At 35.8% G+C, this 144179-nt stretch overlaps 8 protein-coding genes, 3 long non-coding RNA genes and 5 pseudogenes across 19 annotated transcripts; 12 read left to right on the forward strand and 4 right to left on the reverse strand.

The window, feature by feature from the left end:
* Window positions 1–1546: 1546 nt before the first annotated feature.
* LOC147516540 (S-adenosyl-L-methionine-dependent methyltransferases superfamily protein) lies at window positions 1547–9619 on the forward strand. The gene is made up of 3 exons (XM_086589094.1): window positions 1547–2310; window positions 8666–8910; window positions 9023–9619. Exons 1-3 carry the CDS (start codon window positions 1862–1864, stop codon window positions 9265–9267), a joined length of 939 nt encoding a protein of 312 aa, XP_086445220.1. The 5' UTR covers window positions 1547–1861; the 3' UTR covers window positions 9268–9619.
* A 10546-nt stretch (window positions 9620–20165) lies between these two features.
* On the forward strand, window positions 20166–25365 carry LOC147516541 (uncharacterized). The gene is made up of 5 exons (XM_086589095.1): window positions 20166–20306; window positions 21555–21708; window positions 22448–23962; window positions 24768–24910; window positions 24998–25365. The coding sequence occupies exons 3-5, from the start codon at window positions 22657–22659 to the stop codon at window positions 25196–25198; spliced, it is 1650 nt and encodes a 549-aa protein (XP_086445221.1). The 5' UTR covers window positions 20166–20306; window positions 21555–21708; window positions 22448–22656; the 3' UTR covers window positions 25199–25365.
* A 10616-nt stretch (window positions 25366–35981) lies between these two features.
* On the forward strand, window positions 35982–36928 carry LOC147516542 (uncharacterized; annotated as a pseudogene).
* Window positions 36929–37030: 102 nt separating this feature from the next.
* Window positions 37031–37510, forward strand: LOC147516543 (uncharacterized). The gene has a single exon (XM_086593308.1). It carries the CDS (start codon window positions 37031–37033, stop codon window positions 37508–37510), a length of 480 nt encoding a protein of 159 aa, XP_086449434.1.
* Window positions 37511–58058: 20548 nt separating this feature from the next.
* Window positions 58059–59925, forward strand: LOC147516544 (uncharacterized; annotated as a pseudogene). The gene is made up of 4 exons (XR_015211068.1): window positions 58059–58359; window positions 58669–59015; window positions 59176–59302; window positions 59733–59925. The product of XR_015211068.1 is annotated as an uncharacterized LOC147516544 (transcript).
* Window positions 59926–61092: 1167 nt separating this feature from the next.
* LOC147516545 (cytochrome b5-like) lies at window positions 61093–64252 on the forward strand (annotated as a pseudogene). The gene is made up of 4 exons (XR_015213035.1): window positions 61093–61583; window positions 62356–62410; window positions 63793–63859; window positions 64025–64252. The product of XR_015213035.1 is annotated as a cytochrome b5-like (transcript).
* Window positions 64253–64490: 238 nt separating this feature from the next.
* Window positions 64491–64865, forward strand: LOC147516546 (PR5-like receptor kinase pseudogene; annotated as a pseudogene).
* A 4190-nt stretch (window positions 64866–69055) lies between these two features.
* LOC147516547 (uncharacterized) lies at window positions 69056–72095 on the reverse strand. Its single transcript, XR_015213698.1, has 6 exons — window positions 71950–72095; window positions 71782–71868; window positions 70974–71066; window positions 70130–70278; window positions 69232–69307; window positions 69056–69110 (listed from the first exon to the last, which is right to left on the reverse strand). It is a non-coding gene; the product is annotated as an uncharacterized LOC147516547 (long non-coding RNA).
* Window positions 72096–74196: 2101 nt separating this feature from the next.
* Window positions 74197–74983, reverse strand: LOC147516548 (putative RNA-binding protein ARP1; annotated as a pseudogene).
* A 23114-nt stretch (window positions 74984–98097) lies between these two features.
* On the reverse strand, window positions 98098–98846 carry LOC147516549 (dirigent protein 6-like). The gene has a single exon (XM_086593310.1). The coding sequence runs from the start codon at window positions 98844–98846 to the stop codon at window positions 98319–98321; it is 528 nt and encodes a 175-aa protein (XP_086449436.1). The 3' UTR covers window positions 98098–98318.
* A 3699-nt stretch (window positions 98847–102545) lies between these two features.
* Window positions 102546–103605, forward strand: LOC147516550 (acidic endochitinase-like). The gene has a single exon (XM_086589096.1). It carries the CDS (start codon window positions 102575–102577, stop codon window positions 103472–103474), a length of 900 nt encoding a protein of 299 aa, XP_086445222.1. The 5' UTR covers window positions 102546–102574; the 3' UTR covers window positions 103475–103605.
* A 3529-nt stretch (window positions 103606–107134) lies between these two features.
* On the forward strand, window positions 107135–119712 carry LOC147516551 (uncharacterized). The gene is made up of 3 exons (XR_015213699.1): window positions 107135–108431; window positions 112894–113028; window positions 119656–119712. It is a non-coding gene; the product is annotated as an uncharacterized LOC147516551 (long non-coding RNA).
* Window positions 119713–122585: 2873 nt separating this feature from the next.
* LOC147516552 (putative inactive ATP-dependent zinc metalloprotease FTSHI 1, chloroplastic) lies at window positions 122586–130022 on the forward strand. 6 transcript variants are annotated; one of them, XM_086589101.1, is made up of 9 exons: window positions 123456–123592; window positions 123717–123746; window positions 123968–124246; window positions 125965–126023; window positions 127309–127588; window positions 127911–127994; window positions 128093–128189; window positions 128293–128543; window positions 129348–130022. In XM_086589101.1, exons 3-8 carry the CDS (start codon window positions 124088–124090, stop codon window positions 128313–128315), a joined length of 702 nt encoding a protein of 233 aa, XP_086445227.1. In that variant the 5' UTR covers window positions 123456–123592; window positions 123717–123746; window positions 123968–124087; the 3' UTR covers window positions 128316–128543; window positions 129348–130022. The 6 variants fall into 6 exon arrangements, with proteins under 6 accessions (XP_086445225.1, XP_086445227.1, XP_086445223.1 ...); XM_086589100.1 differs by having other exon boundaries at window positions 123464–123592; window positions 128093–128205; XM_086589097.1 differs by having other exon boundaries at window positions 128093–128543.
* Window positions 130023–130501: 479 nt separating this feature from the next.
* Window positions 130502–133058, forward strand: LOC147516553 (disease resistance protein At4g27190-like). The gene is made up of 2 exons (XM_086589103.1): window positions 130502–130779; window positions 130895–133058. The coding sequence occupies exon 2, from the start codon at window positions 131261–131263 to the stop codon at window positions 133019–133021; it is 1761 nt and encodes a 586-aa protein (XP_086445229.1). The 5' UTR covers window positions 130502–130779; window positions 130895–131260; the 3' UTR covers window positions 133022–133058.
* Window positions 133059–133105: 47 nt separating this feature from the next.
* Window positions 133106–137252, forward strand: LOC147516554 (uncharacterized). Of its 2 annotated transcripts, XR_015211072.1 has the most exons (5): window positions 133106–133178; window positions 133821–134006; window positions 134424–134722; window positions 136077–136318; window positions 137104–137252. It is a non-coding gene; the product is annotated as an uncharacterized LOC147516554 (long non-coding RNA). The 2 variants fall into 2 exon arrangements; XR_015211071.1 differs by lacking the exon at window positions 137104–137252 and having other exon boundaries at window positions 136077–136431.
* A 3618-nt stretch (window positions 137253–140870) lies between these two features.
* On the reverse strand, window positions 140871–141440 carry LOC147516555 (uncharacterized). The gene has a single exon (XM_086593311.1). The coding sequence runs from the start codon at window positions 141438–141440 to the stop codon at window positions 140871–140873; it is 570 nt and encodes a 189-aa protein (XP_086449437.1).
* Between the last annotated feature and the right edge of the window lie 2739 nt (window positions 141441–144179).

The raw sequence follows: 144179 nt of genomic DNA on the forward strand, positions 1-144179 counted from the left end.
GAAATAGCAAAAATAGCTACTCACATTTATTAACAACTCCACGAATCCCTCGTAGTCCGAATCGTCACGCTCCACCCTCCAGCAATCCAGCTTTTATCTCTGCCTCCATTTTTATTATTTTATTATCTCAAACCCTATTCTCTAGAACAATGTGATTATATACTTGGGTTTGAAACCCAAGCCCAACATAGACTCGGGCCCAGAAATCAGGCCCACATATCCTAAATCCAATCCAACAAATTTTATATAAATAAATAAATAAATTAATTAATAAATAATTACATATTTTAAATACGGGCGTTACAACCACCGCACTATTAAGACTATCACCACCACCGCCACTGTGTTATTAAGATATCCACCGCTTCTACTACTACTATCACTACCACCACCACCGTGCTATTAAAACCACCACAACTTCTACTACTACTACCACCACCATTACTACCACCGTTCTATTAAGACCAATATCATCACCTCTACTACCACCACCACAGTACTATTAAGACTATCACCACCGCCGCCACCGTGCTATTAAAACATCCACCACTTCTACTACTACTACCACCATCACCACCGTGCTATTAAGACCAATATTATCACCTCCACTACTACCACCACTGTGTTATTAAGACCACTACCACCACCGCCAATTAAGGTAGTTTTCTAAAATCGATATTCTAATTATCAAAATTGATTTGAAATTGAAAATCAAACTATACGCTTGTTTCAAATTAATCTATTCAAGTTAAATGTGATGTAAAGTAGGGTTATATTTGTCAAATAACCATCTATAAGATGTCATATATTTGTTTTTTCTATTTTTACAAGTACTTGTAAGAGGAACTTAAAATGAAAAATAAACCACTTTATAAGACCCTCTTATAACACATGATCTTATAAGACCCTCTTATAACTTAACCCAAAAAAACAAATAGCCCCTAAATTTGTGCCTTGTCGAGTAGCTCCTAAAATTAGGTTCCAAAAGACGGAATTGTAACACACCTCGACAGAGTTTTGCTGTCTATAACTATTCACTTTAGAGCATTCCATGCAAGCAACTTTGAGAAGAAATAGCAACTTGTCACCCTTACCAGCCAAAAACAATTGCGAAATGCAAGGGTGACAAGAGGGAATAGTTTTTCACTAAGTTACAATGGGGATGTAGTTACCGACTTGTGATCTTTGGATGGAATTTTTCATTCTGTATCGGGTGTTTTTTCGATTTTTTGACAGGATGTTTCATTTCGTCGGGCGTGTTTTTTTTTCGATATTTTTTTATTTTTTATATTTAAACGGAATAAAACATTCCGTCGGAATTTTAAAGTAATTTTTGCATTAGACAATCCCTAATAGTTTCTCACCAAGACCGTAATTATGATGAGAAATAGTCTTATGTGGTGCCTATGTGGAGGTAACAAGTTGGTGCTTGCATTGAAAATGATCTTAGTGACACACGGACGACATAAATTGTGCCGTCTGTCTTCTTGAATTAACCCGGCCAAAAAACGCTTATTGAAACGGTCTGGCATACCAAATTTGGCTTGTATGCTATAAATGCTAAATTACTGAAGTTGCACCCATTTAACATGCCCTCCTAGTAAGTCTCACTCGAGAGTCAAATTTGTCATACCCAATACTTGAAAATTTGTTTCAATTTCTAACTGCTAAATAGATACGGACGACACAAACCCTCGAAACACAGCATGGGCAGTGAAATATCAAAACAACTGGCGCTGATATATGGTTCTGATTGACCTGATTTCAAGCGATATCGTCTATGGACTCGAAAAAGGCGAAATAAACCCAAAAGCTCTTCTCTTGCCCCGGGCATTCAGGGTTTTGTGTAACATAAAAAAGAATGTTATCTATAGACGGCACGAGAATGATATCATCCCAACGGAAGATAGCGAATGGGGATGTAATCATAGTATACGAACGGCACGATACAATGAAAGCAATTAAAGTAAGTGAGGGTTCAGAGTTACAAAACAGGTTCGGGGTATTTAAACATGGTGACTGGATAGGGAAAACATATGGGTCCAAAGTGTTAAGTAACAAAGGTGGATTTATTTACTTATTAGCTCCAACGCCAGAGTTGTGGACACTGGTTTTAAGTCATAGGACACAGATTTTGTACATTGCTGATATTAGTTTTGTGGTTTCCTTCTTGGAAGTTGTCCCTGGTTGTGTGCTTCTTGAATCTGGGACTGGTAGTGGTTCACTTACTACTTCTTTGGCTAGAGCTGTTTCCCCGACTGGTCATGTTTATACTTTTGATTTTCATGAACAAAGAGCTGCATCGGCTAGGTAAGGTGTCAATATGTTTCTATCATTGTTCATTGTTGTATGCTTTGTGATTTTGATTACTCTATTTCTTATTTATTAAGAGCTCCACATGTTGTATAATTGTCAATATGATTTTAGCCTATAAATGAGGGTTGGAACAATTCTCACGAATCATATTCCTGTAAGTCAAACACACCCTCAGATTTGAGTTGGAAGAGCTGGAGAAGAGAAGACAATGATGTATCTCGGCCTTTTGTTGGATATCCAACTACAAAATGATAATGTCGTATTTCTGCAAAACATGGAAATCTAACAGCCAATCATACATCTCAAAAATAACGTCTACTCAAGATCTTAAACCAAACAAACCAGTTTTCATCATGGAGCTCAAAACTACTCATCATCATCATCATGTCTTCTCTTCACTTCAACAAATCTCCAAAACAACAACCCTTTCTCCACACACTCAACTACTTTACCACTTAAAAAACATTCCATCCCTCTCTTCATACCAACAAACTGAGGTTTCGTGGCATTCAAGCAACTGTGAAAGCCACTTCATTAGAACAACCAGGAGGAAAAATGGTAGTGGAATTAGTTGGAGTTTTTAATGAGTTGTCAGAAAGGATGAATATGGTTTCGACTAGTTCGTCTCGTCTACTTTTTAAGGCACTTAAATTGTCCATTCCTGTTTTACAAGCCTTGCCTTTGACTAGTGATGGTCGTTCTCCACTTACTAAAGCTTTTTCTGTGGCTCTTGTTCTTACTGATCTTCAAGTATGGATTTATAGCTAATCGGTTTTTTTAAGGTTGTGGTAGCTTTATTTTTTGAATTAATATGCTATCTGTCCATGTATATATAGTTGATGTAATTGGTTGACAAATATATCAATTAATTTGATCAAAATTGTTTGCTGTAACGCGATGTTTTGAGTCGGGGCTAAGTTGTGGAGTTTGTTAGGATAATTGATAAGGTAAATTTCATGGTTGTAGTGGGAGTTTGACTTTAAGGAGGGGAAACAAATTTACTGAAATTACATATGTTCAGATACCCTTTTCTAGACAAGGGTTTCAAAGACACAACTGTTATAACAGAATCATAACCGACTCAACAAACTCTAACAAACCCAGTGACTTGTAACTGAATTAGGAGGGGTTCTTCAATCCAGCCAGCTGGTCTTTAGAGGGCACAAGCTTGATTTGAAGAGCGTGATTGGTGACAAGATCTTGCACAAAATCTAGTAGAACTTGTTTACTGCGTGTATGAAATATAGATTTGATGCTGAAGCAATTGTGTTATAATGATTTTATAGCTATTCAAGTTTAAGTATGATTCTGGCGAATCAAAATGCATTGCCTCTGTATAAAATATGGAGTTGTCATGTCATAATTGCCAATCTTCATTATCAAGTATTGTGGTTAAGATACAGAAGTATACTTTAGTCATAAATGGGTCTGAAGCTAAGTTACATTGACATGGACACATGTGTCCATATCTGACACGGATACAGAGTGTCTGACACGGCGAAATATCAAAAACTAAGGTATATCACACAATATGTGTCTGTGTGTGTCCGATATGGACACGTGGATACGTATCCGACACAGATTATTTTTGAAATATGGTGTGTCCATGTAACATAGGTCTGAAGAAATAGGAGGGCGATTAAAAAAAGCGATTGCTACAGTAAGGCGAACCCTTGCCTTTGTACATTCTTATGGCTGCTCTGGCAGCCTCGACTGAGCTTGGAGGGGCTCCGGTGAGCCTCAGACAACCCTCCAGACCCTCTTTTGCCGCTGCTGTGCGAGGTGCAGCTGCTCCTTCTCTTGATGATTTCCTTGTGGAACCGAGGTTTGAAACCAAAGAGCGATATCCTGCTATATCCTTCTCTCCTTTTTCTCAAAGAGGGATATCCTGCTAGGGCGAAACATGTCTTCGATAAAACATTGATCATGAAGCTCTCTAATGGAAAAAGGCCATCTGTTAAGGAAATTAGAGATCTCTTGTCAAATACTCGGGGTTTACAATCGGGAGTGGTTGTTGGCATTGTTGACCCAAGACACAATAATGTTGAAATTTAATTCAAAATCTGATGTTATTAAAACCTTGTCTCATGAATCTGAAAAGATCAAGGGTTTCTACTATAAGATTTTTAGGTGGTCTCCATCTTTTGAACCACCCCATTTTTGCTCCAGTATGGATTCAGATGAAGCATTTGCCATTCCATATGTTTCTACCAGGTTTTTTTGAAGAGCATCACTAGTTCTATTGGAACATATCTAAGAGTTGATAATGCTACAACAACAATGACAAATCCAAGTAGGGATAGGGTGTGTGTAGAAGTTGATCTTACAAAAGCACTTCCTGATAAGGTTTGGTTGGGTAGGCCAACAGTCGCTGGTAGATGGAAGAAGGTGGAGTAGGAAAACCTTCCTCTATTCTTCAAGCATTGCACTTTACAGGGTCATGACGAGAGTACTTTCCGAAAGCTCAATCCCGTTCAATTGAATACTCAAAATGGTATAGAAGGGGGAGTTGAACAAGTTCAGTTGAATAAGAGGGTTGAACGGCAACACAGAACTGTTCAAGAGGCATCCTCGTAGGGAAAAGAATACTAATGGTTGTGTTTGTGATAATGGTGGTGTTCGTGATGACAGTGTTAACAAGGAAGCGCCCACAAACGAAGTCTGGGATTTAATAGGTGCAGTTGCATGGGCAATGGAATTGAGAATCCGAATAATACTGCACCTAATGGTATTCCTATTAGCAATGCTTTCCAAGCCTTAACTGATCGTGATATGAATCCCATTTTGCCGAGCAATAATAATGTTAATGACAATAACTCAAGAGTATATGTGGAAATAGGGTGGACAGTAATGTGGAAAGTGATGGAGGTTAATGATATCGGCATGGTGGATCTCACAGCAAACGTGGTTATGGAAACACAAGTTAATGATGCTGTCATGGACTCATTAAATGAGAATGCTGACAATCTTTCACAGCACAGTTCTTCTAAGTTGTCGGAAGTTAATGAAAGTAGTGAAAGGCAGGATAAAGAGCAGACTACTAGAGATGCATGTATCAGTAACATTGTGGAATCTTGGGTACAAATTGCAAATTTACACAATGTGACAAATGAGGAAGCTATTTCCTAAGAACTAGAAAATCAAGCGCAGATTGCTAATAGTAATAATGGAGATGCTGGCAGGATAAATAGTGCATTCTATTCGGGTAATGATGGTGCTGAAAACATTCATAGTTCAGATGCAATGTCCAGTGATAATTACAGTTCAGGCCCTACTGATTTAGAGGAAATGGATAAGGGTTATGTGACGTAAAATGAGAATCCAACAATTGCTGTGATGAAGAAAGCGAAAAAAAAAAAAACACTCTAAAGAGGGCGGATGCTCCTTCCACAAGAGGTCATTTGGCCAAGCCAACTGCTCAAAATCCTGATTTTATTTATGGATTGTAAAACACTTGTATGGAGTGCAAGAGGGATAAAAAAATAGAAAAACACTGAGATACTTGAAAAGTATTGTTAGCATGGACTCAGTGAAGATTGTAGCTATTTTGGAACCTTTTATTCATCATGATGATGCCGGTGATATTGCTAGAAAAATTGATTTCCAAAATTTTCTGCATAATGGCAATATTGATGGCAAAGTCTGGATTTTTTGGAGGGATCCAGTTAATTTGTCTCTCTTTGGAAGAACTAATCAGATTATCTCTTGTATGATTAACGTGGCGGGTGCTCCTTCAGCAATTCTTTCTGTGGTGTATGCAAAATGTTTACTTGATCAGCGTAGACCTTTATGGGATGAAATGAAAGAAATTGCAGATATTGAAAGAGATGGTTGGGTGCATAGTAGGTGGTTTTAATGTTGTCAGGTCTGCCTCTGAGAAAGTAGGGCCTAGGGGGTCTGCCTAGTAGTCATGGTGCTGTGCAAGATTTTGAAAGTAGGTATCAATGAATGTGGCTTGCTCGAAATTCCTTTTCAGGGTTTAAAGTTTACTTGGTGCAATGAAAGGGGTGGTGGTAGGCGTATCTGGGCTAGGTTGGATAGAGTTTTTATGAACTCGGGATGGCTTACTCGTTTTCCATTGATGAAGATAGATCATTTGGCAAGGAACTGAAGGAAGGCATCGGATCATTGCCCTTTATTACTTTCCTTTGGATAGTTAGGTTATGCTGGCCCTCGACCGTTTTGTTTCCAAAGGATGTGGATCGAGCAGTCTGAATTTTTTAATTTTGACAGAGCAGTTTGGTTGCAAGGCAATCTGGGTGATGGTATGACAAGTCTGACTTTAAAGATTAAGACATTGAAATCAGTTCTCAAAGGATGGATTAAATTGGTGTTTGGAAATATTTTTCAAAATATTCACTGTTTGGAAGATAGAATTACTACATCTTTGGAAGACTCGCTTCAAGATAGATGGGATGTATCCCTGGCTGAGGAACTAAAGAATGTAAAGATTGAGCGTGAACAAGTTCTCTTACAAGAGGAACTTTATTGGCTGCAAAAATCTAATGTGAAATGGCTGCAACGCCTGCAAGACAGGCAATCAAATACCAAGTTCTTTCATGCTTCAGTAAAGGCCAAGAGAAGCAACTCAATGATCCAGAATTTTCAGTTGCCTGATGGGACAATAACTTCCAATGTTGCTCAAATTCACACAGCTGCAATTCCTTACTATGAAAGTTTATTATGCTTTACTGAGGCGGAGGAGAACCCTACTTTGTTTGAATGTATCCCAAGTCTTGTTACTGATGCCGACAACAGTTCTATTTTGGCCCCTCTGACAATCAATGAAGTGAAAGGATCAGTCTTTAGCATTCCAAAAGATTGTTCACTGGGTCCAGATGGAATTTCTTCAGCGTTTTTTAGGGTTGTTGGAACATTGTAGCACATGATATATGGAGGGCATCCATTGAATTTCTTGAAGGGAAACCTTTAGCTAATTTTTATGCGTCATCCTTTATTGTCATGACTCCTAGGGTTGATGTTCCTGTTGGTTTTGGTGACTGACTACCGATCGATCAGTTATGTTCAGTTGCTTACAAAATGGTTAGAAGGATTTTAACTAATTGGTTGAGTAAGATCCTTCCCAAACTGGTTTCTAGAGAGCAAGGGGCATTTGTCAAAGGGAATGATATCAGTAATAGTATTTCTTAACTCAAGAATTGATGCAAGAATTACCAAGGAAGAAGGTTAGGGGCAGCAACATAGTTATTAAACTGGACATTACTAAGGCTTACGATTGCGTCGATTGGGGTTTTCTTCGACGGGTTCTACAGAAGTTTGGGTTTGCTGACAATGTTATGCAACTTATTTCAAATTGTGTGGAGATCCCTTGGTACTCAGTGGTTCTACAAGGATTTTTTAAATCATCGAGAGGTCTGCGGCAAGGCGATCTGTTGTCTCCATTACTTTTTATCTTGAGTGAAGAAGTTCTCAGTAGGGCCTTAACTGACAGGTTCAATAAAAGAATGATTGGGTGGTACACTACTAAAAGTAGTTGTAATCCTATTACTCATCCTTTTTATGCAGATGATGTTGTGATTTTTCTCAGTGGATGAATCTAATGTTATGGAGGTTTGATGAAGCTTTTGGAGGAATATGAAAAATGTTATGGTCAACTTCTTAACAAAAACAAAAGTGCTTGTTTTTTGCATCATAAGGCTCCACCTCCAAGATCGACCATTGGCCAAGCAGCTAGTGGTATTCTGATCAGTTATTTTCCTTTCCTTTTACTTATTTAGGGACTTCAATTTACTCTGGTAGACAGAAACTTTCTTAATTACTTTCACAAGCTGATGGAAAAGGTTCAACACAAATTAGCAGGTTGGAAAAACAAATTGCTTTCTCAAGGTGCCCGTTTAATTTTACTCAGACATGTGCTAGCCTCTATGCCAGTTCATCTCCTTTCTGACTTGGTAATCCCTAAGTCAGTTTTACGAAGCTTAGAAAGAATTTTTGTTGATTTTTTTTTTTTTTTTTTTTTTTCTTGAATAAGAAGAGAGTTTGGTTGTCTTGGGATAGAGTAGCTCTTCCGATTGAAGATAGGTGCAGTGATCTGATGATAATGTCTCTGCACTTCAAGCCATGATTTTGTAGTAGGAATTTATCAGCGCATAAGCACATTTCCTGTGTAACATTGTTAACTCCATGGACTTCGAAGTTGATGTGAAATTTCCATTTTTGCTTTCAAAGTGGTGTAGTGATATGTAATAAGGTTAGATTTGGCAAAGTTGATAGAAGTATGTATTTACATAAAAAAAAAACATTTATCACTTGAACCACCTTGCAACTGCAATTTTTATACTGTCGTCTTATGCATGTTTATAAAATTGTGTTCCCCTTTCCAATTTAGGGAGGATTTTGAGAAGATAGGATTGAGCAGCTTAGTTACTGTGGGAGTCAGGGATATTCAGGGTGAGGGATTCCCTGAGGAGTTCTGTGGAGCTGCAGATTCAGTCTTCCTTGACCTCCCTCAACCTTGGCTGGCCATACCCTCTGCTGGGAAAATGTTGAAGCCAGATGGTGTACTATGCTCCTTTTCACCTTGCATTGAGCAAGTACAACGCTCTTGCGAGACTCTTAAAACAAACTTTACCGGTAAGTTTTTATTTCCTTTTCATTAAAGCTTCATATGTATAACCATTGTGTTCTGTGTACTAAAGAACATGAAACCCTGAAGCTGAGGCATTATTGGTGTGCTTATGTGTAGATATAAGGACTTTCGAGGTGCTACTCCGCAGTTACGAAGTTCGAGAGGGAAAGACAGACTTCACTGTAAGTGACAGTGGTGGTCCTATTGGATCTCTCCCTTGTAAAAGGAGGCATGTGTCTGAGGAAGTTAGCAATGGAAGAAACAACAAATGTAGTTCTCCTGCAGTCATGGCTAGGCCGTGTGCTGAGGCCAGAGGTCATACAGGCTATTTGACTTTTGCAAGACTCAAATGCCTCCGATAGCTGAAAAGCAACATTCCCCCACCTCAAGACGACCACTTGGACCTCCTGTTACTGGTTTGCTTTGTTAGTGGAGGAACACAAGAAGCATATGGTCATTCCAAAGTCTGAAGGGTCAACTGATAAAAGAATTTGATTGTGTCCGTTAGAGTCTCGTGTTTTTCTTTTTGGCCCAGAGAGACTACCCTGTTATTTGCAGAACAAGTTTGCAAATTGGTTTCAGTCGTACTGTTTTTTGGATGTAACAATCTACCTAGCATAACATTTTTGCTTTTGTTGAGTGTAATTATCATATTATGTTCAAGGCCTTCCGAGCATATTACAAAAAAAATCTTAAGAATTGGTTTAGTGACAACATTATTGGCTAGATCTGTAGTTTTAGAAACAGAATATGTTCTTTGTTCTTTGAGTTTATACCTATTGCTGGCAGGAAATTGGCAATATATCGCCACTGATTGATTTAATGTATCTTGTGAGAATTTTCTGCACTGTACATTTATGATCATTCTTTTTATTATTCTAGTCCCTTATTTTTTATTTATTTATTTTTGTTGGCTAGGTTAGTCCCCTGGCACATCTTGGAGGTACTTGCAAAACTAAGCTGGTCTAATACCAAAGGTCTTGAAAAGTTAATTTGACATCTGTCTATTGAAATTGTTCAGATTTTTGAGTTAACGAATTTGTCTTCCAGTCTTCCTATGATGAGACTACTGGTACTTGCTAATGTTTTGAAATTGTTGTTTCTTGTTAATCTTTAACATTGCAGTGTTGCCATTTATTTCCAAGGTGCTTGTTTTTTTTGGTTGATTTTGGTTCACTTGAGTCTAGATGCGTTGTTTCCCACCTCGATAAGATGAAGAGTTAATTATTGTGTTGGTAATTTGCACAAGTCAAGCCTTATATAACCAAGGCGATAGAATTAGTCCTACATACTTTAAAAAACTAAAAGAGTATAGGCTAAAGGAAATTCCTAATACATGACATTTAAGAAAACAATGAAAAAGATGCTGAAGAATGTTGTGATGGACAGGATCAGTAACTTGAGATAGACATTTAAGTCCCTCCCTGAGATACTAACAATTAGAATGTTTGCACTGCATTTAAATGTCATGCTGAAGAATGTTTTTCTCATTTCATTTAGATATGAAGCATTAAAAATCCAAAAAAAATTCTTCCTTTATGTATTTCATTATCCCAAAATAATTATTACTTTTGTTCTAACTACGACCAGCGAAATATGGAGGAGGAGAATTGGAAAGAGTTTTGTATAGGAATGTTTGACAACCTCTATGCTGGAAGGATCTGCGAATGATCGAACTCAAGTTTCTTGGAATCATACTCAAGAATGCAAAGGTCTTGGAGAGTGTCACTGTCACCACCAGAGTAGAAAATATTATATCGCGATATATGGAAATATCTATCTATATTTCAGAAAAAGATATATAAATATCACGATATGTTTAGAGATATATACGACTGTAAATATCAGTGATATTTCGATAATATTTGTGATATTTGTAATATTTGGAGATATTTTGTGATATTTTGCTATATTTGGTGATATTTTGTATATATAACAATTTTATTTAATATTTACCATTATATTTCAAATAAATATAAATAATGTATCATAATATATCAAGAAATATCCACGATATTTGCATGTGAAACAATGTCAAATATCTCCAAAGAGAGGGATATATCCACGATACATATCAGAAATTGAATATCGATAAATACCCATATCCTGATATTTTGTACTATGGTCACCACAAAAAGGGTATGGACGTATTGTAAAAAGAAGGCGCTGGCTAAATTCGAGGAGAAGCGACATTCTCTGCCTAGAGCCTCCATAAGTCTGACAAATACATTTTGTCAAGACTAGTGGATTAGCCGATTAGGAAAACCTCATTACAAATTATGTACGCATTTTGTGTATTTACAGGCCTAACGTCATGTTACTGATCCTTTTACATAATTATTAAGTTTAATGTCCTTTGGACTTTCATTCAGTAATTGTTGTGGAAAAGAATGTTCACAGGTATCTAAATGGAGTACTGTTCATGGAGTGGAGGCCGGGATATCTTACTAGTAAAAGTTGTGGGATTATTACTAGGGTTTTGTTACAGCCCGAATTTCTAAACAATTAAAAAAAATGAATATTTGAAATATAAATATCTCAAACATCACTTGGTTCAATTGTCTAAAAACCCAGGCTATGACGGGGTGGATACAACACATATCAAAACCAAAAACCCACATCATAAAAAATCTTAACAACAAAAATAATCTCCAAAATTCTCTTTATTACTTTATAAAAAAGTCTATCTTCCGTCCCAATAAAACATCAAACCACTCTAAGAATACTTGGTCTTCAACATCAGATTATTTTTCATGTCATATGAAAAGAAAACTACATTATTACATACTTCCAAAAGATCGGACCTAATAAAATAACCTCCCGGTTGCTCGGGCAAGAATCCAAATCACACACCACGGTTCCATCCGCCTTCCACCTATGTTCCCTAAGAACACACCCATGTTGCCAAAACAAAGCAAACATGGGTCGACAAAATGGAATTTCTTTGGTATGAGTAGACTAACCACATATAAACATTATCATACTTTAATTATCCAAACAATCACGTTATATTTTCCCATAACTTAATCATTTCACTTGAAAGACGGTAGTTCCAGTCATTTCAACCGCATAGTTTCTTCCCAAGCAAAACTTCCATTATATTAACTCATTCTAATAACTCGTTTTAATATCTAAATCATTGAATTAAAACTTTACCGATATCCATCCATTTCAGTATAAAGGGTAGGACCGCGTCCTTGCACAAAATGTTATTAAGTCCTACCCTCCTACAAAAGAAAGTTAGAACTTCTATATAACATATGTAGATATTATATTATGTATTCAAAAGTAAACCCAAACACTCGCATAATCAAAGAATACAACTAACCCGCAAGGCTTAATACCTTTAGTTCCTCTAGAAAGGCAAATCCAAACAATCGGGTCATTCATGGCACATTCAATGAATACCCCTATATAACGCTAACGGGCCATTTATGGCACATTCAATAAATGCCCACCTAATATATGACATCAACAGTCATAAAACTAAATTCCAAAATTTGAGGCGTAGAGAGTTCTAAAAGAGGTGGTAATTTTGTTTACGCATTATTGGATTTTATTGCATATATTATTTCAGAGAACGAAAGAATATCTTGATTCACATATCTTTGGTTTACGCGTTATTAAATAGATTGATGTCTAAGTGTCATAACGTTGTATATCATAAAAGACGAAAATATCACATAGTAGTTAATACACATACACACGTATATATAACGGTCTTAGCCTAAAGCCAAGCATGCTAATAGTCTTAGACCTATCCTAATAACCCAAATTATAATCCGAGTTAAAAAGTCAAATTAGGTCAATTGGTCAAAGTCAACCCTGATCAAAATTCAACTCTGGTCAAAGTCAAAGTCGACCTGCCAAGGGTCAATAGCAATCAACCAACCCCAAACTCCTCTAACCCAAAAAGCCCAAAGCCTAAAGCCCATAGTCTAAACTTAAATCAAAATTTGAAAATCCAAAAGTTAAAACATATAAGCCCACCCCGATTTGGCCCAAGCCCAAATCGAAATGCACTGTTCATCTCCTTCCTCACCAAAACTTCCACCAGCTGACCACCACAACCCACCAACCTATCTCCAATTTAAAACCCGCGGTTTGACTCCTCACAAAAAACCCAATCCACCGATACCCTCAAAACGCGATTTCCTTATACTGAAAAAAACAGGATTGACACCATTAATGGTTGCTTAGAGCTTCACAACACTCATACCATGATTCCACAACTACCAATCATTCCCCGACAACAACAACTCATCTATTCTTCACCAGACAACAACCAACAACCAATGAAAATACCGCCCTTCAAAAATCGCAGTATTGATGCCATTAATGGCGGTTCAAAGTTTCACAGCTCTCATATAACAATTCGACCACCACTAATCAGTAATCAACCAACACAATCAACATAATAACAGTTCACAATATTTTTCAGGATGAGGTTTGTGCGAGCCACCACCATTAGCACCTGTTCAAGTTTTTTTCCCAACTTCAACAGCCCAACCCAATCACCGATTCTAAACCCCCGACATCAACCAAATCAACACAAACAACCCACAGCATCACAACAGTACAACAACAATATAACAATCCCTGAAAATTTTGGTCCTTTTATTAAACGCTAAAAGCCAGAGTAATACATAAGTCGACCACTATTTTTACAGCAGCCATCATCGATTCAAACACCACTCGTTTTAAATTTTCCCGAGACAGACGTTTATTCATCATTGTATAATTAGTTAACACTAAAAAGTATACGATCCTAAAACTAAATCTTAAAACAAAGAATTGAACAAGAAAAATCATATGTTTTCCAGCCTCATGCAATCTACACTAAACGAGAACTTTATAAAAATATGAAATATCTACTCACCTGTAGCGCTCTCCGATTATCAGCTAGTTAACAGAAGAACTCTTCATTTTCTTCTTTCAGTAAAACTCCCATTTTTTTTTTCTAAAACCCTCGTTGTGTTTTTTTTTTTTCCCCAAAAACTCCACAAAAAACAAGGACAACACTTATCCATTTACCTACGGGCTTTTATCCGTAACTGCTGGATATCCTATATCTGTTTTATCTATTTTCATTATTATTATCTTTATTATTATTATTATTCTTAGAAAAAAATAAAAGAATAAAAACACGGGGTGTTATAGGTTTGATATAGCATTACAAGTCACTAATTCTGGCACGATATAGTAGTAGAAAACTATCTGCCATTAGAGATAACTAGCTTTCAAACCCTGTCCTACGAACAGGTGCCGTTATATTAAATTATTCTAAAAATATTTGAACTATGTAGATAGATCTATTTATGATATATAAATATTGCATTGGTCACTCATCCAAATTTCTTGCAACTTGAAAACCACACTCCAGAAAATAATAATAATAATAATAATGTACTTTTATAAAAACCCTTCGAGTTCTTTTTGTTGTTTAATAATAGAAGTTTGATAAAATTTTTGTGAGAATGCCCAATGAGACGAAATTCATATTGAATATACTTGAATAGCAAGTCATTCCCAATCATATACTTGTCGAGACATTTCCACTACACATAAAACAATGATGTTTTGAGATTTGTTCAATGCATTAGCATTTAATTTCTGATTTTCTGTTAAATATTTTTTGAGATCAGTTCATTGCATTTGTATTCAGTTTTTGATTTTTGTTAATTTATCTTTGAGGTTAGTTCAATGCAATTATATCCAGTTTCTGATTTTCGGTTTTTAATTTTTGTTAATTATTCTTTGAGATTAGTTCCATGAATTTGCACTTAGTTTTGGATTGCACGTTAATAACTCTATGAGGTTATATCAATACATTTGCATTTAGTTTCCTATTTCAAGTTAATTATCATTTGAGTTTAATTAGTTCAATGCATTTACATCCAGTTTTCGATTTTTCGTTAATTATTTTTTTAGGTTAGTTCAATGTATTTGCATCTAGCTTTCGATTTCTAGTTAATTATTCTTTGACGTTAGTTTGATGCATTCACATCCAGTTTTCGATTACACCTGAATGATTCTTTAAGATTAGTTCCATGCATTGGCATCATGTTTCCGATTTGTCGTTAATTATTCCTTGAGGTTAGTTCCATTCATTTGCATCCAATTTCTGATTTCCTGTTAATTATTCTTTAAAGTTAGTTCACTTGCAGTTGCATCCAGTTTTCAATTTTCCGTTAATTATTCTTTGAGGTTAGTTTGATGCAGTTGCATCCACTTTCCGATTTTCTGTTAATTTTTCTTTGGGGTTAGTTTGATGCAGTTTCATGTTGTTTCCGATTATCCGTTAATTATTCTTTGAGGTTAGTTTGATGCATTTGTATCCAGCTTCCGAGTTTTCGTTAATTATTCTTTGAGGTTTGTTGAATGCATTTGCATCCAGTTTCCGATTGTCTGTCAATTATTCTTTTAGGTTAATTAGTTCAATGCACTTGTATCCAGTTCCTGGTTTCCTATTAATTATTCTTTGAGGTTAGTTCATTGCAGTGTTACATCTAGTTTTCGATTTCCCGTTAATTATTCTATGAGGTTAGTTCATTGCAGTGTTGCATTCAGTTTCCGATTTACCGTTAATTATTCTTTTATGTTAGTTCATTACATTTGCATCCATTTTTCAATTTTCATCCCACTAATTTTTTTGAGGTTAGCTTAATGCATTTGTATCAAGTTTCTGATTTTCTGTTAATTATTCTTTGAGGTTAGTCGATGCATTTGCATCCGGTTTTTGATTTTCCATTAATTATTCTTTGAGGTTAGTTAGCTGGATTTGCATCTAGTTTCCGATGTCATGTTAATTATTCTTTGGTTCAGTGCAGTTGCATCCATTTTCTAATTTCCCGTTAATTATTCTTTGAGGTTAGTTAAATTCATTTGGATCCAGTTTCCAATTTCACGTCAATTATTCTTTGAGGATAGTTTGATGTATTTGCATCCAATTTTTTATTTCCCGTTAATTATTTCTTTGAGGTTAGTTTATGTAGTTGCATATAGTTTTTGATTTATTGTTAATTATTATTTGAGGTTAGTTCAATGTATTTTTATCCAGTTTTTTATTTATCGTTAACTTTTCTTTGGCGTTAGTTCAATATAGTTGCATTCAGTTTCCAATTTTCCACTAATTATTTTTTGAGGTTAGTTCGATGCATTTGCATCAAATTTTCGATTTCCGTTAATTATTCTTTTATGTTAGTTCAATGCAATGTTGCATCCAATTTCCGATTTCTCGTTAACTATTCTTTGAGATTTCTTCAATGCATTTGCATTAAGTTTCCGATTTCCCATTAATATTCTTTGACGTTGGCTGGTTCAATGCATTTGCATCCAATTTTCCGATTTTGCATTAATAACTCTTTGAAATTAGTTCGATGCATTTACATGCAGTCTCCTATTTCCAATTACCCGTTAATTATTCTTTGAGGTTAGTTCGATGCACTCACATCCATTTTCCGGTTACCCATTAATTTTTCTTTGAGATTTGTTCAATACAGTGTTGCATCCATTTTTCTATTTTCCGTTAATTATTTTGAGTTAGTTCAATGCAGTGTTGCATCCATTTTTTTTATTTCTCTTTAATTACTATTTGAGGTTAGTTCAATGTTGTTGCATCCAACTTGCGATTTCTCATTATTATCCTATTTCCCATTAATTATTTTTTGGGGTTGGTTTAATGCATTTGTGTCCAGTTTCTGATTTTCTGATAATTATCAAAGTTGGTGTATAATACCAACTTCTATTTATCGTTATATACAGTCCTCAAAGCAGATAATAAGAATGTTCGTCGTTTGCTAATTCATGTTAGCACGTAAAAAACATGAGCACTGATATGTGTATTGATTCAATGACCCTTTTTCCAAAAAACTCAGGTACTCCTCTTCATGGTTTAATATTTGAAAACCATCAGAGACAAATGTGGAATGTGGTCCATGGTAGAAGGCAAATAAATACTTAATTTACTAATAGTGCAATTATAAAACAAAATCACTCTTAAAAACATGAAAATTTCAAAATAAATCTGTGATAAAAATTTCAATTTTGTTCTACAAAAGAAATCTATTAATTAGAATCCCATTACAAATTAAAGTGAAGTAAAACATAAGAAAGAGTCGAATTAATACTAATCATAGCATCACTCTATATTAGAAATGAATTCAGACTGCAACACTAACAAAAACAAAAAGTTGGATAAGTTGCCTTTAAATATATATCAGCTGCTCTGTAGAGTCCATCATCAATAACTTGGGCATAGTCAAGCAAAATTTCAATGATAGCAATGAATTTCCGTAGATCTAGATATGGATCGATCAGGCGCAATTTCCGCTAGATAAGAATCAATGAGTCGTCCAACTTTCAGGACTGAGCCATGACTTGGAGAACCAAGACCTTCAAATTCATACCCAAAATGTGATGCTTTTTTAGATTCTTCATCTTCAATTTGTTGCAAAAGAAACAAAGTGCTAAGAAATCCTTCCTTTTGTAATTGTAAATGGGACGAAATTATCAATGAAGTAGCTTAAGGCTAACAAAAATATAGTAAAACAACGCATATGAAAGAAAATCAGCATTATATTAGATTAATAACACACCTGAATCTAAGAATATACAAAACAATCAGGTTAGAAAATCAATCAAACGTATCCAACTGGGTCGAAAAACGCAGTACCGATTGCTTTAACTTTAAGATACATTAAACATTAACTTGTGAACCAAAAAATCGGGGAAACCGACTTCCACAAAATTTAAAAAATATCAAATATGAATTATGTTGTGTGTCTGAACTTCAAATTTAAGAAAATAAATCCATATGAACATATTACTCAACTATTATGGTACATGATCATGGAACCGTTAGGTTTCCCTCAAGTATCTATATTATCATGTGGGTTTACATCATTTTACTTTAAGTATGCATTTGAAGAATGTTAGTCTGAACGGCACAAATATTCCAACATAAACATATGTACACAATAAAATTAGTGCGGCTAAAAATTTTAGAAGTATAGTTTCAAGTTTTGAATATATAGTCCAACAACTTCACAAAAACAACCAACCTAATTGTATTAGGGTTTCAGGTTATATATATATATTCAAGTATCTATATTATCATGTGGGTTTATATATTTTATATATTCATTTGAAGAAACATTCCCTAAACATAAAAATAAAAACCTAAAAATTTTAGTCTGGTTTCAAGTTTTGAATATATAGTAACTCACAAAACACAACCTAACTCAGTTATAAGAATTTCCTATATTATGTTTCCAAAAAGACCCTCCTCATTTAGTCTACTAACTCATATTCATTTGAAGAATCTCGTATTTGTGTTTCCATTAAGAAATTTATCTTAAGAAATTTATCTACTCCAAAATATCATTGGCATGCAAACTACTAACACACAAACCTTAAACATGTACAAAGTAATTAATTCCCACCTGAGTACACTACTAACACCAAGAACCCCATTCAAAATTTAAACAACGACCATGAACTTATCAGATTATGCAAATATAACCAAATAACAATCAAATAAGTAGAGTCAACTTCTAAAGATATTATGGATAAAATCATTGATGTCTACCCATACACGAATTGGTCTAGAAATGCTTTTAGGAAATTAAGAGTGAAGAATAAAAAATAACAACCACATATTGAAACAAATAAAAATAATATAGAATATGGGGAAAAAAAAACACTTGGTTATCAAATCCATCAATAAGTAACTACATTTACATATCTTTAGGATGCACTGAAATCTTATTATTATGTCAAAAGAAGTTTATCCGTTAGCATGGATGGGGCATGCTAATAACTACATAAAAAGGAAATATAAGTCTTAAACACATTATATAAAATACAGCTAGTAGATGAGGATTAGGTGAGTGAAAATAGTTACTTGAAAATTTTTATTGATAAAGAATTGCTCATATGAAAGAGAAGTTCAAAGCTCCAAAACTATACATGTAAGGTTTAAAACTTTAGATCCACTTACTAACGTTTTTATGGAACATACAAAAATATGTGGATAGTATATAGATAGTGACAACTAAAATAAATAACTTAACCTTCTCCCTAGATGACGAATTAGATTGAGTTGATAAACAGTTAGGGTTGGTATATATACGTAAAATGTATGGTTTGTCAATCTCGGAAGTCACAGTCAAACGTACTAATGTTAGACCTGCATTACCTTCTCCCTTAACACTCCAAACTTTATGATAAACACAAATCAAAAGAAAGAAGCAAGACTTTTGAAATCAGCACATACTGGGGAGGTAGAGAAAGAAGACTTGTAGAAAGAAGACTTTTGAAATCAGTACAATAGTTGTAAATTGAAGAACTTGAGAATATGGGATACTTGGAAGTTCAAGAATTGGGACTTTTAGTTCCTATTTAGTTTTTTTCTCGCAGTTTGTTTCTCTACCTTTTTTATCAGCAATTTTTTTCTCCTGATTTGAATAGAGTCTCTAGTGTAATCTTTATTATTCTTTGTTTGGATGTGTATATATTAGGAACATGAAGCATAATTAATTAGGACTCTTGAAGAAGAGAGTCTCTCCTATATTCCTTATTATTCTTTGTTTAGATGTGTATAGATTAGGAAACAAGAAACATAATTAATTACTACTCTTGAAAAGAGATTTAGTATATAAAGGAAACATAATTAATTAAGATTCTTGAAAAGAGAAGAGATTTAGTATATAAAGGAAACATAATTAATTGGGATTCTTAATTACTATTTTTTTTCTCCTATTTTTTCTTAATTTCCCTACTTACGTGGACAACCTCAATGAGCCCGAAAAGGGACTGCTATTATATATGTATATATAAAGATACCGAAATCAGCACTTTTAGCTTCAAAAAAGCACAAAAAAAAAAAAAAAAATAAAATAAAAAAATAAGGCCCTTCAGCTTCAATGCTTCATACACGAGAGTGAATCGTGAATGAATTGAAGACATTCCCTCCCTGAGATACTAACATTCTAGCAACAATGCATATGAATTTCGGCTACTATATAAAACCATGGCATTTCGAATCAAATTGTTAAAGCGTTGTCGGGAAAATAGTATGGGCCCAGAAGGCGAACAAAAATCATTGAAGTGATGAGTGGGGCCAGTAGTAACCCCACCAAAGAGGAACAGCTTTCCTGGTAGGAATATATAACTCGTCCAAAAAAACTTATTTCCTTTTCTTGTTTCTTTCTGTCTTCTGGTAGGAATATATATTCTCGTCCAAAACTTATTTCCTTTTCTTGTTTCTTTCTGTCTCCTCATCAACTCCCACTTTCAACGTTTCCTCTTTTTTTCTTCTCCTAAAAGTTAAGTACAACCTCCCCTTCTCCTCACTTCGCATGTAATCTTCTTGTAGATTCTGTTCCACTATATTAGTAAGGTACTTCTTCTCTTTCTTTCTTTCCAGCTCTTCTTATTAACATATATGTATTAAGTTGATCAACTTTTTGTTTAATTCTATCTTATGTTCAGTGTTCTGGTATGTTTTTACTTTATTATATGAGCATGTTATTATAGTGTTTCTGAACTGGTGGGTTTTGGGTTTATGATATGTATGAGTCTGTATTTATTTATGCTCTACAGTAGTTGCATTAGTCTTAATTTATTGATTTTTTAGATTATCATGGGAAGTTCTCAACTGTTTGAGCTGTAAAACACCTTCGTATTGTTGATTTAATGACTGGATTTTTCTTTATCTATTGCGTAGTTTTGTTGTTAATGATACCAATTTTCGCGTGTTCTTAAGGAAAGATTTAGCACCGTTCGAAGGGGGCGAAATCTTTCAGTAAGATTGTTAGAACCGGGGTTTGGAAACAACCAAGAGGATGAGGACAAAACAAACAGTAGCTACCAAGGCGTGTTAGACACTATCCTTAAGGAAATATTTCGCCCCCTTTCGAACGGTGCAGAAAGGCTACAGCAGACGTCTTCCTCACAGTATAAAATGGTATACATTAGACTGATATGCACTTAAACAGGCTACTCTCAAGAACGACAATACAACTCTCTCTGGCGGCTTAAGTGAGAAGAGAAAGAAGAAGAGTTTTAGGGTTTGATGATCGAGTAATTAGATCTGGACATGAGTCCTGATTTTATAGAAATCCAAAGACAGTTCAGTTTCTAATACAGTATTAGAATCCTACTGTAATTAGAAAACATAAACGTGGTGGAGAAGCAAAAACACTTTAAGGAATTGGCCAAGCCCACTAACTTGTCACACCCGAGCTGTCACGTCAAGACGCGACTCGGCTCGGTGCGGTGCGGTCATGCACCCATGGCTTTGTGTGCGTTCTCCCTCCTAACACAAAAGCATTTGTACCCTAACGGCACACCCTTATGCTATAGAAAATCAATATATACTTGCAAGGTTAGTGGTGGCTTACCAATGTGGGACTATCACCAAAGCCCAAAATGAAGAACCACTTTGCACACTCACAAGTAGTTTGAAATACCTCAAGAGAATTCCAACAGTGGTTTGCTTAAGCCGACTTGGATATTGCTGCTACTTCTTATTGGATCATCCCTATGTCTGTTTAACATATATTTCCTCGTACATTGGTGACAAGGCTAACATCATTTTCCAAATACTTTGTCATGTAATACTCAATGAAATTTTGAATGTGCGCAGACAAGCAGAATCGGGTGGAAGTGGAGGAATTTCAGATACGCAATACTTATTGATGTTTGATATGGATTTTAAGTTGAAAGGTATGAAATGGGTCGGAAATGTATGTCAAAAGCTTGAAATTATGTTCGAGGAAGTGGAGGAAAAATTATGCCAGGTATGTGCTTCTTCCCAAAGACCTATTTTGGTTAATATGCTGGGAATTAGCTAAGAACTTTAGAAGAATTCTGGAATTCACAAAATACTGAAAATCCAAAATTTCAGCTAAATTTAACGCTTTTTTTATTTTAAATAATAAATACTTTCTGATGGTTTTCTTGTAGTGTTTGGTTGTTATAGTTTGTTTGAAACCTGTCAATATATGCAAATTCATATATATATCCTTCATATATCCAATAATGAAAAGGCCCCGAGTCACTTAACTGTAATGCGCTATGATGATTGCTGTAGATACTAGGATATCTATTCTGAAGAAGGAAACCCAATGAAATAGCACGACTTCAAATTTCTCTCTTACTGAAATGTGAAAAAAAAAAAAGAATAAGAAAGTAAAGTAGGTGCTTCATGGTGTTTACATATTTACATAAACAGAAAAATGGTCTGCAGGAAAGGTGAGCATTTTATAAAGAATTTAAAATGTAGTACAAAATTTATAAGTAAAAATACAAGGAGATAAAAGAAGGAAAACAGAAACATAAAGGAGTGGAGCACAGCTCCTTACATCTCAGATTCGACTGACATTGTAATGTTCTAGTCAAATCTATAACTGACGTTGTAATATCCTAATTGGCTTGTAAAAAAAGAGCAAGACAGAAATCATATCTTTTACAAAATCAGTTCATGTGTCTCTGTTTGGAGTGGAACTGATATAAGAACATCATCTTTTTCTTGAACAGGATGCTAAATTTGTTGAAAGTCAAGTGGAGACAGTTGGTGTCAATGTCAATAAATTTTTTGCTGGAATCGTGCATGATTTCCTACCTCCATCTTGCACGCCTCCTGCACATGAGATAGATTCGGTTCATCTGTAGTGAAAAATGGTATTAGCAGAGATCATTTAGAAGGGAAGCCCTCTGATAAGGATTACTGTGTAAGTGGTTCTTCAATGGAAAATTCATGTCAATCCTCTATATCCACTGAAGACTGTAGCGTCAAGGATGGTGATCTGCTTCTTCCTTCTTCTGTTGACCTCATAGGGGGTGCAGGTGGTTTGGAAATTACTCTTGATGAAAATTACATTCTTAAGATATCAAAACCAACTAGTGAAGAAGAGGATTCAGAAAAGATTGAGAAACATCCTCCTTGTCTGTCAGATGTGGTTGCTCCTATTGGGAATCAAGCATCATTATCGAGCAGTTCTCACAACACAATTCATATCGATCCTGAAGCTTCTTTAAACCCCGCCAAAGGGATAGGTTCTAACTCAACTGTGAAAGAGGATGAGGACATCCAGATACATGAGCTGTCCTGTTTAGGTCTTGAAGGAAATACTGTCTGTGTGGAACCACCGTCATCCATTTTTACTGAAATCAGCAATGAAGGTCATGAAAATGCATGCGAGTGTGAGCAGTTTTCTGTACGTCTTGAAGAAAATGCTGTCAATGTGGAAGCACAACCTAATGAGGCATCAAACTGTCCTTCCTTGAACAAACTGAGTCCATCATCCTTATCTACAAAAATCAGCAATGAAGATCATGAAAATGCGTATGGCTATCTGATATATGAGCTGTTTTCTGCCAGTTTTGAAGAAAATACTGTCAATGTGGAACCACAACCTACTGGGGCTTCAGATGTTCCCACCTTAAAAGATTTGAGCTCATCATCCAATTTATCTGAAATCATAAATGAGGATCATAAAAGAGCATGTGACTCTTTGGTATATGAGCAGTCTTGTGTAGATCTTGAAGGAAATACTGTCTATATGGAACTGCAAACTGTTGGGGCATCAGATATTCCGACCTTGAAAGATTTGAGTCCATCAGTCATTTTCACTAAAATGAGCGATGGAGTTCATGAAAAACCATGTGACTCTCTGATATATGAGCGGTACTGTCCAAGTCTTGAAGGAAATGCTAAGAATGTGGAACCACAACCTCCCAAGCCATCAGATGTTCCCGCATTGAAAGATTTGAGTCCATCATCCATTTTCACTGAAATAAGCAATGAAGTTCATGAGAAGGCATGTGACTCTCTGACAAAACTTCCAACCACTGGCTTTGGGGAAAATATCGGGAATGATTCCTCTCAAGAATCAAAAATTTTGTACAACAATGTTTTAGATGCGAGTGACTGTATCTGTGATGTTTCAAGTTCTATAGCATCGTCCAATTTGGTTCTTCCAACTGTACACTATGATGATTTAGCATTCGGATCCTCTCTTGCCAGCAGCATGTTATCAACTGAATCAAATGGTATACATTATCTTACTTTTATACATCTAGTTAACTTATTTTTGTAGGCAGTGACAAGTACACCATTATTTCAACTCATGCATCAGTAAAATGTCATTTTACACCGAACTAGATTTAAGCTGTGAACCGTAAGCAGCTAGACCGAAAGATTCTATTCATATCTTCATTTTCCTTTCAAGACATGTCTCAACTGGTCGTACTTCTGTCATGTTTAGGGTGTGAAATTCTAGTACCTAAAGGTGAAACTTAAATTAAGAGAGAAAAAGAGTAGAAATTGGAAGGCTTTATTCAGTACGTTTGATCCATTGGATGCCTAGGGCGACTTTTTTTTTTCTCCATAAGAGTTAGACTATCAGTTATGATTCATGTATGATTTTCATGCAAAATATAGATAAAGACAGGTTCTCAGTAAGTTTCATCTTTGTTCTGCACTCTGAACAAAAATGCATTTCATTTGTGCTTCTCAATATGGTATACTCGTGAAAAATGTATTTCCATTAATTATACCTGCTGTCCGGAATGGTAGAGTGCTTAGTTTTCTATGTAAATACTCTTCCCTTGGATTTCTGTAATGAAAGCATTCAGGGAGAAAATAGAATATCTTAAGATATTTTTTCTTAATATCTTAATATATTATCAAATGAAGTGTACCCCATTTTTTCTTACCATTCGGTGGAAGTCTTCATTCGCATTATTGTATTTATAGTACAATCTTGCCTAGTTATTCCATGTTGCTTTGTGGCTAAGCCATGTCATACATCTTCATCATGTATTTACAGTACTAACACCATTTTTGCTGTTACAGGAAGATCAAGCCTTGATCCTGTGGAATCATGTATGGATGACATTGAACTATTTGATGATGTACAGCTCGGGGATAGTTGTATACTGGTGGATAATAAAGATTTGTTCAGGTCTCTTGCTGCTGGCAACCACAGATCATACAAGGTACATAGCTTCTAACCCCCTTTGATGTTTCTCTCCTTATCTTTGCCTTTTCTCATGCAGACAAAAATTTACCATTCTTTTTTTTAGAAAAAAATCAAGCATGCCTTGGCTTCTAGAATGAGATCAAAGCGCCGGGAGTACGAGCAGCTGGCAATTCTGTATGCCGACTTGGACTCTGATATCAACCCTAGAAGAGAAAGTTCAGCTCCTTGTATCCTCGACAAGGACTTGCACTTCAAGAAAATATCTGCTCATGATATATCTGAATCTGATTGGGAATTTGTGTAAGTAAAATGATCACTAAGCTAGTTTAACTTGCTAGCCGGATCACTGTCCATATGAGGAATGAAGGTAGTGCTGGTGTACATTAATAATTGAGGGTCAAGTTCCTCCTGCATACTAAACAAGCTTTATCAGTGAATAAAAGGAAAAAGACAATAAAGTCCAGTTTATCAGATCTCGGCCTGGATATGGTTTAATGGTTGTGCTTATGGGTGTCTCTTTTTGCCGAATTTCCGATTTTTTCGAAATCCGACCTGAAATTGGTATGGCTCTGGTGTAGTTTTCATGAGCCGATTTTCCGATTTCCAAAAATTCCAAAAAAAAATTGGATCGGATTCGGATATAACTCTAAAAACCAATCCGATCTGAAAGTTTTGATATATAGCCGATCCAAAATTTTCGATATTATTGCCAATTATTTTGAAAATATGTACTTCTCTCACTATCCATTTGATTATATCTCGACCGTTCATTCATTTTATAGTTTTTTACTTCCAAAAACAAAACAAAACCATAACCTAGCCACTACTTCCCCACTTGAATTGGACCACTCCACTGTCATTACACCGTCTGCCATAACAACAATGATATGAAAAAAAATGCTATTGAGTCATACAATGAATTCCAGACCAACCCAAAAGCCAAATTGCAATAGATAGAATGTTATGTAAAGCTATTTAGAGTCCAAAATCAGAATCTATTATGCATGCAGACACTTCACGCTTCAATTTTCACACACGAAAAAAGATTGAAACATTACAAATACCCAGACCTCAACAGGATGCAATGCTTGCAGGTTGGTGGTCTTGGTGTTCTTTTTTCATTTTTTTCTTGGATCACTTGTTTGAATGAAAATGAGTTTCCCAAGTAAACAAGTATTCTTTGTTGGTACATTGGTGTTGTGGACATGGTTTTCTCTCCCCAATTAACATTCATGATGATATTCTAAAAATAATTGAAAGTAAAGAGATCTTTGAAAATTTACCAAGTATTCTGAAATTTCCGAGTTATTTTGAAATTTCTGAAATTGGAAATATATTTTGAATCCGAAAAAAAATTGGATCGGATTTGGCAAGCATATTAGGTTCCGAAAAAAATTTGAAAAAATTCCGAAAGAGGTTAATCCGATCCGATCCGAAGTCACCCCTAGTTGTGCTGTAAAAAATTCTGTCTATTTTTTTTTTTTCTGGCATTTAAGAAAAAGCCTTTTTCCATATCTATCTTTACCAAAAAAAAAAAAAAAAAAAAAAAGGAAAAGAAAGCCTTTTTCCTCACTCATATTTTATCACCCAAAATGTATTTGTTAAGTACCATTTGCTTCCCAAAACTCGGATTTTTGTTACATTCTTAGAACGGCTGAAAGCCTGAAATCCAACAATGAGAATTTATGTAATTAAAGTGAAACTAAACCTCTCCTAGAAAGAAAGCTTTATCTTAAATTAGATAGACCAGTTTTTAACCCATCAGACGATTGGATTGCTCCCTGAACAGATGCCAAGTCTAAAACTCTAAATTATAGATATTGGTGGTGCTGCTTGCTCATCTCTTGCAGGCCTACGTTTAGTAGTTTGCAACAAGGAAGGGAAATTACTTTTGGCTATTAGCTTTAAGCCTAGATAGGCGAGTGTTTTACGTCTACATATAATAATAAAGTAGGCTTATTTGTACTAGACCTTAATCTCATACAATAATCAAGTCTAAATTCAAACAAACACAACTATATCATGCAAATACACAACCTGATTATACTAGGAAATTACTCCTCTGACAAAAGACTCAAGGAGTGTTAGGAGAAAAAACCTGTATTCCTCCTTGGCTCCTTGCTATGCTTACTAGCGCCTTCAAGCACGAATTACAGTGTTCTGTAGATGACTAGAGCACCGTACCAGCACTGTTTTAGATCCTGGAAGTTAACTATGTGTGACCTATAAAAATTCAGAACAATCAGAAATAAGACGAGGGCGTGCGCCCTTAGTTCAAGTACAAATAGGGCGCCCCTTAACTGTGGATTGGAGAGACATGTTCTCTCCTGTGGGCTTTGGATGGTTCCCCTTTGGTCGTATTGTGGATCTGGGCTTTGTATACTGGCCTTCTTAGACTTGACTGGGCATGAGTACTGGGTTGTACTCCTGAGTCTAAATTATGACGGACTTAAGAAATTGACCGTATGAATACTGGTCTAGGGGCAAGTGCGCCCTCTATATGAGTGCGAACATGGGGCGGGCGCCCTCCAAAAAATCGGAAAATTTTATAGTAGTTTGTTGAGATGTCCAAGAAGTAGCCTGTAAATTTTTAGAACAATTAGAGCTAGGAAAGTCTTTCTATTGCATTGCAAAATTTGTGAAACAATTTTCAGTACACAATACAAACAACTGAATGGTTAACCAATCAAAACAGCGCCAAAAATCTCCAAAATTTATTGGAAACTCCTGACAGATCATGTGTTCCTATAAAATTTTGAGAGAAATTGGAATAAGGAAGACCCTCCTTATCGGCTGTTGTTCCTTAAAATTAAGTATTGAAAAATTGCAGAAACACACTGCAAAAAAGAAACTAGTTAGGTGGTCAAAACAAGTTAAAAAATCTTCAAATTTTCACACGAACCTACTGACTTATAAAATATCCTCCTGTAATAATTTCAGAATTTTCGGAACTGTTTAAGTAACCCTGCTCGTCTATTTTTCCAGAAACTTACGGTTTGAAAACTAAAATACAGTACTATAAAGATGGTATTTGTTCACTAGGTAAAATAACTACGAAAAATATGAAAAATTTCCAGTAAATCACTAACACCGTACAGATTGTGCCTGCACAATTTCAGAATTTTCATAAATTTAGAAATATATTTACCGGAGTATTCTTTATTGTTAGTACCACAATGTCAAGTGGCGTGCACTCTATTTTCAAGGTAAAAAGGAGGGCGTGCGCCTCCTAACCTTAACCTTTGAACTTGAAGCTTTCATGGATGACTCATATAGACATCTGTACAACTTTTCTTTAGTCGTATGCTCCAATCGGTAGTCAGAAAATAATCGGCAGTAAGAATATCTAGTAAAAAATTAACGAAAATGTGAAAAACAAGAATGAAAACTTAAAATGGTGGGTGGGTTGTGAATGGGGGATTTTCCCTTTGATTCAAACAAGAAAATCTTTGTCTTGATATATTTAAGATGGCAGCGGCGCTATTTGATATAACACGAAATTTCTAAACACAATATTAATGCATAAACACTAATAATAATCCTAACAAACACGCGTTTAGTTCAATACCTTACTATCTCTTTATACTATCAAGTAATAGAGATCTAGTAAAGGTTCGTTCCACTCTTAAACTATCAAAACTAAATAGAATTCAACTAATTAAATCAAAGAGGAAAAATGTGAAAGTAATAATATGTTGAGTGATTTCTATTATATGATTATATTGCGGATTCAAATAAATCTAAATTAACTAAACTAATAGAAATAGGGTTTGGATAGAATAAAAGTTAATAGAGAAGAGTAACAATCCACCTAATGATTAATTTTATGGAAGAATCGAACTATTCATTGAAAAATAATCCTCTTTAGGTTTTCCTACAATAATCCAACATAAAGTCTCAAACTTTATTATCCCTAGCAACAACCTAAATCTCTATAGTCATTATTACTAGCATGTAGTATTATTACAACTAAATCTCTCGATTTAATCATAACAATCCCTAGTTTAATTTACTATATGTTATTATACAATAAATTAAACTCATTGAAACATATACACAATTAAATAATTCAACTCAAACAATCTATTTCTCATTAGGCTTCATAATCACTTTCTCTAATGAGATGATTGGCCTAATGTGATTAGAAGAATAACAATAATATAATTAAAAGAAGACATTAGACTATATGAAAGAAAAAAGGTGGAAGCTTTAGTAATGGAGCTTTAATGGAGTGGATGCTAAAAACTAAAAACTAAATTGTACTAAATTAATGAGGGAAGAACACAATTGTTTTTGCCCTAATCCTCTTTATAATGGAGGTTTAGATTATAATTTCGTGTATGGGCCTGGGGGCTGTGTTTTGGGCCACTAAATCAAGCCCAAACTCCAAATACTTAAATATAAAAGGGTTCAAAATGTTGGAATTTACTGCTCTACCCATTTTACCCACTTTTACTACTTTGATTGGGTCAAGGTCTAGACTATTAGAAATCTATTTCTGAGCCGATCGTTTTGATATAAAATGGGTCAAATTCTGAGTTATGAGTCCAAAGATACGACATGTTGAAGTTCTGTTGACTTTATGTTGTTTCTGCTCGATTTGACTTTGACTAGGCTTTAAAAGACTTTTCATAAATTTAGGCCCAAACACATAAATTGACCAATAATTTCGGTTTTAGGTCTGGTTGACCAATAATTACAATTTTAGAACAAAAACGGGCTGACATCAGCATCTATCATTAATAATTTCGCATAAGGACATTTTTACCGACGCCGTTAGTTATTTTTTATTAATACCAATTATAACCTTCTTTGATATACATGAAAACACCACTATGCATGTATGATATGCACTGCATGTGTATACCAACATGCACACACCATTCAAAGTTACTGGGGCGAGTGCATTTGTATTTTGGAAAGTGTGGAAATAGCTATTGAGAAGGGCTAGCTGAATGTGCGGGTAGAATCGGATGTGGCTACTGCGGTTACTGCTTTCACCTCCAATTCAATGTCGTGGTAGATGAGGTATAGATAGCATACTTGCATGAAGAGACTTCATCTTTTCTACCTCTCTCACATATAGAGGGAAGGGAATACCGTGGCGGATGCTATAGCCAAAAAATGTTATAAAAGTAACTTAGATGATTACTTTGGGAGAAGAATTTCCAGCAAACAACTCAGTTATTTGTTTCTTAGTTTTCTTCTTAATCTATAAACAGATACATAAATGGCTTATATAGCCTTTAAAGAAGACTCGAGATACTAGAAACCTCATTAACGATATCACACATTTTAATTAGACTTTTCATTATCCTATAGACACAATTAAACTTTCACTAAGACTCTTTGACTTCTAGAAATTTGGTTTAGTTTTCCAACAATGCCTCCCGTAAACCAAATTTTCCCTTTTTACTCCCAAACTCTCGAGGTTTTGTTTGAACACCTGTCCACCAAGTGCTTTCGTAAAGATATCTGCCAGCTGCTCATTTGTCTTGCAATACTCCATACGTATTTCACCTTCGTTCACAAGCTCCCTTAAGAAATGAAACCTAATCGGATGTGCTTTGTCCTGCCATGAAGAACTGGATTCTTCGTGACTGAAATTGTAGAGTTGTTATCACAAAATAGAGTTGTTGCATCCTTTTGCTTGTGCTTAAGGCTTTCCAAAATTCCTCTCACCAAATGAGTTGACATTCAAAGACTAGACACAACAATGTATTCAAACTCTTCCGTAGTAGAAAAGCGCCACAACTGGTTGCTTCTTCGAGTTCCATGAGATAACTCCACTTCCAAGATTAAAGGCGTAACCTGAAGTGCTCTTGCTATCATCAATGCTTCTTGCCAAGTCGCTATCCGTATAGCCAACAAGATTAACCGGAACATTAGCTTGATATAAAATGCCATAGTCTATGGTCCCTTTGATATATTACAATATTCTTTTAGCTGCTTCCCAATGATTTGAGTAAGGCTTTTCCATGAATCTGCTCACTATACTTACTGCATGCATTATATCAGGTCTTGTGGCCATCAAGTACATAAGATTTCCCACTAAACTACGGGACATGGTGGAGTTAACAAGCTTTCCTTCACCATCTTTACTCAATTTCTGACCTGCTACATATGGAGATGAAACTGGATTTGCATTCTCTATCTTAAACTTCTTCAAGACTTCTTTCGCATAACTCTCTTGAGAAATGAAGACACCTTTCTTGAATTGATGAACCTCAATACCAAGAAAGTGATGTAGCTCGATCTCCTAAATCTGTCATCTCAAACTCCTTCATCATGGAAAGCTTAAATTCTTTCAACGTCTCCATATTATTTCCAGTGAAAATGATATCATCAACATAAAGACTTACAACAATGAAGCTTCCATCTGATATTCCTTTTGTATAGAGAGTATGCTCATAAGGACATTTATGAAATCCACTCTTCTCAAAGTACAAATTGATCCGATTGTACCAAGCTCTTGGTGATTGTTTAAGCCCATACAATGCTTTCTTCAATTTGTAAACTTTACCTTCTTCTCCTTTCTTAACAAAACCAGGAGGTTGCTCGAGATACACCTCTTCTTTTAGAACTCCATTTAAGAATGCCGACTTCACATCCATTTGGAATATTTTCCAATTGTTTTGAGCTGCAAAAGAAATCATTAGTCTGACGGTCTCAAGTCTGGAAACAGGGAGCAAATACTTCGATTATAATCTTCTCCTTCCTTTTGTTTGTATCCCTTCGCCACAAGCCTTGCCTTGTATTTGTTGATAGAGCCATCTGGATTCTTCTTTATTTTGTATACCCATTTCACTCCAATAGGAATCTTGTGTGGTTGCAGATCTGTGAGCTCCCAAGTGCCATTCTTCTCAATGGACTTTATCTCTTCTATCATTGCTTGTTTCCATGTTTCTTCTTCTTTTCGGCGTCATAAAATGAAATTGGATCCTCTCCCGTAAAGAAAGCAAAGTAAACAACATCATCTAGTTCAATTTGCTCAGTTGAGTTGTAAAGTTCTCGTATACTTCTCTTTTTGGGGAGGACTTTCATAGTCATCATCTCTTGATGAAGTCAGGGGTGCACTGTCTGTGTGAGAGCCAACTTCTTCACTTTCTAGCATAGCAAAATCAGTTGTACTTGTACCACCATTATAGGCAAAAGTTTCATCGAACCGAACATCCTGGCTGATCACTATCTTATTTGTTACGGATTGTACAACTTGTAGGCCTTGCTCCTCTCACTATAGCCAACAAATATACACTTTTTTGCCTTGTCATCGAGCTTGCTCCTTGCTGCATCAGGGATGTGTGCCTCATGAGGTGTGTTGTCCATCAAGCTCTTCGTCAGTGATCTGTTTATCAAATAAACAGCACATGAAACAGCTTCAGCCCATAGTACTTTTTCCAACTTCTTCCTACTAAGCATACACCTCACCATGTCCATGATAGTGCGGTTCTTTCTTTCACAAACACCATTCTGTTGTGGTGTATATCGAGCTGTCAATTGGTGTCTTATTCCATGATCTCTACAATATATTTCAAATTCAGTCGGAAGATATTAGCCACCCGATCAGGTTTCAAGCGATTGTATCGCAAAACCAGAATTTTTTTCAACTTTAGCTTTGAAATCCTTAAAGGCTTGAAAGGCATCTGATTTTTCTTTAAGAAAATAAACCCACACTTTCCTTGAATAATCATCAATGAAGGAGATAAAATATCGATTACTTCCGTGAGATGTAACTCGCATTGGACCGCACAAATCTGAATGAACAAGTTATAGTAGCTTCTTTGCTCGCCAAGTGGACTGCGAAGGGAATGGAGATCTATGAAGCTTGCCAATCTGACAATCTTCACAAACATCATCTGTAAGATAAATTTGAGGTAGTCCTTTGACCATCGCCTTCGTTGATAACTGCTTCAAGCTTCCATAGTTCAAGTGTCCAAACCTATCATGCCATAGCTTCGAGCCTTCCAGTTCCCATTATCAACACTAGTGAAGCAAGACAAATTCGAGGTTTGAAGTTTTAGAGGGAACAAATTATTTTCAGCAACGCCAATCTTTGCAACAAGCTGACTTTTCTTTGACAAGAAACAAGCATTGTCTCGGAAATGGATATCAAATCCTTTCCTTAAAAGATGACCTGCACTTAGAAGATTATGACTTTTTAACCCGGGACATAGTAAACATCGGCCATCGTCTTGATGCTCCCTGACTTTGCTTTGAAAGCTATTTCACCAACTCCTTCGATTTTGTATGCTTTATTATCACCAATCGTTACTTGGCCACAATCAGATTTTGTTAAGCTTGTAAACAAATTCTTGTTTCCTGTCATATGCTTGCTAGCACCGCTATCAAGATACCACACATCATCCAAGTCATCACCATGACAAGCAAGCAAGCAACGAAGTGTCTTGAATACTTCTTTCTTCATGTTTTGTTTCATGTACATAACCTGCCTCATTCTGCTTGTTGTCCTCTTGCTTATACCATCACTTGCTGATAGTGTGTCCTGGTTTGTGGCAATGGTAGCATTCAAAGTAGCCACGACCCCTGCTTCTTTGATTTCCACGACCTCTACCTCTTTGGAAAAATATGGAGTTATGATTTTCTTCTCTTTCATCTTGGTTATTGCTTGAACGACCTCTTCCTCTCCCACGAAAATTTGAACCTCATCCTCTATAGTTTCGACCTCTTCCACGTCCACGACTATGAGAAGATCCACGACCTCCCGTGACATTGGATTTGAGAGCTTGATCGGGTTGAGCTTGATCGGGTTGAGAAGGAGGGGAGGGTTCCTCAGATTAATTCTGACTTCATGGGCCTTCAAAGTACCTTGCAACTCTTCAAGAGAGAGAGTGGACAAATCTCTTGATTCTTCGATAGCAACCACAACATAATCAAACTTCGGGGGCAAACTACGCAGAATTTTTTCAATAACTAACCCTTTCATCTTCTAAGATTTCTCCATTCGATGCCATTTGGTTTACAATTGAAGTTACTTTTGTGAAGTACTCCGCAATACTTTCTTGATCTTTCATTTCTAATTTTTCAAACTCCGATCTTAAGGTTTGAAGTCGAACTTTTTTCACCTTTTCTTCTCCTTTGTATGCTGTTTGGATGACCTCCGATCCCAAGCTTGCTTTGCATTTCTAGCTTTGGCAATTCTCTCATACACCGGCATTTCGATTGCTTGATAAATTTGGCAAAGTGCCTTGCTGTCCTTTTTCCTATTCTCATTCAAAATGTTTCTTGGTCCTTCCTCCAAATTTACTTCATTTTTAGGTTCATTGTACCTACTTCAACAATATTCCACAGCTCCATTGATTTTAATAGCACCTTCATATTGTTGCTCCAATAATCATAGTTTTCTCCATTGAAACGGGTAATGAGAGACCCATGTTACTTGTGTTTGCCATCTACACAAGATCGTTTCAGCTCTAATACTACTTTGTTATAAAAGTAACTTAGATTATCACTTTGGGAGAAGAATTTCCATCAAACAACTCAATTATTTGTTTCTTAGTTTTCTTCTTAATCCATAAACAGATACATAAATGGATTATATAGCCTTTAAAGAAGACTCTAGATACTAGAAACCTCATTAACTATATTACACATTTTAATTAGACTTTTCATTATCCTAGACACAATTAAACTTTCACTAAGACTCTTTGACTTCTAGAAATTTGGTTTAGTTTTCCAACAAAAAAGCCTCAAACCTAGAGAAAGATCTGTTAATTGTTTGTAATGAGAAACCCCTTTGGATTCATAAATAAGAGGTGCCTTATCAAACCTTTATGAGATTTGCTTGAACCAAATAGATTAGGGGGAGTGATGTCCTTTTAATGTACTTGTATAATACTTTACTTTTAATATAATTTTTAACTTATTTAGCAAAAAAAAAAAAAAAAAAAACATGAACACACCATTATGTATGTGTATAACACACATGCAAATATTATTATGCATGTGTATACCACATATGCACACACCATTATGCATGTGCAACAAACATGCAAACACTACTACCACACATGTACACACTATTATGCATGTGTGCAACAAACATGCAAACACTACTATCATACATACACACACCAGGTATGCATGTGTCCAACAAACATGCAAACACCACTATGCATGTGTACAACCAGTGGCGGATCTATTAATGGACCAGGTAGGGCCTGCCCCCCCCCCCCGCTCAATTTTGGACCCAAAAAAAAATAGTAGTGTTGTTATTTGAGCAACCCGGCCACAAGCCCACAAAATACACATCTCTTTCTCGACTTCTCAAGTCTCTCCTTCTCTCTCAGTTTCGATTCCCTCCAAATCAGTTGGGGTCCATGGTTGTTGTTTAGTAATTCCAGTTTTGGGGAGACACCTTCTTTCTAGCGAGGGTCCAGTCTTCAATTGCAGGTTTGTGTTAAATAACAACACCTCTCTCTCGGTCTCTCCTTCTCTCCCAGAACTCAGAACTTCTCGTTACCAACCAATATTAATTAACCATCAATCCATCATTGCACTTAGAATTTCAGAAGTCAGAACCAACCAATTTTCACTTCGGTATGTTCTCTATTTCTCATTTCTTACTTATGTTTTAGTATTTTCTTATGAACAAATAATACAATTCTGTGGATATTTGTTGAAAAACATGTTTCCACCTTTCTAATTGATTGATAACATACACGTTTCATCTATATTCGGTTAGCCTTTAAGGAATAAATAATTTTTGTTGTAGTGATATGTAATTGATTTTTGTGTAGATATGGAGAAATTCCTCATAAGGAAGCCTATTCTTGATCAATCACCTGTGGTTGTGGTAGTATAAAATACTCCCCCTAATCAAGTGCAACCTACGCTAAAGTGAAACCGTGTGGAGAATGATCATACAAATCTTCCTGCCGATCCGGGGTTACATCCTCGAATTTCAGATTATCCTCATAATGAGCAAGAGTTTGTTCGTCGATCATATCTACTAAAGGGTTTCAGGCCCCGTGAGCACAAGTTTCCATTAACACCTATATACAATAAACTACGAAGATTCAATGCTTCCTGGTTCAATGATGGTGGTGATTGGTTAGAGTATATCATACATGATGATGCTGTTTTTTGTTTACATTGTTATCTTTTTCGACCGGAACACGGGGAGCAAGGAGGGGGAGATTCCTTTGTATTTAGAGGATTTAAAAATTGGAAAAATAGAAAGGTCGCATTACAGAGTCATGTTGAGGGGGCCTAATACTACTCACAATCATGTATATAGGCAAAGGCAAGCTTTACTAAATCAGAAGCAACAAGTTCGAACTCTTTTATCTAGACAGTCAGACAAGGTTCAAAGTGCATACAGAATTCATTTGCAAACAATGGTTGATTGTTCTCGATTTCTTTTACGACAAGGATTAGCCTTCAGAGGTCATGATGAATCCCCTACCTCAAGTAATCCAGGGAACTCTCTAGGCATGTTGAAATTTGCAGAGAATCACAATGATGTCATTAAGGATGTGATAAGAAATTCTCCTGGGAATATCTGTTTGACTTCGCCTAATATTCAAAGAGATATTGTCAATTCAGCTGCAGTAGAAACTACAAATGCCATCCTTAAAGAGCTTGGAGATTCTTTTTTCTTAGTTTTGGTTGATGAATCTCGAGACATATCAATTAAAGAACAAATGGCTGTTTTTTGCGCTTTATAAATAAAGATGGATGTTTGGTTGAACGTTTTCTTGGCATTGTGCACGTTGAAGAAACTAGTGCCTTATCACTCAAAGTAGCTCTTGATTCACTTTTCAGCAAACAAGGATTATGTATATCAAGATTGCATGGTCAAGGTTATGACGGAGCTAGTAATATGCAAGGTCAGTTCAACGGTCTTAAAGCCCTCATCATGAAGAAAAACGGATTTGCTTTTTATGTTCATTGCTTTTCCCATCAACTTCAGTTGGCATTGGTTGCTGTTGCTAAAAACATTACCCATGTTGCTTTGTTCTTTAACTTGGTTTCTAGTGCCGTGAATACTTGTGCAGCCTTGTGCAAACGTTGAGAAATTCTAATGGATAACCACAATACAAAAGTTCTTGAAGCAGTAGAAAATGGTGAACTTCCTACTGGATAGGGTCTCAATCAAGAGATTGTTTGAAACGTCATGGAGACACACGTTGGGTGGTCGCATTATGCTACTCTTGTCTGCTTTCTTATCCTTTTTCCTTCAGTTATTGAAGTTCTTGAGCGTGTAGTGGGAGATGGTCTAAATCCAGAACAAAGAGGAGAATCATCTACTTTACTGGTATCATTGCAATCTTTTGATTTCATTTTCTTATTACATTTGATGAAAAAGATTCTTGGAATTACTAATGATTTGTCAAAATCATTGCAAAGAAGTGATCAAGACATTGTCAATGCAATGACACTTGTTAAAGTGTCCAAACAACGATTGCAAACTATGAGAGATAACGGATGGGATCTTCTTATAACCGAGGTATCTTCTTTTTGCACTAAGAATATCATCACCATCCCTAACATGGAAGACAAGTTTGTAGCAAGAGGGGGATCTCCACGTAATGCTGAAGAGACAACAAACCTTCATTATTATCTTGTGGGTTTATTCTACAAATGTATAGACTGACAACTTCTTGAGTTAAACAGTTGATTTGATAAAGTGAAATCTAAGCTGCTTCTTTGTGTAGCATGCTTGAATCCAAGTAATTTGTTTGTTGCATTTGATAAGAAAGGTTTGATACGACTTGGAATTTTATCCGAGTGATTTTCCCCCTGAAACTCTTATGATACTTCATGATCACCTAGATAACTATATTATCAATGTAATTTCTAGCCATGGATTTTCAGAATTAAATGGAGTCGTCGGTGATCTTGTTAGGAAGATGGTAGAGACAAAGAAAAGTATAAATCTATCCGTTAGTGTTTTTGCCGATGACATTGCCATTTGCATGTTGCTATTGCCACTGTGGAGAGAGCATTTTTTGCTATGCACATCATAAAAAACCGATTGCGCAACTGAATGGGAGATGGTTGGCTGAATGATTGTTTGGTTACATACATCGAAAAAGACATTTTTGATTGTGTTTATGATGAAGCAATCCTTCAACGCTTCCAAAAGATGGGTCGTTCAGCTTCAGGGCATCCTTCTACTCGCCGAGGGCAATTGTGAAAATTATTATGTTATTGGAGGTATGTGAATTGATATTTTTTGCATTTATATTATTACTAAATAAACAATCTATACTCATTCTTCTAATCTTGTCGATTTTTTTTTTTTTGTTTTTTTAATGAAATATTTAGTAGTTATTATGTGGTGCCCTATTTGGATGAATTTCCTTGCTCCGCCACTATGTACAACATGAAATAAATGAAATTTATTATGTTAGTCCTAACATAAAATGTGAGTGTGCTGAGGGTCAAAAACAAAATTGAAAAGTCACGTGGGATTTTGATTTAACTGATAAAAACTTAAATGAGGATAATATCGTCTTTCAGCAGTGGTTGATATAAGCTTGGAGAACACTACTTAGAGTTTTGAACTCTCTAAATTGGTGAAAAAGCAATCAAGGTTCCTTACTCACGATCTTCGTTTCGTAGAGTTGGAATAAAGATTCGAACTAAACTAAAGCTTAGAACAACTACAAATTGGAATTTACAATAAGGGAACTAAAGAGTAAGGAGTAATTATTAATGCTAGATTTTTCCTTCCTATTAATAAAAACATTAAAATGAAAACATGCACTTAATACCTAAATGGAAATTTGAAAGAGAAATTGGAGAGTTAATCCTCCTCATGTGAAACTATCATTAGTGTTGATTTGAAATAGGTTTTGATTCTTCCTAGACTCATAGACAAGTCCCTAACGAAAAATAGATTTGATCCCTAGCATGCATGGCTCACTAAAGAGCTCATACATGCTAGCAAGTGAAACCAAACAATGACTTATCTCTAAGCTCATTGCTTGATTTCTAACTAAACTCTACACCAACTACCATTTTGGGGTAGGATGTAGAGAGTTAGTTGTTCTTCCTAAACCTACCAAACCAACAATTGGTTTACCCTCACATGAGTTAGACTAACTCCCCAAAAGGGAAGTTAGCATGATGATCCGGGACAAGGATTTGTGAACTAAGAAAAAAACACAGAAAGAGAAAAGAGAGAAGAAAGAGAGAGAGAGAGAGAGAGAGAGAGAGAGAGAGAATATCAACAACCAACTCACTTCTATATTTTCTAGAAGAACAAGTGTTCCTCCATTAAAACTATTACAAGCTTTTTAATAAAAACCAAAACTAACTTCTCATTTTCACTAAGGAACTAAAATAATGTCATGTGAGGAAAATAAGTCAAGGGAGTAATTGGAGTGTCCCCACATTTGTCTAATTTCTTCTCCATTTGAGAGAAATCTCATTTCCTCCCACGTGAATTATCAAACCACATTGATTCATTTTTATCTACCACATTAAAACAAAGTGACACCTTGCATTTTTTTCACTATTAACACCTAATCTAATTTATTACATGCAAGGTGTCAACTTTGCACCAATAATTTGTTATCTTTGTCTTGACATGCTCCATGATTGATGACTCATCCAATCTTGTGGCCCCGAGATAGTGGGTCCATAATGCTTGATCAATGGCGATCCGTATTTTTAGTTTTACAACTTCCCCGCCTATGTCAATAGAGAGTTCATCGCCTCGATTGTCCGAAAGCAGCTCTCTTGTCGATTCGAGTCCCGGTTCGAGAGGTAGGAGCTTTGGAAGTTTGATGCTTCACGTGGATTTGGGAGAATTCATATATCGCCGTTCCTCGCTTTTATTGCGAGTTTAACCAATATTTCCATGTTTACTTGCAAATACGTAAAAGTATGAAAACATATTTATTTCATGATTATTAAACACATAATGAACCAAATTTATATGTCTCAATGGGGTTTCATAAGTACACTTTTGGGTGCTTATCACACTACCCCCAAACAAACACTTTGCTTGTCCTCAAGCAAAGAAAGAGACACTAAAATAGATAAGTGGCCAAAAATGTGTAGTCCTAAACTAATTCTCGTTTTTCAGAGCGCGATTGCATTGACCATATGCAACAAGGCCTTAAACCACTAGGAATTCCCTAGTGGACGAAGTTATAGCCTCGCGAGAGTTTTTCTTAAAAGATACTCACAAACTTCATTTATACAACAACGACTTCAAATTGATTTAAACTTGTTTCCTAAATTAATCTCGGATATCCATACATCTCCTTAGCAGGAACGAGGATTTATTTCTTTGAAACTCAAGTTAATATGTATTCAATAATTAAAACATCTACATATGATTATTCATGCAATTGAACTTTTCATTGAAATATACTAGCGAGGTTGTTTTGGATCCTTGGAGAGCATACCTAAATGGGGTTCTCACATGTATGTGTTGAAACACATATTCACTCAAAATTTTCCCACTCAGTTTTGTTAACTCCAATTAATGCGGTGGGGCACACGTTCCTTACATCTCAATGACGGTCGGAGGAGCGATGTCGATCAATCACGTCTACTACTTATTATCATACCACCCTACTCCTAATTGAGCTAGAGGTCTTTATTAGGTATTGTGGGGCTTAGGTGATAGTGTATAAGAAAATGGAAATGGATAATCAAAATTTACGAGTATGAGAGAATAGGGTCTTCATATATTTACACTAGAGAAATCCTTGTTTCCTTTCCTTCTTCTAACTGAGTTTTTCCAACCTTGTTCTTAAGCCTCTGGATACTAAAGATATTTTTTTTTTTTTTTTTTTTTTTTTAAAGCTTAAGAACATGATTCTATTTTCCTTTCTTGAAGCAAGTAACTGACTTATATTTAGGACAAGTCTTTCTCTTTATTCTTCCACATTTCATCCTATTTCTCATACTCATCACTTAGGTAGGTTCTTTTATTTGGTTTAATAGATGGGTAAGGAATTTTTGTGGTGAAAGTGAAAGGTTTGATGAAAGGTTCATGGAGTGACTAAGCGGTAATATTTGTAAAGGTAAGAATTTTTAGCTATGTCGATCCAAAGAAGGCCTAAATTCTAGCCTAGGGGTTGGTGTGGTGATCAAGTAAGTAGATGCATAATTTCCTCTAATCGAAAAACTACTCCTACGTGTCATCACACACAAATCACTCATATCAAGGCTTTTGGTTAGATTCTCACAGGATTTATAGTTTAAGTAACTAACCGTTGGTTCCTTAAAACTTATCGCTATGTACAATCAATGATACTCGATACATGAATATTCATGAAAAGATGTATAAACTATTGCGTCGCATTATTATCTAAAGTTTTTAAAAACAAATCCTAATTAGGATACTAATGTGAGATTTCTAGACAATTTTCATCATTGAAAAGGAAACAAGACTTTGTCACTAAGTACAATTATTAATATGAAAATAAAACTATATATAGGCTACAAGATGCCTAATTTTTGCTATAGGTTTAAAGCACCCCCAAACAGAATGATGCTTAGTCCCGGAAGGATCAATAATTAAAAGAGAGAAAGTACCGAGAACCGCGGAGCAAAATTAGGGCTAGATTGCCGAACGTAGAGGTTGGAGATCATAATATATTATTCGAAAAGAACAAGAAAATGTTCAATAGCACACTAAACATAGCACACGATATAATAAACCACAAAGATCACCTAAACATGAAAAAACAATAGCACACCAAACAAAAAGGTTTAGCTAGATATATGTACAATGGCAAACTCAAGTTTACCATCCAATCCAGACGGAAGGTCCAAGGCGCCTCTTTAAGGAAATGCATTTCCTTAGCATCGCCCAATAGATAATAGTCCGCCAAATTTCTGCCCATTCTTTGTCTCCGGATTCCCTCAAATTGGTCTTCATCTTTTCGCCCTTTGGGTAACATCGAACATGCCCTCGTATCGAAATGACGCCCATTTGAAACCTTAATGAGCTTAATGATTACATTTTGTCGGGCACATGGAATCCACCTTGACCCAGTCATGAAAAGTAGCTGCAAACTGTGGGAAATGTGTCTTCATGATTCGGCAAGCGGTGACTGGTAAAAGTATATACTTATCCTGAAAAGTGCGAGCTCGTTTCAGGCTGGAGACAACACAACCTAAAATGTTAAATAAAGCATGACCCTGAGCTAGTGAACTGAATACGACGCAAGCAGCCTCATTGGCAGTAGAGAAATGCCAATCTCCCATAATGTTCAGGAGTACAAATAACATTGCAGTCCCCATGTTCATGGTCATGCTTGCTAATGGAATGGTGATGTTGCGCCATGGTACATGGCCATCTCCTTCTCGTTTGATCTCAAGACCATCACCATAAGAGTCGCGAAATGCTTGCCACCGAAAAGAACGGTAAGAATTATGATAGATGTAATGCCAAGATGCAAAGCAGTTCGCGGATATGGAAGGTCCAAAGTTAGAGCAAGTTGTTGTTCGAAAAGATATGAGGTGTGTCACCAACTCGGATTGTGAATCCGTCTAAGTAGAAACCATCGCATGGTTGAATCTTTGGTGTGTCATCCATATTAGCATAAAAGTATGCAGCCAAACTAGGAGAATAAGTTTGGTCAGGGTTGAAGAATTAGGGAAGACCACCCAATGTTTGTGGGGATGTAATCATGGAAGAGATGGCCATAGGCATGGAATCCATCATAGATTGAAAGGATTGCTCAGAATGAGTTTGGATGGGAAGATACCATGGATGATGAAGATGCCATGGTGGATGAAGTAAAGAAATGGGTAACGATATCGGGTGGCTGAATGGAAAAATGAGTATGTAAGAAAATAGACCCTCCTCAGAAGCACATGTTAAAATTATATTAGTCACAACGGAAATGATGACAATCCTACTAAGCATTTCATACAAAATAAAACAAAAAAGATAAGATAAAATACATAGTACGAAAACGGAAAAACGTAATAACATATATGATTATATACTTATTGACTTAGTAATATCATGGATTCCGATATTGATCTAGGAGATGCATATTTTGCACCGCATTTGTTTAGGTCATCTATTTGTCGTCGAAAAGCTGATCCGAATGTCCCTTCACCGGGCAGAGCATACAGTTTGATTTTCCATTAGGAGAGCATGATTTTGCAAGAATTGAGAATGATTTTCCAAGATCTCTTCCCGTTTCAACATCATGCGTTGCTTGACGATCTTGGAAATCCCGAAGAGTTGTGATGATGATATTCGACGTGTAGTTCCCTCAAACCCCGATGAAGAAGTTTAATGCCTTCCATGGGATTAATAATATTCAAACATGGCATTTTCATCAAATAAATGGTCAATTTGAGCTTGGTGTGTTCTCGCTTCATCTATCGAGTATCATGGGTCCAAAACCAACGGAGTAGTCCGTTTTGAAGTACCTTTATATATGCTCTTTGAAGGGGGTGTCTCTCGAGAAATTATGGATAACCCCAACGATCATAATCTAGCGTAACCAAAGTGGGTAGAACCTGGGTCGACCTTCTTGTTTTCTTGGTGATTACGCGTGCTGAGGTGTTGGATCGGACAAAAATCATCTCTTTGAGTTTGCAAAATCCAAAGTAGGTGAAGTTGAGGCTTTGTGACTTCAGATTGGTGTGATGTACCTACCACATTATGTCCTAACGGTGGAGCACAACACGTTGATTCCTGTTTCAAAAGCGTTGAAGAACCATGTGATGTGTATGTTCGACGCCGCCATGAGATACGGTAGCTCGCAGAGAAAGTTTTATGAATCGAATGATGACTCTTGAACAAGGGACTCTCGGTTTTTAATGGGATTTTGAAGTATGTAGGAGATCATTTCCTTATTCAATTCCAATCGTTGTCCATAGGCATTGAAGTAGAATTTTCCATCTTCATAACCGCTAAATTGGTAGAACATCAAAACCAATTCTAGGGAATAACTAGTCTTGAATGATATAGAAGAGGCGCCCATCCTCGACGATGATTTCAAGTGTCAAAATAAGGAGAAAACCGGCCTTCTTCGAAAAGTTTTAGGTAGTCTTTCTCCGCCGCTATTTTTCTTGGTTGAGCCATTGCCGAGGGAAGGATAGTGAAAATTGTATGAATAAGAATGGCTTAAAAAAGAAGAGATTTATAGGCAATCTATGAGGCTATACCAACTGAGTCCAAGTGTATTTAATGACCCATGTGATTATGAACAAAGATCATGGGATCCACAAGAAGTCTTTGTCATGTCGATATCCAAATACAATTAATGAGATGGTTTAATGTTTAGAAAATAACGGAGGAAAGTTTCACAGGGTGGTAGTTAAACTTACACGTAATTTCAGAAATGATGATCATAACTCAAGAATAGAATATGGATAGAATAATCGAGCTGCATGTGTGACAAGTGTTATGTGTACCTTGTAGCCGATTTTTCTCCTCAACACTATGTGTATCCATTAATTATTTCGTGAGTTTCGATGGCCTTTCTTTGTTATGGTTTGTTTATTTATTTACTTTTATTTTTTTTTATTTATTATTTTTATTTTTATATATTATTTTTATTTATTATTTTATTTATTATTTTATTTATTTTATTTTATATATATATATATATATATATATATATATATATATATATATATATATATATATATATTATATATATTAGAGAGGAAAAACAACTAATATACACAACTAATTAATCTGAACTTTCCATTTAATACGAATCCGCATAAAATGTGTGAGAATTATTTAACACACCATACTAATATACAAAATGAAAAACAGAAAAGGGAGGGTTACATAGATCTAGATGTTCCGGATCAAGTTATGCATGAGTGACAAGAGAATAATGATAAACACCATTATCACGATTAATGTGATAGCCCATTCGCTGCTCCTTTTCCCATCGCTTCTAGTTTATTCATTATTGTCAAGAAATTGAAAATTTGTGAAGAAGAAGTTGTGAAGATTCGAGAGAAGGGAATGAGTGAAAGAGGAAAGGAGAGTCAGATTTATAACTTGGTTTCGATCATTGGGCATGTGGACCGTTTGGATCACCCCATTGGTTCGATTGGTTGGGCTTTTGAGAGTAGGCCCAATGAATCAAGGAGCAAACTCATATTTTGAAAGTACTATATTCGCAAGATAACATAAATAATTTCTCATTTAAACTGGTTCGGGAGATACAAAATTATGAGAAATCAACCGATATATAATAATTTAGCACTAAAAATAAAAATGCAATGCATTAGGGAAATAAATGACATAGTCATTTTAAACCAAAAAAAATAAACAACTTATCGAATCCTCCCGGGTTAGCGTAAGATGAACCCGGTTTCTACGCCTTCGCCACTAATTTAACTTCAGCCGAGTTGATCAAGGCGTGAATGTGGCCTATATGGGATCAGAAAGTAACCGATCTTGAATTGTTAGCCGATTAGCCATCATCATTCTCTGGAATTGGCCTTGGCGATTTCTCATTTCTTTCTTTGGAATTCATTCCGAAGTAATCATCTCTTCTGGCGAAGAAACATCCCCGCCGCGATACTAGAATTCATGTTCCTCAAGGCATCCATATGGAGTATTGATTCGGGCGCATGGTATCTTCATTAAAACAAATCCGTGGTGAAGGCGGAGGAGGAGGTACGCTATCATGCTCAATGTCATCTCTAGCTACTGGGTCCTAATGGTCTAAAACACAAGTCTCAAAAAATTCCAAAAATTCTCGAAGACCTTGTTTCAATGAAAGGAGAAAGCGATCGAACCCTAAGTTAAGCATAAGCCGAGTAACAAGTACAATGAAGAGGAGTCAACCTATTTGACGCTGGTCGTGAAGAATATGGCCCGTGAAATGGACCATACAGAAAGTGTGCTTCCTCTCCCGTAGGATCCACAGCAGGTGCAAGAAAGTCTTGTTCACGCCGACGTCTTTGAAGTTCCAACGACGTTTGGCGCCAAACCATCGAAAGTGACGGCTAATTGGTTACGCCTCGAGTTTAATCTTTGGTACACGCAGTTCGAGCCAGTGTTGTACTCCCCTCGAGAAGCGGTCAAACATCAAATCCCTCATGGTCTGATACTCGGACAATAACAGGTCGGGCTATCGAGTTAATCTGAATCCCGCGCGGCAGATTCTAAATCAACTCCAGCGGGTGAGTTCACGCTCCATCCCATCCGCCGTAATCCAAAAATTGGCCACCCCGAAACCTCCATTATTATAAAATTTCAACACCAATTCTTCGAATATTGAGCTGATTCGATGCAATAGATATTCCCAATTTCTACTTTCAATTTCCTCATCAAAAAATGGGTGAAACATCCCGAATTATAGAGATTTGGAAATTTCTCTCGACCGTAATTCGCTTCGCTGCCATAAGCTAAAGATAATTTAAATTTTGATGGTGCAAACAGCAAGAGGAGGTGGAGGAGGTGGTGCTGGAGGGGGTTGAGGTTGGTGGAGTTTGTTCGCGGCGCTGGTCAATTCATCATGGTATGCGCGCGAAAGTGGATGGTGAGGGACCAAGATCCGCTTTTTGTGGAAGAAGAAGTGGGGGGTGGGCGGTGCCCCCGCCACGGGCTTTGAAAACCGGATCTTGGTTTTTGGGTGGGTCAAAATTTTGGCCCAAGTACAAATGAATTACAGAAATTCCTCTTATGTCCCGAAAAGTTCAAATTTCAAACGGAAATTGATTCATTTCAACCCGAATTTAACGGATTAGATATCGAAACGATCGATTAAAAATGCCATCCACTAGAATATGAAAAATCACATTCAAACATCAATTTTTTTTTTAAAAATCTTTGGTTTTTATTTATTTATCCTTTATATACAAATGTACAAGTCGAGAAGAACGGTCAACAACACCGGAAATCCAAATAAAACAACACATCACAAACAAATTTTAACTCCCAGTAACTTTCATGTCGGCCTGGCTTAACCTAATCCAGCTAGATGTGGCTTTATCCTTTATGTTTTGGGGCCTAGTGGTTTGGGATCTGCATCATCCTGACCAAAATGCAATGGTCTAATAATAATATTACCCTTAGTACATATGGTATAGTTTCAAACCGCCTCAAAAACAGTCACATAGAAAACCGAACGGGTTGGCCTGGGGAATCCATTGCCCGCATTTAACCAGGAAATGTCCGATGGTGCATATCACGACTCTTCTTTGGGCACCATGTCGGGTGCTAATAAAACAAAACGAGTATATACATGTTGGAGTCTTTTAACGCCAGATCCTTAGACGCATCAGAGTCTTTTTAACGCCGATCCTCAAGGCTTAATGTGAGTCTTTTTAACGCCGATCCTCAAGACTTAATGTGAGTCTTTTTTAACGCCGATCCTCAAGACTAACGTGAGTCTTTAACGCCGATCCTCAAGACGTAATCCCAACCTGTGGGAGCAACGGACGACGACGAAGTTTATCCCGCTGAGCTGGTGTCGATAATAATATACCTTTATACCGCTCATCTCTCGATAAAAGATCAAGACCGGACAGTAAAGGAGTTTGATAGTTCATACACCACCCCATCCTTTTCGCCGCCGTTTCGAGCAAAAGTACTACTCAACCATTACCAATTCGAGATGGGTGAGATTTGGACCAAATGATGAGTTGGAGTTCGCGGAGGAAGAGAATAGAAAAGGGAGGAGAAAGAAGGAGTTGAAAATTTTGGTACCCATTGTTTTCCCCGAGGCACGCTTTGCTCGATTATCGTAAGACATTTATACGGTTCTCTGAAGCAGAGTTTTCGCGGACTAAGGTTCCGCACAGAACCATAACACTCTAGGAATTTTAGAAAAGAAAATAGAAGAGGGCCTGCTACCCTAATGGCATACTTTTCCCTGTTTAAATACATGGAAAGAAGTACACCAAATAATCTATTAGTCCGCGGTAGATCGGATCATCGAGAAGAGTCTCTTCGACATCGGAGAGCTTAACTCATGATAATGTTTAAGGTACCGCCATTTACTTGGAATTCGCTACCATCATTTTCGCTTTTTCACGTGAGATAGCCCCATGCGGGTGACAAAGAGACAGTGAAAAGCGACCGCACCATCGAAGTTTTTAATTTTCCCGAAAATGTGTAATCTCGAGTTGTACATCAAACTTTTTGACCGACTTTGAACTCTTTTCGCAATATGTGCTTGTCATGCACTCTTTTTCATGTTGGCTTTATAGATTTCGAGAGATCATAGGCATCAATCAATTTCCTCAAGCTCATTTAACCGCAATTTTTTTCACCGCCATGTTACGGGTGTTATAATCGGGTGCTTTGATGGCCCATGAGCACGGGTGCTCAAGTTCAACCGGCATGATGATTTAAGGTTTTCAAAAACGAGGCGATAACGAGACATCCCTATGTGTCTTAAAAGTCGCTCAGATGCCCACAAGGCATCGATAATCGGGTAGAGACCAGTCTTTTCCTAGACGGATTGACGCTTTTTCCAAAATGGATTTTATTTCTCGATTAGAGACTTCTACTGACCACCAATCGGGTTTGAGGATGATACGGAGTTGCCACTTTGCGCGGACTCCATATTTCTTTACTAATGATTCAAAATTTTATTGCGTAAATGTTTTCCCCGCCACTAATTATAGCTTTGGAACACCAAATCGAGAGAAAATATTTTCTTTTACAAACAAAACCACCGCTTTTATGATCGTTAAGACGCATTACGCCAATGCCTCAATCCATTTTGACACATAGTCAACTGCTACAAGTATGTATAGAAGCCATGAGAATTTGAAATGGACCCATGAAGTCGATGCCCCATACATCAAAGATTTCCACAATTAGAATGGGATTTAAAGGCATCATATTACGCTGAAAGTAATGCTTAATCTAATCGCGGGCAGCCGATCGCATGCTTTGCGAATGCTCATGTGCATCTCTAAACAATAATGGCCAATAAAACCACATCAGAACCTTCGCCGCAGTTTTCTTACCACTAAAATGACCACCACAAGATTGTTCACGGCGTATGATAACACATCGCTGTGTTCCCGGAATGCAACGGGCGGATTAGTTGGTCCGGAACAATACTTGAAGAGGTAGGATCATCCCAGAAATAGAATTTCACAGCGGATAAAAACTTTTTTCCGGTCATTACGCAGACCAAGATAAAGGAACTTCCTCGAAACTGGTAATTTACTATGCCGCATTCGCGGGGACTAAAAAATAGAGTACAAGTGTTCATCCGAAAGGAATCACGATAGGTTCAAGATCACGATCAACATCAATCGACAAGTCTTGATAAATGGTCTCAAGAACCACATTTTCGCCACCTTTTTATCTCTAATTTCGAGAGTAAACTCTTGCAAAAGCGAGAATCCATCTGATCAACCTTTGTTTTGCATCTTTTTCGCTAATAGATAACGGCCGCGATGGTCGCTTTTGGTAGACAATAGTCGAGAACCCACTAGGTAAGGATCTAAACTTATCTAACGATATACAACGGGCGAAACTCTTTTCAAAGCGGTATAGTTTCGTTGAGCTTCATTATGGTTTTACCGCGATAGTAAATGACAACCGGCTTATCTTCCTGGCGTTGTTCTAGTACACCCAATAGCATAGTCGCCGCGGCCACACATTAATTCAAAAGGTTTAGACCAACGTGGTCAATTATGGGAGCGGTAGTTACGCGGGTTTTAATACCTCAAAGCGCTTGTTTGCAACCAAACTCGAAATCAAAACGCATCTTTAAGTGAGATTGTTAAAGGTCTAGCAACCTTTTGAGAAATCTTGAATAAATCTCCTATAGAAACCCGCGCGGTCCTAAGAACGCTTTAATGTCTCGAACTATTTTGGTATAGAAGTGAAGCAATTTTTTATCTTAGCTTTGTCGACTTCGATTCCGGCCCTTTGAAACGAGCATATGTCCTAAAACTATTCCTTTAGTAACCATGAAATGACATTTTTTCCCAATTAAGAACAAGGTTTTTTTCTTCACAACGTAAATACCTTTTTCAAGATTTGATAAATAGCTATCGAAAGAATTCCATAAATCGAGAAGTCGCCCATGAATACTTCCATAAACCGCTCAACCATATCACTCAAAATATGAAGCATGCAAATTGAAAGTACCAGTGTGCATTGCAAGGCCAAAAGGCATTCGCTGCCTATATGCAAATGTACCAAATGGATGTGAACGTTGTTTTTCTTGATCGCCAGGTCTTTACTATCCAAAAATAACCGAATAACCATCAAGAAAGCAAGAATAGTATGACCGCTAAACGCTCGGAAAGCATCCGACGATGAATGGAAGTGGAAAGTGATCTTTACGAGTGACGGCGATTAAGTTTGGCGATAGTCAATGCATATTCGCCATTTTACCGATAACTTTGAAATGCATTCATCTTTTTATCATTTCGCGACAAACCGTGAATGCCGATTTCTTTGAACTACGCGCGGTACAGGACTCACCCAAACACTATCGAGATAGGGTAAATAATACCCCGTGATCTAGTAATTTTAACACCTCCTCTCGACCACATCTTCATGGTGGTTTAAAGGACCGTGGTTCACGCCGACGCCTTTGCATTTTCTTCCGTGTACGCTAATGGCAATACATTAGGTTCAATGCCTTTAATGTCATCTAGGGACCATCCAACAGCGTAATCCATGTTGTTGAATGACATTAATTAAACGAAGCTTCCCGATCGCCGCTAATTGTGAAGAAATAATAATCGGGCGGCACTCATCAAAGATCGCCAGACGATTTTAATCCGGGCGAAGTGGTTTTAATTCAGCGGCGGGCTGGTATTAAAGATTCTTGAGGAAGGTCATCATCCATGTAGTAAAAATGATTGATGATCATCCGGTTACTTGACATCACCGCTGTAGTGGTCAAATAATGGTACCGAATTTAACTAACCCATTTATTTTCAGGTATAATCATCGCCCTCAAACTCGAGTCGCTAAAGGAAAGAAATTGGTACACTTCATCTTCAAAGAAAGAGTTTGTAAAATACTCTTCGCATGAATGCGGGTCAACCCCTCGTTAACCTCACCATCAATGTCGCCTCGTGCTTGCTTCCCATCAACTTGAAACATTCACTCGACGAAAAGATTTCGGCGACATGGTCATGGAACCATCTCGAAAGACAAGAGCATTAGCAAAGGGCGAGGAACGGACGCCCTAAGATGATTGGAATGGAATCACATGCAACTTCTTGATCCAAAATAACAAAGCTCCACGGATAGAAGAAATCTTGACTTTACGACGCTTCCACAATTCCTTTGGATACTTTATGGAACGACCGCTAACTGTAGAGTCATGGTGGTAGGTTTAAGTTCATGAAGACCTAGTTGTTTAAATAAATAATATGGAAGTAAGTTCACCAGCTCCTAGGTCTAGTGTGAGCAAGAGTCGTATTTGTCACCTAAGGTGCATGGAACCGCTGGTCTACCGTGGTCCTTGTATTTTACTATACCATCGTGGTTCGTAATGGAGGAAACCGCTCAAGAGGAACGCTTTGTCGAGGAACATTAGTTCTTCTTTTGTGGTGCACATATCTTCGAAATTTTGCATGTTTGGTAATAATTTTAAGGCATCGAAAAGGTAAGTTTATTGTTAAATTTTGAAAAGTCTCTCAATTTCAGCAAAATTGTCATCGTTTATTCTTGCCGCTGCAGAAACGCGTCTTTAGGCTGAATTTGGCAAAAGGGTCTACTTGCTTGTTTCCTACATTCGAGGTGTCGACTCTCATTGAATCGGGAATCTTCCGTAGTTCATTATTAGAAATAGATTCCTGGAACCCTCCCCGTTTTCGTCGATCATCCGCATACGATCCGATTGTCGCATTTTTCCGCATCGTGAGTCGGATTGCATGACCCCACCTCAGCGGGGTGCTTGTATTGTGGGCATTGGGTCGGGCCCAAAGGTCGGTTTGCCGGTTTGGGGTTCGAACCGCCACAAGAAACACGCTCTTCGACTCTTTTCTGCACCACCAAGGAAGTGATTGCTGGATAGACGCTAAAAGGATATGAAAGAGAGCTCAGTGGCAGAAAACCAATACTGTTTGGAACTTCTAGAGCTCCATCTCTCCAAAAGCTGGAATAAAAGATTTCAGGAGAGTTGATCCCACGCTTTTCTTTCTCTGTCTTACAAAGAGTGAGTGAAGGTAGGGAACACGGGAGTGAGTTTGTTCCATTCAATAAGAGGTAACAAGTGTGTTGTGGTATCCCCCGACTGATAGTCAAGTGGTCTCTCTCTCCGGGTCACTCAATATATAAGTAGGAGCATCTTAGTGCACAACTGATAGGAGAGTAGGTTCTTTTTCCAGCTAGGTTCAATTAAATCTTTCCGGTTTATTCTTCTTTCGGCAAGTTGCTTTAAGTTAGACATCCACTTTCCATTACGGAAGCGGAGATCAATTCCTGTTTTGGTTAGCGTTAAGGTGCAGTTGACTTCTAGCAGCAGGTGCTGTGTCTTGTGTCTTAGCTCACACCAGGTGCCGCACGCAAACTGAGACAGCCACTTTCGCTAGTTCCACACGTTCACGTAAGCTAGGCTTAAGGTTTAGTTAGGCGGTTTAGGGATAACCTCTGTCCGCTCTGTCCTTTCCTAATAGCTGGCTAAAAGAAAATCTGTCCGCTACAGTTGATGGCACTCTGACTTCTAGTTCAGTTCTGTTCTAGTTCTTGGGCAGTCCAGCTGTAAATTCATGGAAAGGAACCCAGAGAAAGACAGAGCGACGTTTTCAAGCTTAGAGCCGCTTTGGTAAAATTCCACCAGCTCTCCTATGTCAATCAGTGAAGGAACTTGCCCTTCTTATACAATAACAATTCTCAGTGTCATCCGGAAGTGCAAAAACTCTGAATTAAGGGGCAAAGCCCAGCTTTCTATGACAGATCCCGAAGTTTCCGTCGATACCCCCAAGTTTCAGTTCGCTCCTATGGCCAGATCCTTTATTACTTGGTCTAAAGCCCTTTTCGTATGGGTCGGAACTTACCCGACAAGGAATTTCGCTACCTGAACGAACTTTCATGATTGTCAAAATTACCAAACTTAGCTCTGGACTTCGGTCAATCTCCCGCGGGAAGGTTGGTCGAGATCAAGCAAGATTCGAAGAAAAGACGGAGTAGACTCGGCCAGGGCTTGATTTCATCCTTTTCTGCCTTTTCGCCTTTGAAGGGAGAGCACGCCAGCTTCCACATCAGCTTCTACTGGTGGAGCTGCATAAGATCTATGAGAATCTGATGTTTTAGAATCTGATGTTTTAATCTTTTTTTTTTATTGTCTGATTGTCTGCTAATTATCGCCTTGTATTATTATTCCCTTCCACAATGAATTACCTGATCTTCTTCCAGATTCGCTTTTCTAGCCTCTTTTTCTCTACAGGTTCAGGCAAATCTCTTGGTGAATGCAATCGATTGCACTGGCAAAGAAGAAAAAAAAAAGAAGAATAAAATCGGCTTACCCAAGCTGTTCGACCATTAATTTCTTGAGAAAAGGGAAGGAAGTCAAGCTCTCTAGAATGTTATATCCCATGATTTTGGCCTGATGCCTTAATTTAGGCTGCTTATCTGAATAGGAAGCATTGATCGCAAAACCCGTTAGAATAAGCCTGTGATATGTTTATATGGCAGCACGCGAATAGATGGAGATCGGCAATCCATAATGAGTTAGGCGAAAGCAGGAAAGGAATAGGAGATGCGACCACCATCTGGTTTAGATCCAACATCTATGCTCTATAAGACACAAAAATAAGGAAAAATCAAAAGAAAGGATGAGGCAACGTAGGCAGTTCCATCCACATCTATTCAATTCGTTATTCCATTCTGGCTGCTTTCAGTCTTGGAGAGGAGATATAGAACTATTCGTGACGCATTTGGAATGAACCTGTAAGGGTAAGGTTTCTTGGCAGGGAGGGTCCCAAGCCAGTGAACAGTGGAAGCGGATTCGCTTAAGTGTAGTGAACTACAAGAAGCTATATTCATCTAAGGCCGTAGTTAGCTTGGCTTGTTCCTCCGCTTTGATCTGTTGTATAAGATCAAGGAATGTGGTCCGGGAATTGGAAGTGTGTTGGGCCTAGGTTTGCTCATTCCGTTCCGCCTGCTGCCCCCTGCCATTGCTTCTCTAAGTCCAGGCTAGGGAGGCCTTCCTTTCTCCAGTTTGCAATTGAATTATCCACTATAAAATATAAGAGAAAACATAGTAGGGAGGACCGGCGTTAGCTTCTGCTCTCTCTTCGTAAGGACCCTTATTCCTTTGTTCTGGATTGGTCCGTAGTTGTAAATAAGGGCTGCTTGCTAAAGGCTTCCTAAGTCTTTCTTTTTGTCTTAAGGGAGCGGATAGGCCAATTGGACTTAGGCGGCATCTCTTCATGTGGATTCAGGGCAAATCGTAGGGAACCAGATGCTTAAACTGTACGAATTTACTTATCTTAGCTCAATCTGTCTTTTTTTCGAAAAGGACAGTGCTGCCACTCCGAGACCTGGACCTCGAGGAGGGGTGATCCCAGCTTTGTTGGTATGTTGGTTACCTGCCTATCTTAGTAAAAAACAACATCATTCCCTTGCTTCTTTGGTGAACCAATCCTTCCCTTTATAAGGAATATCCTTATGCTGGTTCTCATCTAAAAGAAAAAACGCGACTTGATTACTATAAATAGCATTTGAAACTACTATTATAAGTACACTTTCAACAAAGTAGTACTTGAAGCTTTCATTACTGCTAGTCGTTACTATCCTTCGGACCCTTGCCTTTGCCTTGCTTCTGCTTGTGCTGTTGGCTGCTTCTAAACCAACCGGCTAACAGAAAGCTGTTAGTAGAAGGAAGACTATAAGTTCAGGAAAGTATAAGCTGGTACCTCAATCCAATCGCCACTCGCCTTTGCTAGTATGATTTCGCCTCCCCTTCTTGTTTTGAGATTGAGAAGTCATCGGACACTGAAGCATGAGACGAATAGCGCCCAGCTTACGATATCCAGCTTCCTCCCACAGCTGATAGAGGTCTCCTGTTTTCAAGTAGCCCTCCATCTTGTCTTAAGCGAGCTTCCAGGCCTTATCCTTATACCCGACCGTGATCTCAAAAAGTGGAATGAATGTTTCACCCATAGGTAGTTCCCTTGATGCTCAAAATGCCCCTTTTTTTCAGATAAGAATATGGCTATGGCCGGTGAGTTCCCCTCCTGCTATTCCTTCCTTAGAAACTAGAGAGTTTATTGGGTAAATTGAGCAGAGCTCAGTGAGAGATATTTTCCCCACCAGCCTTGGACCTCAAGGGGGGGAAGGTAATTGCTGCTGCCTTGTGAGAAGGTGTTTGTTACCTGTGCTTGCTTCTTGCTGATCACTATCAATCATGTCTGCCCAGCTCAATGCAAAGAATTCACTGACTTTATGAGGATCAGGTGGCTCTGCATCTTGATTTGGCATCCCAGCTTGTAAGCCGCAAGGTGGAGAATGTGATTTGCTTCTTCATTCACTTTTGCTCTCCGAGCTAGTGCCAGCTCATCAGATTCTGCAGGACCAACTTCTTCTATAACAATCTAGCTGAAATATTTGTTTCAGTGACTCTAGAAAGACAACAATCTGTTCCCTCTCTATCCATTTCACTAGCAACTTGTGGTGCTTCTGTCACACTAGGATCATTATGGTGCAAAGCCACTGAACTGAGATCATCGACCACAGGTCTAGGTGCATCAACAACCCCAAGGTGAACCATCAGAGCAAGTTCACTAGCATTACTGCATTCAGCAACTTGTGAGCTCCTTTGATTTTTTGTTTGTCCTTCAGGAGTGTTAGCTTTATCATGTTCCACTTCTACTGCTAGAGCTTGAAATCTATTCACTGCTGTGATGTTTTCAGACACTGTCACAGTAGGCTTACGAATCCAAGAGACCTTTGGATCAACATGAGGCGCTTTCTTCTTGTGTCTTCTCTTCCCTTTCTTCTCTTCTACAACCTTTAGCCCGTTCGGTCCCCTTACCTAAGCTCACTTCTTCAGCTACACACATTGTTTCACTCAATAACTGTTTTCTTTAGACAAGAGCACGTTTTTTTACCTGAAATGACCAATCTATCATCAGAGTTCTCAAACATAAGATTTATCTAAGTATAAATGGGCTTCTAGCTTGTTTCATGGGCTGCCTTGAGTTGACTATCGTCAGAGTCCTCAAACGAGAGATTAGTCTAGCTCGTAAAGTGCTTTTCTAATAACCTCCTGTCGTCGGTCTCCGGCGTTGAGTGACTTGAGTCTATCCGAAAGCTGACATTGAACTCAGAAAGTTAGGTTCTATAATTCAATATGCATTTGCTTAACACACCTATATTGACTATCAGAGCTGCTTCTTATGCCTAAGTCAAGTACAACAGAATTAGGAAAGCCAAAGGAGAAGCTTTACGAGTTAATGCATAGTTCCGGAATAGGAAAACGAATGTCAGTGCATACTATCTATGAAGATAGGAAAAGGCATTAGGAAACTTAAAACAGACTGGTAAGCTCATCTTAAACCCCAGAATACTTCAGGAAGGAAACACAAATTCTTATTGGGTAGAGTGATCAATGAAACCGAGTGTTCATTTCAAGCTAAGCAATGTATTCGCTGAGACAAGCATGTCTGTCTCAAAGATAGCTGCATGATGAGCTCCTGACCTAAAACAGTAGCTTGCCTAGGAGGACTGGTATTCCCAAGCATAGTACAAAATATCCCGATATATCGTGATATTTGGAGATATCTATCCATATTTAAGAGAAAGACATAAATATCAATTTATGTTCAGAAATATATAATGACTGCAAATATCGGTGATATTTCAACGATATTACGATATTTTGTGATATTTGGAGATATTTAGCTTATATTTTGTGTATATAACAATTTTATTTAATATTTACTATTATATTTCAAATAAATATAAATAATATATCATGATATATCAAAAATATCCATAATATCCACAATATTTGTCGATATTTTAGATATATCCACGATATTTGCATGTGAAACAATGTCAAATATCCCCCCAAGAGGGGATATATCCACGATACATATCTAGAAATTGAATATCGATAAATACCCATATCCCGATATTTTGTACTATGTTCCCAAGAGCATGAATCAAACTACTGAACTCAAGGACAAGAAGGCATTGATTGGGTGTGGCCCGTGACATCACGGTAACCTGGCTCCGTGAACTCTTGGCTATAGCCTACGGAAATGGTGGCACTCCTTGACGAGCATCGAAGCCAAGATATCACTGCTGTGTACTGTGACGTTAAACCAATACCCCTAGACTGGCAAGTTAAGATAGAATTTCCCTTAGGGTTGACTTATCCTTTTCTTGCCCTAACCTAGGCTTGTGTGGAACTCTTACTCAAAACATATGCCTATTTGTCCGACAGGACAGACAGTCCGGAGAGAACAAGAACAATCCGGAGCTACATACATTCTTTTACTCGCTCACTGACTCTCAATGGATTACTCCCTTCGCCTTTTTGGGGCTATGGGAGTAATCCTTGAGTCCGTTCACTCATTAGCGAGAATCGATGTGTCAATACTCGGTTCGGTACCCTTTTGAAGGGCACCTCTCTACTGATCAGTCATTCTGATCGCTTCCCAGACAAAGCTTCGGCCTCAATCAGTAATAAAGCTAAATAAAAACGTCCGTTTCGAGACCCTTGTGAATCAGTCATGAGGCAGTCAAAACAGGCGTGAAATCACGTTCTTTCCTTGCTTCACAACAGATCACGAAGAGAGGACTCTTGGTATTATTATTTTTGAAATCATGTATTTAGAAAATTAGAATGTTGCCTGTTCGAAAGTTATGCACATTATGGCGAGGAATCTCAAAGGTAACTAAAGTCCACACAGGATCTTTTTTAAGAGAAACTCCTTTGTTTTAGTGGGTTCTTAACCAATTAAGATAACTCACTCCATATATAAGTCAAATTAGAAATAACAACAAATACATGAATAAAAGAGGACCCATATTAAAATCGCACAAAGCTGTTATTTTTTTCACTGCGTGCCTTTACATTTCAAAGTTGTAGCAATGATGAAAATCTTGATTAATGCAAAAATTTTGTTCAGCTTACTCAATAATTCTGTATCTGAAAATGGATTAGGATGGGTATCTATAACTGGCTTCAATAGGAGATCAAGCACAAAAATAGTTACGCATGCTTGGCTATTGGCCTATTGCTTTCTCAGCATTTTACTTTTTAGATTTTTATAACTTTGGGGACCACATTTAGGTTGGTTTATCAGTCAGTACATTCCTATGTTATTATTACTATTATTATTTTTCAGATTGATGTTTATCTATTTAATCTAACTTGTTTGTCTTTTCTCAGGAGATGTCCTATAATAACTACTTAGATGCTGATGCAGCATGGAACTGTGTATCGAATTCAAAAACCTACCTGTGTGATAGTCAAGCACACAAATCCTTGTGGCGTTGCATCACGAGAGAATATCCTCGAAGCTTACAGGCTAGCCGTGAAAGCAGATCCAGTGAGTGCATTTGGTGGGATAGTAGCTTTTAATGTAGAAGTTGACGAGGTAAGTTTGAATTGAAAGATTTTATGTGCATTTTGGCTGTGTTGTTTGGTGTGAAGCAAAAGATTGCAAGAGTATATGGACTGCAACTCAGATCAAATTTTTGTAGTTTGACAACAAATTTGATTCAGTTTGCATCATCTATAACCTTAAAAATGCAGTGTGGATGTGGGACCATTGACGGTAACACAACCAAAGCTCCCCAACAAACTTTGGATACCTTTTCTTTTCTACCAAGGGTAGCCTTGTCTGTTGTTGATATTAATGTTACTGTTAATGAGTGTTCTTAATTCAAATGGTATGCATTTTAAGGCTCTCGCCAAGGATATTCGTGAGTTCAGAAGTCCTGCTGATGGTGAAACACGGATGTTTTATGAGATAGTGGTTGCACCTAAGTACTCTGAAAAGGGTCTTGAGATACTTAGTGGGAAATCAAAGACTTTGAGGATCCTTGAAGCTAACAAGAATAAGCAGGGAAAACTCTCGCCAGACAAGTTGGTGGGGATGGTTGGTTCAGGATTCTGACGACTTGACCCCTCAAGATATCCAATTTAAAGTGGTTTCTGAAAGGACTCCACTAGAAAAACGAGCTTCATGATGCAGAGTTTGCCTGGCTCTGTGTGAAGCATGTCAAGAGCAATGCCATTGTAATAGCAAAGGTTAGTTCTATCCATGTCGATAGTGCAAGCTGGTAGTGCTCTTCCAAATTGAAGCATGAATGTTGCTCTTGTTGATTTGAGCAAGTCATATTTATAAAAAGCAAATGTTAAGATTTACTTTAAAGATTCATGATTCAAGTCATCTCTTATGTTTGTTTAGGATGACTGCATGTTAGGGATGGGAAGTGGGCAACCTAACCGTGTAGAGAGTCTAAGAATTGCTCTGAGGAAAGCAGGAGATGAAGTTAAAGGAGCAGCGTTGGCGAGTGATGCCTTCTTTCCATTTGGTAAGTATTATGTTCTCATTGAGTCCAACTGTCCAAATGTCAAACTTTCAGTGTTTTATGCATCTACATCAACAATGATTTAGATGGTGTGTCAGTTGGGTTATGCTTGGTCCATCACTTTTTTTGACGTGCTCGAAATTGCAGCCTAAACCCTAAACAATCGAAAGCATCCACTTTATTAGTTTTCTCAACACATGGATATGGTTGTACTGCCTAAGTCGGACCTAGTTTAAATCTATTTGCCATCTGAAGGAAATTAGAGTCCTTATTTACTGGAATGCACACGATGACAAACTTTCTTTTTGCATTCCAGTTCGTATATTTACAAACCCTAGATCATGCATACATGCAGAGTTAAGAAGAAAAGAAAGAAGCCTGATATATGCCATATCTTCTGATTTTGACTCATTGGGCACTCTTCTGTTGGCAGCTTGGAATGACGCTGTAGAAGAAGCATGTAAGAGTGGGATTGGGGCCATTGCTGAACCTGGTGGAAGCATTAGAGACAATGATGCCATAGACTGTTGTAATAAGTATGGAGTCTCTCTTCTCTTCACCAACGTGAGGCACTTCAGGCACTAATCATGTGGCACTTTGGCACAAAAAAGACTAGATACCCTTGGCATTTTGGGTTCTCCGCCACATTGACCCTAATTTTTTAAAGGTGCTCTTGCTGGTGGCAGAGAGTTTTGAGGTTATTTAGGGTTTGATTTAAGTTGTTGCGGATGAGTTTTCTTCCTTTAAGCTTTTGAGGATCTTATGTGTTGTAACTTTTATAGTCTATTAATATTCAATCTATCTTCAGATTCACAGAACCTTCAGCCTTTTTTTTTTACTGTACAAATCTTGTATAAAAGTCTTCTGACACAATCAATTTAATCGAATTACAAACATGCACCTTAGAGATTGACATAATGTAAATACAAACAGAGCAACTTGGCAGACTTGAACACCGAATTCAGTTTTAGCATTTGTGAGTCTCGTCTCGTATGGTCGTATGTTTACTAAGGAAAAAGTTTTAATACCCCAAAAGAAAGATTAGTTGTTCTCTTCATCTCTTGTCCCATATCTACAACTCACTCAGAGAATCAAAACTCGTTTATGGAAAGGGAGTTTGATTGAACACCCAAATGTAATAACGGCATATTGTTAATTTGTCGTTGAAACATGTCTCTGGGTGGTAATGCCGTTCATGGCAGAGGGTTCTAACTCTTAAAGCTCTCGGGTACCTCCATAGACACGGCCACATCCATCGTGATGTCAAGGTTAGTATGGATGTTCAACATATCTCTGCTAGTTAGACCAAGTCGAATCTGTTCACGTCTTCTAATTTGAAATCGATTTCAGGCTGGAAATATTCTTCTCGATAGCAATGGGATAGTAAAGCTTGGTGGTTTTGGTGTTTCAGCTTGCATGTTTGACAGGGTGATAGCAAGCGTACCAGGAATACGTTTGTGGAAGTCCATGTTGGTAAGTTGTTGCTATAAGTCATAACCAACGAGGATATGAGTGTCAAAAACTTATATACAACAGCTTCACATTCCGATTTATGATTTTAACACAAGGAGCTATATAGAAAACCGAATTCCTTTACTTAATGGATAATTTACTGTTCTGATAAAATTATTTTTCTTTAAAGGTTTTTTTTTTGTCATCTCTGTGAAATCTCTTTTACTTCATTTGATGCAGATACCATGATGTTCAATTTTTTCTTCTATTTTACAGGATGGCTCCGGAGGTTTTGCAACCTGGAAGTGGTTATGACTACAAGTGAGTATTGAGTAGAACATGCTAAATTTGTATTTACCATAGATATTACTCATGCAAAACTGATTTCTGCACTCGAAAGTCTCTATTCCCAAGGATTACTATCATTGTAAAGTGTGCTTTTAATATATTTGACGTGCTCAGACAGTTTTCAGATAGGCAGCTATAAGCTTTTGAAATATGTATAGTACTTTATTACAACGTAGTTTCTTAGTAACTGCTGTAAGATGATGCAACTGTAAACATACAGAGCTGATATCTGGTCGTTTGGAATAACTGCACTGGAGTTGGCTCATGGTCATGCTCCCTATTCAGAGTACCCTCCAATGAAGGTGTATACACTGTCACTCGTGAGGGCCAGATGCACAAAATACTTGATTCATAGTTTTGGATTTTTTTTTGTTTTTTGTGCAAGTACCAGCTATTAATATCTCCTAGTTGGTAGGTTGTTGTGATGACTATTCAGAATGCTCCTCCTGGACTGGATTATGATCGAGATAAATGGTTTTCAAAGGTATAACTTATCATTTTTACTAGTCAGTTGTTGATAGCATCAATCAGTTATGCTTTTGTTGGGTTTATTCGTCATATTTTCTTGATTGCACCAAATAACGTATGATTTCATTGCATACATTTATGAGGTGGTTATGCCGCAACTCACAAGTTTTGTTAAAAGATATTCTAATTAGAGGATTTCCAGTTGTAATCAGTCTTTTAAAGAAATGGTTGCGATGTGCTTGGTGAAAGATCAGACTAAGGGGCCAACAGCCGAGAAGTTACTAAAACACCCATTTTTTAAGCACGCTAAGCCTCCGGGTCTATCTGTGAAGAACCTTTTGACTGATCTTCCACCGCTTTGGGATCGTGTAAAAGCTCTCTAGGTTCCCTTTCCTTCCCCTCTCACTCTCTGGCTTGTTTGATCCATAATTTATTGCCCATCTCTTACTTGACTTTCATAGAAAATTATAAATTGATTTGATGTAACTTGTTGGCGGAAGCATGGTTAAATATCAATTATGATTAATAAAACAAACACCTAAAACTAGGGTTTAAACCTTCAAACATGAAGAACTATTGTCTTAGAATAATATTCAATAATAACCATCCAACAATGAATGCCTAGAAGCCTTTATATAAACATTGTTCCGAATTCTAGTTGGAATCCAAAAATGGAAACCTTGCTAATGAACCTAGATCTAACCAAAGAGGAAACTAATAATAATAACCTAATACTAATTAATAATAATAAGAAACATGCTAATTCCATATATGTGCTCCTGCATCAGGTTTCTATCTTACAACATGTGGATGCGGCCAGTGGTGGAGCCATGTATAGGCCAGGTAGGGCATACCCCCCCCTCAACTTGTGCTAAAAAAAAATAGTAGTAGTGTATATGTTATTTTCTTTGTGAGGTAAAACAAATAGTAGTTAAAAATGAGGCCCACCTAGGTAGATTATTTACACACAATCTATACTTATTTTTGGTAATTGGGCAATCTTTTCTATTAATGTGTTATTTTCTAATATGTTTCTTATTTATTTTTTCGATAAATTACATCTTTTACTTACATTGAAATAGACACTAGGCTAGAATCTCCAGGGGACTATCCACATCTAACTCTTTTGAACTCCCCAGAGCAAGATCAGGAGAATCTTCATTGACCATTCTACTTATCTACTCAAAATTACATTATTTAAAACTAGAAGAAATCCTACTAATGTAAACAACAACATATACTAATATGTGGATTATGTATTTTGTAATGGTTGTTTTTCTATACCCCCCTGGAGGAATTCCTGGCTCTGGTGAACAAGAAGCACTATCACATGTTAAATAATTGAAGTCTTGGTTTTGAATTTGAATTTAAACTTTTGTCTAAATTAGATGATTAAGGCAAAGAGGTATCTAAGGATCTGTTTTTTTTGTATATATCCAATATTGATAGAAGCCAATAAAGGTCAAACTCTTATAAAAACTTCTGATGTGGTTGAGAATGCAAGAAGCCACAATTTTGATAGAAGAGCTACCTATTTCTTAACTATCATCCTTAGTAGTTTACCTTAAAATCGAGTAAGTGTGCACCAAGATGCATCATAAACACCAACTTCAGCAAATGTCTAGTGGTAGATTGGTGATGCATCTTAGAGCATTCTCAATGCAAGGTAGCTATAGTCACCTTCACAAACTCACCTGATATGCCTAGTTTAGTAGAGTCGCATGGTGGTGGCTGGTGAACTATTTAGATCCTGTCCCACCAATTATATAAACATTTGAAAAGAGGAAAATAAAATAGCGAGACAGTATGAGAGATTCCTTCCGTGATTCCCAACTAGGTGAATTCGTATACCTACCCAAGAAGTTTATCTTGTTGGAAGTTACTTTTCATCAGGAAGTCTTTTTTTGGTTTTTGTGTTTTTAGCAACTAGAGGACTTCGTTCACTCACCTGGCAAAGTCACTTGCATTGGGAAGCTCTATTAATCAACATGTTCTCTCACCTAAAATTTTCTGTTAGTGTGCCTAGAATTTCTTTGGAAAATGGTGGCTTCCTTGAAACGAGCTTTTGTTGTCCTATCAGCTTTAAGTACCTTCACAAACCCAACTGTAAGGGTCCTTGTTTATAATGCTCAAAGTTTAGCATTAGCCTTGACATTAAAGTAAAATCATTTTTTTATGTGTATGATATACCAGATTTAGCTTGTACTTCCAAACTACTTTTTCAGGTCTATGATGCAACTCCATTCATGGACGACCATCCTGGAGGTGATGAGGTCTTGCTTTCTGCTACAGGTAAGTATCATCCTTTCACCCATGTATTCTGCTAATGAGTGGGTGATAAGTGCTGGCGGGTTATAAACCAGGGCTTGTGGTGACAACTCTTACCCGTTTTCCAACTTAACTTGCATGCACCTTTCATAGGATATGGATTCATGATACGTATTTGAACGTATGCAGGAAAAGATGCGATCGAATGATTTTGAAGATGTTGGTCATTCTGATGTTGCAAGAGAGATGATGGATAAATACTACATTGGTGAAATTGATCCTTCAACTGTTCCTCTGAGACCAACCAATGTCCCACTTCTGCAGCCTCATGAAGAGGTGCCTGTAGCAGTTGAGAGGCAGTCAAAATTTAAGAACGTAGAAACTGTAAGTGCTCTTCGAAGTGCTTTCTGCAGTTGAGACGCAGGCAAAAATTGAGGATGTTTTGGAAGAAGGGGCCAATGGCAGCTCAAACCCTATTGAATTGTTATTAGATGAGCTGGGAAGAAAGAAGATAAAACAATATTCACATAAGGATCTTACGAGCATTACTGAAAATTTCAGTAATCAAATAGGTTATGGTGCGTATGGAGATGTCTTTAAAGGTAAATTACCTATTGGTGTGCAAATAGCCGTTAAAAAACTCAAAGACATCGCAATGAATGTCATAGAATTCACATTCATGGCTGAAGTGAGAACAATGAGTAGTACTTTGCATCGACATTTGGTTATACTTTATGGGTACTGCTTTGAGGTCAATATGAAAGCACTTGTCTATGAATACTTGGAGAATGGATCTTTCGACAAGGTTTTATATGAGAACCGCCTTAATTTACAATGGGAGAAATTGTATGATATTGCAATTGGGACAACAAAAGGGCTTTCTTATTTGCATGAAGGTTGCGTTCATGAAATAGTTCACTGTGATGTAAAACCTGGTAATGTGCTCCTTGACTCAAAATTTTGCCCTAAAGTTGCAGATTTTGGAATGGCAGGTTTCTCAAAGAGATTTAAATCAAATATCTCTGATTGAGTTTAGAGGGACTCGCAACTATGCTGCCCCAGAAATGTGGATACAAATGCCAGTAACTTCCAAAAGTGATATTTATAGCTTTGGAATGTTGTTTGAAGTTTTGGAGAGGAAGATGAATCTTGATGGCGAAAATTGGTTACCTGGAGAAGTTTTGGGAAAAGTTCAAGAAAGGGCAACTAGATGAAATTATGGATTACTGTGGCATCAATGACAAGGATAAATCGAAGGCAAAAACATTAGCTACAGTTGCATTATGGTGTACTCAATACCGGCCTAATGACTGACCAATGATGAGTGTTGTGGTGCAGGTACTTATGACATACAACTTCCGTCACCTTCTGATTTGTTTTATCCGTATTATGGCTCTTCAAGCGCCAACACTTGGAGAGGTGATTCCACCAAAATTAGTGGATCTCCCGCATTACCGATTTCGACCACATCAATTTAAATGTAAGCTATGGAGAGTACAGGTGTAAATTGAAGGTTGCCAGAAACTGTAGGATTTGAGGAGAAAGGTTATCCTGGGTTGCATTATCCCACAACTCTTTCATTGTACATAGAACTTGTTGTTGATTGGACATGATGTGTTTTTTCAGTCTTTTAATGTAAATGGTGTAAATTCATAAAATTTTGTAATGGCAAAAATAAAGAGCAACAAACAGCAGAAATTGCTAAAGAAATGTTATCACGCGATCTCTGTTGTTATTTCCGATTATGTATTAATCTAATGGGATAACGCCAGCAAAGAGAAGAGACAATAACTCGATTTTCATATTTCACCTTTCAAGTGAATTGAAGCTTTCATTTCCTCTTTCTATGCATGTTTCATTGTTCTTTTCTAGGATAAAATAGAAGATCTTTGTAAGGAAACCAACATTAATATTTTGTGCCATGGCACTTACCTTATCACCATGCTTGAAATCACCGCCTCACCGTGTTGATGAACTTGGCTTGAGGTTTTATAAGGAATGGTGAATTTATAAGGAAGAGCAGGGATAATCTGATGCATTCTAGGCAAGGGTTACCTCCTTGTGCATTCTAAACGCAATTTTTGGTAGTTCGATATACTTTACGTCTATCTCTCTGCTTGCTTATGTTTGCCTATGGAGCAAAGAATTACGCATTACTCGTTGTCATTTGCCAACAGGGCATAATTTTGCACTTGGGAGCAACATTAATATTTTCCTTTCTATATTGGTACTCAAGTATAATCTTGCAAGCATTGGGCCTAAGCAGATATAGCTGATCAAACCCATATGTTTGCGCTGCGACATGCTCCCTCAACTCTATGCTTCTGCTCTGAATTTGGCAATGCAGAGGTTTCTTCAAGCACAGAACATTGTGAACCCCTTAGGTTACATAGCTACTGGGATTTTTTTCTTGCATTTGCTTCTCACTTGTCTATGAGCTTTGAAATGGGCTTTGAAATGGGTTATGATATATTGATTTGGTATCTGCTTGCTTTTAATTTTGTTATGTTATACGAAACAGAAAAATGAGTTGTAACAATGCACAAAGAAATCATATAGAAAATTGCTTGATTTAAAAATTACTAAAGATATGATTCCATATATGTAAAAATGTCTGATAAGTCATCTCATCTCCAAGATTGAACAGATAGTTACGTAGAGAGAATCATAATTCTACCATTCCCTCTTTATAATTGCCTTTAGATAATTAATATATTCTTTCAGACTCTGAATTTCTTCTTCCTGAATTTGTATGCACTGATTTCTAAGCATGTCGTTCTTTTCTACAATCTCAAGTTTGTTGCAAATTTATTCTATTTCTTCGTAGTTATAGTCTACTACTTCAAAGCCTATCTCACTGTGCAGAAAATCAATTGCTTTCTTTGATGCTGAATTTTCTGAATCTTCTTGAGTTGTTGAGTTTCCTTCGAATTGGTGATTGTCTTTGATGTTAAAGATTGGAACGTCAATTGATATTTGACATCTGTATTGATTTTCTCCCAATATTTCGTTGCAAAATTCTGGGTCGTCTATCTTTAATATTTTGGTGCAGTGCATTAACATATCTTTGAATTTTAGAGGGATAAGTTTTCAAAATTGGATTCGCTGCATCAATTTATAGATCAATTTATTGTTAGTAAAACACTTGAAAATTACAATTAACCAAAAAAAATATGAATTATTTTGTAAACATGATTGGCTTTGCTCAAATTTTTGGAGCCAGTTTTACCGAGGAACCATGTAGGTTTTCTAGATTAAGGTTGATACTACCAACCCAGATGAGTACGTGTTGTATCCTTAGAGATATTTCTGAGTGTGAATTGGGTCATATTGGAGTGTTGAAATTCTATTGCAACAGGTACTACTTGTAGTTGTGATTGCTACACTATTACTCTGTTACATTCTCCCTGTTTATACTTATTTATATGATTCATTGTCATGCAGCTAGATGTGGGCTGAATTTTTGCTATGTTGTTAACTCTAGAGACTTGATTTTCAAGACATGGTGCTTTCATTACACTTTTTAGTAGTCAGAGCTCGAGATGCTGCTTCCAAGGTGTGGTAGTAATTCTAAGTGTTCAACACAAACCACAAGAATCAACACGCACTACGGAGTATATATCAACATAGAGCATTCAGAGCTCGAGATGCTGCTTTCAAGGTGGGGTAGTCCGAGAGAGAAATCAATAATACCAACACTAATACTAATGGTTCAGACTACAAATAGTTGAGCGTTTGAATATTGAAGCATTAGAAAATACCTTATAGAGTTACGAAAACAAAGTGGGTATGATCTCTTTGTAAGCATATAAGTGTCCGATTCTTTGTCCGGTTGCTATTCATGTGGGTTTTTCCGTTTCCAAAAAGAGTTTATTTCCTAAAAGATACGTATAGATTTCTCCGTTTCCGAAAAGAGTTTAATTCCTAAAAGATAGATAAGTACTAAGATGTACAAAAACTTCTTATTTAGTTATCCCGATTTTTCAAACTTCTTATTTAACCACAAAATGGTGACATTACGCTGAAAACCAATTGTGTATCCTCGAGCACCACCGAATGTTGAAATACCACCATCAAAAAGTTGAAATACTATTTGTGCAAATCTGCAATAGCTGTAATAGTATTAACCTGTCATATGAAGTGGTGAACTCCGAAATGCTCGAGATTTAATTTGGATACAAATCCAATGGTTATAGTACAACCTCATCCTCCAAAGCATCTCAGCCAAATTTTTGTTACGCTTCACATCTTGGCGAGTCCCCGTGGTTTAATGAGTGGAAGGCATGCAAGTAAGAACTATCAAATTCAGAACTAATTAGATATTAAAGCTGGTGTCGGCATGATCAGACACTCATCAGCAGAAGCAAAAGGGTTTGGACAGCTTGAGTTATTTGGATTAATTATGACATAAGAACAATTGTCTTTAAAGATAAATTGAAACTTTTAGAGTTTACTTGTAAAAGCTCAATGGAACTTTCAAACATATAAAAGAAAGCACCTCAATCCATTGATGGGATTCTGGACATTGTAAATTATGTAGCACGGATACTATTACAACCTCCACCTACACAAAAGTTCTAATGGTGAACAGAAAACAAAGCATGCTAAATAGTGATCCCCGCTCATAAGGGAAAGCATCTCAGATACATGCACCAAGACCCAAGATACTCAAGGGAACACCTGGTCATAATAAAAAACAAAGCCAACCATCAAACTGAGGGATATGCAATGAAACTCATAACAAATAAGAAAACAAAAGTTACCAAGTAGGTAAAAACTCAAAATATATATATTGCTTTGAAGACAATCCTCAAGGAGATAACTAACATGCTTCATAAAGTGGGCGGTTCACATGCATATCAATAAGGATTGTAATCTAGAATGGGAATAGGAGAAACGTTTGCGACCTATTCAGAGATTAACATAGGTTGGAGACAAATCGTCCCACAAATATTTTAAAAAATTCATAGCTTCTCGAATATGCAACATTTTAGGCTTAAACTAAGTTAAATAAGGATTAGTATAGTACTGAATCAATGCTGACACATATATGATAAAGTTTGGTTATCAAAATGGATATCTAATCAGAACTTCAATATAAGTATAATAATATTTTCCTAATCCAATTAAGTTCATGTCTATGTTTTTTATTGTCATTATCTTTGAAATACTCAAAGACAAATACATATATGGGTTTCAAAAAAACCATACCTAATTTATTGTAAACAGAGCAGCAAAACTGGTGTGTAGAGAGACCGAAAGGTAAAAGAGAAAACTGCGAAAAGTGTAGAAAGCATAGTTTGATATGGTTTAATAAATATTCCAAACTTTCTAGTCAAAACATCTTAGACCTTGTAAGCAAATGTAAATGAACCCTTAGCTTTTCAATAGATTACCTGATAAATTGATTATCGGAGAGTGAGAGCGATTAAGGTTTTAATGGAGATAACATAGGGCTTACTCTTCAATCTTCTGCGAACAATTGAAAGAAAAGTTTTAGATTAAGATAGTTGTCTTCAAGCAAGAGGCTAAAACATAGCTAACACAATTTGTTGTCGGCTTAAAGACTATCAAAGCTTATCTCTAATTTTCCAAGCCCGTATGTTGTTGGAAACCTAAACTTTGATAGAGAACCATATCTATTAGAGAAGTATATAGCACAAAGGTAAGAACCTAGTATTAGCCTATATATCAGCCTATCAGTGTATACTTATCCAATTACGCTCTAAAGAAAAAAAAAATTGAACAGCTCAAACTATTAGGGTGTGAGGCAACCTTGCCTAGTCTAAAGTGACTTGAATAACAACACATACGTCTAGATGAGATAAGATGAGATAAGATGAGATAAGACATGCAGTGTATTAAAGAGTTATTATTAAAAGAGACGAATTGAAAATACTTCCATTTATGTTGGAGATACGTCAAACATATCTATATTGGTCAGAAATTCAGCTCTTAGTCCCTCACCATCAAGTTTGCTTAGTAAGGGAAAACACATTGTGTTACACAGACTCTAACACAGACCAATGAGAAGCAACCCAGAGGCATTGTGTAATCTACACTTAGTGAGTGAAACCAAAGATAAATTATTGTGTATATACCTTTTACATTTTGTGCTTTTCATGCATCATGGGTTCACCGTTCACGAATAAAAAAACATCGTACATTCCACTTCATTATGTTCAAGCTATACCTTGTGCTAATGGTTAATTTTCTACACGTCCCAGTTTTTTTGTAGTTGATACTATTTTTGACTATGACATAAAAACATATCAAGAAGTAAAAGATGTTGACCTTCGAAGAAGAAGAACCCGATTAGTTAGCCTTTGCCGAAAGAAACCTGAATCTAAGAACCGACGGTGAGTTGCTCAAGAAATTGCTTCATTCTTCTTGTACGTACTTGAACAGCTTGACTTGTACTTGAAGTGGACAGAGCAAGCAACCTGAAACCAACGCCAAAATAAGTTATCATCTTCTTCCAAAACTATTTGTAAAAGAGAATATAAATAAGACATTCCACTCGTTAAGCAAAACTAAAAGAGATGCAAAATAAATTGTATTATAAGGCAAACCCATAGTTTATTCAAAACATCTTAATCCAGTATCCCATTCTTAAAAGAAAAAGAGTGAGATGGTAACTCACATAAAAAAATAGAGGTTTCCCTGTGTTAGCAGTAATTAATCATATACCAAAAAGCTTTATAGATAAAAGATGAGAGTACCTCTCCCCAAATATGTTGTCAAAGGCGTTATCAAGGTGAGGCGGTGGACTGTCCACAAACACCTAGGCTTTGCCTAAGTGGAGATTCTTATCGATTTTTTTAATTATTACTATCATTTCTATTGAATATAATAAGTTTTAGCAAGTCTCACTTCTCATTGTTTCAGGTTTAAACAAAACCTTAGAAATAATAATGTATAAGCCTATGAAAGAATCCGAAAAAGTAAACTCTCATTATCAGATTTTTCAAGAATACCATAAGTTTAAACTCTAGTTATGGGGACAGATCGATTACAGAGACATTAGAGTAAGATGGAATGACATTGGAGATTATATATAACTAAATGAAAATCGGGTATTTCAAATAACTGAAACTACATTAATTAAAATATTTGAAAAATGGGCATTGAAGATTACCTTTAATTGAGAAATGGGTTTGGTAGTTGTTGTTCAACATAAGATGGTGATTATGATGGCGGTTGAAGAGATGGAGCCATGGAGGAGTGCTACCTTCATTTGAAACACCATCAATTCAAAACATCAAATTCAATTCAAAAGTCAAGCAAGGAGACATAAAGATATAGAGAAGGAGATTCGATGCCTTTCAACGGAGTAACATAAGAAACAAAGAACTAACATATAATTTTTGACTTCATTTACCGTAGGGAGAATATGGGACAATAGAAGCTTATCAAAGGTGATAGACATAATAGCATACCTTTTTCAAGAATGTTTGACTTCAGATAACTCATGCATTTACAGTGGTTTAATATAATCGTACTTTTGAATGAGATGGAAAGGATTTAATTTAATTAAATTATAAGTGAAGTGATTACCATTCAACCACATCCTAAAAATCAGTTTTCCTAAATTGTCATGTAAGATAAAGAATGTTATCAACTCTTCTAGAAATTTGACCCTTAGATTGATAGACGCACTTGTGATTGCATACCTGGACGGTGACAACCAAATTAAAGAAAGCAAATTCATAATTCACACGAATGTCTCAAGTTGTCCTTAGCTAACATTACAGAACTTGTCCTTACCATAAGTTGCACTCTGCACCTCAAAGACCCTAATAATTAACTAAAAGTAAACTTATTGAGAGTAAACTAACGTGACTTCCTACTATTACAGAATAAGCTCCTCTACATGAATCACAAAATAAAAAGTTTTTAAAGAACAAACAATGTCACCAAATTACAATATTATACAAAACAAATACCTAATGGTCGTTGCTCTATGGTTGCTGAATCCATTTCTCTCAGATTTGGTCCTTGCAACTCTTAGATATTTGTACAAAGCAAGCATACTGCATACATACTTAAATCTGAACAACATACCTTGATAACTACGCTGTCAGTAACTACAAAAGGAAACTAAACACCTTTACCTCTTGAGAAATACATTGAGAGATCACCACAACTTAACTTGTCCTGCACAAAAGAGAATGAAACTGAGCATCTAGTGTTTTGTTAGGAGTTCATTTCAATTGACTGTTATTCTTCTTCTTTTTAGGCGAGGGGGTTCCCGTTTGCTTAGTTGGGGGCACTTATCTACTGTATATGTTTTCGGTGTATTTGCAATTGCACACTTGGCCCATCCCATCCCACTATATTATATTGTCCAATATATAATCTACATTACCAACCAAACTACCAAATAGACAAAAAAAAAAGAGAGGACAAACTTGTTCAAACCTTTCTCTTCTTCTCTTTGATTCTCGGCAAGAACTTAACTCTTTTTCCCGAAATTCGAGTGCATTGCGTAACGGATACCGCTCAAGTTTATGAAGACTGTTACATTTAGAATTAGTAAAAGAGAAAATAATTAAAATGTCTATGGCATAAAGTGATCAAATAGCCTTGTCATCTGAAGAATCAAACCAGGTAAACACCAAAAAAGATAGGAAAATTTAATACCGATAATTAAGTTTATTGTACTTTCAGTAGCACGTGAGATCTAAAACAACATGATGGCCCCAAAGAGGATTTGAGGTGGGGAATCAATTAGCGTAGGGTTTGGATTTGAGATAACAAAATTTTTCATTATGATGCTGCAGTCAAATCCTATTTAACCCAAATGAAAAACACTGTTTTCTATAATCATTATCAAGTGTACCAATCCAATCGAGTTATAAGTGTGTGTGCTCAATAACTGTTTAAAACAGATGGATGAAGCAAAAGTAAAGAAGACCAATAGAAGTAAAACTAACAAAGAAACTTCATTATAACAAAACCTTAAAACAAAATTCTACTTATCGTAAGGATTTTTTGAGCCTGAAAGATATCAAAGAAAACTCAAATTATAGGCTACCTAAAATAAATGGCAGGACAAACATGAAACCACCTTGAGAAATCAGCACAGTATCATGTTCATAACTTCCCAGGTAATAATCCCTTCATCGACTTGAGCTGCAACAACATTGACTATTAAAATCTGATGCAATAAGTCTTAAAACTATGCAAATGATTCGCAACACATTAGTCACTCAAGAGCCACCGTTTTCATACAATCATGAATAATCACATACATACTTCCTAAAAGTCATTCATTAAACAGATAAATAATATTTATATTAAGCCCTGGGATACAGATAAATAATTCGATGGAGCTTATGATACCAAATTGACAGTTTAATATAGCACGTAAAGCTCAATGCAAAACGGTATATAAAGCATATCGATCATCAAAGTACAATGGTGCAGAGAGCAACAAATAATTAAATCCTTAGCAAGGTTCAAATTAATTGTCCCAAACAGGAGAGGTTCTCCTATACTTTATTAGGTTCTTAAACTAACCAATTCCAAGTCCACGCAGAAGAACCAAATCTTAGTTTATAAGAAACGACTAACTTTTATGTAGTAAACAAAAAGGTCTGCACTGATCAAATGATTAAGTCGTAAAAGGAAGCTTACTATTATTCATGGAATAGAAACACGGTAACCTCATTATCTAAAAAAACTTCGGTCGGGTATTAATTTGGCCCTGAACTAAGGAAACTCAGATAATAGTACCTCCTAAAGGAACCAGTTCTAAATCATTTAAGCTCCTCTTGAAATCAACATTTGAAATTGTTGCCCCATATCTCATTGACACCACCCTATGTAAATTTAATGAAGGTCCACTATCATTAAATAACCTATAGAGAAAATTAATTTCTAATGCAAACAAACTTGTATAAAGGCAGGGTATGATGCAAGTCCTATTGTCCTAAACATTCAACTTTGTAAATCAGATTTCAGACCAACAATTCAACGTAGTAAAACTTCAAGGTTATAAGTCTGTTTTATTTTGGCAACGATCATAAATTAGACACCACAATGTCAAAGAAGTGTTTTTACAGCTTCAACATTATTATTGTATTGGTTATGTGCTGGTCCTGAGTTTTTGGAGGAAGAGATTTTCCTATAACTTATTGCTTATCTCTGTATATCTTCTTTCCCACCCTTTTTTAACCTTTCCCATTATTGTTTTGACCTTTCTTACCATACAATATAATGTAATACGTTCATATAGATGTTATTGATAACAATATAGTGTAATGCATTTATATATGTACAATATAGACATTCTTTGTTTATTCAAGGTTTGACATCAAAGTGAATCGTGAATAGTGTGAGATCCTGGAGAAGACTACTCACCCATATTGAGGGTATGCAAACCCTTGTTGATAGTTGTAAGTGACTGGCTGGTGGTAACTGGGGCTTCTAATGTAAGGCCTCGAGCTTTGCTCACTTGCAAAGTAAGGGGTCATTGCCCTCAAATGCCCTAGGGGAAATAGCATAAACATAAAATTATATGTGCCACACGGAATGCAAAAAAAGCTATTGTACCTATACATTTTACACATAATGTAAGGGTAGCAATTAAATGATAGAAAAAGAGAATTAGTTCTGAGATGACTCTCAAACACCTATCGTATACATTTTACACATAAATGACATTTTTGAGCCTTCCATTTAGTAATCATGAAATAATGAGGAAATAATATTACCATAAGGCGATGGAGGGCAAGGTCGTCCAAGTGAAGCCAAATTGCAATTAAAACAAGCCTCCCACAATAATAACAGGACTTGGGTCAAGACAGGCTCTCTTGGCAGCTTCGGGATCACGAAGAGTCACCTAAATAAATAATTTTTTTTAGCAAAATGAAGAATAATAAGTCAATCAATTGTTTAAAATAAAAACAAAGGAATACTAACAAAACCATAGCCTTTGGATCTTCTAGTTATCCTATCGGTAATGACAACAGCCTCGAGGATGTCTTCGAACTGGTCAAAATAACAACACATGGTCTCGCTCTGGGTCTCCCAAGCCAATCCCCCAACAAAGACCTTGGTATAGGTTGTATCTCCAAAAGGGGAATTGAAGAGATGAAAGCCATAACTGGAGTTCGATGGATTTGGAATCGATTGATAAGCCATGAAACGAAAACAAAAACAAAAACAAAAGCAATAGCAAAAACTTACCATATTAATAACAGGAAGAGACTGATTTTTCTTCTTCAGAGAGTTTTTTTTGTGAGAGACTTTGGAGTGTTTGATGAAGGTTGGGTTTTGTTTTATTGTTGATTGCTATTCTTCTGTGAGATCGATTAAAACAAAAGTGAAAGCTAAGATACATACCTGAGATATTTGGGTTTTGGTATTGGAAGAGATACAATCTAATCTAATTGAGAAGGGAGACGGAGTGTTTTAAAATGAAAATGAAACGAAGGTTTAGTGGGTTTTGCTAATACACTTTCTTACTTAGTTGTCTAGATTTTTCGTAACAACCCTGGGTACTTAATCCCCCTGGCTACTTAAGATTTGCTGACGTGGACAGCCTCAGAGAGCTTGAAAAGGGACTGCTATTATATAATGTAGACTGAATGTGAGAGAAACTCAAGGTGACTGAGCAACCACTAAAAACTCAACTCAGGAGGGGGGAAAAAAAATGAAATTTCAGTTTTTTCTTTTTTATATTATGAAGAACTCAAAAACTTGTAGCAAGATTTTGTACCTTTCTCAAAAATTGGTAGGCTTGGGCCATTGATTCTATATCACCTCTCTTTGAACCTTCTATGCTTAGGAGAGTCTATGAAGATTATGTTGGCTGCGTGAAAAAAAAATATTCATCATTGTCATCGAATGGGGAGAGAATCTAAAACGCCAAACCCTTCATTTTTTTTCCTTTGAATAAATAGGGGTGGGTAATTGGAGTTAAACATAGGGGTTCAAAGAAGACGAAAGGGAAGAGATGGAGTAAACCCAAAAGATAGTTTCGGTGGGGTTTACTGTTTTGTTCGCCCCGTGAAACTATGAAAGTTTTATTTCCGCTTTAGTCATATAAAGAAGGGTCTTGTACCCGTTCTTTCTCTTTTCAAGTATTAAAGGCTTATCCTTTCAATTATAAGAAAATGTAATAGGCTCAATTATAAGAAAATGTAATAGGCTACGTTTTTCATTTCCAACTTCAAAAGCTGACTTACATAAAAAAAAAGTCTTTCTCTATATTGGATGTTAATAAGCACAGGAAAAAGTCAGGTGCTAAGTCTATGATCAATTTCCTTTGAGGCATTGATATATATATATTAATAAAACAGGGAATATAGAGGATGAGATCATATACCTGTTTGTGATCATTGGAGATAAAAGCAACAAAGAGGTCAAACCCATCATTTTTTGACACACCAATTTTACTTAGCTTCTTGCAAAGCATGTATACATTCTCCTCACTGTATAACAAACCAAACCCAGCATTCAAAAATACAACAACAACAACGACAACAAACGACATGCAAAAGAAAGAAGGCTTACCAGTAAGAAGGGGTGCGATCAAGTCTGAGATGTTCAAAGGAGACGAAGTGGTGACTGGTGGAAACTCAAGCTTTGAAGTAGCCATGTTTACTTCTTGGCATTATGGAGTTATAAATTGTGCTTCTTGTTATATTGGAAGAAAATGGTCAAGGAGTTAAGGTGAAAAATAGTGTATTACAGGACTGAAAACTTTGATGGATTCGTACCTAATGGAGCTCATTCTCGACCTTTTCGTAACCAATCTTCAGCAAGGTAGATTAAGAATTTAGAGAAGGTCTCTGAAAATAATGATAGTCATTGATTAGATGATTAGATGGGAGACTTGAAAAATGGAGTGATCGCTGCAGAGGGAGGGAGAATAACGTTTTTAGGGTTCTAAAAATCCTTCGTGGCTCGAGACGTTTATAGAATGTTATTGGGGATTTGATGTTTTGGTGTTTCAGGAGCAAGCGTTTGCAGATATGGGATAAAGAAGGTATGTGAATTACGGTCAATCTATTTGATTAGTCCGGTCCTTTTGATGTCATTCTTTCGGTGTTTTAAAACGAAACAAAGATTCGGTGGGTTTTGCAGACTTTTTAAGTTGTTCGCTAGTTTTTTCTCCGTTTTTTTCTTAATCCATCCTGATTTCTCGTGAGTAAATAGGGTACTTAAAATTTGCCTACGTGGACACCCTCATATGCCACGAAAAGGGACTCCTATTATATATATATATATAAAGATTTGCGAAAAAATCAGTTTCGAAATTAACTGAAGTACAACACAAGTTGTTTTTTCTGCCGATTCATATGTATGCAAGAAGAATAGCATATATACTAGGGTGATAATAACTTACTAAATGTATAGCAGTATAGCACTAATTCCACTAACACCATTGTTAGTATAATTATTAACTCATTAGTACGTAACCATTAAGACAATATATACATGGATACTTTATTATTTCCACTACAAATCGCATATAATATTAAGTTTTTTTATTTTTTATTTGGATTTATATTTTGGGGACTATTTTATTTTATAAATGTCATTTATAGTAAGCTCTAACCGCGGTCCCTGTTTTGAAACTTGTTCTGCTTGGTGATATGTTGTTGTTATTTTTAGCTTTATGATAAGCAGAGTCGTAACATCTACTATCACCTCTCTCTCTATATATATTAAAGCAGAGTACATTTTATGTGAACAATCTCTTTCATAGGTGGTGCATTCTTGAGACATAGGTATGCCACGTGGACACTCTGAATTAATCATAAGAAGTTTCCTAAGGCTAAGTCCAATGGTTTGGTGCGCCATCCCGCCAAACCACAATAGCATAGTGTATACAGTTAGCGGCTTAGCGTTTCCCAACCCAATGATTATTTTTTTTTGTAGGACTCTTCAACCGCCATTCCCACAGGCGTGTGGAAAAAAAAAAAAAAAAAAAGTTTTTTTTAGGACTCTCAACCGCCAGTGCCTATGGCGGGTAGGATTTTTTTTTTTTTTTTTTTTTGGACTCTCCAACCGCCATTCCAACATGCGTGTGAAAAAAAAAAAAAAAATAGGACTCTCAACCGCCAGTGCCTATGGCGGGTAGGATTTTTTTTTTTTTTTTTTGAGACTCTCCAACCGCCATTCCCACAAACGTGTGGGGAAAAAAATTAAAAAAGATTTTTTTTTTTTTTTGACTCTCTAGCCGCCATTCCCAAAGGCGTGTGGTTTAGATTTCTTTTACCTGCCACTTTGAGTGGCGTGTAGACTTGACGCTATCCCGTTAAAACTGACACTATATATAAGTAAACTTATACCGATAGCGTTGGCGGGTTAGCGTTTTAACGCACCATTGGATCAAAATGTCCGTGATATTTGGTGTTTTGCCGCACCATTGGACTTAGCCTAATACAACATGAACTCTTAATCTCAAGAAGTTTTCTAATACATCACAACTTTAATAAGTCAATCAACATCTCGCAAGGAAATCTCATACAACTTTGATAAGGAAACCTTGCTAAATCAACTCTAAATATTTACGCTAATAATTATCACATACGGAATACTTCACATTTTTATGCAGAATTGACTACCATGAGCTTTTTCAAGATTAGATTACACACACCATGATACGAAGCTCTGATATACTTGTCAACTGCACCAACGTTACAACCAAAAATCACATTAAGCCTATGGAGAATCAATGATGGTAAAATATGTTTTTCACGTACATTTGAATTATACATATACAAAATTGATGGTTTGAGTGCAGCTATGGGCTTCTGTATGCGGTTAGTCAAATTAACTTGAATTCAAAGTTCTACATAGAATCAGCAAGGGTGGGGGAATAAAAAGACGTATGCTACACTGTGTTCCCGGTATGAATTTTGGGAAAAACAAATGCTACGAAGCATTGCTAGAGAGGTATATAATAGCCTGCAAAAAAAAACAAAATACAATGTAACTTTAACAATCCACCAACACCAATCTTGGATATATAATAGAGGTGAGCATATCTATCACATGAGTACAACCCAAAAAACCACTAAAACATTCATCAAGATAGATGACGAAATTAACCTCACTACACCAAGGGCGTCCACAGGAACATCATTGGGGGTGACAGGAATGATATCAACAGATTGTACGACAATACAACTGCAACCAAGCCAGGCCACATAAACATGAGTGTTAACAATTTTTTCTTTCAATTCCAGTGGAAATTTCACATTCAAAGAAACAAAATAATTAGGTATGAAGGGGTTGCTTTCATTTGCGCTCCATGGAAAGCTCCTGGTATTTCTTTACGAACATATCATAATAACTTGTCAATTTTTCCAATGCACAATAACAGAACAGTCAAAATTAGATAAAGTTTTGATGAATCTCAGCGTCTGACGTGTTTAAATTCAATGTCATGCGGAAGGATCAGGAATTTATTCAATGGAGCCTCACACACTGACATGCAAGGCTTTAGTGAAGTTCAATGAGAATCATAGTTATGATATAGTCATTTACATGGTAGTAAGACAATTGTAATGAACTCTCAATTGCAATAGTATTTTAGTGCAAAAATGTCATAATAGAGAAGTTTGAAATAGTAAGTTGGTACAAATGGTGGTCTTAACATATTAGACGTCATGCAAGCTTCAAAAAAGGCACAAAAAACAGAACCACAAAATGCATTTTGAACAAAGTGAACACAAAATAAGCTACCTTAAATTTCGGTGCTGTGAAACATCAAAATCTTCAAATCAGTTCGCATTGTTTAAAACTTCAAAGGACGGGACCGTGCTTCCCATTTGTTGCTCTTGACAGTGCGTCTTATTTTCTTCAATACATATATTCTTCCTCTCTATTTCACTGCAGAAATACGTAAGAAAAAAAAATTGTAAATTCATATATATGAGAGGAAACTGCAGATCGAAAGGAAAAAAAAACATAAATAAGTTCGGCATGATAGATAGAATATGATAAAAAAAACACTTATTAACACATTTACCTTGTGGGAGCCAAGATCCTAGAATAGTGTACTAAACAAAAAAGCGTTGATTAGCTATTTGTAAAATCTCACAATAGTACCATACCTTTTCACACATTTAGATTCCAGTTGGCCTGGAGGTTGATTCTCTTCATATCCTATAGAAGGCAAAATGTTTCACAAAGTAAGTTGTAATTAATTTTAACTGAAATAAAATCCAAGGAAATCATAGAAGAGTGCGAGTAATTGGATGTAGCATCAAATTTGAAATTAAAGGGATTAACAATTTCCGTTACTTCAACGTCCAAAAAACATAGAATCATTACAAGAATCCATCGAGCGAATAAAGGAGACTTCTATGAATATCTAGTTAGTTATAAATCTCTACATATGGTATACAAAGCGCAATGACTTATCACAAACAACAGACCGGCTTTTGTTAAACGAAGTAGGTTAAAACTTGTAGGCTTCAAATCAGTATAAAATAATATGAAAACTGGTACTTACATAATTACATCCGCCTTGCAACCAAAACACAATTGCCCACTGATTATTTGGGACTTTAGCTTCTGTGTGCTACCATGCTTCTACAAACATAATTAAAAAAAAAAAAAAAAAAAAAACAAACAAACAAACAAACAAAACAAAACAAAGCAAAACCCCACAATGAATTCAATGACATTAAAAGCTTTGTCTGACATCTTTTTTCTGCTAAACATTTGACAATGATAGCATTGAAAAGAACATAAAGAATGCAATAATAAAATACATAGGGAAAAAGAATAATGAAAAATATTACCTTAAAATTTCTATGGTTAGATCAAAATTGCTGGCGGTGTAGGTTTCAATATATGAGAAAATTGGTATATACACAAAACATTAAAAACGAAAAAAACTTACCTCGATCAGATGGCTTCTGTAGATGCTGCGATTGAGGTTTCAGAATAGTTTTAGGTTGAAAAATTAAGGGTATATATATACAGAGAAATTGGTGTGGAAATAGAAATTGATTCAATTTAGAAGACATTGAAGAAACGTCAACTTCTAATTTGAAGAAACGTAGGTCTGTTAAATTTCTAATTTTGATTTTTAGCAAGAGTAGGGGGTATTAGGTAAATATTTGTTAAGTTGTTTGATAATAAAGGAAGAATGACTAAATAATAAAAATAGAGAGATTTAAATTTGCCTACTCAAGAGTTGAGGGGGTTTCCGAAAGACCCGCCTATCATATAGTGTAGAGATAACAAGCTCAAGAACTCGGCAAATAACAACCTTTGCAAGCAATCCCCCAAAAACGTACCCCCTTCTGTGGTTTTACATGATTTGCTATAATAGATGACCACTCCCTCACGCTTTTTTTTTTTTTTTCTTCATCAAGTTTTGCTTAGATTTATATTGTATGTGATGAATCATGAATCCTTTGCCAGAGGTATTGTTATAGATACTCTATCAATTCTATCAAGCACTTTAATCTTTCAGTTATAGGTATTGTTACTTCTAAATTTTCCGTGCAGGTCTTTATCTTAATCAGCTACATACTGAGTTATAATGTTACATTGTCATTTGGTCTTGCAACAATTAGGGCTTAACCGGATTCAATCAGAAGATGCTATCCAAAAATATTATGCATATTGGCAGGTGAGATTGACGTATAGTGCTAGAAAATCTTGAATGGTTATGGAGCATATGGATTTTCGATCAAGAAAATACATATATGTGATGCTATATTTGTAATCCTTTCGGTGCAGGCAAAAGGTTTGTGATGGTATAACTGTATTTACTGTACGTCTGTTTGTGTGATTTCATTATCCTTGCTAATATAAGTGTTGCTATTAATTAGGGGATTCCTAATGTATAACAAATCTTATTATTGCTAAAATATATTTCTACGAACTGAATGTTCACATATGAGATTGAGTTGCAAATTTTGAATAGAAGAATTTGGAGCATTCTTGTAGTCCTGCTAGGTTTAATGCTACCACAGTCTTTGTGGTCTCTTTTGAATACCGGATTGAGAACAAAAATGGTTAGCAATATAGCCAATTCAACAGCTACAATGCTATGCATATACAATTTGTGGCACAAAAAGTAACTAGATCATTGGGTCGTCATTACTGATACATGCAACTTAGTATAGCATGAAGATCATGAGTTTTATAAGCTGATTAAAATTTAAGACTCGGAACTGATTGAATTGGAGTGGTTTTGTTGATTTTTACCTAAACAACTCACAGAGTTTAGGCTATGCTGCCACAATCAAATAAACCAATGAGCCATTACAAACTTCGTCGATTAGTAGAACCATGATCGCTCAAAATTACCACTTTACAAAAATAACAATTTTGAGGACATTCGTGCATATTGGGAGCATAGTCACAAAAATTTCTGATTTTTTCAAAAAAATGTAAAAAGTCTCCAAATTGACAGGTTACCGAATTTCAAAATGAATAAAAAATAAAAAGGGTAAAGGTCTCATAATTCTCGATGTTTACTAATATTTAGTGATTTTAATTTTTCCGATTTTTTTGATGATGGATAGCTTTCTATTAATTTATTTTAATATTTTATTTTCTAAATTGCAATCATTTGTAGGATATCGTAAGATATAACAAGACTTTATATATATATTTGCAAATTTTGAATTTGATATATGCTTGAAGTAACCTTGACATGATGCATAATCACATACTGCATACTATTTTATGTTTTAATTATTTATAGCTTTTTCGATTTTTTCCGATTTTTTTAACAAATTTGTACGACTTAATGATTTCATCCTTGCCGAATCGAGGCTGAATTCCGAATTTGTGACTATAATTGGTAGTACCTAGCTAGCGAATTGTCATTGCACATAATAATATGGTTAACCCCTAACATGGCAGAGGTCAAGATCAAAACAGATGGAGTTGATGAGGGCAATCTAGGACTTAAAGTAATATGAGCATTTTATAGAGAAGGTTTAGATAACATTGGAAAATGATTGACCAGAGTATCAGTACTAATTATTGAGCTAAATGTCATCCTATGGTGGGGAGTGTTGCTTTAACGTATGTGCGAAACAAGAAGAAGATTTGAAGCACACGCTATGGAGATTCTCATTTGGAAAATAATCCTGGAATTGGTTCGTTACTAGATAAATTCAAATTTAAATGCCACTTTGACAACCTTGAAGATGCATTGGAGATACCAATTTAATGGATTATGGTCCTTTACTAAAACACATATGGAAGCAACTACACTAGGTGGGATGATAACTTTATGGGAACACAACATTAAGTTTTAGTTTTTTTATGAAGATATCAACCACGCAAGATTAAAAGTGGAAATAAAAGTGGAATCTCTAAAAGAGCCCGGCCATATGGCCGGGTAAAAGTAGAGACCTCCAATGGAGGATTTTCTCTCTCCTAAGGGGTACTATAATATGAGAGTTAGCATTTTCTAATAGCTCCTACAATGCCTCAAGACTTCTCTCTCAATTAAAACTCTTGACTTCTTGAGAAACCTATAGACCTCCAAATTGGCAAAGCTTTCTATACTGCCTCCACTTATCTCTCTCTCGAGTCTTGACTTATATATATTTTCTTGACAGGGCATAAAATATTTAATACGTTGATAGAATTAATCCATTGGAAAATACCAGCCCACAATTAAGGACGGGAAGATTGGTGTAGAGCTTTTTTTCAGAGACAATATATAAGAAGATTCAATCGATTAGATGATACTCAATGCTGATGATTAATGTTCTCTTGGTGGCTCTTCTTGCATCTTACTCTAAAGAAACACCGTTTGTTTTAGCAGTGGAAGTAGTCATCCAAAATGAAGCTATGAATATCAGATGGGCCAGTACCAGCTCTGCCAACAGATCGACATACACGCACAAAACAGGAAAAAGATAAAAAGGATCAGAACCCCAGAAAAACTAGAGTTATGAATTATGTCACGACTCACGAGGATAAAAGTGCTTGAATCTCAAAAAAAGACCGAGTAACATTCATTGCCTCACTGGAAGTTGGTAAAACTCTAAAAAAAGATGAAAAACTATGAACTTTTGGTATGCGTACACTCAAATACCTCCTATTTATGGTACCGTGGTGAAGCTTGGGTTTCCCAGCCTTCAATAAGTCTTCAGTGTAATGAACCACATAAAGTGAGATCCAAGCGTTAGTTTCCTTTCTAAACCAGAGAATGTTCCAATGACCAAGTATGTTTATTATGTGAAACTACCATAATACAACTTAAATATATGTACTATCTAAAACTACCAGAATATAGCCGTCTGAACCATACATACCAGATTCAAGGTAATCAACATTAATGAAAATGCCAGAGAATCAAATGGTATATCATCCAGAGCAAACAGGCGACATTCTAGAGACTTAGGGCCTGACGAAAAGTGGGGAAGTCTTCAATTTCGCTCAGAAAATTATATAAGTATGCTCCATATGCAACATCAGTAAATATACATAATCTTTACAGAGTCTACAACAAGTCAGTATCTAACTCCACTTTGAAGAAAATATGTTCTGTACGACACAACACACATAACTTTTTTGAAGAGTTTGAGTGCATTATGGTATTTTCAGTATTTCCACTTTCCATAAAATAGGTTTTGTACAAGTCCAATTTCTTTTTGGAACACATAGCTGAGGAGTTTGAGTGTATTTCGGTATTTCCAATTTCGAGTCTGTACAAGTCCAATCTCTTTTCCAGATTCATTGACAAACAAAATAATACAATTGGAATTTCTATATATATACTTTCAGTCTTGCTTCTCATAATTCCCCACAGGATCAAGTTCTTTACTTCGATCTTCCCATCTATACTCTCAAGAAACGACAATTTGCTCTTGCATAGGTGAGATAATAAACTATATAAGATCCTTGAATGTGTGAGCTATAGATTGTATATATATAGTAAGAATAATAAGTTATATAAGATCCTTGAATGTGTGAGCTATATATTGTATATATATAGTAAGATTTTGCAACTTGCTTATGCAAAGGTAAGATAATAAGCTATAGAAGATCCTTGAATTTGCAAGCTATATATTGTCTATAGATAGTCGATATGTATTTAAGAACATCAACACTTTGAATGTGGTTTTTGTTAAGAGATAGTTATGTAACAGTAGAATTTTAACTTGAATCCTCAAACGCCCTAAGAAATCTTTCATAATCTACTATTAACGAACATAACGAACATAAAAATTTCTCATATGTTATAGCTTAGACGTAGACGATGACTTAGAGTTGGGACAGAATTAGCTTTTCCGATCCCCTGAACCCGCTGAGAGATCTTAATATTGCCCCCCTTTGTTGCCACAAGAATCATCTAACTTAACTCTCCAAATAAGCACAAGGACTCCAAGTAAGGCACTGGAATTGCCTTAACTTCAAACAATAACTCCAGCCAACTTGGAGGTCAACCATGGGAATAGGCAAACAGTTGGTCCTCCTTTAAGTCTGAATAGTCCATCAAACACAAAAGTCATTGGTTACATTTTTTTTAAGAGGCAATGTTTATGAGTTGGGAACTTTTTAATATAAACCTTTACATGGGAGAGTATGCATAAGCGTCTATTGGGATCCTCAGAAATTGTTGACCTTAACTATCACACCCCAAATTTCCAGAAAATTAAAAATAGGGAATTATCCACACCCTATTCCATCTTCTGAAAATCCAGGATGAAACAAAACCCTAATAACCCATTAACAGCCACGATATTAAAATATGAGATCAAATTAAAACCAAACGAACAACTCTTAATGTACAAATTCAAGAATTTACTAAACCACTCTATTACATCTGTTTCAAATCAAAACTTTATACTTCATAAAACTTATACCAGTAAGACTCCAAGAGTGAATCCTAATCAAGCGTCTTCATTCGCTGCATTCCACCATCTATGTTCCCAAGAACACACCCACGTTGCAAGACAAAGCAAATATGGGTCAGCAAATTGAATTTGCTGGTATGAGTAGACTAACAACAAAATATATATAATAATCTTTCAAATTAATAAATATAACATTACTAACCATTTCAACTTGGAAGACAATATAGTTTCGTTTTCCAAAACGGCGTGTAGTTTCTTCCCAAGTAAGATTTCAATCCCAATATACATTTCCAAGATAACTCACAACAGAAATACCACTTATTACATACACATATGGTAACTTAATTAAATATTGGTTTGATACACATTACTTTTAAGCCAGCACGATGTCTCAAGGTAGGATATTTACGTCCCTGCATAAAAGATTAACAGATCCTACCCTCCTGCAAAAACAGAGTTAGACAGCACTATAAAAGAATTTATCTTAGCCAGTCAAATTTTCATTCATAATCAAACCTCATTTAAGACATTGAAGTCTAATTAATACAACATAGTTCGTCCCGCATATTCGGAGAAAACTACTTATCATACCACCTATATCAAGGGTAGTCATTCACATGACATCATTACGTCATAAAGTTCCCAAGTGCATAATTATATATCTCAGGCTATTACAAGTCATTAATGCTTTCATAATAACATATCATTTTAGAGTCATTCCATAATCACAGAAAAAATCACAAGCATTCAATAATATTATTCCCAGTCACACTTCACATCCATAACCTCACACAAACCACCTCTATATTTCTTTGTAAGAAAGTATATACATCATAATACATAAATATTCATAGGCACTAACTCACTCATACGTAAAATCAATATTTCACTTTGCTTATTAATTATCTTGTTGACTCATTTATAAACAGACTCAACCCAACCTTTAGTTCCTACTCCACGATTTGCACTCCACACATTTGCCAAATCACACATACATGTGTGCCTCTCTCCCACTGAGTATCACTATATCACAGCCATCTCTGGGCTTTCCATACACATAATCATAGCCTCTTTGGCCATAAAATCTCAGGTCATTCATGGCACATTCAATGAATACCTTGGGTCATTCCGCCACATTCAAGGAATACCCATCATAACACTAACGGGCCATTCATGGCACATTCAATGAATGCCCTGAGTCATTCTCGCCACATTCAAGGAATACCCAAACCTACATTCCCGTACATTCAAGGAATATGACCAACTTGCAAGGCGAATACCTTAGTTCCTCTCTAGGGCAGTCCAAACTATTGGGTCATTCATGGCACATTCAATGAATACCCATCTATCACATGACATCACAAGTCATAATATCTCATTACCAAATCCTGAGGCGTGGAGAGTTCTAAAGATGTGGGCAACACATTAAAACATTATTATCATTTATAATTATACTAGCATTACTCATGTCAAAACAGACCACACATACAAAGAGTCATTTTCGCGCGTCAAGGCAAATCAAACATTTAAATATCATTGAATGCAAACAGACTTATAATCAAACAAATACAATTTACATAACCACACTTATATACACAATATCGTAAACAAATAGTTTATTAGCCCAAATTCAAGTCCACACACACTAATGTCAAAAACAGATCCACATATACTGAAGTCTATATTCATATACAACTTCTATCTCACACATATATATTTATGTAGTCTCAAAACAACAGTAATTTCTAACACAACCACATAGTTATCACACAAACTAATATATATATATTATAGATATAGTGTAGTGTAGTAGCTGCACTTTTGCTCAAAGTCACCCTCATGATCCCAAATCTTTCAAGATTAGAATCAAGCCTTCGTAGTTCTTACCAGCCACATAGTCAATGTTATAGTTTTTTCTACATTCATCCAAATGACATGTAACTTAAATATTTAGAAACTAGGGTATGTAGACATACTTTTTCATGTAGAACTTGAAGTCCCAACCTCATCCCATCTAGAAGAAAATTTAAGTTGAAAACGGTAAAAATCCTAATTTTTCAGCAAACTAGATTTCTGACGGACTATCTTCCGAATGACACAATGCTTTCCACAGGTATCCAAATGCATCGAGGCTTTTTGTGTTGAAAATCTAACACATAGAACTTATTTTCTTATGTTTTACAAAAATACTCAATCTCCTTCTAAATGTTCGATAACTAAGCTCGAACACAGTGCGCATAAACTGATTTCTGACGCACTATTTTCTGTCAGTCAAACTTCCAAACACCATAATTAATTCCACTAGCCTTGGAATGTGATGAGGCCAATTGGAATAGAAAGCAGACTTCCAAATATTAATTTTTCATGTTTTCATAAAGTTCAAACTCTAACTAAATTAAAACTGGACTTGAACATAGTGCGTAGAAACTAATTTCTGACGCACTGTTTTCTGTTAACCAAACTTCCAGACATCATATCTACTACCACAGGCCTCAGAATGCGACAAGGCCAATTGGGTTGGAAATCAGACACATAAAAATTATTTTTTCATGTTTTGGCGAGAGTTTGAATCTGACTCTAACTATGTGAAAACTCGATTCCAAACCAGGCACAGACTGGATTTCTGCAGTTAGAAAATTCTGACGTGCCAACTTCCGAACACCATAACCATATCCACAAACCTCGGAATGCAACGAGGTCGATTGGGTTGGAAAGCAGACTTCCAGACCTTACTTTTTCGGGTTTAGATGAAAATCTAACTTAAACTCCAAGTATAACAAAATCAGCTCTAAAACAGGACGTAAGTATAAGTGTTCCAGTTTTTAGTTTCATGAAATCAATATATGTATGAACCCAAACAATTAAACCAACTAAGCAATATTCATTGATTCAAATACCATCTCCACCTCAGTCCATGTTTCAGTATGACAGGAACCATATATAGGTAAAGGCAATTGATATGTGTAAACCCAAAATTTTAAATTTCAAAATCCACAAGAAATTGGTAGAATGATTACTCACGACTTCACCAGCGCCATTCTACCATATGGTGTGTCAAAACAAAAGAGTCAACATTGAATAAATTCATGGAATGGGATAAAATGCATGTGCATCAGTAAATCATTTATACTCATGATCACATATCATTAATTGAAATAGTATTCGGTAAGGTTTGCACTTGTAGCCATCTCATGCATAACATTCATATCAATCATTACCACTTATACAATTCATTAATAGTTCCAACAGTAGCTATAGTCGAAGCCTTACAGAAAAAATCTAAACTTCTCACATATATAATGAAATACTTCAAAGCAACCAATAGCCTATAGAACACCCATGGGTACAACAACATACCTACAAATATCTAGATATGGCAGAAGTAAACCTTGAGTCAAGAACTTCAAGACGCCATTTTATCTCTATTGATCAAATTAATAATTTTTCATCCCAAAATTCCAATTAATAAATTAAGTAAATAACTAAAAGAAGTTATATGCTCATCAATCAAATAAGTTGTAAAGAAAATATTTAGACTACTCACTTGTGAATTGATCAGAAAAGCGAAAACCAGCGAAAAGAAACGAAACCGAAAGTCACACCATTGCGCGTATATGAAGGTTGTCCTCTCTCTCTCTTTTAGAGCACGTCTCTTTTCTTTTTGTTTTCTTTTTGTTTTCAAAAACACTCTCCCCCAAAAACAAGAACGAGTGTTTGGTAAAACCAAAACACCCAAAACCCCCATCCCCTATTTCCAGCAACTACTCATCCCACTTCCCACGTTTTTATGATTCTATCTTTATCTTTATCATTTCTTTTTATTATTATTTAATTTTATATATATTTAATAAAAATGGGAATGAAAAATAGGGTTGTTATATTAACTCTTCATTTTTTTTTCATCTTCACCACTAGTAATGCATAACCGACGACAAAGAAAAATTCATCAATATTAGTGATGATTATTGAAGATTTGCATTGTTTCAATTATTAGTTTGTTTGTTTACTTAAATTTATACAAAACAAGAGTCAATTAAAGAAATTATATTGTACGTTCAAAAATAGTCTAGACACTGTGTTCTCTGCATTAATTTTTGTTTAACATGTTATTGTTCCACTCAATTCGACATTACATGAATCACACATTATAAAAGTGATACTTGAGGAGAGAGATTGTGCAGATAAAGCAAATTATTAGTAATGTTAGTAGTGTGTCACTGGGTTTAGTAGCTTATACTCATAGGAGACTTCCATGAAAGAGCCATATAACTTAAATCTTTTACATAAAAAAGTGCTAGACCAAAACCACAACTGGAAATGGATGCCTTACCTGGACTGCATAGGACACATGTGATAGATTGATAGAGTATGCATTGGAGCATAGAACACATTTGATCTTATTAATAGTGTTTCAATACACAAACAATGTTCGAATATTGCAATTTATATACGCAAAATACCTAAAAGATCTTAGGCGTATGCCCGAGTTCAAAATCTAGTGGAAAACTAATATGAAGCCGCATCTATTGTCGATGATTTAATTGTTGTCTCACATGGCCATATTTCAATTTGCCCAAAATCTTGGCATGATGGACTATAAAAGTTGTTTGGATCTAAAGCAAACATTGCTCAAAGATTCTACTTCTGGTGAGTAATGGGCACATCATTATATCATTTGTTCGCATGTAACTCAAGAAATATTGGGACGGACAAATCCTTTTTCACTTTATCAAAATAAAAAAAGAAGAAGAAATCATTTGATAAACGATCCTCCCTTTAATTTCAGATTATTGTCTTGTGCACTCCATATGCTTACTTCTTTTTAAGGATGATGATCAGGTCAGCGGATTGTAGGTTACAGACTATAGAGTACATTGGTGAATTGGCTGGTTTTGTGATTGGTAATTTAGTGGATGTTTGCAATGCTCTAGTGATTGATAGGTTGTTTTTGTAGTAACGGGTTTCGTGGTTGGTTTTGTAGTAACGAGTTTCCAGAGTTGACCTGATCTAGTGTACAAACACAACTATATAATGTTGTGTGAGAGTGTGTAGAGGTTTGGTGTTTACTGGACAACGACTTGATGATTTGTGTGATAGGGAATGGCTGCACTCTTCTTGGGATAAGAGTTGCCTACGTATCAAGTTTCTTGGGGTAAACTTGAATCAAGTCTTACGTAGTTCATTTCTCTATACTTATAGATGTTTGAGCTGACCTTCCTTATTTGCTCCAGGCCATTATCAAGTGTAGATCCATATTTTGTGTTATCTTGATGATTTGACATTACTCATGCTGTTACAAAGTAAATGTCTCATTGATTGGTATGTTGACTGAGCTCCAGGTTTGCGCTAGATGATTTGCTTCCATATATGGCTGTAACTGATGCTGGGGATGACCTAGGATCGGGTCGTTGGTACATTCTAATAGAGTGGTACGAGCTGATGGTGAAAGACATGGTGTATGGACACGTGTATTGTAGTGCAGAACGGAGGGTACTTACAGAGTGTATCTTTGAATTAAGATCTTAAAATTAATTAATATCTTAAAATTAATAATTTCATTGCTCGTGCACTGAGGTTTTACATAGTTACACAATTACTCCGACCCTTAGACAGATCGAGCTGAGACTTATTCATAAGACTTGTCTAAATTTGAGAATTCACACCGAAACTTGTCTTTCAAGCACTATATAAGGATTCATGCAAGTGATCTTAGTAGACTTCCTAATACATTGAATTCCTAAGCATACAATGTTGGGGAAAATTATATCAATCGATCCCCACTAAGATAACTTGCACTTGGACAAACTACTACTCCAGACAAAAAAAAAAATCTAAACTTTCACTACAACCAACAACAAACCCAACCTTCCAAGCAATCGACAATTATCACAAACAAGTAATAATAATGCAAAGAAAGTAAAACATACCACAACACAAGATGTAACGTAGTTCGGCCAATGATGCCTACTTCCACAAGAGCTAATTATTTTATAAGTATGGGAAGAAAGATTACAATCACTCCTCTCAAGTCTCTCCACCATACTAGATCACTCCTATCTCCTTACAAGCTTTTCTCTTTGCAAAGGTTTTCTCTCAATTTTGATTGCTCTCAAAATTGGGTTTTTATTCAAAACTTGGTTTTCTAAAACTTAACTTCTATTTTTATACTAAACTTGCAATTTTGCGGTAGAAATAGAAACTGAGAAGTTTAGGCATGAGCGCGGGAGCGTTCTCCGTTGGCAAAATTGAGCGCGTGCGCGCTCTCTTATTTTCCTCCAACTCAAAAGTCCAGTAACTTTGTTTATCATATCCGACCCGTTCTTGTCGGTATGGATCTTCTTAATGCACAAATGCTTGTCTTCGAGAACTTCTCTAATCCAATGATAACACACATGTATGTGCTTTGATCTAGAATAAAAACTCGGATTCTTGCTCAAATGGATGGCGCTCTGACTGTCACATAGAACCATGGCCCAAAATATCGTCGAGATATCCGATATCTCGCCGATATATCTCGGTAAATTGGTACACCGATATCAATATTTCTGATATATATCCACCGAATATTGAACCCCTTTTTTTCCGAGATATATCGGAATTTCCGATATGAAACTTTATATCGCCGATATAATCGATATTTCCGATATAATCGATATATATCGGTTGACTTTTTGACCATTTTTAAATATAAATCCGATATTTCCGATATTATATTTCCGATATATCCGATATTTCCGATATTTTAAATAGTTTGGACTGGTCACCAAAAAAACCGATATATTCGATATATCTGATATATCCGATATATCTCGGTTTTTGGGTACACCGATATATTAACCGATATCGATATTTTGGGCCTTGCATAGAACTACAAACTGTTTCTACTTTAGCCCTAGTTCATCGAAGAGCCTCTTCATCTATATCATCTCTTTGCAACACTCAGTGGTTGCAATATACTCAGCTTCTGTAGTGGAGAGGGCAACACACTTTTGCAACTTAGATTGCCAAGAAACTGTTCCCTTTACAAAAGTAAAAAGATAACCGGAGGTGGACTTCATAGAGTCAACATCACTTGCCATATTTGCATCAGTGTAGCCTTCAAGCAAGGTCTTACTTCCACCAAAACACAAACACACCTTGGAAGTGCCCTTGAGATATCTCAATATCCACTTAACACCTTCCCAATGCTCTTTACTCGAATTTGATAGAAAACGGCTTACAACACCAACGGCGAAAGCAATATCCGGTATTGTACACACCATTGCATACATCAAGTTGCCCATTGCGGATGCATAAGCAATCTTTTCCATTTGACTCTACTCATGCTCACCTTTTGGATATATATCTTTGGTCATGCAGAACTGGCCACCAAACAGACAACTGACTGGTTTCGCTTGATCCATGTTGAATCTCTTCAACACCTTCTCAATGTAACTTTCTTGAAAAAGCCACAACTCCCCACTTTTTCTGTCACGAGTGATCCGCATACCAAGTATTTGCTTTGCTTGACCCAAACCCTTCATCTCAAAGGACTTACTCAAGTTTTTCTTCAGTTTGGATATCTTGTTGATGTTCTGGCCAACTATCAACATATCATCCACATACAACAAGAGCACTATGAAATCCCCATCTGGAAATTTCTGAACAAACACATAATGATCAGAAGCGGACTTCATGTAGCCATGCTTCACCATAAAAGAATCAAACTTTATGTACCACTGTCTCGGTAGCTGCTTCAACCCATACAAACTATTTATCAGCTTGCATACTAGGTGCTCCTTGCCTTTGACCTCAAACCCCTATGGCTGGTCCATGTAGACATCTTCTTCGAGGTCTCCATAAAGAAAAGTTGTTTTGACATCTAGTTGCTCAACCTCTAGGTTCATAATTGCGGTTAGACATAATACCACCTTGATAGAAGTCATCTTAATTACAGGAGAGAAAATTTATTCAAAGTCAATACCTTTCCTTTGACCGAATCCCTTCACAACAAGGCGAGTTTTGTGCCATGGTTGTGGATTATTCTCCTCATGCTTGACTTTGAAGATCTACTTATTCTTGAGAACTTTTCTTCCTTTTGGTTTCTCAACTAAGTCATAAGTGTGATTCTTATGCAAAGAATCCAACTCATTATGCGTGTCCTTCAATCACTTCTCTTTATCTATACCTTCAAGAGCCTTTTGATAATACATAGGTTCTCCACCATCAGATAGTAAAACATACATATATGGTGGATATCTAGTTGAAGCTTGTCTCTCTCTGTCTGACCTCCTTGCCCCATCTTCTTGTGCCTCATGAGGATGCACTTCTGCTTGCTTAGGTGGTGGTTCATGCACTTTATCTGCATATTCTATATCAATAGATTCTATCTCATCATGAGCAATAAGATCATCATCATGAGCTTCAAACCCATAGTTATCTGCATTCTTAATGCCTTCTGCACGTTCCACAGTAGGAACTTCTGGTTCTTAATCAACAAGATCATTAGTGAAAGCTTCTAGCTTCTCACCATCCTCAAAGTCTGCTATAGTTTGGTCTTCCAAGAACACAACATCTCAACTTCAGATTACCTTCTTGTTAATCGGATCATAAAGTTTGTAGCCAAACTTCTCATCCCCATAACCTAGAAAAATGAACTGCTTAGCTTTGTCATCAAGCTTGGATATCTGATCCTTGGGAATATGAACAAATACCCTGCACACAAATACCCTCAAGTATCCATAGTCAACATCTCTGCCTGACCATACTCTCTCTGGATAATCACTATTCAGAGGCTTCGAAGGCGATAAATTGATCACATGTACGGCTGTACACATTGCTTCTACCTAGTAACTTCTAGGTAACTTAGAGTGAGACAACATACATCTCATCCAATCTACAATAGTCTGGTTCATCCTCTTAGCTATACCATTGTGTTGTGGAGTCTTGGGAACGGTCTGCTCATGACCAATCCCATGACTCTTGCAATACTCTTCAAATGGCCTAATGTCGTACTCACCCCCATTATCTGAGCGAATACACTTCAAAGACTTCTCTGTCTCTCTTTCCACCATGCTATGGAAAGTCTTAAACACGCCAAGTACTTCATTCTTGGTCTTCAGACTATATGCCCTTATCTTTCTTGATGCATCATCAATGAAAGTCAAGAAGTACAAAGCTCCCCCGTGGGACTTTACTTTCATAGGACCACATAAGTCTGTGTGTACTAGCTCAAGGACATTGTCCTTTCTGTGAGAGGGGAATCTTTGGAAAGACACCCTGTGTTGCTTTCCTACCAAACAGTGAGTACATCTATTTAAATGCGTACCTTTGATGTTTGGTAAGGTCTTTTGCTTGGCAAGAACTTCCATGCCTTTTTCTCCCATATGACACAGTCTATTATGCCATAGTTCGGAGGAAGCTTCTTCTTGTGCCACATTTAACTCTGCTTTATACAAACTAGCCTGTGTCTTGTAAAGCGAGCAAGTTTTCTTCCCTTTGGCTACTATAATGGAATCTCTGTTCTGTTTCCATACCCCATTACCAAACGAGTTTTGAAAGCCATCATCATCTAACTTCACAGTGGAAATTAGGCTTAGCCGAATGTCAAGGACATGTCTTACATCCTTGAGTGTCAAGGTGTAGCCGACATTGGTTTCTACATGAACATTCCCAATGCCTACAATCTTTGAGACGCTACTGTTACCCATATTTACCTCACCAAATTCACCACAGCTGTAGGTAGTGAAGAATCCCCTGTGCGGTGTGACGTGATAAGATGCTCATGTATCTATCACCCACTCGGTATCCTGGCATGAGGTACTAACACAACACTCACCACAATCTGACACAATTCCCACTAGATCATCTACGACTAGTGCGGTAGTATCTGTTCATGTGCTTTCGTTTCTCTTTACCATGTCTTCATGTACACAATTATTCTTCTCATCCCTTTTTAGTATTCTATACTCATACCTGAAGTGACCCTTGGTGGCACAATAGTAACATTGTCTCTCTGCCTTAGGAGTTCTAGTTTCACCCATAGATTTACTTCTATCATCACCTCTAGAATGAGATGGTTTTCTGCTCTTACCTCTCCCCCGCTTCTCTGTGACAAAGATCTCTGAGTGAGAGGAGCTGCTTTGTGAACCCCTTCTTGTTTCCTCATTCAACAATGCTCCGGTAGCCATCTCTATATATGGAAATGATTCCATCCTTAGCGGCTCTATTAAGAGAAACTGCTAACGTCTCCCAATTGTCGGGTAGAGAGTTCAATAGGAACAAAGCTTCAACTTCGTCACCCATATTAATCTTTATCAAGTGCAACTGATTGATGCTATTCTGTACTTCATTAAGATGCCCAGACATTGAAGAACCTTCTTTGTACTTCGTGTTAGCAAATTTCTTAATAAGCAATACCTTGTTTCCAGCCAACTTCTTCTCATAAAGGTCTTTGAGTTTCTTTCACAAGCCAAAAGCAGTAGCCTCTTGGGATACATGGTAGAAGACATTGTCGACAATCCACTGTCGAATGTACCCAATTGCTTTTCTATCAAGCTTAGTCCATTCAGCCACCACTATTGCGTCTGGTTTTACTCATCCATTCTCAATGGATTGTGCCAAGTCTTTGCAATAGAGCAACTCTTCCATCTTGGCTTTCCAAATAGTGTAGTTAGCTCTATTTAGACTAGTCATGCGAGTGTTTACAGAATGGTCCATCTCTACAAGCTATTTCAACTCAAACCACCTTTCAGGAATTTAATCAAACACCTTATGGGCAAGATTTGGATAACAACCTTGTTGGGCTTAATCCAACCTGACTTTGATACCACTCGTTGGGAAAAACTGATACCAATCGATCCCCACTAAGATAACTTGCACTTGGACAAATTACTATTCTAGACAAAAAAAAAAATCTAAACTTTCACTACAACCAACAAGTAATAATAATGCAAAGAAAATAAAGCATACCACAACACAAGATATAACGTGGTTCGACTAATGATGCCTACTTCCACAAGAGCTAATCCTTTTATAAGTATGGGAATGAAGATTACAATCACTCATCTCAAGCCTCTCCACCTTACTAGATCACTCCTTACAAGCTTTTCTCTTTGCAAGGGTTTTCTCTCAATTTTGATTGCTCTGAAAATTGGGTTTCTATTCAAGACTTGGTTTTCCAAAACCTAACTTCTGTTTTTATACTAAACTTGCAATTTTGTGGTTACCGTAGAAATAGAAACTGACAAGTTTAAGCATGAGCGCGGGCGCGCTCTCGATAAGGCAAAATCGAGCGCGTGCGCGCTCTCTTATTTCCCTCAAACTTAAAAGTCCAATAACTTTGTTTCGTGAGAGGCTGAAAAAAACTATCTTCTTTTTCACAGCAAGGGTGCGGGCGCGGGCGTGCCTTGGTCACGACCAATCTGAGCGCATGCGCGCTCAGACTTTATTCACACAAACTGTACTATTTCTCTCCTTCATCCTCATCCTCATGTGAGGGATAACTCCAACATACAACATGTTCCTTACTACTTCACATACATATAAGCTAAGAGCATCTTTAGGAGAGATACTTTCCTAGCATCAACAATTTGGTGTTTTTTCATCTTCAGGAGAGTCACATGTTGATGAAAACACCAAAAAAATACCAAACCAAACACCAATCAGCCAAAATTTGGTTCAAGCTTTGGTGTTGTATCAAATCTCTCACACGGTTTTTCCAACACCGCATGGGCTTGGGCTAGAGTGTGGGCTTCAATCACGCGGTTTTATGAAAACCGCGCGAGAGATTTGGGAAGAGAAAAAAGAAGAAAGTACATCGGGCGGTTTTTGAAAAACCACGTGGGCTTGGGCCTTTAAGATTGGTTTTAGTGGCGCAATTTTGAGAAAGTCGCGTGGGCTATATGGTGCAGTTTATCCAAAACCGTGTCATTTAATGTCGAATATTTGAAGTTGGTTGGTGTTTTTTTGGTTTGGTATTTGGTTTGGTTAAAAAATTTGGTGTTTTTTTGGTTTCTCTCCTAAAGATGCTCTAAGTCAGCTTATTTTCGTTCATACATTGTATGATATACGTATGCTTAGACACTCCTACCAATCGATCACTTGTAAATTTCCACACTAACACGTCTTCTAAGTATCTCAACAGGGTCTAACTCGCAAGTTTATTATGACCGAATGAAAGACGGTCTTAGAGGATCTCTAGGTGGTGGTAGTATACTCTTCAAATTTGAAGAATCTGGTCGCAAATTTCGACCATCTCTAGGTGGTCGCAAATTTCATTAGCAAAAAACAACCCACACGACATTACCACTATCGCGCGACAGTTGGAGTGTCGCATGTACAATTCCAAAACAATTCATGCGACATAAGGAGTGGCGCGCAACCATTCCAAAAAAAAAAACCCCACGCAACATTAGTAGTGGCGCGCGACAATACCACTGGCGCGTGGTGCTAGTCAAAGTAAAAAAAAATAAAAATTGGGGGCGACATTTGTAATGGCGCGCGACATTACCAATGTCGCTCCGCATCTGCATCCAAATTGCCAAATTTGCGAACAAGAATGCGAACAAGTAGGTGATGCGACCGGATTTGAGGCCACCTAGAGATGGAATTCCGAGAAATTTCGAACTTTTCCTTCAAATTTGAAGAAAAACATAAGTTATACTACCATTTAGAGATGCTCTTATACTTGCTTTATTCTAGTAGCATTCATATAGCTTGATGTCCATCTGTACGCGAAAGTAATCAAACCCCTGAAATATATCAGTTCGAAAGGTCGCAATACCCCTTGTCATGAAAAAATCTCCTGTACCACCAACAACTGAGAGATCCCTAGTCGGTTCTTCCATCATATCAGCACCCATAATGTTTATGGTTCCTTTATACTCGGTTGAATTGAATATCATTATGTATCCAAACCAAACATTATATGTAGTGTTCATATCATAGAAGTAGAATCCTTGAGCTCTTGCAACTAGAGGAGACAGAAGATTGTTGTCTGTGGCCATAGGACCATCAAACACAACCAACATACCAAACTTGAATTTACCAAGTTGTGTTGCATTACCAGCTACTGTTGATGTGGCATTGGCGGCATTTGCACCATTAAACATGATATCATGATAATAGAGCACGAGCCGCTTGCAGAGCTCTTGCTCCCTAAAAGTGTTTGTAGGAGCTCGAGTGAGAAGAAGAAAGAAGAAAATAGAATAGAACATTACATGCATGGCTAGACATTGTTCCCAAAGTTAGGCAAAAGCTCGGTGTTTGTGTGCAAGGTGAAGAATGCAAAAGGTTTTGTTGCTTAATTTGCATCTCTATCATATTTATAGCTTTTTAAAAAACTTGTCGCCCAACAACTCGAAAGCTGTTACTGCGAGATACCATTTAGGTTTGCTTGAATTAGGTCTAATGCTCTAGAAATATAGTTTTAGATTCCTTTAATTGTTTGATCGTATGGTTCTAAACTTCTAATTATTGTCATCTTATGCCTGCGATACTATGATTGCTAACGACTCTCATATAAGTAATATAACACTAGAGTATAACTACAAAAGAAGTTGTAGTTAATTATTCATATGTCACGAACATATGTTTTTATCTATCTACTATGGAATATGTCATGATTAAGAATAATTTGATTATTCCACATAATGTAGTTCAGGACTAATGACTTGCTAAAGTAAGTGAATTTGACAATTTTGTCTTTTTTGAGAAAAATAATATGTAGAGCGTGTTGGTGAATGCATACACGCGCCGCCCCAAAATGATCAACAGATTAGTGCGATTGTCCCTGCAACTCGACAAACACTTAAGTTGGCCTGGTGTTTAATTCTTTAAAATATTTTGGGCAAGGCAAAATTCAATGCGAAATCTCGGCTTCTGCTGGTTGACATTCAATTGTTGTATGCCTGTATATATGTTGTTATGGCCATGTTTTGAGGCATCTCACAGAGTAGTATTGGGGTTTAGGCAAATTCCTATCTGTTTCATTAAAACAACGCAAGAAGCTTGCAAGTTACATTCCTCTATAAGAGTATTATGATCATTAGAGGAGGTTAAATTATGATAAGACAAAGTCACCTAAACTACTAGTTACAAGTGCAAGAAATAAATAAATTAACTAAGCTACATTGATCCTTAACCTTGAGCACAACAAGAGAAGCAAGCGAAGAACAACTTACGCCCAGTGTAATTTCTGCTTGGATGTGAAAAGAATATAGTAGTTCAAAGTTCAAATACATGTAGCTCTACTTGATTTGTCAGCATGCAACTCAAAAGTATAAAATTAAAATTAAAAGATCAATTAAGTAAGACATCATACTGACGTGGTTTAATCTAGGGATGTCCAAATGGGTACCCGGCCCGGCCCGAACCTGACTTTTCGGGTTTTAAACGGGTATCGGGTTACCCAAACTCAGACCGGTTTTCAACGGGTCGAGTTCAGAGTCGGGTATTTTGTTGAGAAGTGTGACCAAACCCTATCCTAATCCTATATTTCGGGTACCCATCGGCTCGGGTTTGGGTTTTGGGTAGGATAAAGCCCGGTATAAATGAAGAAAGAAGACAATAAGAAACTTTATTTGAAATATATATCTACATTTTATTCCTTCTTCGGCTATCCATCAATCCTTCAAACAAAATAAAACTTTTAATGAACTTGGAAGTAATTATCACTTATACTCGGACATAATTATTTGATATGATTTAAAAAATAGATGGACTCCTGAATGAACTATAGACACATGATCACGCAGTAATTCTTGAAAAAAATTGGAAATCACGACATAAATTTTTTCATAATCTAATATATTAAATAACTCATCATTGTAAACATGAATGAGATCATAATCTAAATATTTATCTAATTCATTCTTTTATATGAGATTAGTAGTATGCAATTGAAACCGGATTTGTGGTTTGATTTTGGCCCAGGTTCGGTTTCAGGTTTTTTTAGCACTTTTAATGGGTTTAGGGCTAAATTATCGGGTCGGGCTAGGGTTGGTCCGGGTTTAGAGAGTGTGACTAAACCCTACCCTATGTATTTTGGTTTTAGTTTGGGTTTGGGTTTGGGTTTTGTCGGGTTTAGGCAGAATTCGATGCGGGTATTTTGTTCGGGTTTCAGGCAATATGGACATCCCAAGTTTAATCCTTACTTCACTTTCTAATGCTTTCCTAATAAGCATGGAAGTATATATATCTTTAGAAAAAAAAAATCATGGAAGTAATAGAAAATTAATATATTCATTTATTTTTGACTTCTTGTCTTTTCTTTCCTTTCAAATTGTCTTTTCTTTCCTTTCAAAGTTTCAATTGACATTGTTGCATCTTGCAATGTGGACACACCCTTATATGACGCTTAAGTTGTCATGAACTATTCAAAGGTGTGTGTGTTACTGTGTTTGTTTTGTATGAGTGTGTCTTTATCAATGACTAGTATAATGCCCTTGCCGTAGGGCAAGGAAAAATCCAGTCTATACGGCATTGATTTTTAAAAAATTGCAATTGAAGTCTAGTCCCACAAAAGCCCAGCAGAAACCCATCTGAATTGCAACTGAAACCCAGTCCCAAAAAAGCCCAGCCACACTTGTTGACCACTATGAGCACACCCCCCATATATATTAGAACCCATTAACACTCTTGGATGCCACATCATAAACAAAATCTAAAAGTTAGGGATTGGGGTGTTTGGCCCACACTTCCCTTCTTTGTTATATAGATATGCAAACACTAAGAACAAATTTCAAAAGCACCACTCGTTACTTGTAGATCGATATGGTTTGGTATGGATATAAATTTCAAAATAATTTGACTGTTTTGAAGATATCATTATCTAAAGTGAGGAGATCAACTCTACCAAAAGCAGCCTATCCTAATTTTTTTGATTGTGTGACTATGCCAACAATCACGACTTTGTTTCGGTGTCAAGCTTATCCATGACTCTAGGTGTAAAATGTAAACAATATCACAACTTACAACTCACAAGTGAGATTTTGACAAAGAAGAATAAACCTACCATTAGAGCATTCCCAATGCAAGCAAGAGTTTTTCACCTCCATGTAGGCAACAAGGTGAGGATGTCCAATGCAAATGTGAGTTTGAATCTCGGATGGAATGTTTGATTCCGTCTGAAGGTAAAAATCGAAAAAAGCGACGAAAATGAAACATCCCGAAAGTTTAAAAACCGAAAACACGCTGGTGACAAAATGAAACATTAAAAAAAACCGAAAAAAAAAAAAAACACACACACACACACACACACACACACACGACAAAATAAAACATCTCGTCCAAAAAAAAAAAAAAAAACACACACACTTACACACACACTTTGTCACCCTTTGCATTGGGCAAGAGTTTTTTCCAAAAACGGTGAAACATCTTCCCTCCATAGTCCTGGATTGGGAATGCTCTTATATGCTGTAAACTTTGTAAAGGGGTTCACAATGTCGCTCTTTAAAAGGTGCTTCATGGTTCATACAAGTCAATGGGTTTCGATAACCGACCCGAATCAAACCAAACCAATAAAAAACGGTTTGAGTTTTAATAATTTGGGTTGTGCTCCACCGATCCAAAACCGAACCCGAACCGATAAGATATTAGTTTGGTTCCGGGTTTGTCATTCACAGAACCAATATGAATCCGAACCAATAAAATGGTATTTTAGTAATATTTATGATTAATTATATATATATTTATCAATTGTGTGGCTGAAATTAATCGATTTAATTTAGAATTTAATTGATTTTATAGTTTTTTATTCCAAAAAGCTAAAGAGTGAAGACCGGCGCAAGGTTTGAATAACCTCCTAAGGTCGTGCTAGAAAAAGCAGATAGACTTGTAATACATTGACTAGTAAACGATAGCGAAAGCACACTAAACGTCGATATAGTTCACGAATTTAAACATATATATAAGAAGAAGGCCCCTTCCAATATCGACTCAGAAGCCCAACATGACTTGCCAAAACTCACCGCTATCTCCATTGCTCTCCTTAATATTGCTTTTCACACTTGTCAGCACCTCTCTTGCAGGTGACATTGCAATCTATTGGGGCCAAAATGGCAACGAAGGTACTTTAGCATCAACATGTGCAACAGGGAAATATGCTTATGTTAACATAGCTTTCCTCAACGTATTTGGAAATGGTCAAACCCCACAGATCAATTTGGCTGGTCATTGTAACCCCTCAAATAATGGTTGCGCCATCACTAGCGACGGTATTCGAAGTTGTCAAAGCCGCGGAATTAAGGTAATGCTTTCCCTTGGAGGCGGCAGAGGCACTTACTCAATCGCCTCTGCAGCGGACGCGAGACAAGTTGCTGATTACTTGTGGAACAATTTCTTAGGGGGTACGTCTACATCGCGCCCCCTTGGGAATGCAAGGTTGGATGGAATAGATTTTGACATTGAATTGGGCTCTACACAAAACTGGGATATACTTGCTAGGTACTTATCGGCATTTAGCACGCCGGCTAGAAAGGTTTACTTGACCGCAGCTCCACAGTGTCCCTTTCCTGATGCACATTTAGGCCAAGCGCTTAATACTGGTTTGTTCGATTATGTATGGGTGCAGTTTTACAACAATCCTCAGTGTCAATACAGTTCTGGTAACACTGGGAACCTCATAAACTCGTGGAACCGATGGACTTCCACAATTCCGGCTACCAAGATTTTCATGGGTCTACCTGCTGCTACTGGTGCAGCAGGAAGTGGTTTCATTCCTGCAAATGTGTTAACCTCTCAAGTCCTCCCAGCTATTAGGACTTCTGCTAAGTATGGAGGTGTTATGCTTTGGAATAAATATTTTGATGATCAAAGTGGCTACAGTTCCAATATAAGGAGTAGCGTCTAAATGGCTTGTTTGCCAATAAATTTCTTCGAAAGATCTTTCTGTTAGTTGTAATCTGTAACTCTTATGAATAATGAGAATAAGGTTTTCTCTCCTTGTAATAAAGATAAACACCTGTGGCAGCTTTGCATTAATACTTTGGGATTTTGACAAACTAAAAGCTCAATTCTCTCTCATCCATAGAAGATCCAGGTAGAACCGTAGAACCAAATGCGGGCTTACCAAATGGGTGATATTTTACAATATCGCCCAAATTTTTCTTAAAACATCGATGCTCAAAGCTAAATAACGAAGATTTGAAATTACATAAACTGGTTTATCCCTGATTTTTATTACGTAAACTGAAAAACATGGAACAAAACGAAATTTTACAATATATTATGATATCTGCCATCAGAAAAATCAACCAAACACCGGTAAAAAAAATGAAATACTGTAGTATATCGACCGACATTTGTTTTACAACCCCAAGCCAAACCGAAACATTCGAATTGGAAACCTTGTTCAACAAATTCAAACCATCTAAAGTATCTAACCATGAAGAGGTACAGACTACACAGCATAGAACACACACATACTGAATACATAACCAACTGGACTCAAACCAAGGATGGCCACAATGGTATTGAACCACTCAACTACACATCTCCTAATTTAGCCGGGGTAAGCCAAGCTACATAACACATACATTTTTCGGGAGACGATCTAGAGACATATATTTTAAAAACACGTAAACAAACTCAAAATCGTTAGGACATTTATAAGTTTTAGATTAGGCTAATTTTTTTTGTAGATATGATCTCTTAAATATTCTAAACATTGTCATAAATAATCGAAAAAATAAAAAATTTATAAATTTACCAAGTGTAGTCAACAAATTAAAAAATTTGTCTAATTGTGGACCGTTCATTTTCACCTTTTTTAATAAGATATTTGACAAGTTTATAATTTTTTATTTTTTTTATTATTTGTGAAAATGTTTGGAATTGTTAGGAGATCATATTTACAAAAAATTAGCTTAATCTAAAATTTATAGATACCCTAACGATTTTGAGTTTGTTTATGTGTTTTTATAAAATATGTCTCTAGAGCTACTCCTCGTTATTGGGGACACATATGGTGGTGCTATTCATCTTCATAGTATTTACCGAGACCGTGACTCTTTATAGCAAGAAAGACCTAAGATTTTAACTCATTTGCTGGATTAAAACTTCTGGCTAGCAAGTTCGACTTAGGATTTACGTGGTCCTTGGAACTGGCATTGTACATTACTGCTTCCGGGACTCCAGGCGGAGCATATAGGATTGCTGATAGATTTTATTGAACCACATGTTCATGAAGTGGGCCTAGAATTGCATGCACTGAAATGTAATCAAATAGACTAGTAATATGTTATATGTGTGCAACCTTTATCAATTTTAAAGAACATGTGTGGTGTTTTGATGAAAATAAACCAAAAGAAAAGAAAAAAAAAGGGGTTCAACATCTTGTCAGCATATTACTTAGAGTACTATATATGTGGAGATTTACCAATTCATACACTCCCCATTGCGAGGATGAGTACAACAATGTAAAACAATTCAATGGTAAACTATGGTAAAACAATGTCATGCATATGGGGTCACAACCCCTACAATTCAATTGTTACTCAACCTAATCAAACTTACATGCAAAACACATTATACCGTAAACACTAAAAGAAACTACAACAATAATATGCATTATTATGACAAGAATATACATTACTCAAGTCTATGATTATGGATTATATTAAATATAGTCATATTATGTTCATGATATCTATATGAAAGGAAATCCACAAATTATTCTAATGAATTTTAAGGAATAGAAGAATTAGATGAATTTTTTTCTCCAAGATAATATTATTATCAATCTTATTTTCATCGTTCAACATTCAAATTTTCATAGTGAGACAATTCACACTGCACACTTGTACATCACCTTGACTATTTATCCATAGCCAAAGGAGGATAATACTTAATAAGACAATCCATAAGTGCTACGTCTCCTTGTCTAAAATAATCATAGGAAGATATTGTCTAATAAGACAATACATAATCTTACATGCATCTCCTTGACTAAATTAGGTTTAATAGGATATTATTGATTGTTTCATATATTGTTTCTTCTCGTAGACAACGATGTTCACTACTTAAAAATTATATGACATGGTTAAACTTCATACCAAAGGTAAAGAATGCATTCATGCCAAACATACTTAATACAATACTATTGGTTCAGGAAAAGTAAACTTTAACTGTACCCTTCACAACAAAAGGTATACGATATTAAACAAATTCAGCTACTGAATATGCAAAACAACATAGGACTCCACCTCCTCTTCATGCATGAGCTCAAGTAAGATAGAATATCATATCAACTAACAAGACCTCAAGTGCAACTACAACGTCTAATGGCTCAACCCATTAATGTCTTCAACTAGAAAAATTTACCAATAAACTATCATCAAGTTCAAAGTAAAGCCACGATGATTAATATCCAAAGCTAGCATGCTACACAACTTTAACATATGTTATATTGGATATAAACTACACGCTACTTCATCTAACATGTATTCTCACAACATTACAATTATAACCATCGTATAACAACATGTACACTCAATAGACAAGGTAAACAATTATGCATTGAATACATTATAATTACTAACCAACATTTGAATGTAGTTTATATTAACTATCTTAAGGTCTCTTTTAGACCATCTACATACATCTTTCTATGTACAAAAAAAATTAATATCATTACATCTGGCCAAACCAATTAATATCATTAATGATAAACAAAGTTCGCGTATAACTTATTCACTAGGTTATTAAAAGTAAAAAGTTTAAGGTTAGGGATTTCCCTCGTAAGAATAAAAACTGGTATGCAACTTGATAAGCACCCGAAACACCCCTTCATAATATTTGGTTTGGGTCAATAGTGTGTTTAATAAATAGGTATAATAATGGTTTTCATGTTTTTGCAGATTTTGACACGTAAACGATGAAATTTCAACAAAATTGGCATTTTAGCATGGAAACAAAGTAAATATGCTAATTGGAAACAAAACTTTTTTATCAAGTCCAAAAGAAACCCATTGGAAGCTTAAAAAGATCATAATCAAGCCCATGAAGCCTGATCAAAATAGTCAATTCCGGGTCAACCCTAGTCAAATATTGTAGAAAAGACAACAAAACTTCAGAAAATCATATCTTTTGATTTTGAACTCCGATTTGGGTGTGTGACCTATCAAAACAATCAGCACAGCGAGCTTTACACAATGGTATATAGCTTCTATAAATTGAATCAACTGGGAATTAAAATAGGTCTGAACCAATACAAAGTAAAATTCTAATTACTATTCACCCTGGTCAAGTGGAGGCTTATGTGTTTTTCCACTTTCTCCACTTAATAAGTGCACAAACCACTCTTAATTATTTATTTTGTAATGGGAATTACTATTCACCCACTTCTTCCACTTAGATTAAATTAAAAAATAGTAAATTCCATTATAAAAGTAGACTAATTTGTAACCTTTGATTAAAAATGTAATCTTGGCCACCCATTTCACTCCTTTGTAACTATAAATAGGAGGGTGATGTTCTAAATAAACTTGTCAATTCCTTTGTGGCCAATTCACTTAAGGCCTTGTAGCCAAATCTTCTCTCATTTTTCTCTTTCTCTATATTAGTAAGTAGGAGTAAGATTAAATTAGTTGTAGAAGTAGTTGTAATTTTAGTAATAAAACTCACTTCTTCTTCTTCCATTCTCATTCTCTTTTCATGTTTACTCATTTGTTATTGATTAACTTCCAATGTCAATGGGGTAATACTCTCAATTGGAGAGTTAAATGAAACCCCAAGAGGAAGTTTGATGTAATAGATTTAGCTAGTTTGATTTCATTAGGAATTATGACATTTTTATGTTTGGAACTAAAAAAGATTTTATTTTACTCATAGAAATGCTAGGGATTTCATTGCATACATATAGCTATGATGTTAATGGAGTTCCATATGCTTGTAATTAGTTAGTAGAGATGATAATACAACTACAAGGGATCAATTATAACTAGTTGTCTATGATTAGTTATTGAAATCAAATTAGTAATATTTATTGCATTTGAAAGAATCTTGAGGCGGAGTTTAATTTCTCCAATCTCTATCACCTTCCATAATCTAAACCACTTTTTTTTTTTTAGTAATTAGACTTATTATCTTTGTAGTTTAAAGTAGTATAAAACAAACCACAAAAAAAATCATTCTCTCATCCCCAACTATTTGTCTTCAACTTGATTTCTTTTCCACTTGTTTAGAGCGTGTTCGATATCCCTCACCAAATACTAAATATCAAATGGCGCCGCTACCGCTTTGAACAAGCCGTGGAAGACTCACGATATCAAGAAGGATTCAAGTTATTGTGGCAATCCCCTTTTTCTCAACCCTCCCACCATTTTTAATTTCTTTCATTTTTGTTTTGTGTTGGTTTGACGTGCTCCGTTTCAGTTTTCAAGACGCAAGTTCCGGAATATCCAGTCGAGAAGAGCTACTTCCAAAGCTTCAAAAATTCTAAATCTTTTACAGGAGAATCCTTGATTTGTCAGGAGCTTCCAGTTCAAATTTAGTGATTTTTGGACCTGTTTTGACCACGAAACTAGTTGATTGTTTCCAGCCTGTTCCACCAGTTTCTCAACTCTTAAGTTTCTGAAACAACAACTAATAAAGAGGCATCTTCAAATTTTGAATTGCTCTAAATTTTTTACGTAAACATAGTCGATATGTTAGGAAACTCCTGTAAAAATTTGGTGATTTTTTGCATTGTTTAGACTATCTAATTCATTGCTCATATTTAGTGTGTGCAGAATTTCACTATTCATCTCAGAGCACTATTCCTCTGTGTGTGGCAGCATGGTCATTTAGCTTACGATTGACTTGCACAGGTTCCTCTTCTCTCACTCCTTTAATCCCTTGTCAAAGGAGCATATTTTTTTTAGTTTCAAAAAAAAAAAAAAAAAAGGAGACATGATCTAATTAGATGATAACATTGTCTAAATAACATGTTTTAATTACGTAGTTGTATTTTTATTTTCTACTTGTGAATATTTTGTGTTTAATAAAGTCTCATAAATTTGTACTTTGTTACGAATTATATCTTAGAAGTTCTCTACATTAAATAAAATTTTAAAAAAAATACAAAAAATAAAAAATAATAATATTCAAATAGTGTCTAGGAAACTTGCTTGATTGAGGTTCTCTCATTAAAGAACGTGTAAGCACGGAAAACCATGGACCAAAACATCGCCAATATATCCGATATATATCGGTATTTTGGTACACCGACATCGATATTTCCGACATATATCCACCGAATATAGAACTCTTTTTTTCCGATATATATTGGAATTTCCGATATAAAACTTTATATCGCCGATATAATCGATATATCCGATATTTACGATATATATCGGTTGACTTTTTGACCATTTTTTAATATAAATCCAATATTTCCAATATATTTTCGATATATTTCCGATATTATATTTCCGATATATCCGATATTTTAAATAGTTTGGACTGGTCACCAAAAAAATGGATATATCCGATATATATCGGTTTTTGGGTACACCGATATATTCATCGATATCGATATTTTGGGCCTTGCGGAAAACCTCCCTCAACTCTAACAAGTGTCCTGCCTGTTGGTATATGCACATGCGATTCTAGCTTAGTTGCTACAATTCGCACAAGCCTAACCGTTGCCAGTAACTACCATGGTTATGGCCCATCATTATGCGCAACAACCCTCCTGGAATAACTATACACATCCAGAACCTTGTTCTTGTTGTGGTAATCATTACCATTGGGCTTCTCAATGCCCATCATATCAAGAGTTTGAGAATACTATGGGACAATCGTACAATTTTGAGCCTAAACATTCCAACTTTCGTAGTACCACATTTTCTCAGGAGTTTTATAGTCATCCCAACAATTCATGGAGTTCAACCACAAACAATCAACAACCATTCATGTCTGCACCTGGGCAGTCCGATTACGGGTTCACAGAAGTCAATGACATGAATTCTCTCAACTAATGGCCCAACAATCCCAAAAATTGGGCAACTTCCCAAGTAACATTACATCTACTCAGTGGGAAGTACCGAACTCCCAGCTAAATTCGCAACCCCTACCCAATTCCTTTCCATGCCCATTCCATCCTTCCATACACAATCACCCACTAAATTCATGTTTAATCAGTTTACCAGTTGCCATGACTATCCATTTCAATACCCAACAGAAGCACTAGCCTACACTGACAATATACCTACTCAGTGGGAAGAACCATACAATCCACCTTTCGCTCCGCCACCTTTCACATACCTAATTCAGCAAGCAATGACCAATCAAGCAAAAACACTTCAAGAAATAACACAATCCTTGTGTTTGTTCCAATCCACTTCGACATATGCCCAACCTGAGACTAATATTCTTCCAACCAGTCCAAAACACAATGAACACGTGGACCAAAGTGTTAACATAAATAAACCATTTGCTGAACAACCACAACTCCAACTATTGTGTGAAATCTACATCCTCTGATGATGACTATATGCCTCAAAACGGTGTAAATAACCCCTTCATAACATTTGGTTTGGGTCAATAATGTGTTTAATAAATAGGTATAATAATGGTTTTCATGTTTTTGCAGGTTTTGACACGTAAACGATGAAATTTTAACAAAATTGGCATTTTAGCATGGAAACAAGGTGAATATGCTAATTGGAAACAAAGCCTTTTTATCAAGTCCAAAAGAAGCCCATTGGAAGCTTAAAAAGATCATAAGCAAACCCATGAAGCCTGGTCAAAATAGTCAATTCCAGGTCAACCCTGGTCAAATCTTGCAAAAAAGACAACGAAACTTTAGAAAATCATATCTTTTGATTCCGAACTCTGATTTGGGCATGTGACCTATCAAAACAATCAGCGCGGCGAGCTCTACGCAATGGTTTATAGATTCTATAAATTGAATTGATTGGGAATTAAAACAGGTCCGAACCAATACAAAGTAAAATTCTAATTACTATTCACCATGGTCAAGTGGAGGCTTATGTGTTTTTCCACTTTCTCCACTTAATAAGTGCACAAACCACTCTTAATTATTTATTTTGTAATAAGAATTACTATTCACCCACTTTTTCCACTTAGATTAAATTAAGGAATAGTAAATTCCATTAGAAAAGTAGATTAATTTGTAACCTTTGATTGAAAATATAATCTTGGCCACCCATTTCACTCCTTTGTAACTATAAATAGAAGGAGTAGTGCTCTAAATAAACTTACCAATTCCTTTGTGGCCAATTCACTTCCTTAGATATATATTATAGATGTACTCTCTTGGCTCTATTTTTTGAGCATTCATGGAGTCTCTAATATTTGTAAAACTCTTTGACTAATTACGAAAAAGTATGAAACTAATATGGAAAAATTAGACAATTGGAACACTCACAGAGACTCCAGTTTTTTCTAAACTCTATTACTAACTACGAAAAAAATATGATATATAAACCCTAAACCCTATCAAAGTACTTTTCAAGACCAAGAGAGATATGTTCTAAGCTAGGGTATCCTATGTTTAAGGCTCTTCTATGCTAGAGAATATGATTTGATCGAATGAATTCATATAACTGTATAATCTTCATCAGTAGATTTAAGAGAAGGCATGTCCCACAACAAAAGTAGCAAGTAAGAACTTTTATGCATGCCCTTATGCTACAAAGACCCTTAGTCCCATGAAATAGACTATACATGTACATGAATTAATACTGAAGATTTAGCAAAAAAAAAAAAAAAAAAAAAATACTAGAGGAAAAAAAAAAATCCTCTACTGAGGGTTTGATTACCAAGATATTAAATCACGACAACAACAAACGTTTGGCAGTAGTACTCTTATGGAAAACATGTTGAACTGTACAGATGCCTACATGGGATGATGAAAAGCCCCATTTCATATACAAAACACAAACTGTGGTTCAAGAGGCCGGTGACGATTCATCGTTTGCATTTTCAACCTCCGTGGTTTCTACACTCTTCTATTCCACAATAAATCCATCCCTGAACCTATCGTAGTTTGTCTGCTCATCTGACTTCCGAGGACGTTCCCCCAGTACTCTAATAATGTCCTCTTGATGTAAAACCTTCTTCTCCAGCAACAGCTAAGCAATCTGAGCCACATGCTCTTTGTGCTTGCTCCGTCCTCTATTAGTCTACATCAATAAGAAACCACTGAAACAAAAAAAATTCACTGAAGAACTCTTATGAAGTTTTCAATCCTCTTTAGTTTTCTTTAAGGGGAGATGGTTGATTGGGCTGATTGCTTTTACACGACCATTGACTTTTCCAGATTTCGCATTGGCTGATTGCTTTTATGAAATAATGTTTATCACAGAGATAGGATTTGGTTGAATTTCATGAGTAATCACCTCCCTAAATGTTCCATGTTCTTATTAAAAATAGCCATTCTAAACGTATCCTATAACCATTGAGCTCCAGGAAATCACATCTCAGTACGTAGTATCTTCGAAGACAGAAGCAACATATTGAATTGAATCGCATTTTGTGTAAATAGATACAAGAGCATTTCTAATCCATCTTTCAGAATCCAATCTGTTCCTATAGGAGTAGCCATGGATTTTTGTATCATTTCTTTACAATTATCAAGCTACACTAAAGATATTGCTAGCAGGGAGGACACTTGCTAAGGTTACGACATTCGGCTTCAAGCCCAGATCCAACATGTCAATGAAAATGCTCACGACATCACTAGACATAGTATATTGAGCAAGAGAAGAAACAACCCCACTATATATAGCTACATCTGTATTTAACCAGGCATGCTTCATGTCCTGTAGGAGTTGTATACTATCCTAAAAAAAACCGTTTTGAGCATAGCTATAAATTAGAGCATTCCACGCCTTATTTTCTCTATGGGCTTGAGATTTTTAGCACTAGATGTTGGTATTCTCCTCTTATAGAAGGCATCACAAGTACACATAATTTGGTTCTAAACTTCAGTTAATAGTGAAAATGATTCATGTTTGTCATCTTTACTGTTGGCCATGACTTTATATTTGATGGGATTTGCTTGCTATGGTTTGAACATATTTAATGATAGTTTTGGATATCTAAATAGGGCTAACAATATATTGTCAAAGTTAGAATCAGAACCCACGCCCTTGACTTGCTTCAACATGAGCTAGCAGCTTAAACGAATACCACGACTTCAATTATTGCAAGTAACGAGCTTACTGTGCCTGATAGGAAATTAGCCGAAGTTATTGAATAATAAAAACACACGTTTATGTTGCATTGTTGATTAACAAAGAGATTTTGCCACATTGTTTATAGGCATTGGAAATACATAAAGCTCAATAAGGGAGATGATGATTCAGTTGAGGTTGCCCATTTAGGCGTCTTCTTAAATTTGTATATAAGAATCGGGGAAACGAGAAAGCTTTGGAGCATAATCAACTGTCTCAGAAGGTATTTAAGAATTGGGGACTAAGTGCTAATATGCAGAAGTTGACATTGTTAAGTTGGGGAGGTTTTATGATGCCATTTGTATAATTCTTAATTACTAGCAAAAACGCATGAGGAGAGTATGGCTAGAGTATAGAGCTATGACACTTATTGCTATTTTAGAGTCCCTTTATAACCACAAAAAGTTTTGAGCTTCTAAGAAGTGTCTTACAAAGGTATTTGATTTATTTTGAGTGGTTTACTTACAAGGTTTTAATCATACCAAGATTTGTGTCGCGAGACATTGAACTAATCTCAAAAAATAATTAAGTTAAAATTAGAAAATGGGTTCAAATGCATTAAACTAATATCAAAGAATAATTAACTAAAAATCAAAATCGAAAACTGGATGCAACTACATTGAAATAACCTCAAAAAAAAAAATTAACGAAAAATTGGAAACTAGATGCAAATGCATTGAACTATGTAACCTCAAAGAATAATTAACATAAAATCGGAAACTGGGTGGAATTGCAGTGAACCTCAAAAAATAATTAATGATAAATTGGAAATTGTATGTAAATGCATTAAACTAACCTAAACTAACCTCAAATAATAATTAATGGGAAATTGGAAACTGGATGCAAATGTATTGAACTAACCAAATTAATGAAAAATCGGAAACTGGATGCAATTGCATTGAACTAACCTAATTAATGAAAAATTGGAAATTGAATGCAAACGCAACAAACTAACCTTAGAGAACAATTAATAGGAAATCGAAAATTGTAAACGAACTCATTGAGCTAACGTCAAAGAATAATTAACAAAAAATCGGAAACTTGAAGCAACTATATTTAACTAACATCGAAAAATAATTAACAGGAACTTGAAATCTATATACAAATGCATTGAATTAACTTCAAAAAATGATTAAAGGGAAATCTGAAACTGTGATGCTATTGCATTAAACTAACCTCAAAATATTACTTACAAGAAATCATAAATTGGATGCAACTGCATTGAACTAACTTCAAATAATATTTATCAGGCAATCGAAAAATTAATGCAAATGTATTTAACTAACCCTAAAAAATAATTAACGTGAAATCGGAAATTAGATGCAAATGCATTGAACTAATCTCTAAAAATAATTAATTGGAAATCGGGTTCGATCTGGTCACAAATGTATTGAACTAACCTCAAAGAATAATTAAAGGGAATCAATAATTAGATGAAACTAACATTTTTTTTTTTTTTTTTGCATGGAACTAACCTCAAATAATAATTAACGAGAAATTGAAAACTAGATGAAAATGCATTGAACCAACCACAAATAATATATAACGGGATATTCGAAACTGAATGCAACTGCATTGAACCAACCTCAAATAATAAATAACGGAAAATCTAAAACTAGACGCAATTGCACTAAACTAAGCTCAAAAAATAATTAACGAAAAATTGGTTTGGATGCAAATGCATTGAACTAACCTCAAAGAATAATCAATGAAAAATCGGAAACTGGATGCAAGTGCATCAAACTAACCTCAAAGAAAGTCGAAAATTGGATGCAAATGCATTGAAATAAACTCGAATAATAATTTATATATGGGAAAATGAAAACTGAATGCAAATGCATTGAATTAACCTCAAAAAATAATTAATGGAAAATAAAAAATTGGATGAAACTGCATGGAACTAACATTTTTTTTTCTTTGCATAGAACTAACCCCAAATAATAATTAACGTGAAATCGAAACCGGATGTAAATGTATCGAACTAACCACAAATATCAATTAACGAGAAATCAGAATCTGGATGCAAATGCATTGACCTAACCTCAAATAATAATTAATAGGACATCAGAAAATGAATGCAAGTGTATTGAACTAACCTTAGAGAATAATAATTAACCTATAAATCGTGTGACTAGATACAAATGTATTAAACTAACCTCAAAAAGACAAATCGGATGTTGGATGCAAATACAACAAACTAACCTCAAAGAATAATTAAAGGGAAATCAGAAACCTGATACAAATGGAACGAACAAACTTCAAAAAATAATTAATGAGAAATCGAAAACGGAATACTAATGCGTTAAACTAACCACAAAGAATAATTAATTAACGGGAAAGTGAAAACTTGATACAAATATATTGAACTAACCTCAAATAATAGTTAATGGGAAATAAAAATTGGGTGCAAATTCTTTGAATTAACCCCAAAGAATAATTAGAGGAAAATTGGAAACTCGATGTAACTACACTAAACTAACCTAAAAAATAATTAACGAGAAATCGGAAACCGGATGCAAGTATGCAACTACATTGAACTAATCTCAAAATATAATCAACTGGAAATCTGAAACTAGATGCAATTGGGTTTAGCTAAACTCAAAGAATAATCAACATGAAATCAAAAACTGTATGCAACTGCATTGACCTAACTCTTAAAGAATAACTAACGAGAAATCAGGAACTTGAAGCAATTACATTAAACTAACCTAAAGAAAATCATCGGGAATTCTCAGAAATTGGATGCAAATGCATTGAATGAACTAATCCTTTATTTATTTATTTATTTATTATTTTTTGCATGGAACTAACCTCAAAGAATAGTTAATATAAAGTCAGAAACTGGATACAAATGTATCGAACTAATCTCAAAGAATAATTAACGTGAAATCGGAAATTGGAGCCAAATGCATTAAACTAACTGAAAATAATAATTAACGAGAAATCGAAAACTGGATGCAACTGCATTGAACTAACTCAAAGTGTAATTAAGAGGAAATTTGAATGGATGCAAATGCATTGAAATAACCTCAATGAATAAAACGGAAAATCAAAAAATTGGATACAATTGTGTTGAACTAACCTAAAAACATAGTTGTATTATATGTAGTTGGAATGTTCGACAAATATAGTTTTGTATTTAAATTAGTGTTTATCATATATATCTATTTTCGTATGACTGGGAATGACTTGGTATTCAAGTAGGTTAAGTATGATCTTTGCCTTATTGAACATTTTAACAAAAAATTCAATCAAACTTCTATAGTTAAACCTAACAACAAAAATAAGTCGATGGGTTTTATCAAGGTTTGGTGCTTTCTTTTTATAGAGAGTGGTCCAATAAATTTGGATGAGTGATCAATATAATATTAATATATAATAGTTATGCATATATAGTTGCAAATATTTTCCAGAATAATTAATATAACATCACACGTTCGTAGATAATCTTTGAAGATCCCACATAGTGAGTCAGGAATAATTTAAAGAATAATTAATGGAAAATCGGGAACTGGATAATTTTTTATGATCCCACATAGTAAATCAAACATAATTTATTTTTATGTCCTGTTTGAAGTTGATATTACACACCACATTGGATAATTAAAAGGAAATTGAAACCGATTCAAATATATTGAACTGAGCTCAAAAAGTAATTAACTGGAAATCAGAAACTTTATGCAAATACAATAAACCAGATTAAAAAAGTAATTAACTAAAATTCGGAAACTACATTAAACTTATGTCAGAGAATAACTAAAGAGAAATTAGAAATTGGATGCAAATTCTTGAAAAATATTTAATGGGAAATTGGAAACGGTATGCAAATACATCAAATAAACTTCAAATAATAATTAACGGGAAATCAAAAACTGGATGCAAATGCATTGAACTAATCTCAAAAAATAATTAACAGAAAATCAAAAACCAAATGCAACTGCGTTGAACTAACCTCATAGAATAATTGGCGGAAAATCAGAAACTAGATGCAAATCCATTGAAATAACCTCAAATAATAGTTAACTAAAAAATCGACCCGGATGTAATTGCATCGAACTAACCTCAAAGCATAAATAATAAAAACTAGATGCATATATATTGAACTAACCTCAAAGAGTTATTAACGGAAGTCGAAACTGTATGCAAATGCAATGAACTAATCTCAAAACTAATTAACTAAAACATCAAAAATGGATGCAACTGCACTGAACTAATCTCAATGAATAATTAACAGGAAATCATAAATTTGATGCAACTACATTGAACTAACCTCAAAAAATAATTAACGGAAAATCGGAAACTTGATGCAAATGTATTGAACTAACCTCAAAGAACAATTAACTAGAAATCGAAAATTAGATGCAACTACATTGAGCTAACCTCAAAGAATAATTAATGGAAAATCATAAATTGGATGCAACTACATTAAACTAAGTAAAATCAGAGATTAACTAATAATAAATAAGAAATTGGATGCAATATCTTGAGAAATATTTAACATAAAATCAGAAACTTGATACAAATGCATTGAAATAATCTCAAATAATATTTAACTAAAAATCAGAAATCGGATGTAACTGATCGAACTAACTTCAAAGCATAAATAACTAAAAATTTGAAACTAGATGCAAATGCATTGAACATCGAACTAACCTCTAAAATAATTAACTGGAAATTAGAAACTGGATGCAGATGTATTAAACTAATATGAAAGAGTAATTAATGAGAAATTAGAGCCTAGATGGAAATGCAATGAACTAATCTAAAAAACTAATTAACAAAACATCGAAAACTGGATGCAACTGCACTAAATTAATCTTAATAAATAACTAACGAGAAATCATAAACTTGATGCAACTGCATTGAATTAACCTAAAAAAATAATTAACGGGAAATTGGAAACTTGATGCAACTGCATTGAACTAACCTCAAAGAATAATTAATGGGAAATCAAAAACTATATGCAATAACTACATTGAACTAACCTCAATGAATAAATAACAGAAAATCGAAAACTTGATGCAAATGCATTGAACTAACCTCGAAACATAGTTGTATTATTTGTAGGGGAATATAATGTCTCAACAAGTATAGTTTTGCATTTTAAATAGTGTTTATCATAATTCTTTTATTATGATTGAGAGTGTCTTGCTATTCAAGTAGTTTCAATATCATCTTCACCACATTGAGCATTCTCATAAAACTTCAATCAAACTTCAATTATTAAACCTAACAACTAAAAGAAGTCGATAGGTTTTATCAAGGTTTGGTGTTTTCTTTTTATTGAGAATGGTGCAAATTTTTTGAATGAGTGATTAATATAATTTTCATATATATCTTGTAGCTCTACGTAATCGCTAATATTTTTTAAAATAATGTAATATAATGGGACCCGTTCATAGGACGGGTTCGAAAACTAGTAAGGCCTTATAGCTAAATCTTCTCTCATTCTTCTCTTTTTCTAAATTAGTAAGTAGGCCGTAGTAGGATTAAATTAGTTGTAGAAGTAGTTGTAATTTTAGTAATAAAACTCACTTATTCTTCTTCCATTCTCATTCTTTTTTCATGTTTACTAATTTGTTATTGATTAACGTCCAATGTCAATGGGGGTAATACTCTCAATTGGAGAGTTAAATGAAACCCCAAGAGGAAGTTTGATGTAATAGATTTAGCTAGTTTGATTTCATTAGGAATTATGACATTTTTATATTTGGAACTAAAAAAGATTTTATTTTACTAACAGAAATACTAGGGATTTCATTGCATACATATAACTATGATGTTAATAGAGTTCCATATGCTTGTAGTTGGTTAGTAGAGATGATAACACAACTACAAGGGATCAATTATAACTAGTTGTCTATGATTAGTTATTGAAATCAAATTAGTAACATTTATTGCATTTGAAAGAATCTTGAGGTAGAATTTAATTTCTCCAATCTCTATCACCTTCCATAATCTAAACCACATTATTTTATTTATTTTTTAGTAATTAGATTTATTATTTTTGTAGTTTAAAGTAGAATAAAACAAACCACAAAAAAATCATTCTCTTTTCCCCAACTATTTGTCTTCAACTTGATTTATTTTCCACTTGTTTTGAGCGTGTTCAATATCCCTCACCAAATACTAAATATCACAACTCTAGGTAAGAATATCATCATATAATCAAACCAAAAGAATTTCAAGAGAGTGAAAGAATACGATACCTATCCGATTGAAAATTTGGATTACCACGTTGTCCTCCATCTAGAAAAACAGTCTCAAAGAACTGTAACACTGAACTAGCTCAGAACGAACTAGATATCAAGTCATATGATACTGTAAAGCTCTTTGAGTCAGCTATCAAACTCAAAAGGCGGATTGCAAAACCAAGCTCTGAGCTGAAAGTTATAGTCGTTTTTTCCGTAACGAGTGATGGAGCAGTCCAAAAGGCTGTGTTTGTTTACTGGCAAACGAAGCTGGCAAATGATATTTTCCCACTTAAACAATGGTTTTCCAGCATTTAACTGCAAAATTGAGTACTGGCAAACAGAATCTTGATTTGCGAGGAAAATATTATTTTCCCATGAGAAGCGGGAAAATACGCTCCACCTCCCCCCCAACTGATATTTTCCCAGTAGGACCAAAACATTTGCCACCATCAATCTAGCGCACTCATCTCCTTCTCTCTCTCTCGCATCTCTGTGTCTCAATCTCATCTCTCACTTCGCTTAATTTCTCATTCAAATAATTCAAACAACAATCTTTAATCGACCAACAGTTTAAATTTTGACATGTTTTGTTGTAAATTTAACATTCTCGCATCTCTCTCTCTCATTTTCTCACTGTTTTTTTTTCTCTTTCTTAGATTTGGATCCGTTCTCACTGTAATCTCTCTCTAGCTCTCGCCATTTCATTTTCGTCATGATTTTGTTTTTGGTTTTGATTTTGTTCTATTGGTTTGGTTTGGTTTGGTTTGGTTTTGATTTTGATTTTGATTTTACTGAAAATAGTGTATGTTGAACAAAGCTTATAGATTTTGTTGAACTATTTCGTTGATGGATATGATAATATGCTTGACTGTTGTTTGACTGGACATGCTATGATATGATATGAACTATTTCGTTGACTGGACATGGTATTAATAGTTTAATAGTTCTAATTCTGCTGAAGTAACAATTTGAATTCATATTAATTTCTTAACATCAAATAAGAAATGATTTGGAAAATTAAAAATGATATTGGATGTGTGTGTTACTGTTTGTTTATAAAGTTGATATGATTGTTTAGTGTGTTTGCTTAAAATTAGGTGTGGTAGGTTGTAATATGAATCCTTTTAGTGGTGGTGTGAATGTAACGATGGATCAGGGCAATGGAAAACGGAAAGAGGGTGAAAAAACGAGATCTACCCAAGTTATATGGTATCCTGATATGGAAGCTATCTTGGTAAAGGTGTTGTCGGAGGAGTTAGCTACTGGGGGAAGGAAAGTTGAAAATGGGTAGAGGTCAGAAAGCTTAAAGTGTGCTGCTAATGAAATCAATAAATGACTTGGAATGAGTCTTGAAGCTGATAATGTAAGATCAAGGTTGAAATCAATGAAGCGTGCTTGGTTAGATGATAGACATGCAAATGAGGCTAGTGGCTTTCGTATCCTATTTGAGAGGTTAGTTGGTTTGAAGTAAATATAATTGATTTTTTTTTTTTATAACTTGTTTTGAAATTAGCGGGGGGAGCATACTCAGGGAGGTGGGGGTGATTGTTCTGAAGCTCATCTGGTGGGTGTGAAGGCTTCTTGGTTGGTTAGGAATGTACACTAAGCAGGGTTTTGAGGCGAACTTGTTACTTGTTTATGTTTTGAGTATTACTAAGTTTATTTTAGATATTGTGGTAATTAACTGATAATGTGGTACTAAATTTCTTTCGGATATTACTTTATTGATCTTTGGGATATATATTATAGAAGATGTTTTATTGTGTGTATGCTACATAGTGTATGTTAGTGTGTGCTGGCAGGTGGTGGTGGTGGTGTGTGTTTGTGTGTTTGTGTTTGTGGTGGTGGTGGTGGTGTTGCTGCTCCATGTGTGTGTGTGTGTGTGTGTGTGTTTGGCAGGTGGTGGTGGTAGTGTGTTGTGTACTTGTGTGTGTGTGTTGGACTGGTGGTGTGTGTATTGAGTGTGCTAGACTAGTGGTGTGGTGGTGATCTTTCTTTGTTGTTTCTCAAGATTGTTGGGTGATGTCAGCCTGGCTTCTTCTGCTAATGATATTGTTGTTGTTGCTTGATGTTTGCCTGTGTTGCTTGATATGTGTGTGATAGTGTGACTGTGATTGTGATTGTGATTGTTTGTACCTACTTAACACTTGTAATATCTGTTGACTTGCATGCTGCATTTTTTATTTTTTATTTTTGATTTGCGACTTTTTAATCCTGTTAGTTTTTCTATGTTCTTACTAGTACTTATAACGACATTTGGACCAAGTTTGAGAAGACATACTATGAGTACTATTAATGTTGAGTTGTATTGTCTTTAATTTTATTTATTTTGTATTTTGTATTTTGTATTTTGTATTTTTTTTTTTTTTTTTATACTTCATTGAGTTTGAAAACAAAAAAATATATATATTTTCCAAAAGTTGAAATATTATTTGCCATGGGAAAAAAACCATGTAAACAGACACTGGCAAAACTAACAAATCTAATATTTTCCCACTATACATTTTTGCAAACAAACACCGGCAAATTGAAATTTTCCCACTACAAATTAGCCTGGCAAAACTCTAGTGGGAAAACACTGGCAAATATAATATTTTCCCACCAGGGGTTTGCAAGTAAACAAACACAGCCTAAGAGAAATATATACAATCATTTAGGGTTTGAAAAACCATGAAAAGATCGATAAAAATTCAACCTTTAAATAGTTTCTCTAGCAAAAACGAAATTATTAGAAAATTTTCAAAGCCATAACTTATTAAACCAAACAATAATTACACTACACCAACTTGGTCTAAAAACGACAGCTACAACCAGGCATAAGTGACGACATTGTCACCAAGTACGGTACGGGTTTAAAACAGCGTACTTGAAAAAAAAACTTAGTTCGTGTTTTAAACGGAGCATCTCGCAAAAAAAAAAAAAAAAAAAAAAAAAAAAACGTGGGGCATAAAAAATGAGTTTAAAATGGGTTTAAAATGTATAATACGTAAAAGAAACGGTAAAAACCGATGATAAAAAATACTATAGATAAAGAGTTTAATTTTTTATAAGAATGGAAAAAAGAATAGGCACAGAAAATAAAAATAATAATAATACAAATGAAAAAAAATTCAAATACATGAAAGTATCAAATTATCAATTACTCATCCAAATACTAGAAGTTTTAGATTCAGTACCAAAACACGACCCTAAATAAGATACTACTAATTACCAACCATAATTACATAATCAAGTACTACAAATAAGTGAATAACTTTAAACTTTCCAAATATTAAATTCCAAAGCAAAATAGATCTGTCTCAATACATCAATTTAACGTCCACTCTTCAAAAAGGTAAACTCTAAAACTCATTTTTCTTCTCACGTTTTCTTTTAGATTTAAAAAAAAAAAAAAGTTTTAATTAAGTTTAAAATGAGATATTTTGAAAAACCCGGGTTTTAAATTGGAACAAAACGCTTTGCCAATTTAACAGGTTTTAAATACCAGGTTTTGGTCACAATGAGCGACGGCTAATGGCTGTCATTTTAAAATGAGTGTGCACACTGTCGTATTGTAGCAATTGTAGCTCGGGAAAATGAAAATTTCGAGAAATCAAATGAAATTTTGCTAGGGTTTTATTTCTCAATTTTTTTTAAAGAGAAGGCACCATTTGGTTTCTCCCTTCTTACCTCCAAGGCTCCAATTCTCCTTTCAATTCTTCCTAGCGCTTGCCATGATGGTGTTATTCATTCAATGTTGTCCTTTTTGGTTAGCAAGAGACGCTCGAAAATGGGTCGTGGTGTCAGCTCATTTAAAGACGAAATTTATTTTGTTTGTATCAGCTATTCAGCTATTGAGGTAATTTGTTTCTCACTTTCTTTATTGGCTTTGAATATTTCAATATTAGTGTGGGATGTTCAGAAATTTGTGCATTCTTGTAATCGATTTTTCAATTTGGGTTTTAAAAATATTGGCTTTGTCCAATTTTTCTTTTGATGCTACATACTGGTACTTATTTGGTAGAACTGAGGAGTGGGGTCTTTCACTTTGAGGGAAATTAGGAGCCTTTGTATTTTGCCTTTAAACAGAAATAGAATCCTTTGTATCTTTTGTTTGAACAGAAATAGAGCCCTTTCTTAGTAAATGGCTATTATCCTGGGAAACCATGACGTAATTAGTTTGTTTATGAAAAATTGTTTGTTTATTAGTTTAGACTTTGGAAAATGCTAAAACTACTAGTAGAGACAATTTTGTATTAAATGTTACAGAAGTTTGCCCCAGAACATCGTATTTTTCCCTCAAGTCAAGTGCATTAAATTATTCCAGAAGCAAACTAACGTATGTGGTTGTTATTTTAAAGTGAGCTAATTATACATCTTTGATATGTCAAATTAAGGAAGAAAAAAAATGGAGTGCTTTAAGTTGCTGCATCTGTTACTTCACTGTAATTTATTATGTGAACTCTTGGTTACTTGAGTTCATTGTTTGCATTAGAGAACCTATAAAGGTGGAGTGCAATTTTTTATAGATCCACGACAAGAGATTTTCCTTTTTGAAAAGGTAAAACTAAGGCCTTTGCTGGTGTGGTTTGCAGAATTGCAGCCATCACGAGAGTATGTCTACTACCCGAGATCTATCTCTTTATTTTTACCATTCAAAAGAAAAACAAAACTTGCTCACTTAGGAATAAAGCTTTGGCAGATATATAATGTTTAGGAATAATGTTTTTGTTTGCAGGTTTATGTTTTTGTTGACATGGACACTAAGGTGAGATAAATTATTGTCCTTCTAACAAAGAACAAAAGTTTGACTTCGTTCTATTCATATTTTTAACAAACCCAACTCCATGAAATTATTGCCCATGATCCGAGTAGCATTCATAATGACTTGGGACATGACCCTGTTGCACATGTGTTTGATGTTGGCTACTCCTTTAATCAATCTCCAAAGAATTTTTGTTTGTGATAGTTGGGCTGATTTATATATAGGTCTTGGGCGTTGATGGAAGGGGTACGATACAAGGCTTGGGCAGTGGTGTCCCCAAGACCATACACATGGCTGCAGAACCTTACAAGATAAAGGCTAAAGAAGAGCATAGGTCATAACAAATGGAACTTCAAAGCCAAGTTGAGGATTTGAAACTTGAAATGTACGAAGAGAAAAAGGCGTGCATAGGAATGCAGTCACAAGTTAATACATTGCTAGCTATGCGAGGAAGCAATCCGGAGTCCCAAATGCGATGCTCTACCAACTATGCTTCCAATCAGGTATGAGCTACTTTATTTTTTTTACAGTCCAAAATGCGATGCTCTACCTCTTTTAACTTTTTATTTCACAATCAAGAATTAAATAAGGTTATTTGGAGATTGAATTTTTGTTTTTCGGGTTCTACTTCAAATTGAGGTGTTGTTGCCGCGGCTGTGTATCGCTTGTTTTCACTTTGATTTCTTAGGCATCTGAATTTGGTGAGTAAACCATGTGTTTATTGATTGATTGGTAGTATTATATAGGCCTGCAACTGTTTTGGATGATGTGAATTCATTGGATTCTTGTTATAGGGTTTTCATTTTCAGAATTCAGAACTATTCTTGGTAATTTAAGCATAGAAAACTCGTTTTTGATTTTTTTTTATATGAATCCGATGCATGTTTACTGTAGACACACATATCTACAACTTTCGTGTTTTGTAAAATTTCATATCTAGTCGTTTTGCGTACTGAAATTGAAGTTGAAGTTTGACGCAGAAACTGGGACTGAAACTGAGCTGTATGCAGTAATAAAATCTTATAAAATAAAAAATTTACTCTTTTGTGTCGACTCCAAAACCAGTAGAATCTAGACTTATAGAGGTACAATCTCATGTTTTGACCAGAGTTCATACTCGTGATTAAGATTATGAAAACTGACTTCAATATACGACGACTGTTGGCGCACATATTCTAGGCAGGTTGTATTGTAGGATTTGTAGGAAGTGTATAGGACACTATACTTCGTAGATTTGTGCAAGGCCAAAGTCTGATGAAAGCTTATAGAGTCTTCTATCCAGTGCACCAAGCCTCACTCAATTTGGATGAGTGTGGAAAGAGATATGACCTCGACAATTATGCGTGTCAGAAATTGTCTATAAGAAAACAGTTTTCTGTGCAGTGTTTGATCCCAGTTTTAATAAAGTTAGGAGGAGAGTTAGATTTTTTGTAAAACACGAAAGAGTAAGGTTTGTGGGTTAGATTTTAAATGCAAAAAACCTCATCGCTTTTGGAAATCTGTGGAAAGAGTAGTGCTATCTAGAAGATAGCGTCAAAATTTTTAGTTTGCCAAAAATTAGGATTTTTACCAAGTTCGCGCTATAATTACTCATAGTTAGGCCGAGATTAGGACTTCGGGTTGTACATGAAAAATTAAGTGTACATATCATAGTTTTCAAATAATCAAGTGGTGTACCATTTGCAAGAATGCAGGAAACACTTTAGCAATGACAAGTTGGTTAGAAAACCTACTCTTTTATGTGCATGAACCTAGTTTGGGAAATATTCATAGCAATGAACAAAGAGTTTCTTAAACTTTTCTTGGGTGTTTTGTATAGTGTTTGTAGTTTACTTTTAGATGGTGGTTTTGTTTGGAACTGATATGAATCTTAAGATAGTTTTGGGAGACTGAAAAGTATAGTGAAATTCGTTTTTGAGCAATTTTGAATTAATAGGTTCATAGTGCATTACTAGGGCTAAAACCTTATGTATATTATTGTGGGAGTATTTGGAACTTGTTATACCTATTTCTAAAAAAAGTGCTTAAAGAGTCACTTTTAAAGTGTCTTAAAAAGTGATTTGTGTCAGTTATAGGTTAATTAGAAAAGTGTCTTAACTTGTTATAGCTTTTGAGTTTGGACACGTAGCTTAAACTACTAGATTTGACTGGAACAATGCGTGCAATCTTGTTTCAAGTGTTTAAGATTATGTGCTCACTCTTAGATTCATGTGTGTTGTAGGCAACTACACATTCATTCTCTATGCGCAAGTGGTTCCCTTGCGTCCATCTCTATATCATGTAAGTTGCAAAGAGTTGGTCGTAGAGTTCTAACATTTTGGAAGGGTGATCGTGAGGGGCACCGCAAAATGTGTACTGGAACATAGTGGACGAGATTCAAGACTTGGGTGTTTTACTCGTGTAATTAATTAATTAATTTTTTTTTCTTCTGTTCTATGAAACTTGTTTGTACAAAATTGTCACTTGGGATTGACTTTGGTTGAAGTTTAAGTAATAAATGAAAATATTTGGTTTTTTGTTTAGTACTTGTGTTCCATTGAAGTTGTGTTAGAAAAATGACTATCAGGTGCAACATATAGGATACTACAATGAGCAACCAAAAAACCTGCATATATAACCTGGAATATGGTTATTGATAAACTAGTCATAGGATGTCGTTTAGGTATATTAGAGAGGGTCAGAACTTACAAGAAACAAGTGTCAATGGCCGTTGTTAAAAAAACAAGTGTTAAAAGCTGTCGTTTTTTATTGGATAAACAAGTGTCCTGGGCAGTTGTTTCTCAAATACTACAGTCCTTTTTATGACGACCCTAACAACAGATGAAAGCACACGTTTTTCACTTAAAACAACAGACAACAACCGTCGTTTATTGACTGATTTTTTGTAGTGTTAAAAGTAAAACACTTATCTTTTTTATTGTCGTCTGAAAGCATTATCCTTTGTTCTACTTATATCTCTTCATAAGATTGTTGTAAAAGGGGTTAGATAATCGAATATAAAAAAAGGACATAGAAAGAACAGACTGTCAAGGTGTGTGATCGAATACACTGTCCTTAAGAAGAGATTTTTCCCTTCATATGGTGTAAAGGCTTCACAGGCGTCTCTACTCACATGATTCAATGACTGAAGTAGACTAAGATACACTTCAATAGGCTACTCTTTAGAACATCAACATAACTCTCTCTGGCGGCTGAAGGAAGAAGAGAAAGAAAATGTATTTTTTTTGTTTCTTAATTGAGTACTTAGATTTGGACATGAGTCCTCTTTATGTAGAGATCAAAGGTTTGTTTTTGTTTCTAGTACAATATTAGAAACCTACTGTAATAAGGAATTCAAAACTTGCTCAAGAAGCGAATTGGCCAAGCCCACTAGCATATCTCACATGAGAAGCCCAAGCTCAAGCCCGAACCCGACAAAATTAGTTGTAGCTTACCAATGTGGGACTATCACACAAACATAAAGTAGGAGGGAACACTCGTTGTTCTATTTCTTCACTTTGTACACACAAGTAGTTTAAAATACACGAACGAGAATTCCAACAAAACTAACATTTTGGTTAATCAGGGTGGACAGGAGCAAAACTGGCGCAGCTACTATACTCCAAGAGGCTGCATTGGTGGCAGTTCGGAGAGGGCACGGTTCTATCCTTCAGTCAGACGTAGATGATGTTGTTGATTGCTTAACTGTGGGACCAAAGCTTGTAGGGATTAAGTTGGGTCATCAAGGGCAGTGTCGTAGAGCAACTACTGAGGTTGGAACTGCAATGACATCTTATTTACTGAAGTGCTACGAGGACGCTAAGGTGGAATCCTGCGAACGCATCTCAATCATTCCTCATGGTCAGGTTTTAACACATTGTTTAATTGAAATTCCATCATACTTTTATTTTTTGTTCATAATGGAGGCACTGTCTTACCTCCATCTGGACCTAACTTATTCATACAATGGTGAGTTCTGTATAATAATGGGAATAGCTTATGTCAATATAATACAGTACATCCAGGTCCATTAGTCATTTATTTAAGATAATTAGTCGATAATTCACTACAAATAGTACAAAATTTTAAGCTAATTAATTCATCGACTTGTACGTCATGTATTTCGAAGTAGGTCCAACCATTCAGTTACTCTCTCTAACAAAAATGTTTGTTAACTGATGCATGCAGAGTCTCTCTCAAACTGTATTTCATCGTCTTGACGACGTGTCTTGTATATTTGAGCGTCGACTTCAGTTGTTACACCGGCTTCAGGTATAGTCACTTATTCTACTATTTCTGTGAGATTGGTCTTCTGTTCCATGCATTTGATAATGATCATCAGTATGCATTCCCATCATCCCATGTATTAGGTGTTATTTGGCGGTAGGGCTGCTGAAGAGGTTATTTATGGACGAGACACATCTGGAGCATCTGTTAGCTACCTTGCGGATGCGTCTTGGCTTGCTCGTAAAATTTTGACAATGTGGTGTTTCTTCTTTGGTACTTTCCCCAAGAATGTGGTAACTTTTAGATATTTCGTACTTACTGTTTCATTCTTTTCTTCCATCAGATGGAATATGGAGAAATCAATGACAATTCATGGAGAGCCACCTCCTTGGAGGAAAAAGGGTTAGCTTTATGGGACCAAGGCTGGACTTTGAAGGATCACTTTATGATGACTATGATCTTATAGAACCCCCGATCAACTTTAATTTGGATGATGAGGATGCTCAGAGAACTGAAGAGCTAATCCGTGACATGTACAAAAGAACAGTTTCTTAGCAGTGGAGACATCATGCAGCTCTTCTCAAAACAATTTAGGTGTGTACCCGTGGTCTTTTCATGTTCATATTCAAAGAAGGAACTCTAGGTTTGAGGATGATAAAACATCTTAATATGTGGGTGAGTATGGTGTATATTTAAAGTAATCATATGCAAGGATGATAAAATTATGTATTATACAAGATTTTAATCGTCATTTTAGCCTACATCTTCATCAACAACTTCATCATAGCTATTGTCACCACCGCTTGGTACAATGTTCTGTAAGGAAAGTAGGAAACCATAGGCCATACTGCGGCTGCACGAACGAAAGTTCATCATCCAATTCCTTGGAATCTCCTTTTCTCCCCTCAAATAATTGAACTAATAATAACAAAAGTAAAATATCTTGTTATTGTTTTAACCTTGATGTTGTATAGTCTGTAAGTTGTATGTTGTTGTGAGACTGGAATGTTTGTGCCGACTGTAGCCAACACCAAAAAAATAAAAAGTATAGTAGGTATATTTAGTATGTGGTACACATTAAAAATTAAACAAATATTCCGAGTAATAAAATTCTTAAGTTGAGGCCATTTGTGCTAGTCGTAGTAACTAGACAAACTAGCTGAGCTAGGAAAGTAAAGAAAGATGAAGTCTGGGTCAAATACTTTTGATTGCATGATATGGGTGTAGCTAGCCATATAAGTGTTAATTCCCTCCAGTTACTGAATGGGCTTGGTCTATATCTTTTAAAGTTCCAATTTATCTTTTGCGCCTAGACAAGACCTGAAGCGTCGATCTCATTGACGTTGTTTTGCACTGATGTCTGCCAACTTTGAGTTACTGAAAATAATCCCTTTGCAGGTCCTCCTGGATAAGAAAGTGATCAGTGGAGAACAAATTGAGTACATTCTGGACCAATATCCTGCAGAAACACCTGTAAGGCATCTTTTGGAGGAAAATCCAGGGAGCCTGCCATTTTTTGAAATGTAGCAAAAGCGTGATTTTGAGTTATCCTTGCTAACAGAGTCCAGAGGGGATTTACATTATATTAGTGAGATGAATTTCCATGTAGATCTTGTAACCGCTTGACCACCCCAGAGCAAGGAAACTTCTCCAATCTGACCAAGCGGCTTTAGAAAGAGTTGAAGGTTAAACTAAAACTGAAGCTATCAGTGAAAAGTGGTGCATATATGTACCATTGATATTGCTTTGCAATTCTCAAGAGGCCTATTGTGGAAGTGAAGTTATTTGGCTCATCAGATTCTTCAGCTGGCTGAGCGACTGAGACCTTCGCTGATTGGATAGGAAATGCTTATTGCATATAATTGGGTGCTTCTACATCTCTGTTACAAGGTACCCGTGGTGAGAAAATGTCGTTAGTGAGAGGTGATTGCCATTATTTTGGGTTGTTTTGATTTTGATAAAATGTAAACAATTTTTTGTAATACACAGAATCATGAATACTGTACAGATTAGTCAGTTACCTATTCAGGCTTCAAAGCTTTGATTTTAACTAGCAAGTTATGTTCTCATTCATTTATTTTTTTACTACTTAGTTTACAATTAAACCGATGTTAATTCCGGACCAGACTTTGTACAATTTTGAACTGAATGATATGAACAAAACCACAAGAATGTATTATTGTATATATTTACACCATTCATAAAGAATTCACATTTGTAATGAAATTTGCATTTTTTATGTCGGCAAAAACAGAAAATCGGATGATCAAAAATTCAAATGAAGTTACGTACGAAGCAAGTCAACAAACAGTCCAGTCCCACAAACTATAAGAAAGGTATATAAAAAGTGAAAAACAAAGCAGAAGTTGTTGGTTTTTTCATTTCATGATTCAAACAGAAGACTTGTTGGTTTTTTTCATTTCATCATTTCATCTTTGTCGATCTTGGACTAGTACTCAGCTTAACATCAATCGATCAATTATATTATTATAAGGTCAGTTCATTACAAATTTTTTCTTCCTTGTTTGTTGTCGTTATTATACACTTGATTATTACTCTTTTTTTAATCTGTCAAAAATATTATCCTACGTTCCATTTGTATGTTTATCTACTAATCGTCATTCATTGTTAAATGCTCACAACATAACCAATTCTACTGATAAAGTCCAATGATGACTATCTCTTAAAAGTTAAAAACTGATTTGTATTTTTAGCTGCTAATTCTCCACCTTTACATGATTTTAAATGTGCAGATATCCAGTTTGTACTTGAGCATTTTCCTTTGGTTCTTGTTATTAGAGGTTCAAAGAACAACCAACTGCCCAAACAAGTGAGATTATACATACTCTCTATTTACTTAATGTTATGTATTTTACATATATCCTACTGGAGTAGTCTATCGTGTCTCATCACTTTAATTAACAACCAATGCGTTGTAATGACAGGTATGGAAGTTGCTGGAGCAGTAGTTGGAGCAGCTGTTGGAAGCGTACTGACTTGTGCGCTTAATCAGTTGGGTGTCAAAAGTCTGAGTGACCAAATTCAGACATTGAGAGACAAAAAAGGAGAACTGATTTCTAGAGTAAAGGAGGTGAAAGAAACATTGCGAATCGCAGAGATACATGGAAAGACGCGCACAAAGGACGCACAGAATTGGTGGGATAAGGCCAACACTATTATACATATGGCAGATGTTGTGGACAAAGAAGCCAACATCGCAAAAATATGCGCAGCTGGAGTTTTCTGTACGCCTAATTGTTGTTCACGACTGAAATTGCAAAAACAAATTTTGAAATGCGTTGAAGTGATGGATGAATGATCTCTTAAATGAGGCTAGTCATTTCTCAGAAGAGTCTTTAACATTTTTGGGAATGGAGATGCCGACTACAGGATTGATTGGTAGTACTGCTGATAAGAACCTCAAGATGGTTTGGGAATGTATAGTAGGTGATGAGTTTGAGAAAATTGGTGTCTACGGCATGGGTGGCGTGGGAAAAACCACCATTATGAAGACAATCAGTAACCAGCTTGTGCAAGAACGTATTCGTTTTGAAAATGTTTTGTGGGTCACTATATCCAAAGCTGTTGATGCTCAAACACTTCAAAAGCAAATTGCGAAAGTACTCGGTTTGGATCTTTCTGACGAACAAGATGAAGATAGTAAATCGTCATCATTGCTCAGAGCATTGCATAGAAAGGGAAAGTTTGTGCTTATCCTAGATGACATATGGAAGCCATTTAATCTACATGAGCTAGGAGTTCTCGAACCCACAAAAGACAATGGGTGCAAGATAATATTGACTACCAGGTCAAGGGAAGTGTGCGACGGAATGTTGTGCCAGAAATATGTCAAAGTTAAACCGCTTTCTAAGGACGAAGCATGGGAACTGTTCTTGGTAAATGTCCATGAGGAGCTTGTTCCCAAAGTGAAAGAGATTGCAAAAGAAGTTGTTGCAGAGTGTTGTGGTTTGCCCCTTGCAATCATCACAATTGGGCGAGCTATGAGAAGCAAAGATGTTGGTGAGTGGCGAGTTGCATTATCAGATCTGAAGAAGTCTACAAGTTTGAACATGGACATGGAGGAACAAGTGATTCAGCGTCTGAAGTTCAGTTACGATCGATTGAGGGAGAAGAATCATCAGAAGTGGTTCTTATATTGTGCACTGTATCCTGAAGATTTTGCAATCAACACTAGTGAGTTGATTGAGTATTGGGTTATGGAAGGGTTAGTGGAGGGATCGAGCAAAGAAGATGAAATGCTTTGTGGCCATGTTATACTGAATACACTAAAGCGTTGTTGCATGCTAGAAGAAGTTTCTTCTGAAGAAGATAGTGATTCTGAAGATGAGGATAGGGACCGTGTTAAAATGCATGATTTGATTAGGGATATGGCTCTTTACATCACGAAAACAAAACCTAAATTCATGGTCAGAACTGGGCTTTCATCAACAGAAATACCGCACGAAGATGATTGGTCTGAAGATCTTGAGAGGGTTTCATTTTTGCAAAGTCGTATAAAAGACATTTCAATTATTCCCAAATGCCCTAAACTCTTGACATTCATCCTTTCTCAAAGTTATTATGAGGGTCGTCAACTAAAACACGCTGCAAGTGGTTTCTTTATGCACATGAAAAGTCTCACGGTTCTCAATTTATCCTGGACTCATATTGAGTCGTTACCAGATTCAGTCTCTGATTTGGTAAATCTTCGTGGGTTACTCTTAGATTTTTGTGAGAAATTAGTTAGAGTGCCTTCTCTATCCAAGCTTCGGTCACTAAGAGTGTTGAAGCTCACAAGTTCGGCCATAGAAGAACTGCCTCATGGGATGGAAATGTTGGTCAACCTCAGAAGCCTTGATCTCAGTGACAATTATAATTTGAAAGAAATGATCCCCACGGGATTGATATTCAAGTTTTCTTTACTTCAAGAGTTAATATTGCAGGAACTCACCATGGATAATGTGTATGCACGAAAGAGGGGAGATTTTGTGCGGGAACTCTCAAGCTTGATACAATTGGAAAATCTTCATATCCCATTTCACCAGGTTGTCGGACTTCATTGCCTATGGTGAATTTGGAAAATTTGAAAGGTTAAAAAGTACTTTATTGAGGCGGGAAGGGTATTCCAAAGGGTATTCCAAAGGGTATTCCAACCTATTCCTTGCAATGCCATCTCACTTCCAAACGCATTCAATTTCTTCAAGTTGCAGAATTTAACCAAATCACAAGGTTATCGAGAAATGATTCGCAGCAGGACCTAAGACAACTCATGATTGTTTCCTGCGATTCAATCGAATTTATAGTCCAACTTTTCCTTGTTTGAAGAGTTTGCAAAGGGTTGTGGTATTCAAAGTTTTATTGTCGCCTAGGTTGCTTCTTGCAATGCCATTGTTGAAGACAGTGGTACTGGAATTGATTCACATTTATTGGAATTCTCTACTCAAGACCATTTGGAAGGGCGTTGGTTTGTGACTCTCTTCAAACAGTTAAAGTTGTCCTGAATTGAAAAGGCTCCCTCTGTTCAACCAAGAACATCAAATCACCTTCTCTCAAACAAATCAGAGGAAGCCGAGGTTATTCACTGAGTGGACTTATCCATGTCCCGAACATCTCTTTAAAGTGAAGATATATTAATGGCTTTTATTCTTTTCTTTTCCTTTTAAACTTGTTCATAATCTGATCTAATGAAATTTTCCCTACTATTATAAAATCAAGGTCTAGAAGAATTACTAGGTCATGCTGATGTTGTTGTTCAATTGATCCACATATAAATTCGAACTTATATTGATTTTTAGTGGAGAATCAGAAATTCAGGTCTTGTTTTGGTTTCAATTGATTGAATTTTTGAATTTTATTGTTTTTTTTTTTCAGTTGAACTGATTTCTAGAATTTTTTATGGCGGGAATCGTCACCGTTAGTATTGGAACTTCTTTTGGTAAGAGTAAAACTCAGCGATGGAAGTCTAATGTGTCACCAATGTTAGCGAAACGACAAGCGTGCTGTTGTCTTTTGTTCCAATTGCACAAAACGTTACTGCCATCCTTGCATCAAGAATTGGTAATTTGATCTTTAAATAATTACTGACATCTATTAACTAGAAATCTATTTTCAATCTAGAGTAATTTGTAATTTTCATAACTGCGTAATGTGTTGTTTTGATGCATTGATAAAAAATTGTGTTCGCGCTACTCTTTACAGTTGTAACTCCCTAAATGTAATTTGTTAGGACATAGAAGACCAAGAGTTTTTTGGTTATTCTGTTTTTCCATATTGCTTTAACAAAGTCAACAAAAATTGCTACATGGGTTATAGTAGAGATATTTTAACTTTAGATAATCTCATAGAAATTTCCTTATATTCGGTTTCCCTAACTTGCAAAGTTACACCTACAGAAAGGGCTTGTCAGTTGTGCGGTTACATTTTGTTTTCTCATTGTGTTTTAGGTTGAAATTAATATTTGTCAATTCTTCACAGGCTACCTAGAAGGCTGTATGCACAGTAATCAATGGCCAGAAATGTTGAAGCTTAAAAATGGCCCTCATCCAGTTCATTTGAAGATCAGTTGCATAGGCCTGGTGTGGAGTTTATTGCTGCTCTCCCATTCAGTGATTACACCCCATCCGTAGTCTGGTTTTCTGTATCCCGCTGCAAAATTTCCTGAAAATTTGTTGAAGCCAGACTTGGGGCCCAAAACATATATAGCGTATGGATTTCCAGAAGAGCTCGGCAGAGGTGATTCAGTTACAAAGCTGCATTGTGACATGTCTGATCTGGTATGTTTTTCTTACTCGAAAAACTTTTCTTGTTTTTAATGGTTTCGTGTTGTATATACTTTCTCTTGTTTTCTGTATCCTATAGTGCTTGGCATATTTTTCTCCTGGGCTATCTAAACACTTATTTGCTTACAATGGGTTGTCCTTTTTCATAAAATGTTATTTGAGGGTATGAAATGCTTTTCTTCACGCTTCTATCTTTAGAAGACGTGTTAAGCTTTCTGTGTCTGTCCTATTTAAATATTGTCTTTGTGTTTCTTCTTTTGTTTTGGTTCAGTCCTAATTAGCCCTTCAGAAAAGAAAGCAAATCATATGCATGGTATGTTGTAGCTTATGGATCCAACTTAGGTCGCATAAATGTTTTCTGTTTTCCCTCCAGTTGGCGGTAATGCTTACTCTTTTACTTGTTTTAGGATTAAGTTGGGCTTTGAACAAAACTTTAAAGTAGAGTATTGCGCGACAAGTCCATTAACAACAGGTGGGAGTATTGTCATAAACACAGTATGATCCTTTTTTATTCATTGACACTTTAACAGGCATTGTAAATTACTTGTGATCACAATTCATATTTTTAGTTTCCTCTGCCAGTTTAAAGCTTTCATACTCTTTTAGTGTTATTTAGCAATTAGCATGCTAAATCGATAATTTCTGTATTGATGTCTAAATTGTAAAATATTTCTTATCATCCTATATCATTCAGTTGCCATACTTAATTCTTGTATGTTATCACTTGAAGAAATTATGTGAAAATAATTTCAAAATTCAAAATGGATTCGAAACTGAGGCATTGAATAGAGAATCAGGATGGAGCAGACAACTTTATCCCCCACCCCCCTTTTTCAATCAAAAAAATATATTCATTGATATGAAAAATAAATGAATGATTTAGAGGTCAAGCGCGCTACAAATTGCGCCGCTAGCCCCTTATTTTAAATTTAATTTTTGTTTGACTGACAATTCTATTTGATTAAATTGTAACTACCTTCAGAGTGCACGACTAATTAGTTGTTGATAATTTTTTTAAGAAGTTGAGTACACTTTTGTCCATGCAAATAACTACAAAAAGACCCAGAAAAAGCTCTCTAAAATTGTAACAGGAAGAACTGTTGATCTGCCCACCCTGGACCATAGAACATTGTTCTTTAAAATTTAGAGTGGGCTGAATGATAGGAGGCCGTGGACTGAGCTGAGCAAGCTCTTGCCTGGTTGACAAGAATTTTTATATTGTGTTGTTTGATTTCGTCAAGCATCTGGAGTTTTGTCGGAACATTGCAAATTGTTTTTGTTTGTCAAGTGTATCCATTACAAAGTTGGCAATATTTGTTTGTGTTAAATCATAATTTCCTTGTTGCAGTGGGACAAAAGGAGAAGAAACGGGTTTACATCATCAGTTTTAGAAATTATTCCTTGTCAGGAGATGGAACATATTATGACGGTGTACAGAGAGAGTTGAGATTACCAGTGATTGAATAAAGTTGATACTGTTAACTTTTTAGACCTTATCTCCTTATAGTATCTTTCAAGTTGTAGATTATGAGGCTGCTGAAGAAAAGAATAAGATTGCTGATAATGAATGTATGGCTGGAGCCATCCTCAGTATGTACAACCCCATTTTATAGTAAAGTATTTAAATTTCAGATTTCATTACTTGTTTGCATATGATTCTATATTAAAAAAGAAAAGAAACTTTGGAAGACTTATTGGCGAAATACTTTGAAGATGAAATTAAGAATTTGTTTATAATTAAGACAACAAATGGTTGGTTATATAGAATTGAAGATTACGATTTTCATTTATCTTGTATTCTTGTGAAACCCACAAAAGTTAATTCCGATTCTGATGTGTAAGTGCAAGGAGAAGGGGAGCCTAATGTGTCACCTGTCTAGGTGACAACCCGATATTTCAGCCTAAATATTATGGTTTAATAAAAAATATCGACATAATTATTGATATTTCACAGTATAGTTTGTATGTTGTAGGTTTAAGCGGGAAAAAGAGAGAGAGAAAGAGAAAAGACACGTGGCCCAAGCTGATTGTATGAGAGAGAATATTGTAACCGATTTTGTTCTTCAATGATAAACTTTATTTTCAATTCGATTCAATCTTTAACCTTTACCTCTAGCAATTCATTCTTATCCGTCTTAGTTAGTTTCTCTTGAAAGCTACATCACCAATGTTAGGGAATTTATTAACTAGAAAGCTATTTTCAATCTAAAGTAATTTGTAATTTTGTACACGCTGCTCTTTACAGTTGTACCTCCATAAATGTAATCTGTTAGGACTTAGAATACAAGAGTTTTGAAATGGGAATTTGCACAGATCAAAAGTGCATATACTTTTTTCTGATTTTTATGGCTAAATGATAATTTTTATGTACGTAGTATACCAGGTACCCTGAAAAAATGAAGGAGCAAATTGAGAATGCATGTCCAGATACCCTGTGTGCTGTGTGGAAAATAATTGCAATTGCAATTGCAAGGCCTGCTTGCGAGCGAATATAGTGGTGGTGTGGACTTTTGCTTTTTGCTTTTGTTACTTTTTTTACTTTCTTTATTTGGTGGACTCACTTCCTAATATTCCTACGAATGGTATTTCGACCAAGTGGAGAAATGTGAGGATTGCAGCTTGTGAATTGTGATACAAGAAGAGTTGGCTGGTGCAATCGAGGTGGAAAATAGGGAGAAAGTGGTGGAAGAGAAAGTAGGAGATTGAGTTAAGTGAAAATATTCCGAAACATTTCTAATGCTCTTATTCTGCAACTGTTGCTTTTCATTATTTGTTCGGATTTTTTAATTTAAGGACCTTAATTTAAAACCAGAATCATAAGCAATTCTTCAAGAGAGAGAGAGGCGAGAAGAACCTCACACAAATATCTCTTTCTTCTTGTAACAGAATCTAAAACCTCTTGCACAGTCATACGCAAAGATTAAGAAAAAAAAATTCCAAACTAGATATCATTCCAATGCCAAGCAACAATCATTTTAACTTGTAGCCTATCCTGTCATAGTATATTTGGCATTATGCCAGTACCTAATTCCTCTTTCTTGAAAACTCTGCAGAAGATGTTTGCATAAGCAAAATTCTATAGCAACCGAATTTTTTGAACCGAATTTGTGAACACACTGACGTCCATCATGGGAAAATCAAGGTCTCTCTCGAGTTTATTCAAAAGTGTGTTGTTGTATTTATCCATCATGGGAAGCGAGTTTATTCAACTGTGCATATTTATCCAACTCAAATTGTATTTTTCTAAATAACTAACAAAACTGCACGCACGTGTGTGTGTGTTTTTTTTTTCCGATAATCACTGATCGATTATAAACTTAAACTTCAAGATACATAGGTTCATAACTTCATATAACAAACAAGATGGTGGAGGCTCTCTTCCTGAAAAACTCATAGCCCATTTAGCTATTGAGTGGGCCTCTCTATTCAAATTTCTACCAATACACTTTAAAATTTTCCTGAAAAACTTATAGCCCATTTAGCTATTGAGTGGGCCTCCCCATTCAAATTTCTACTAATCCACTTGAAAACTATAAGAAAATCAAATACGGATTTTAAAACACTAATGTTCTGCAAAATGGGAATACAGTTCTAGTCAGTAGGTAGCATATCCTTTTCTAAGACTTCTATAACAGTCTTGTTATCTCCATAGATTAAAATAGCTTATAGGGACAAAACTAATTGTCGCAGCATCTTGCAAGAAAGTTCTATAGCTATATACTCAGCTTCCATAGCATTATTTGCTTTGAACTTTGTAAAACTAGCTCCCAAGACTGCTCCTTGCTCATTCTTGCACAAAGCTCCAACAACTCCTTTACATGACACCCTATCATAAGTAGCATCATAAAAGATATGTGGACAAGTATGAGTAAATAAATTGTTGTGCTGGGAAGCAGAAATAATAATTGTCACGTCATCACTCCTGAAAGCCTCCAAATTAGTGATCCAGGAGGAATTTGAGTTGTGCCAGATAGTTCTCATGTTAAGAACTCCCCTCTCAAATTTCACATAGTTTCGGTGTTTCCATATCTCATATAGAAAGCAAAGACAGAACAGTCCCCTTCTATTGAGATCATCACAATCAGCTTCCATCCAACTAATAAAGAGTTCTATCCATTGCCTACAATCAGTGTATATGTGATCTGCTACTTTGAGAGAAACAATGGATGCAAACCACACAGCTTTGATCCACTCACATTCAAAGAATAAATGATAATCTGATTCCAGATGCTTGTAACAGAAACAACATGTTAGATCACTATTAAAATTTCTATTAAGAATTTTATATCCAGTAGAGAGATAATGAAGATAGAGCTTCCAAAAAAAAGTTCCAGACTAGCATTTACTCTAAGCTTCCAAATCAGCTTCACAGTTCTGAAATTTAAAGTAGAGTAATGTGCTTGATTCTCATGCTTGCTGATAAGATGAAAAACACTTTTAACAGAAAACTCACCCTTTCTATTACCAAGCCATCTTAAACTATCAGAGGTGACACATGGCTTAAGATGAATTCTACTAATGATGTTTTTGATAAAGGTTGGAAACAATTCTCCAATCCTATTAAGATTCCAAGACTGAGTGGTTGGAAGGATGAGGTGTTTGACATAAAGATGGTGTAGAGTGGTATCATTTGGTTTGAAATCATCTAAAGGCAAAGGTTTACCATTGAAAGAGAGCCATTTGTCATAGAAAAGGAATATCTTTGATCCATTACCCACAGGCTAGCATGATTTATCTTAGATAAATTGCAAGTATCTATATACTCCTCTCCAAAAATAAGAACAGTAATAAGGTAGTTTATCAACATCTTTTAGCCTCCACCACTTACTATATGTAGCTCTAAAGAAAGATGCCCATAAGGAATCCGGACCTTTAAGTAACTTCCAGCCATGCTTTGCAAGGAGTGCAACATTCATGTCTCTTGATTTTCTAAAGATCATGCCCCCCCATAGATTTAGGAAGACACAACTTATCCCAACTTGCAGTGTGAACTGACTTAGAATCTTCTCTTCCATTCCACCAAAAGTCTCTGGTTAACTGATCTAACTTATCACATACCTTGATTGGAATATGGTAAGTGCTTATAGTATAGATTGGTATAGCCTATGCCACTGTCTTCACAAGTATTCCCCTTCCTGCCTGAGACAAAACTTTAGCCTTCTACCTAGAAATCTTCCTTTGAACTTAATCTACTAAGAAATCAAAATTCTCACTTCTCTTAGCAGACAAGACAATAGGTACTTCCAAATATTTTTCATTCTCATTGAAAGTTTTGACATTCCACAATCTCTTAAGAAGAACTTGATGGTCATGATGCACATTTGAACTAAAAAAGATGCTTGATTTGTCCCAATTTACTGCTTGACTAGATGCCAGACAATATTTATCAATGATACTTTTCATACACTCTGCCTCATTGACTGTAGCTTTGCAGAAAATTATTAAGTCATCTGCATATAGGAGGTGAGTGAGAGGTATAGAGGATGGATTGAGTTTAATTCCATGTATATTTCCATTGGTTTCTTCTTGAAGAAAAAGTCTTGACAAAGCTTCTGAAACCAAGATGAAAAGGTAAGGTGATATGGGATCACCTTGCCTCAAACCTCTAAAGGGGAAAACCTTGCTCAAGGGAGGACCATTAAGGAGAACATTATAAGAAACTGTTGCTATGCATTCATTTATAAGCTGCTTGGCTCTAGGAGAGAAACCTAGCTTATCTAAAATGAAAGCAATAAAACGCCACTCCACTCGATCAAAAGCCTTGGCCATATCAAGTTTGATAGCCATCCATCCTTGCTTTTTCTTTTTTTATCTTCTTCATAGAATGGAAAATTTCACTATCCATGCTAGTATTATCCCATATAGATCTACCTTTGACAAAAGCAGCTTGATGGAGAGAGATAAATTTATGAAGCAAAGGTTTTATTCTTCGAACTATAATTTTAGAAATGATCTTGTATATGAAATTACTCAAACTAATGGGTCTGAAATTTGAAATATGTTTTGGGTTGGTGATTTTAGGTATGAGAGTGATGAAAATTTCATTTAAGGTTAGAGGAAGTCTACCAACTACAAAGAAATCTTGAATTGCTGCTATCACTGTTGGAGAGATAGTAGACCAATACCGTTTGAAAAAAATCCCCTAGAATCCATCAGGACCAGGGGCTTTAAGACTTCCTAGACTGCTTACTACTTTCCAAATTTCACTAGGAGTAGGTATTGCAATTATGATATAGTTTTCTCTAGCTGTAATAGATGGGTTGAAAAGATTCATAATGCTAGGATCAGGTAAAAGATTATCAGAAGTAAACAAGTTGGTAAAGTACTCATTTATGGTGAGCCCCACATCAGTTCTACCATTTCTCCACTCGTTGTTATTATCTCTTATTCGGCTAATATTGTTTTTTCTCCTTCTAAAGACTATTGACAAGTGGAAGAATTTGGTATTTCTTCCACCTTCCGTAGCCCAATTGAAACCTGCTTTCTGCCTCCAAAAGCTCTCTTCTTTCTCATACAATTCTTTGAGTTCATTTTTCAAAACCACACTTCTCTGATATATTTCTTCAGTAACCCCTTGGGAAAGAACATGTTCTAAATCTCTCTTCTTCTCACGAATCTTATGGAAGATGTCTCCAAAAACCTCTTTGTTCCACTTGATAAGTTTTTTTTTTAGTATTAGTAATCCTTTTGTTATACTCACAGCCAGGTGCATAATCATTCAAAACCCATGCATCTTCAACCACATCATCACAGGATGGCTCCTTGAGCCACATGTCAAAGAATCTAAAAGGTTTCTTTAAAACAGGTTCAACATGATCAAGATTTATAGTAAGGGACAAATGGTCTAAAGTGGAGTTTACATGTGTTTTAACTATCACTTCAGGAAAAAGGTCTAACTAGGATGTGGTTGCCAAGGCTCTATCTAGCCTCCCTAAGATATGACTTTTATAAACTCTGTTATTACACCAGGTGAATTTTGGCCCTCGAAATCCAAGATAAAAAAGACCAAGATCATTTATGAACTCATTGAATTCAATCATGCTTTTGTTCATGCTAGGATTACCTCCGACTTTCTCATCAGGTGATACAATTGCATTAAAGTCTCCAAAAAGGAGCCATGGGCCAGGAATGTAAGGTAAGAGAGCTTTAAGTTCATCCTATATTTTCTTCCTTCTATGCATAACAGGCTCTCCATAAACAAAAGTAAAGAACCACACAGAATTGGAATGAAAATTGGAAACTTTATTTGTAATGTGATTAGGCGTAGTCCCCAGAATATCCATATCCACACCCTTTTTCGGTCTTTCCAAAAGACTGCTAGACCTCCTTTTAGTCCCACTGTTGGTACAATACTGCTTTCCTTGAACTTCAGTTGCTTCAAAACTCGATTCATCTTTTGTTCTGTTGCTTTTGTTTATGATAAACAAACTACATCTGGTTGCTGCTCTTTGATTAAATCTTTGAGATTTTGAATTGCTGTGGCAATCCCTATTCCCCGGCAATTCCAGGACAGCATTGAAGTAGAGACGGCTATTGCAGAACACTCATCGCAATACCCTTAGTTCTTCAATGTAAGATTCACAAACTGATTCACAAACTAGAACTCTGAAATCACTATAAAAAATCACTGTAAAAAACTGCTGCAATACCCGAAAGTAATACACCGAAGTCTCCCGACATTCAACACACCAAAACAAGATTAATCAAGTAACACTAAACTGCCAGAAAAGAATCACACAGGATGTCAATCTTTGCTTCAGACTTCACAAAATATCACTAAGCACAACACCACACTTCAAGTAAACAAACAAACAATTAAACCATGTAACCTTACTCAAAGCACAGCAGAAGGAAGAAAGATAACCATGACCAACAACATAACCCAGAAGCAGCACCAATTAGATCGATTCCAGTGAAGAAAATATAAAAATCCAAACTTGTTTGAAATCAAAAAGTGATTTGTTGTTGTGCCCATAGTACAAAATATCCCGATATATCGCGATATTTGGGGATATATATCCACATTTCAGAGAAAGATAAATAAATATCACGATATGTTCAGAGATATATACAACTGCAAATATCGATAATATTTTGACAATATTTGCAATATTTGTGATATTTTGAGATATTTGGCGATATTTGGCGATATTTTGTGTATATAACAATTTTATTTAATATTTACCATTATATTTCAAATAAATATAAATAATGTATCATTATATATCAAGAAATATCAACAATATCTACGATATTTGCATGTGAAACAATGTCAAATATCCCCAAAGAAAGGGATATATCCACGATACATATCCAGAAATTGAATATCGATAAATATCCATATCCTGATATTTTGTACTATGGCTGTGCCTATAAAGATACCCATGATGGCCGGAACCTTGTAGTGCTTTGTAGCTTCTATCCACTTGTAACTTCCCCAAAAAGTGTCTCCCCTTTCAACAACAACACCATCATCTTACTGAAGTAACCCAATTTGGATTCATGTGAAACTCTCCAAGAAAGAAACCCAAAAAAACTAACTTGACGACTATGTGGATATTGGTTCTTCCACTTGTGTGTAAAACTTATATAAACAGTCCATGAGAATTGGATGTTGTTTTACTCTACTCTATTGATGATCTAGTGGTGAAACTCGGTCCGAAACGGTTGGAAATTCGAAACTCAGTGTGAACTCAGCGGAAAAAATTCTGAACGGCCGTAACTTTGGGAAACACCAGGCCCGGCCCTGAGCAGGTGCCATGTGGGCGACCGCACAGGGCCCCCAATATATAAGGCCCAAAAAAATAGTTTTAGTATAAAAGGCTTATTTCGCAAATCAAAAGCCCAAACCGATGAAAAACCCAAAAAACTGAAAATTTCACAGTAAATAGTCGATTCTCTCATATTCTCTTTCCTTATTAATTATGTTCATAAAAAAAGAAAATAACAATAGATATAATAGATGAGGAGATCTTCTCAATGACTATATCTCTCTCTTCCTAATTAATAACGTTTTATTTTGGAAAATCACTCTAATTAATTGCTTGAGTTGTCCTCAATTACTCAAATACAAAAAGAATTAGTAAAAAAAAAAACCCGCATTCACCTTATGACCATCTAGTATCCTCTTATTATCAATAATTTCTTTCTTTACAATTGTGGATTTGTATTAATTTTCACTTCGATAAATCTCAATTACTTATTTACCTAAATTTTGATTATTTTTCAAGTAAGTTAGAGATTAAAATCAATTTTTCCTTTTCTTAAATATTATTTCAATAACTCAATTTAATTCCAAAGTAATCTAGCCTAATATTATTCACCTAACTTGATTTCTTGAATCTACATGATTGTTTTCCTAATGCATTCATAGCTTATAGAATTTTGTTGATTGTTCCCATTACTGTCGCGTATGTAGAAAGAAGTTTTTTAAAATTAAAATTATTGAAAT

This window comes from Coptis chinensis, chromosome 2, assembly GCF_015680905.1.
Source record: "Coptis chinensis isolate HL-2020 chromosome 2, ASM1568090v1, whole genome shotgun sequence".
NCBI classification, from domain to species: domain Eukaryota; kingdom Viridiplantae; phylum Streptophyta; class Magnoliopsida; order Ranunculales; family Ranunculaceae; genus Coptis; species Coptis chinensis.

Excerpts from the sequence above, each read along its gene's own strand:
- LOC147516540 (XM_086589094.1), top strand. The coding sequence starts at position 1,862 with ATGTTATCTATAGACGGCACGAGAATGATATCATCCCAACGGAAGATA. Across the intron at positions 2,311-8,665 it reads CAAAGAGCTGCATCGGCTAG|GGAGGATTTTGAGAAGATAG; the intron begins GTAAGGTGTCAA and ends TTTCCAATTTAG. Across the intron at positions 8,911-9,022 it reads TCTTAAAACAAACTTTACCG|ATATAAGGACTTTCGAGGTG; the intron begins GTAAGTTTTTAT and ends GCTTATGTGTAG.
- LOC147516541 (XM_086589095.1), top strand. The coding sequence starts at position 22,657 with ATGGAAAATTCATGTCAATCCTCTATATCCACTGAAGACTGTAGCGTC. Across the intron at positions 23,963-24,767 it reads GTTATCAACTGAATCAAATG|GAAGATCAAGCCTTGATCCT; the intron begins GTATACATTATC and ends TTGCTGTTACAG. Across the intron at positions 24,911-24,997 it reads GCAACCACAGATCATACAAG|AAAAAAATCAAGCATGCCTT; the intron begins GTACATAGCTTC and ends TCTTTTTTTTAG.
- LOC147516543 (XM_086593308.1), top strand. The coding sequence starts at position 37,031 with ATGGAGACACACGTTGGGTGGTCGCATTATGCTACTCTTGTCTGCTTT.
- LOC147516549 (XM_086593310.1), bottom strand. The coding sequence starts at position 98,846 with ATGCATGTAATGTTCTATTCTATTTTCTTCTTTCTTCTTCTCACTCGA.
- LOC147516550 (XM_086589096.1), top strand. The coding sequence starts at position 102,575 with ATGACTTGCCAAAACTCACCGCTATCTCCATTGCTCTCCTTAATATTG.
- LOC147516552 (XM_086589099.1), top strand. The coding sequence starts at position 124,088 with ATGGAACTTCAAAGCCAAGTTGAGGATTTGAAACTTGAAATGTACGAA. Across the intron at positions 126,024-127,308 it reads TGCGTCCATCTCTATATCAT|GGTGGACAGGAGCAAAACTG; the intron begins GTAAGTTGCAAA and ends TTGGTTAATCAG. Across the intron at positions 127,589-127,910 it reads CAATCATTCCTCATGGTCAG|AGTCTCTCTCAAACTGTATT; the intron begins GTTTTAACACAT and ends TGATGCATGCAG.
- LOC147516553 (XM_086589103.1), top strand. The coding sequence starts at position 131,261 with ATGAATGATCTCTTAAATGAGGCTAGTCATTTCTCAGAAGAGTCTTTA.
- LOC147516555 (XM_086593311.1), bottom strand. The coding sequence starts at position 141,440 with ATGCACCTGGCTGTGAGTATAACAAAAGGATTACTAATACTAAAAAAA.